Here is a 144,179-nt window from a genome sequence, read left to right as displayed (position 1 = left end):
TTTGTGAAGAGGCTCGAAGATGCCGTCCTATGTTTGCAAAAGGGTTCCGCATGACGGTCTGTGGATATGGTCATTGACGTCCTTCCTGGACCCGCTGTACCGAAAGAGTTTTCTTTCAACTATTGATTTTCTAATTATATTCGGAGTCCTCACCTACTTTTTGTATCTTTTTATTTGGGATTCCCTCCAGTCCGATCTTTGAGGGAGTAAAGGGTCGGAATCTTATTTGTGAAGATGAGGTTATCTTCATTTAGACTATTTTGAGTGTCATAAAATTATTGCCATCTGGTTCTAAGTCTCGCCATTATTTTTCTCCTACCAAGATAAGCCAACTTGATTTAGAAACTTTATCTAAACTATTATAACGACAATTGCAATTAATAGGTTAATTATGCCCGAGGAGCGGTATAATGTGGTGCATAATTTATTTTAAGGATCTACTCATAGCAGCCTAATAACTATATAATTTTTTTTAAACCCATCGTGACTTCAACTGGACCCATAAATATTCTACCATAAAATGAGGGATTCGTTCACGAATTAAACTAGCTTCTTTTTTAGGTGCCCAAAATTCTTGACTCAATCGTAATCTCGTCAAGTTCAACTACTTCCCCACCTCCTCCATAGGGGTGCCCCATACCCCAGTCATCAATTGAAGAGTTTGGTCTGATTTCAGATAGATAAGTGTAATAAGTATTACTAGGAGACATTAACTAAATCCTACTGTATTAATGTAATATTTATTAAAAGCTATTTTGGAAACAGACACTAAAATTTTACAATAATAGTCTGGTATCCCTGAATGTCACCCCTCTACAACATATGTTACTTCTCTTACATTATACCCATTCTGTATCTACCCTTTTAAATTGAAGACGTTGGCCACGCAAGCGACGACCCAATCAAAATCTAACGCAAAATTTTAATCTTTTATGGATAAATTTTATAAATTAACGGAGTCTATCGATTCACAACTGGTTATTCCTATATCAAATCCGCAATTAAGCGCCTGGAGGTAAGTACCACAATTATCACTCTAACTGACGTACACAAGAATTTCAGATTGTCTTCTACACCCATTATGGGGGCCTATGAGGAGAAGAGTGACATTTCTAGAAAGTTAACTGCGATCCCTACCTCTGTTGATCTTTTGGACGAAGAAGTAAGAAAGGAAGGAAACCAATTTTTCGGAAGTCATGGCCAGATAGATACAGATACATTAAGTGAAGTCAAATTCTATAGTAAGTGCCCCTTTTTATATATCCCAGGACATATACCTACATCTATCTAGCATTTGTTGAAATTACTCAACAAAATTGAGTCATAAGTGTTGCCTTAAATAGATTCAAATAATGACAGACATAAAAAGGCATGTCGTCTAAAAATTTGACGCGTCTAAGTCAATCCAACTTGGAGTAATTGCTCGCAAAAACTAATAAGGTTTTTGCGAGCAATTATTTTGCAGAGAAAAGCGATGAGTTTATTTGAATGGATTATAGGGATTGGAGCATCGTTGGGAGAGCACTGTAGAGTAGTTACAAGGAGACTATCTTGAAAAATAAATTCAGAAAAATGCCTTGTATCTTTGTTACGTCGGAAACTTTATGACCACTTTTGTAGATTGCTTAATCCTCGTACCAAAAAAAAAAGAAGATATTATCTATATGCAACGTAGCATCTCTATGTATCTTGATCAGTGCGTGGAGCGATATCTACGTAAAGAGTTGCATCGCGCAATTGTTACCAATATTGGAACCTTCTTCCTCCTTTTCCCGAAAAGCAAAATTAATATGGTTCTAAATCAGTTGGTAGTTAGACAATTCTTCCTGATTACAGAATAACAACGCCTGTTAGTGACCTCACTAGCACAGAAATATAGTTTGTATTTTATGGTGAGTTGTAGATTTTTATGATTCTTTTCTCCTAATCCTTATCCTTAATATTGATTGTTTGGATTCGAATTAGTTCTTATTTAGATGTGAACAATTATCAAACTGTTATTGAATAATAATTCCTCCATATTTGGAAGAATTGGCAACTACTTGGGGATTTTTTAAATTCCTTTTTGGATGAGAGGTTCCGAGATACCGTTTAGGTAATAAAATACTCAATGACATTATAATAATAGTTCTAATAATAACTAATAATTATAGTATAAAAACAAAAACATTTTAATTCGGATCAAACCTTATCTTATCAAGGACTGCATTTCGGGTAAAATGCTCATTAAATTTGAAAATTTATATGTCTAACTTTGCTTTGGATCTGGATCCAAAAGTTTGGGATCCCCATATTCGCCTGAATATTTATTTCTAAAGATCCGAAGCTACCCGCATCCGAGAAAATGTGGATTGTTTCTATCCTTACAACCAGCACTATTTAAAAAAAAGGAATTGTCTCTTAAACTTATCATCCGATTAAAAAAAAACAAAAAAAACAATTCCAAATGAAGGCAAAAAACATATTATTATTCCTTTTAACGTTAATAACTCCCTCGAATCAACCTCAAAAACGAGAACAGGTATTGAGAAAAGTATCTTTTGGTAGATTCCCAAATTCATCCCGGAGCCTGGACATCTATAAAAACACTTTTACATAAGCTATATTAATCCTACTTTTAATTTGGGGATTGTTTGAAGGATAAAAAATGACTCTTAGCAATAATAGTTTCGAATTACTATAATCCCAGATATTTCAGAATTCAGATGAGTAATAGAGAAACTGGGATCAGTTTCTGCACTCAAAGTTAAATTTATTTTATGGTTTGAATTCATTTGTACAAAATGGGTGTTGTTCCTCTGTGTAATTAACGTTTCTCTCCGTTATTCACAATCAAACTAGTTATTGCTAGAGTTTACATTTTTGTAATGAAAAAACTTGCTTATAAATTTAAATAGCAAAAACGGTTGTTGCCTGTGATCTTTAATATTTTTTGATCATTATTTAATAGGGCGTCCTGGTGTTAACTACTCCCTCTAAAATAAGCATTCTTGCATATTGTTTGCAAAGTAAAACGAATATGTATGAATTTTATTGTAATTACAATATCTTTTCTGCACTAATACTATGTTAAATGTTCGAAGATTCATTTTTGCTGCCCAAAATCCTAATACATGTAGCCGATATTAACTAAGGTCTTTATTCAGTGGTACCATATGCCTTGCTCCCCCTTCTTATTGCAGCCATTTTTTCCTTACAAAAATGGCAACTCTAGTGATTACTTAGCACTAATTTACCTTTATTGTTTACCTTACATTCAAGAAGGAACATAGGGGGAGGGGGGTGTAGGCCAAGTTGGTAGCTTATCCCAACACTGAAATCATCATTCAGTGTTTTTGGGAATTGTTCCCAGTACCTAAACAAGAATTAATTATAATTTTTAACTAATCCAAGCTTAATAGAAATACAAGGTTATACCATTACGCTTGTACGACTGATATTTGACTTCTAGTACGTTGTTTAATATTGACGTCATAGTGTACGAGTGTTTGCTTTTTTTTGTCAAAATCTACCTATCTTGCCCAACAGTCGGTACGATACATCAAATTGAAAATTCTAGCAAGCCCAATTACATGATGGTCTAACCTTTTATTTCTATTAACCTTGAACTAATCAACGTTCAGAGCATTGCAATGGAGAAAAGACTGAGAAGAAAAAACAGTAATCATCTTTCTATTAGGGAGGTCAAGTTTTTACAGTTATTCTATCTTGCAACCTTTCATACGGGAAAACCCCCCGAAAAATGGGCCCCAAATCAATTGTTAAACATCCAATTATTCTCAACAATGAATGGGAATTGTTCACAGTGACCAGTTGCTTAGCCCCAAAAATTATAATTACCATTATATAATCATTTATGTAAATTGGTTTAATATAAAACATGGGCTGAAAAACCCGGCGCTTCACACATTGATGGTATTCCTTTTTTTAAATTAACCTCATTTTCAATTAGGATCAACTTTCAAAAAACTGCAGTTAAAATTTATTTACAATCTGGTTAGTTTGTGAGCAATTGCTTAGTTGCTAAAAAATAATGCTCACTTTGACCTCTTAGAAAAAATTGTTTATTTTACTCTTTTTTGTGTCAAAATTGCTCATATTGCTAAAATGGTATGAAATTGTAAAAATAGAATATTTTGATTCAAGTGAGATTATACAATAGATTTTGAAGATTCTTTGATTATGTTTATCGAGGGAAACTCCACTTGCAAAATCCTTCCTTCATTAGGCTCTCTTTTTGGAGGTAAAACTATGTATATAATGCAATGAGGGTTATGATTACATAATCGGATATGTGAGGGAGCCATATTCTGACAAAAGTCAATTAGAGAAGGGGGAAATTCGTTTCTTACGTGTTGGATAATCGCTATTGAATCTTGCCACAAAGGAGATAAACTATAGTACCAAATTGCGAAATCCTGATCTTCCATTTATACAAAAGGTTGGCCGCATAATCAGTGGTTGTGATGATGAGATGTCTCCTTTTAACAAGACTCCTGAATATCTCACCAAATTCAAATGTACACATACTACTAATTAGGGTGTTAAACGGTCTTTAGATTGTTTAAAACTAGCAATACAGATCTAAGGAAAAAATTAACAGAAGAAAATCTAATAATCTTAGTTTGTCGATATATTATAGCAAAATTTATTGATAAGCTATGATAAATATGAAACAGCACTAATTAATCTATATTAATCTTATAGAACTATATTTTTCTTTAATTAAAAATTCCTCAATTTTGATACTTTAGGTATTATTTATTTTTCAATCTTTGAGCTCCCTTTTATTAGTCATTTCGACCAATTATATACCTGAAAAATCCTAAGTTTAGTTATTGTGCTAAACCAAAACAATGTATCAAAAACAATATTATGATTTAATTTTATATTGCTTCTTGACAGGAAAAACAAGCCTAGCCATTCCTTGAAAAGTATTATGAGGAGTCTGGTCCATAAACTGAATAAAAAATCCAATTTTGAACGAAAAAATGTGTTTTCTTTGTTAAGCCCGGGATTCTTCTGCCCATGCCTTATAAATATTTACAATATAAAAAATTGGGGGGAGGGGGCTTGAGCTCCCCCAAAAAGTGACCAGTGACGCCACTAACAAGAGCTAATTATAACTTAGGCAAGCAATATTCAGAATATTGATTAAGAGAAAATAAATATAAACATCAACAGCTGACAAGTAAAATCCCTCTTTATTTTTGTGTTCCGATTACAAACCATAAAAAGTACGAGCAATGTTCATATTTTCCACAAATCTATAAATAGGTGTAATATTTAAATAAGCTGTACCTTTTAGAGTAGGTAAGAGGAAGAGAAAAGAGCATGAACAACACATAAGGTTACCAAAAAGAGAGCCATCAGTAATACACAACTTTTTCTCATTCCTCCTTCTCATCAAACCAAAAGAGTGGCAAGAAAAAGGCATATACCTGCTTTTTGTATTTATAATTATTAGAAAGGGGGCTCACATTTCTAAATCGAGCATGTCTCATTTCTTTGCACTACTTGAGACCTACATCACGTTCCTTCATGTTACTTATTCTCTATACAACCTCTATTTCATCCCCAAAAGTCTGTGGAAGATCACTCTGGAAAGAGCCAAAATATATTTATATAAAGGTACGATTATTCTTATATCATAATCCTCATTCAATGATTTTTCAATGACGTTATGTATTTTTGATGACTAAGCTGTTTTGCATTTGTTTGTTGGGAGATAAGATTTTGAATTTGTGCTCTTGCTCTCTTTTAAAATGCATGATGAAGCAACTCATTAAAAATTAACTAATGGTATAGAGTCTTAAAGGAAAGCCATAATATATTTACTTGCCCATAAAACTAAAGAAATGAATATCTCTTGCTCTGAATATAATTTTTCTCCTTATCCACATAATATTATGTTGGTATATATGTAGCAACATAATAAAGATGGATAAAATGAAGTCGCAAGAGCCATTTGATAAATTGTCACAAAGTCACCAGACTTCAACAAAAAATAAGCATACTTCTACTAACTTCTATTATGTAGTTGTAAGGGATCCTTTTAATTGAATGGAGGGTATGACATCCCTGGACTTTTCTACTGGAAGGGGAGGATTGGTGCTGCAGTCTGAGAGAGGGCATCGTAGCTCCATTCTTCGTCGAAAGTTTCAAGAGTCTGTGGACTCGAATCTTGTCAAGGTTCACATAATGCGTGATAAAACCATTCTTTTGGATGCGTCTGTTAAGGAGTTAGAAAAGTGTTGTTCGTGGTCACTTGAGGAATTGGGTGGTAACGAAGAGTTGGGGAGGCTGGTCCTTAAAATCCTTTCCCTTACGGACTCTCTATCTAAAATGATGTTCATGGTGTGCAAAAAGTCTGGGATTAGTAAGAATGATTTTAGGTATTTTATGAGTAGCTTATGTTTACCTGTGGATTGAGGTACTATCAATTACTTCTTTTTCAGCCTTCTCCTCTCCATTCAATGTGAAATGTTTCCTAGCCTAGATATTAGCGTACAATATTTTGGTATCAATTGGATATATATTCATAAAATACTCTTGGATTTACGACTTAATATCGAACGTATATTTTCTGTCATTCAATCCGAGGCGAGTGAGTTGAATCTAGCCTTTCCCAGGTGCATTTGATTAACATTTATAAATCATTAGCTTAGAATTTAATGTTTTTATAGTAATGTGATTCGTGACTTATACATTTTGAGATGTGATGTGAGGTCCCATGCTGAGGCTTTGAAGAAAGGACATTTATGCAAGTCCAATCAAGAGCTCATTCGACGGGAACAGACTCGTTGGTTGAAAGTAAGTATGAAATTACGTACATATGTGGTCGGTGAATATAAAAGCAAGCTAGAATTATTTGGATGATGTATTTTTTATTACCATTGTGGGGGCACTGCAAATTGTAGTTAAAGTAGCCAGAATTTATTATCACAATAAAAGAATGCAAAATTGATATATTTTATTTACAAGGGGCTATATTGGAGCCGATATAAGTCTTTTAAATCAACTAAATACTCTAAACTACAGCTAAAATTCGTGAGAGTCTAAATTCATATGACAAAAAATATATATTATGCCTCTGATTGGCTCATATATGTCTATAAATTATTGTCCTTTATGTATATATATATATGAAGAAAAAAATAGTTTGGGATTTTATGCTGTTTATGATTTTTTTTCAAGATTGCCTTTATGTTGACACACCACATATTTAAAGTTCATGGAGAGGGAAAAAAGTCACATGACTTATTGTTCTACATTGAACTATGTAAACATTATAGGTACAGTCACAACCAAATATTCAGGAGCCAAATCGTTTTCTTTTTCAATTACAATCTTCATCCCAATGTCGTTTTATTAGTCCATTAAAAATTTGGAGGTATAAGTTTCATTCGTCTAATCGAAATAGATTAATTATATATATAATCAAATAGAAATCGTCGTAGAAAGCGTCGATTTAAGGCAAATGGTCTATGGCACACATGGCATTCCGGAATTCAATCATTCATCATAACTACTCAAAATTTATCCGATGTGAATAATAATAGTTTGCATGGAAGAAGACACGAACCTATTGACAAAAGCAATATAGAGCTTCAATTTCCTGATGGACCTTCAAATTATATATAATATGACGGAACATTTGTTACACAACAAAACCTCTCCGTTCTTCAATGTTTAATTTTTGTTTTAATATGCTCAATTCCTCGGACGACGGGGTCCATGACTTGGGGAGGGGTGGGGTTGGCGTAGTGGGGTGGGGAGTGTTATATCATCCTTAGGAATATGAAAATGGTCAAATCTTCGTAACTATACATTTAAAAAAAGTATATGTTGGTACACCGCATGATTTTTTCTCTTTCCACGCTTTTCTAAAATTTTATTAATCGAATGTGACATTCATTTATTTAAAAATATATATATATCTATTCTGTCGCTAATCCTAGTCACGGGTCTTTAAACGACTTTTCTACTTACACTTTCAATTTCCTATCAATGTCTCCTTTTTGTATACCAACAACGAACGGAGAAGAATCTTTATATTTTGTCATTTTTATTTTATTTTACAACTCTTACTCAAAAATAAAAATTCCTTTGTTGCTCAGTGTATGATTTTGAGTGGGTGTTTTTTACTCCAACAAAAAAAAAATCAAGTTACACAAAACATTTATATTTTTTGTGTGTGTTGAATTCTTTGTCTTTTATCTACATATTTTGAAAGTGCAAACGTTGGATAGAACAATGATCATAATATCAAGCATACTTTAAAATCCATTGATACGGTACTTTAAAGGGTGTAGAATCTACAAAGGTATATATACTTAATTATCCACGTAATTGATCAAATTATTTTTTAGAAATAAAACATTTGAATGGAATGTTTTTATTTCTACTGTTCATCATATGTCACGGTGTTAGATCGCTATCACAAAAATATACTGTGGTTTTTCTTCAAAGAACATGAAGCCCCAAAAGAACTTCTAGTAAAATTATCTTGCCCAACTAGTGCAGGAGCTTCCACAAGATTATATTTTGAGAGGAGTCGCTTTTCTTTTTTGGAATAAAAATAATATTTTTTGCAAATTTTTTTGAAAAATCCTCAGTTTTTCACTAAGAAAATTAATTTTTCAAAAAAAAAAAATCAAAATCCATAGCTATTCCCAGAAATTTTTTTTTTTTTAAATCAGAAAAATTAAATGATTTGTAAAAAAAATTTCAAAAATTAAATTATTAGAAAAAAATAATCGTAATATTAAATTTTTTCGGGAAAAAATTGAATCATCCACAGATATTTACAAAAAAAGCCCACCCCGATGGCCACTGTTTGTAGTGGCATGTTGTTTATTTGTTATTTCATTTAACACAAGGAAGTAGTACTCCCATTACCCAAAAAAAATTAAATTGCCCCAAATGGGGTTATTTACCCCTGTCCTCCGACCACTGATCTAAACGTTTACAAGCTGAGAAAAAAAACACTCTTATGACTTTATTTCTCAACCGATTTTATTAAAACTTCAACAGAACTCCCCAATATAATATAAATTTGATCTCATGCTTGGACCACACGTTTACAACGTCCCTGGAAACTTCCAAGAGCTTTCTTGGCCGTCCCACTGGGTAAAGTTTGGAAGACCCTCCTTATTCCAGCTGTTATGTATTTCATATTTCCTTTCATGTTCTTATCTTCTTGTATATTCGTTTATGTATTATAAGTACTATATTTTACGTAGTATAAATAGTCTCGTATTTTGTAAATAAATTAGAGTATGGTTTTGTATTATAATGAATGCACATGATCTTATAAACAATGTAGTCTTATTCCTCCACGCCATTTCTTCTTCTCATTTGTCTCTCCGTCATCCTGGATCTCTCCTACAATAAATAAGTTTGTGTCTCTCCCTCGTCAAGACACAACACCAGCTCTCAAGGATCTTGTGGTGCAGGAGTGGGAACCTTCATTGGAAACCCTTCAATATTGTCCAATAAAAAATAGTCTAAAGTGTTCCTTATAGGCGCAAGTTAGGGAATGAGAACTCGGTGGGACGTACATCAAATTCCCATAATCAAGAAAATTGAATTTTTATTTTGTGGTGCCCCATCTTGCTGTCAGATCCAAGGTTATTCTTTCATGATGCTACTGATCTAGGAAATTACTTTGGTGTGCAGAACACTGAAAAAGAGCTTGGCGTTGACTTTCAGGTTCTACTTGAAGATGAAGGGCTGCATAATGTGACCATCGCTACTCACAACGCTAAGAACCATAACTTTATGTGAGTACTTGTTCCTTCCTGATCCTAGGGGCGTTATAAGGACTTTTTGCCAACCATATATTGGTCCTCGATTTATGCTTCTGGGTTTGACATTAATTTTTCTCATCTGAGACAAACCAGACGAGATCTTTCATTGAATGCTTCTGTTTTAGCTTGATCCAAGCTTTGTTCGGATGACTCTTTTTTCCCAGTTTGACAGGTTGCAAAGCGTTACTTTGCAACCGTAGCTGTAGTACCGGTTTTTTTCATTGTCTAAAACGTTGTATTGTTTAAGGGGACACTAAGTCGATGCTGTCATCGATCATGTTCATCGATCGGCCGGGATTCTTCTCTTTTTTTTTCTTCCTCAAAGCAGGACTTATGACCGTTTTGGACGCTTCCTGGTCACAAAGCTTCTAGGAAATCACTGTCAACGGGTCCTCGTCATCCTACTCGACATTTATTGATTAGGGCACCTGACCTCTCTAGCCAAAAATGTGTTGTCTATTTACCATTTAAATTCTACAAAATTCCTCCCGTATCCTAGACATCAGCTCGTATTTTGTGTTGCTGGAGGATCTATGTTTTAAAGGTCTGGTGAGCTTGGAGTCAAAATTCTAGGTCCAACAAAATACAATAATATTTTTGACCTCATTTTCAGACCCTTACAGTTCCTGACTCTTCGTTCAAAGGTCTGTTCCGCTTTAAGAAGTTTGAATCTCAACATTGTCTAGTCCGTACTCTGGAACTCAATGTGCTTAGGTTATATACTCAATCGTACCTAGAGAAGGAAATATCCTTCATGTATATGGACTTCTAAGACAATTCCTTGTTCAGATGGAGTCCTGTATCTGAACAAGGGAACGAACATTAATAAAATATCGTCATAATAAAAGAAAAGAGAAATTGATAAATTTTGTTGAAAGGGAGGTTGAGGGAATTTATCAAAGCCAATTAAGTCACGTCAATCAAATATTGCTTATAAACTATAGCTAAAATTCGTGGTGCCTTAACTCATCCCACAAATTTGAATAACTAGCCTAGAGGTATAATTGAATCAAATATGTTTATGAAATATTGGGATCGATGCAGAGGAGCTTTCATTATTTGGGGGAAGGGGGGATAGTTATTGTGCTTATGCCAATAACTTTAAAATGTAAAGTTATCCAACCACCCTGATCTTACACAATTTAATGTCATTCTTTTTTTATCAAATCAGCATAAAACCCGGTTTGCTAATGCTTACAGTTATAGAGAATTTTGACATAGAAATTTTTGACAAAAAAAGTAAACATTTTAATATTGAAGTTTTTTTGAGATATTATAAAAAATGAGACTTTAATTTAATGTTATAGTCTAGAATGTTGTTCAATTAATGAACTTACTTTTAATATCCTATTAGTTTCAATATTCCGTTCACATCATTTATTTTGATTCCAAAACTATGGAGGAGACTTGTTACATCCCATTTTTATTATATATATAAAAAATTATATTTAATTATGTTGGTTTTTTTGTTTTTTGTGTAATTTTATTATTAACAATGCTCTATTTCCGTAAATGTTTTATTTGTGTATCTTATATATATAAGTATTTACTTTATTCTGACAAACTGTAATAACAAGTAAAAAAATGGCAGTTTTTAGATGTTTCCTCCTGTTGTAACATGTCTAATAACACCTTGAAACAAGGTTAATAGAAATACAAGGTTAGACCATCATATAATCGGACTTGCTAGTAATTTCAATCTGATGTATTGTCTCGACTGCTGGGCAATACAGGCAGATTTTGACAAACACACAACCACTCATAGTCTATGACGTCACTAATTATAGAATTTTCAATTAAATGTATTGCACCGACTGCTGGGCAAGAAAAACAGATTTTCACGAAACACGATCTACTATGACGTCAATATTAAAAGCGTGGTGGAAGTCAAACATTAGTCGTACCACGCTATGGTATAACCTTGTATTTCTATTAACCTTGCCCTGTGCCATGTCTCCTCCTGGTGGATTTAGTATCCTACTTTTGGTTAGCTTCGAAAACACCCATGAATGACTATTAATTATTGCACTACATCAAAAATACTTTGGAATTATTTTTCTTAGGTAACTATGGTCTATAGCCTATGTCTCTTAGGTCAATGTCACGCTGCCCGGCCATTGAATTATCTTTTTAATTGAGAAACTTATGACAGTTTAAAAAAAAAAGGGATTTTTGTTATATATATCCTCACTCTCCCCATTATCCTTAATGATAAACACCTAAGGGGGGACTTGGGCACCCCTAAAAAGAGGCAAAACATGGACAACCCGGTAGGTTTCTGTTTTTCCTTATTTAAAACTGAAGACTACTCTCTGTTCCAGTTTAGTGACGATCTGAAGCCGTTTAGCCCTGCATATCAGTTCTAAAATCATACAAAGTTCGGTCCTTGATGACATCACTCAACCTTATTTCTTCTTTGCTGAATACATCTTAAGGGCCAGGTGTATGACTGGAAAGAACTTTACCAAATAAACAAGGACCGACAATAGACTATATAAATGAAGTGAAAATGTAGATTGGTATTTTCTCTTTTTTTGATTTTTGGGCAAGATTTATCTATGTTAACACACCATGTTTTGAAAAATTGAAAAAGCAAATAGACTACGATCAAATTTACTTAATATCTTGCAATTCTATTGTGTACGAATGTAGTCAGTGATCGATATCTCACAGTCCTTGGTTATGAAACAAAAGAATGAACGCAACAGACTTAGTAGGGGTTTTCAGGGGCGTTTGCAGGATTATATATATATATTTTTACAAATTTTTTGGATTTTCTTCTGAAAATAATGCCAAAATTCATAACTATTTACAAAAAAGTTAACAGTATTAAATATATATTAAGATTATAATTATTATTTTGCAGGTTTTTTCACTAAATACAAATTGTTGATTCGTCCATTATCTACTGTTATATGTTCGTAAGTACACACTACATAGTAAAAATAAACAGTTAAATTTTTTGGAAAAAAATTCAAATAAAGATTTAAGAAATTAATTTTGTTTTTGAAAAAAATTTATAATTGTTTATAGAAATTAAATTATTTAGAAAAAAAAATTGAAATATTAAATATTTTGTACAAAAGTTATAAAAATCTATTAATATTTGGAGAAAATTAAATTTTTGGTAAAAATTTTGAAAAATTATATTTTTTGTAAAAAATGATAAAATGAATCTTTTTGCTATGCTGCTTATATCTTTTAAATATAATTTTTTTTTTTCATCCTTACCTAAAAAAAATATTAGTAAAAAGAACATTAAGAAAATTAATTTTTTTATGAACAGCTATGGGAAAAAAATTATTACCAAAATTTTAATTTTTTGAGAACAACCATTGGTTTTGAAAAAAAAAAAATAATATTTTGTCAATAGTTATGAATTTTTGAAAAAAAATGATATATCAAATTGTATATTTGAAATTTTTTCAAAATATTTATACTAAAATTTAGTTTCCAAATTTTTTTTCAAAAATTCATTTTTATTGTTTTAAAAAAAAATTCAAAAATCAAGCCTTCACATAAAATATAATCCTGTGGATGCTCCTGATAGCAAATTTGTAGTTCTTAACTATAATTAAAAACATTAAAGAATCTGCATTCTAAATTTTGTATAACATTTCTATAAAATCTATAAGCCTTTAAAACGTTTTCAAGTTCTAAAGGTTCACATTGTTGATGTCATCTATTTTGAGGGGCTCAACAAGCAAGTTTTATGACAATGAAAGCCCTATTATTATTATATTGTTAATATTAAGGAAAATAGTGCACTATTGGATGTCAAAATAGGACGTACAAATAAAGACTTACTGACTATCAAAAATATAACCTCTCATGCAGTGGTCGGGAAAAATGGGTAAATTACCCCAAATGTTGTACATCATAAATAAATTATGAATATTGCATACATATGTATTAGGCCATGTTACTCGTGTGTTATTTCCATGTCATAAAGAAGGACATTTACTTCCTCCTACTGTTAAATAAAATAAATATCATGCCCCTACAAATGTGATCTCTGCGTTTATTATCCATGAATTGGTTTGTCCTGCAGAGTACTTAAAAGTTTGGAATAAATTAATTTTACAACATTTTATTTTGTGGTAACACTAAAAAAAGTTACCTGACCCCTGCTCTAATGGGTAGTGTAGTTTTATGTTATATCTGACCCTGAAATGTATTTACAATATTTGTTATAAGTTAAGTTGAATAGTTTTTTAATGAAAAAAAACTACATTTAAAAGTTAAAAAAGGAAGAATGGTTGTGATGGCTAAGCCATCCAGAAGTACGTCGGGGAAGGCCAATACCTAGTCATTTTGCAGGTTAAACACCGGATCCCCCATCATAGTCTTCTCATCTGAAAATACCTCGATGTCGGCTGGATTTCGATTCCTCGCGTTCAAGAGTTATATGCCTCTTGTCACGCTGTATTTGCGACAATAAGGGCCTTTCAACTCTTTTGAGGGATTTGCTGCCAATTTTTATATCCGTAAAGATAAAAAACAAACAAACACAAACTCTATTATATTTATATATATATATATTCTGGTTAAAAAATATTGATCTAAATCCCTCCCCACTGATGTTCTTTTCATGTTGAGGACGGAAACTTTTCAGGCGACCCTCGTATTATACTGTTATAAAATCTTTTTCCCATTTTATTAATAAAAACTATCTATTATAATGAAAAGAATAATATATTTTTTTCTAATTATTTTACTTTTCTGATTTATCGACACTAATCGATAAAAAAAAAGTACAATACTAACTATTTTTAAAGATTTTGAGTACATATCACTTTGATTTATCATTATTGATAGTACGTAGTGTTAATGGTATTTTTTCATTTACAGGCATTTCATAGAGTTTAATCCAGATGTATCGGAAATTTGTATATTAGTGAAAACGTTTTATTATTATATTTTACTATTTAATAGACGCGTGTATTTAGTTGAGTGAAATCACACGTGGGTAATCCACACATAAAATTTTTGCTAAAGTTTTTATTACGTCATTTTATAAATGAGTCATATTAAAACTATGCAAACTTGATTCTACATGATATGTGTGTTGGTGGAGAAAGTTCATGGGCCTTAATTCATCCAGGATTTTTTTTTCAAACTTTCTACAAATTACAGAAAAAGAAACACGCAAATACCATAATTTATCATGTTTGGAAAGAATCCAAATAAAACGTTTTCACGTGGTCATCATTCTGTTAGTTGGTCATATAGAGGCAGTGTAGCACCATGACTAGCTTATTTATCCACTCTCAACCTCGATTGTTAAAAGGAAAAGGAAAAAAGGAAAAAATTATTGAAAATAAATATAATTTTTTATTGAAGTTTTTATCTTATATGCTCAAATTACATAAGAAATACCGAGTGGTATTTTGAATTTTATACTTCAACAAAATGTAATAATCTAATTAGCGATAGAATTTCAACAAAAGTAATAATACTATAAATAAACGTGTGTCTGAGCCCTCTAAATGATTAATGTAGCCACCCGTAGTGGCAATTATGGCTTCCAGATGGTACCCACTGTGGATGTAGTCTTTAGTCATGACGTCCCAGTGTTGGCTAACAGTGGCTTTGAGGGTCTTGGTGTTTGGAGGAAGATTACTGAAGGTCTTCACCTCAACATGTTCCCAAACGGTGTAGTCGATGGGGTTGGTATTAGGGCTGTAGGGATCAGTGTGACTGTAGTGTGCATCATATTAGTGGGGGGTTAAAATCAAATACAATTTTAGCCCAACTTTTCGGATGCAAAATTATTTTTTTAAGTACTGAAGAAGAAAATAATAATTTACTTTTTCACCCTTTTATGTGCATTTTTTCAAAAATATTTTTTCAATGTAATAAGAAGTAAATCGCAATTGTGAGGATCGTTAAACCCTTTTTATGCTTAAAACAATAGTTAGATAACATTTTAAGTTTATCAAGTACAGTTTTAAGGACATAAAAAATGTCAAAGGTCACAAAAAATGCCATTTTATTCTAAGTTTTTATATTAGTGTTTGTACTAGGGTGTCCAATTTTTAGGGTCACCTGTAAATTCAAGTTTTCTGTTGTATTATAATAAAAAAATTACGTTATAAAGTTTCACTCTTCAAAGGGTGTTTTTTTACTTCCATAGCCATTTTTAAAAATGACTTTTTTAAACAACATTTTTTATTTGTAAAGGGAGTCAGAAGTTTCAATTTTAAAGTTATAGTACTGAACTTTGGAAGTTTGAATTTTAAAGTTATGTTGTTGAATTTCAAAAGTTTCATTTAGGATTATTGTCTTAAGTGATATATCAAATATAATCCTTATTTATTTTAAAACTAAAGTCATTATTTAAAAATTAATTTTTTTTTCGAATAAATTCCAATAACTAAGCCCCCGAAAAGAATACATATATTATATATAATCCTATGGACGTTCTTGATAGCAAACTGGTATTTTAAACTATTATTGACTATTATTAAAGAATCAGAATCGGCATAAGGATTTATTAGTAGAATTGCATCGGAATTGACATTAGAATATTTTTGCAGGAATCGTCTTGCTGTAAAAAAACTCCTGATAACTGATGCCGAAACAATGCATGATTTATTTGATTACTTTTTTTTTTGTATCCAGCCTTCTAGAAATAGTTAAAAAAGGTGTTATGATCTATATTCATCTGCTGGGCAATGCTACAAATTCTAATATGACGGTCTATATCCATATTTTCCATGATTTGATCGACATCTTCGACTACATGCCTACAAGTACGGGGGGGTTTCGTTCACTTCCAATACACCAGTACAAAATCGCTCACACCACTGTTGTACAACACGAAACGAAAGGGTATCGGACTCGTATAACTGGCGATTTTTTTTGGTGTCTTTCGACGCGTTTTTCCCTTTCAGGTAGTAAAAATGTTAAATATGGCAAATTTCTTCCTTTGAGACCTCCATACTCGACGGACAATAATTCACGACTGAACTGGCCAACCACAATACTGTACGAAAAAACGCTTTATCGTATGATCCGATGTGACCAATTATCTATACCTAGTTAAAAATGAGTGGGAAATACAAAATTACCTTTCCCTTAATCTATTATGTACAGAAAATCCCTAAGAATGGCTAGATTAACTTTTTTTTTTTTTATCATCATGGGCTGTATTAGATTAAAATCTGTCTCTCCATCTAGCCTTGTGTTTTTGTGTGCCGTGTTTAATATGCTTAAATTTAAAGATAATAACTTATGCATGATATTCATGTTAAGATAATCCTAAGTAAACACATTTACTTTGTTATATTTAATTCAGTCTACTGTTTTGTGTTTATATAATGATGATCTTTAATGAAATATAATGTACATATGTCCTTCGAATTATCTTCGATAAAAATATTTCTTTCAAATAATCTTAGAACATCGTAAAAGGAGCTTTGAATTATGTCTGAGTGTTTTTGCTAGATATCTTTTGTGAGCTATATCTCACTATTAATAGAGTGTATCAAAAAAAACCTTAAAATATGCTTAAAAGTAAAGTGACAATTAAAAATATCCTTTGATAGTTTTGTGTTTGGTGAAGCAAATTATGTGTTACATCGTGCCAATATGGAAGTATAAAAAGAGAAAAATCGATACATTCTTTAATATCACAACAAAGAAGGTGAAAAGGCATAGCAGGCGAATAAAAAAGTTGATGTTGTTTATGAACTCAATACAGTATCGATTGTAACAGCAAAGTGGATGCTCCAGGAATTCCGTTCTGGTAGTATGGACATCAAAAATGTCTTTTAAATAATGGGAATCGTCGAGTTGTACTGCATGTGAGCACTCATTCAATTTCCTAGGAACAGAAAATTAGTCCCAAACCTGTTTTAAGCCAATTAAATATTCTTAACTATGGTAATTTTATTGTCAAAATAAAGCGAAAAACGCTCAAAACTTTTAACTTCACCTATAATTTACTCAAATAATTATCGAGTCTGTTTTACTCAACTTGAATCGATGATTTTTATACTACAATAAAAAGGTTGAATCGATTTTCTTATTCGAAGAAAACCGAGTCGACTTCATATTTATTGAGTGAGACAGCTTTCTATAACAAAACTGGATATATATTTTGTGTTTTGTGATACTATTCTTGATTAATTTCCTAGTAAATCACAATTTATAATATGGCTACTCTATCTTTGAGGAAAAAGACACAAATATGTTAAGATTTAAATATCTTTATTTTAACTGAGTAAAAATGATGATGATTCCTTTATACGAAAATAAAAAGGAAAAAAGTATACAAGGTACTATGATGAATATGTAATATCATCTAAACAAGTGGAGCTCCTACGCTACTCCCCCCTAGACGACAGACTGAGTAAAGAGATCGTCTAGTTAGACATACACAATAAAAGGCATCATAAAAAAATTGATAAATAAACAACAAATAGATCATTCTCCAGTTGTAGATCTTGTGCATCTTATAGTCGGAGACGCTGGAAGGATACTTGGAACTACAAATGTAGATTGAAGTCTATCTATCGAGACATTGTCAGTTCTTGATCTAAAGTCCAATTTATGGTAATAATCGGGCCTCTCAATCAACTTAAACTGACCCAAGGAAGTTGGAGAAAGAGACTCTTTTATATTTTTTTTTTATCAAAAACGAATGCGGTTTTTTTTTTCATTGTTTGTTAATGGGTCCTTTATTAGAGTGTCTCGGAGGAACGTGTGTTATTTTCTCCATTGTTTTAAAGAAACTTTCTACATCAAGGCTGCCAGAAGGAAAGGTGCACGCATTAAAGAAATTAAAGGTCATATATCCCGAGCGACCTGTGAGTAATTGAAAAGGTGGATATTTATAAACCGGTTCTATTCGCACTGAGTTCCTCAATCCCCATAAAACTACAGGTAGTAGTGCATTGATTCAGTCTTTCTTTTTCTTTAAGAATTTGTGCTACTAGGTGGGTCTTAAATGATCTGTGGAAACGTTCTATGAGTCCGTTGAACTCAGGATGATACGAGGTTGTGTTCTTGATTGCAATCCCAAGTATCCTGCAAACACATAATTAACTTGTGAACTGTGTTCTTCTGTCAGACAGAATGGTCTCTGGAATTCCAAATTTCGAAATCCAACCACTCAAAAAATTATTTACTATTGTCTTGGAGGTTATATCTGGAATAGGTATTACTTCTGGTAACCTTGTGAAACGATCCATAATAGTTAGTCATAGCGCTGTCCCTGAATTAGTGGGAATGGACCGAATAAGTCTACGTGAATAAAGGAAAGTCTTTCAGATGGAGAGGTCTGAAAGACGACGTTGGTTTGATGTCATGAAAGATTTGGTTTTCTGACACGCTGAACACTCTCTAGTGTAGTTTATTTCGTCTGTTCGCAAACTAGTCCAAGCATAAAAAAGTGATACCCTCCTTCATGTTTCTTTGAATCCCAGGTGATTGTCCTTGTATACATAATTCACGATTCGTTAACGCAATTCTAGAGATGACACAGCCACGCGGAATGCGTCAGCATTGCCAAAACCAGCAAGTAGGGTTGTCACAATGTATTTAAAAGAAGGTTTAATTTTAAAGTTAAGTAAATTAGGATCCCGTTTCTTTTGACCCTCAATTATATCTTCAACGAAGGTTGGGCCTATTGTGATATTATTTATACTTCTAAAAAGAATGTATCCAGTATGATTTAATTTTCCAGAAACGTGTTCGAAATCACAATTGAATTCTGCTATGAATGCAAAAGTACGGAACTGTCTTGGAATCCAAGAGGGGTCGCAAATGTCAATGGCAGTGACTTAAGGTTTGTGGTCCGTGAAAACTTTAAAAACTTGTCCATCCAAAGCCCATAGAAAATGTTTGATGCTTTCCTTAAAACTTAATAATTCCCTATCAAACGTAAAATATTTCTGTTGTGTCGTTGATAGAGCCCGAGACCAAAAATCTAGAGGTTGCCAGTGACCATTTACCTTTTTCTCGAGAACACCTCCCATACTTGTATCAGATGCATCAGTTGTCAAGACTAAAGGCAGTGAACTATCTCTGAATGCAAGTTGAGTATTTTTAGACGAACTATTTTTAATACTTTGAAAGGTGTGTACATGTTCTGTATTCCAATTAAACTTGACGTTCTTCTTTAACAGGTCTACAAATGAACTATCCATTGAGACAATCTTTCGATGAACTGAGAGTAATATTATACCATGCCCAAAGAAGACGATCGTTGGATTCCTTTCTTCAATAAATCGTTGATTTTGTCTCGTAAAAAATTTTACTTCTCACCATCTAACTTGTGTGATTTTGCAAAGCAAGGAGGACCTTTCGTCTCGATATGGTGTTCAACTCCGTGAGCTGGATAAGTTTCAATGAAACTTTTATTATCAAAGACATTATTATATTTCAATTTGATTTCTTGAGTCTTCGATAGTTCTGAAATGAAGCACAGTAAATCTCGGCATAATTTTTGATTGAAAATATCAATTCCAAATCTGAAATAAAAAATCTGCAACCAAAATTGGACGACCATTTTGTACCACAATAAATTTCAATTGGAAATCTCCTAGATCTGCTAGATTGAGAGTTAAAGTTGTTGTACCAAAAATATCAACAAGGGTTCCTCCATATCCAATAACAGGGGAGAGTTTTTCACGAACAAGACCTTTACATTTTTTTTAAATGGCATAACAGACTCTTGCACTCCTGTATCTACCAGAAAGTTAATCAAATTTGAATTGTCTTTGATGAAAAAGAAGTTTAATTATTTATTTACAACCTAAGTCTCATGAAAGTGAGGGTAATTTAGTTTTATGAAACAACTACAAAAAAATGGCAACTAGCTCCTGAACAGGTAGTTGCGTTCATTCCAAATTTAGAATGATAATATCAGTTATCTTTTTTCTCCTTAGATTTAGTAATTTTGGACGTGTTATGAAGAGGTTTTTTGAAAACATGATTGATAGGAGGCGAAGCGGACGAGTCTTCAAGAGTGGAAATATGTGAATTGCTAAGTTCTTTGGCTGCAACACACTTTTGCTTCAACTCTTCAACTGAATGTGACTGTGCTCTCAAGTATCCTCGATGGTCTTTAGGTACATTTCTGATGAGGACTTCCCGTAGTAAATGATGACGCAAATCATGGATGTATTCCTCGTCAAGGAGACGCTCAACTTCATCTATAACTTCCCCAGGGGAAAATCCCGATGAATCGCAGAGCATATCTTTTTTTTTTAAATTCTACCTGAAGGTGAGACCATATTTCTGTAAAATTGCCTTTTTTTGCACAATCATACATGAGTCCTTCTTTTTTAATCGGAATAGACCTAAAACTTCACTGGGTGATGAATGCCGTAGATTTTTTTTTAATTTCAAAAAAATCTCAAAACCAAGCTCCTCAGCTAGAATAATTATCTTAAATAAAAGGTCTAAATCCATTAAAAACCTTAAATATGTAGTCAAATCCGAGTTTGGTTCCCTCCTTCTTGATGGAAGCCTCTAAAGACTAGACACTCCTTTTCCTCAATTTACCGCCAAATAGAGCGATCCAGTGGATTCAAATCTGGGCTCTGAGCGGGTCAAAGGTTCTTGTATCAGAATTTCATTTTGCTACCTTCACTCTTATACATTATTAGCAGGGTCGTGCGTCAGTATTGCGCTTTGTCCGCTTCAGCGGACCAAAAGAAAAAACCTTACTCAACCGTCCACCAATCATATAGGTATGTAAATATAGATGAATTAAGTCATAATTAATTATTAAAATCTATTTTATATATGTAACTTATGACCAACTCATAATAATACTGAGTTTATTCTAATAAAATTACATATTTGTAGCACGTCCACCCAAAAGGAAGCTAGATAATTTTTCTCAAAATTGAACATGGAATACATTTTCCAACAAATTATAGTTCATTTAAATGAAAAAATTATTCTGATTAATCCTTTGGAGGCACCACAAATTGTACTTAAAGTAGCCAAAATTCACCGGCACATTTATAGAATTAATAAATTATATCTTTAAGACAATATTGGGGCCAAATTAAGTCAGATAGATAAAACGGAGGTTTTAAACTACAGTAAACACTCTCGGGTATCTCAATTCATCGCAGAAATTTGAATTCAAATCCTGTAATTTACCGTAATATCTCTTTCAAATATTGCTTGTCATCTTATAAATATAAATGATTGAACCTTTGAATATAAAACGCGTTTTCCGCTTCCCGTGATACATTTCTGATAATTAATAAATTACTGCAATTATTTCAAGTGTACTTTACAGCCAAAAATAAAAAACAAAGACGCACACAACATTTTTCGTATGGATTTAAAATACTTCACATTGAGTGGATATTTGAGTTAGATATTACGTTTAACGTTACTGGTTGCAAATGTGAAGTACTTTACAGCCAAAAAAAAAAAAAAAAAAAGACGCACACAACATTTTCCGTATGGAGTACTCTTGAAATATTTAAGAGCGTGAGAATTTGTTTCATTGAATACAAGATAAATTAAATTATTACTGCTTAAAAGGGACATAAATAATAGTTATGTACTTTTTAGAGTGGATTGTTGCAGTAATTTATTAATCATCAGAAATGTATCACAGGAAGCGGAAAATGCATTTTAACAGAGAGTTGGTGATTTGTGCTATCTGTCAGAAGGAAATACAGAAGGACAACTTTAATGATCACAAAGTTAAACTCCATAAAAATGACCCCAGCTACAAGTATCAAGTGAAAATTGATCATAAGAAGCAGAAAACATTGAACTTTGCGTTAAGAATATTTCCTCTGCTACATCCTCATCCTCATTCACTGCCTCCTCCTGTCCCGATGACCCTGCTCCAGTTGAGGCCTTACTGCCTGAACCAAGATCTGAAAAGTCTGTTTCTGCTGAAGAGAAAGTTACTGCAGACACAGAAAATAATAGCGACTCATCAAATTACCCCAGCGGACGGATTTCTCATGGAATAAGACTTCCTAATTTCGATATCGGACCAATCATCTCTCCTGAGCAGCTCTCTGTAGTCAACAACAACAATATTCCCTCTGCAGAGGACTCTGAGACTAGCGACAATGTCCAGGGAGGTGAGAAGAGTAAGACTGAGGAGATGGAGTTTGTGGACGGAGGCCCAGAGTATTATGTCGTCTTCACGAGCCAGCTGGGTGACCCGATACTTACCGGGCGGGAGCCAAAGTGGAAGGACATCCAGACCAGAACCAGAGTGGAGACTGAGCGGGAAACTGTGCCTAAAGTCGAGAGAGATCATTCTCTACAGCCCAAGTTACAAACATACAGTCCTCAGATAGATGACAAATACTCCAGAGACTTTCAATATGATTGGTAAGTTCCCGTTGCTAGAATATAACGAGGTTGAAAAGTCAGCCAAGTGTTTCGCCTGTTCCAAATTTTCAATTTCCAACCTTGGGAAATTTGTAATCAAAACATGGAAAAACAGTTCCTCGTTGAAAGTTCATTCTAACAACAAAAAACACAAACTGTCGATGGAAAAGTGGATCAATTTCCTCACATCAAAGTGAAAGAATACCTCGGTTCTCGGCCATGTTCAGTCTCAACATGCTGAGGAAGACGTGAAGTGGCGAGCTTATTTGAGGTATCTTTTCCAAACGGTTGGGTTCCTCGCAAAGCAAGGATTGGTTTTTAGGGGCGATTCCTAAACAAGAGAAAATTTGACAGAATCTAATGAAAACAATCGAGGAAACTTCTTGGAGCTTTTGTCCCTGCGTTCACACGACAATCATATTCTCAAAGAAAAACTGGAGGCCGAAGTCAAAAAAATTGGTTCAGCTGGGACAGGTTTTGCCAAATGGACTTCACCTGACATCCAAAATGAGCTGATAGAGATTATAGCATCCAAAGTAACGGAAAATATAATTGAAGATGTCAAGACTTGTGCCGGCGATGATGACTACTGGTTCTCTGTGATTGAAGATGAGAGATCAGATCTGTCAAACACGGAGCAGTTCAGTCTGTCACTGGGATAATTGACGAGTGAAGGCATCAAGAAAGAGAGCTTCCTCAAGTTTGTAAAAGTTACCCAGACTGACGGCAAATATTTGTTTGAGAAGCTTCACGAGGCTGTCAAGGATCTCGACCTTAACCCCGCCCGCACTGTCTCCCTGGCCGCGGACGGTGCCTCCAACATATCCGGCATCAAGAAGGGTCTTGCTGCCAGGTGGAAGGAAGCAGCCCCACTGTGTGTCTACATCCACTGCTACGCCCATGTCCTCAATCTTGTAGTCAAGGATCTTCTCTCAGATATAACCCTGTTGAGAAATACAATGGGGACAGTACAAATTTTATACAACTTCATTGAAGGGTACAAAGAGGTCAGCAATCTACAAGTCGGTGAAGATAACAAGTAAAGATGAGGAGCATGCCAAGATGATGCCTGAAGAACCAGTCTGCTACCCGCTGGAGTCTCCGCTACGATGTTGTACACGCTGTATCTCTAGGGATGGTCAGAATCATGAAGACCCTCATAATAATGAGAAAAGATAAAGATACATTGTCGAGTTCAACAGCAACTTCTCTGCTCAACAGCATCTTTAGTCACGAATTTGTTTTCGGCATTGAACTGTTGACGACACTCCTCAGACACACATCTAGCTTGTCAGATGAACTTCAAGGCAGAAAGGTTGACCTAACAAAGGCCCGGAAACACGTCAACCTAGTGATTAGGACTCTTGAAGATCTTAAGAATGAGAAAATCTTTGAATCAATTTGGAAACTTGCCGAGTTGAAGTCGTCTGAGATGAAATCAGTATTTGACCAGGAGGACTCAATTGATTTGGAATTCAAGGAGGCGAAGATTCCAAGGAGAATAAAGTGGAAAGGATCAACTGAATCCTACTTCCGTGAAACACATTTCGATGTTGCAATCAATAAGATTGTATTAAAGCTCGAGAGCAGTTTTGCCACCGACGATACAAACATAACAATGGATCTCATTGCAATCGTCAATGACAGTGAAGGTGAGACCTGTGTCCTTGAGCGTGTCGCCAAGCACTACAGACTTGAACTCGAGCAGCTCCAGTCAGACCATGCAATCTTCCAGCAATTCAAGGTTAATATTATAATGTTTCATTTTGCATTATATGTTTAAAATTCATGTTTTTCTAGGCAGATATTGACACAGAAGACATGGTTTCGTCACAAATTGCTGCGGAGTTAATAAACTTGGGAGTGTTCCGCCTGATGCCGGAGCTATACAAGGTGATTGTTATCCCGGCCTCAATGCCCATCAGCAGCTGTGAGGCGGAGCGGTCATTCTCCTGTCTCAGAAGGCTCAAGAACCACATGAGGACCACCATGGACCAGGAGAGGCTCTCCTCCCTCACCCTCTTGAACATGGGCAGGGTGATGGTGGACAAGGTGCTCCATGAAGACATGGACAGTTTGGACACCTTTGCGTCAAGGAAAGAGAGGAAAAACTTATTCTTCTAATCATGATAAAGAACACATGCATTTTTTTTTTCATTTTTTTCAAACACATCACCACGTATACATGCGAGTTAAAAACATCAAGACTTGTGAACATAATTTATTTTCTGTCGATGTAACCGTTTCATGGTATATCTCGTTCATTATCTTCATCCGTTATTATTTTAAAAATATTTAAGGAGGTTTAAATTGTTTGACTTAATTGTATAGTTCAAAAATTTTCTTTCATTTTTGCACCGTCCATTTTATACTCCATTATACTCTTTCCTTTATGAATAGGTCGGCATTGACTTTCCGTCTAGAGTTTTTCCTTTTCATTTTATTTTTCCCAATGTTTGCCTGAAGAAAATAATGGTCAGACAGTCCATTGGACGATATTCTTGCAAGATTTAATCTATGCTGTAGCATTTGCCCTGTTTAAATATCCCACGTTCACCACTGAAAATCAACCGTTCACCCTTGTAAAGCGGACCGAAAAATCTTCCTGACATACAGCACTGATTATTAGCAGTATGTGCCGGAGCCCCACCCAGCTGAAATAAGGACGTCGCCTTTTTGTACTTATTCATGGTCTTGGTGATCTATTGCTCCCTATTTTTGCTATTTTGTCTTTGTTTTCACAAATAATTTAATCCGCTGTAGAATGAGATTTAAAAAAATTTAATTTCATGTAAGAAAACAAAGTTAAATTAATAAACACATAATGTTTATACTCCAATTCTTTTATTTTGTAATTAATTATTTATATTTTAATATATCAAAATATCAATTCATTTCAATCACTCAACTTTAATTACTAATTGAATTATTAATTTTTTATATTTCAATGGACCACCCGGTATTTTATGTTTGCTATTTTATCTCTTTTTGCGCACAATAAATTTAACCCACTGTAAAGTGCAATTTCAGTAATTAATTTCCCTTGAAAAATAAAGGTGAAAATATTAAATACACATATTTTAAAATGGGCAGCACAATTAGCATGAGTGTAGTTTAACTGAAAGATGACGTCATTTCTTATCATTTATAAAAACAAACTAACTCTAGAATGAACAGTCAAGTGTATATTAGGGTGTTCCATATTACCCCAGTTTCCATATTACTTCTACCTTTAACTCAAATTTAAAGAATGTTTGGTATATTTTATTAAAAGCTCAAACAAAACTTCTTCATAGAAATAATAAAATACGCAATATATATATTTTTATGAAAGATTAAGGTCTGGAAAGATTTCCACCTCGAATTGAAGATGTCATCACTCGTAAATAAAAGATAGTCACGTCTGTCTAGCAATTGTAGACAGTTACTCACCAAGGTTTTAGGTATTTTGGACATACAATTGTTATGTAACAATAGTTCAAGCAAGCCGATGTGAGTGTTTCTGATAAAAATTGACAAAATCGAAAAGTGTTACCTTTAAATAAATTCAAAAATAGCAAACAAATTAAGATTCAGTCTTTACAACTCAATGTAATTGAGTTACACACATGGGGTCATCACGGTGAGAAGTTTGTAGAGTTACAAAGAAACCATTTTGAAAATAACATAAAAAATGTATTTTATCTTTGTTAGGTCGGAAACTTTTCAGACCACATTCGTATGGATAAGATGAGGGATCAACAAGAAATTGTATTCCTGTCCATTTGGAAACGGAGCATAAGTATATGATAATAATTAATTAATTACTTCATTGATTTATCAAGAAGAAACAATCATGAAACAGCCATGACGTATCAAGTGAGATGAGGAAATTGATAGCTCTCAAAAAAATACATAATGTATTTTTGTATCAGTGAAGTATATTGATATATTTGATAACTATATATGTTTTATTTTTTTGCATTTTTAAAACACTTTACAACAAGGATAGGGAATAAGTCTTACTTCCGAGGGGAAGTTATCACTACCACGGCCGATTAAATAATGTACAAAAAGAAGTAAGAGCACTCGTAGCAACCTATTTGGTCCTTCAATCACGGCCAAACCAATGAAGGGATCTTGATAAAAGTTTCATGAAGCTTTTTGAGGCTCCTGAAACAGTTTGGGAAACATTTTTTCCCCCTTCAAGGCCGTGGCAGCCTTTATATATCATTTTGTAGCACTTCACCTGTACAACCTGAGAGCTGTGGTGTATTTGGATAATATAACGAAACTTTAATGCTCAAGGAACCAGCGATGGAAGAATTTAACTTACTTCAGGGACCAGCACCTCATGCACACAACCTGTGGGTGGGAGTGTACTTTTGCATATTAGAAAAGTTTCTTGGTGCATAGAAATGAAGAGGGGTGCAGTTTAAGCATGAGTACTTTAACTTAACTAACTGGGAGGGGGGATAAATTTTAGGATATTAAGAGGGTTCTTTGATACTAACAGGAGTGAGAGCGGAGAATTTTAACTGACTTCGAGCCCAGAAGTTCAGCTGTACCACCCTTGAGCGAGGGTGTACTATATAATGTTATAAGGATTCCTTTGTGCATAGAAACCGTACAGGGGTAGAGTTTAGACTGTATTTTGGCCCAGTACTTCACCTGTAGTACCTGATAATTGTGGCGATATTATGAAGTTCCTTGATTCTCGGCAAAGCAGTGGTGGAGAATTTAAACTTGACTTGGGCCCTGCCGTTCACTTTTCCAACCCGTTGCCTAGGGTGTATCATAGTTTATTAGAAGGTACCTAGAAACGCAGTGCCTGTAGAGTTTAAACTGTATTTATAACGTGAGATCCGGGATTTATGAAGAGGTTTTGATGCCTGGGTAAGCAACTGTAAGACTGCAAGTTCAGCATCTCATCCAGAATAAAGCAGCTACTTCCTAATCGTGTAAAATAAGAGTGTTCATATAATGCCTATACTCATAAAACCAACTTGAGAATAATTTTTAAGATTTTACGGTCTTTATTTTTAATTTTATAATAAGCGGAAGAATAATTTTAATTTCTTAATGTCCCAGACAACGCCGGGCATAACTACTCCAGGAACATTCAATTATTGTAAATAGGTTCTAATTATTAACTTTATATATTAAAATTGGAGTAATATGAATGGCTGCAATATTACAGTATTGCAACATGACTCATCATCAAATGTAATTGTTAATAGTAGTACTACCCAGCATTGCCTGGAGTAATAGAAACTTAAAGAACTCAATACAGTACGGAATGTAAGAAGAAAGTGGGGCTGAAACTATTCCGTTCTGGTCATATAGACGTCGAAAATCCTTTAAAATATTTGAAATCGTAGAATTTGGACGAGCAAATGAGCACTTACTCCGTTACTAGGAATTGAAGAGTATCCAGAAAACTTTTTGGAACCATCTAAATCGGATTATCTTAACTATGTTATTTTTATTGTTAAAAAAGAGTGAAAAAACACTCAGAACTTTTTAATTCCCCTAAAATATACTTTTTTTTTGGCAAAGAGTCTCCCCACACCGCTGTAGACCATAAAATTATCAGACCGGGTTTTGAATTTCAGACTAAAATCCAGCACTAGTTTGTATATTGTATATATATCATGGAGTCAAGCGTCTACACGACGCCTTATCAATTAAATAGCATACAAGTTATTCAGTTTTGATCAAAATAGAATAGAATTACTTGTTTATTTTATATTATTCGTAAACATTTTCCAATGCCCTTTTACCAACGTACACATTGTAAACGTCATTAAACATAGGTAAGAAATACGCAACATTCTCAACATCAATGCAGTTTCTAAAAAGAGTTATGTAACAATATATTTATTATATTAAACAGATGTTTTGGTCTTCCTTTCGTATGGTTATTACTTAAAGTAAAATGGTATGACGTTATGAGTGCCTGCTTATTTTTTGGAAAAAAAATTGAGCGCTCTTTTTCATCATTGCTCTTTGATGTAAAAAAAAAAGAAGATTGAAGTAAATAAAGCACCTCACTTTTTTTTTCATTTCTGAACCATGAAAAAATCTAATGGATTTCGCGCAGTTTATATCCAAACATCATGCCGAGTGCATTCTCGTGTGTATCGTCTCAAGGAACCAGAGGAGGAGGAGGCCAGGAAGAACGACCCCGTAGTAGTCACTCGGAAGAGCGAGAACTATTCCCTTCACCATCCACTCTTCCGCAAAGACGTCAATCCCTTCCAGCCAGACCTGCCCGCCCTGAAAGGAAAGCATCCTTTCACCATTGGGGCTCGAGTCTCAGTATGGACAAGGAAGTAGAGGAATTGACTTCACGTACACTACGTCCTCCAAGTCCTACACTGGTTGTTGTACCTCCAAAACACCATCCAAATCCAAGTATACGTCGTCGAAAGCCCTCACTTCCGGATCTAAGAGTGGAGTTGAATCATCCTAAACTTCAAGACTATTTGGAAAAGCCGCGATTTGTGAATAATGTTGCTGTTCCAAGGAAGGTCATGCCTCAAAGAACACGTGGGATGCCTGGCTCTTTGAATCCAAGTTCCTATCGTAATCTTAGACTTGGTAACTTTTTCGAAGAAGAGGAAGAGGAACAGGAAGGAGATGGAATCATTCCGGAGAGACTTCGGTTGTACTATTTAGATACGTACCTAAATGTATGCGACACTTGTGACTCACTCACACACTGCAATCCTAATTCTCCTATTCACAAAGGCCTATAGAAATGATGAACTATCCAGCTTCAAATTCATTATGTATCAACTCCATATTCATACTTGAAACAATACTTCCAAAATATAATCCTTTACTCCATTTTAAATTTATTTAAGCCATCTTCCATATTATGTTACTATAATTTCTGTCAAAAAGTGTATGTAAATATTATTAAAAAACAATCCTGTAAAGCGTTATATCACTGACTTCATTAATTACATTATAAATATAATTATTGTCGGATCGATCCAAAAAAAATAATAAAAAGACTACAATACTATCAGTCCGGTCTTAATAAAAATTTTCAGTCTTATGTCCTTATCAGTCTTTTATAGTAACTGCAATAGCTGAAACTATCTCTTTTCAGCTGTTCAACATAACCTCTTTTAAGATACAAGATTGCTGAAGCTTAAATGAGTGTGTGGATATAACTTATTATTATACATTTTAGCCATCATTTATTATTTTCTTCGTTCTTATATTATTAAATTCAAGCTTTAAGATCAAAATAACAAGGACTTTATATTTTCTGATCGATGAGGGACTAGAAAAGTAGGATACTTCAAGAAAAACATATTATTTCCATTCTAATAGTTAATTTTTATTTACAATATCTAAATAAGGTTGTGTAACGATGTAATAACACATTTTAGGACCAGATAAACAATAAAACTGGGCAATAAAAGTATCGATTTTTGAAAGTCATTTTTAATTCTGTTAATTGTTGGTCCCATTTTGACATACAATATTTCAATATTTTTCTTCATATTAATTAAAACAATGGTTGTATCATTCCTGCAAGGCGGAGTTAAGTAAAATCGGCTATACGTACTTCTAAAATTGACTAACAATCGTCTAGTTTCAACAAAAATGGGCTACAAAATTCATATTTTTAATAGTTTATTGCAGGGACGTCCAACCTTTTAAAACAATGGGCTGAATTATCATTTTGAAATATATTAATGGGTCACAGAACCTATTTATTTATTTTTAGTTGGGGACTCAAAAACTTTTTTTTTTAAATTTTTAGTCACACATTTTCTGGAGGAGACTACAATTGAATTAATAACTTTTTTTTAGAAAAGACAATTTGATTATTTTTGAAAAAAACGACAATTTATATGTTAATTATAAAAAAATTTCTATTTAAGGAGGGGCTAGATTATAATCGAGACATATAGGGGTGTCCGCAGGATTATATTTTAGAAGGGATTGGTTTTTAAGAAAATCAATTTCAAAAATTAAAACTTTTGCTCCGACACAGGATTTGGGATGTTTTTTGAAAAAATTTAAAAATAAGACCTGCCTTGTTTTCAAGCTTAAAAAATTAGAAACTTTTGTTCCCTCCTATAATTTTTGTTACGTCAAATGAATTGATATTTTGATTTTTTTTTTAAATGAAATATTTTTTTGTTTTCAAATTCAAAAATTTAACAATTAGGAAAGCTTGAAAATGAGATAATTCTACGGACTAAAGTTGAATAATACTCACAAACCTTATTGAATTGAAGAATCAATAATAATTTATTCTTGAATTGAAGTAGAGTCAAAATAATCCCTCATCCATCATTAATATTTTGAAAGGTTAAAAACATCTACGTTTAAATCTACAAATTAGGATGAAATATTCATAAACCTTATAATCTATTCAAAAATACTATATTAACCTATTGACATCACTAAATTCATTTAATTGTCGTAATAAATTATTATTATTAGGAAATAAATAACTTCAAAATAAATATTTAAAGCGCCATCTATGTTTTTAACATATTTAAATATAAGAATTCGAATGTTTTGGCCAACTATTTCTTCTTTTTTTTTTTTTTTTTTTTTTTTTTTGACGGCGTCTACTCTGAAAAATTATTCACATCATAACTCTATGTATTTTATCTCAATGGTTATAAGTCCGATTATATGTTGACAACATTTTGACATTTGAAACGTCGTTACCTTTACTGTATCACGTAACATTTCCTCCGAAAAGAAACAAAAAAATATCTAAATGCTATGTGTCTCTTAAGTAATCCCAGACTTTCATTATCATTTAATTTTTCCTCATTTTTTATAATGAATTACATATATTTATATATTATAATATTAAAATCCTATATAGTACATTATTCGATACTGTATAATACCTAGTAATATTCCATTAAAAGCGTATCGCGATACATTTGTATTTCTATTGGATAACCAGAATTTCACCTTTAACTTCATCCTGAACAATAAGGAAAATATTTAACTCTGTTATTTCAATTTTAAAGTGAGAGGTTGAGTCTTCTTAGCTTTGAGATAGTTGTGCAACTCTTAATTTAAAACAATTATATACAATGTAGGAGACCTGGAGGAACATCATCATCGAATTTCCTTGCATGGGACACAACCCAGCGTACATCAAGAAGATGCTCAGATATCCAAAGAGTATAGACGTCAACATCCACAACCGCTGGGTTAAAGGGGGTATATAAGAGAAAATCTTATAAGTCCCGGAGTGATAAAAACGCACTCCCATATTCCTTGTAGGCTAAAACGTTTCTGGGACTCATATTGACATTCATACCAAAAAAAAGCGCCAAATAAGCTGTGCAACAGTCGCCAGGACCATAAAAACTGATCCTGAAGATAAAGTCATACTGCTTCCCCAAAGGAAATATCCTACAGACAAAATGAAGGCCACTCAGGCTGCCCAAGGAAGAAAATTGGTGACGGTTTGAAGTCCCATAGTAACCGAATAATCATTTATTCAGATGAGAAACAATAGACTGTTGACAGATTCCACAACATTTATATTTACAGATGGTTGGCCCCAGAGAGAGCTAATGCCCCTTACGTCTTTAAAACCAAATTTTAAGGCTCTACTTGCCCCCATTATTGATCAAGATGCAGTTAGAGGTAGATCGGATTTAACCTGAACAACCTTATATATATATTGAGAAGGAATCCACAAAAAATTTTATTCATGGAAACGGAGAATAAGTATTGTATAACTTATTACATCGTGTATTTATCAAAAAGAATAAATAATGATATAGCCATGATGGCGTATCAAGTGAGAAGAGGGAATCCAGGAATTACACCAACATAAATAGGGTATTTTTTGTTAGCGAAGTAACGCCGTGTCAATAGTTCCCTATTTTAATCAATTTTAATGGAAACAAAGGTTTTATCATTATAAAACTTAGCTGTTTATACCCTCAATATAACCCACATCAACAATGCTTACGTCACGTGAAAACACTTCATAGATATGTATGTAAATAAAACGCTTGTTATTTTTATTACTTACCTTTCCCTATAATATTTGTACGTGGAATCTTCCAAATATATATATTACTCTGTTTACCTATACCCACCTATAATAATTAGATCTCCGAGTGGTTATAAGTATAAATAATATAACTCCGTAATCCCACCTACACGACAGACGTGTTTTTTTTGTTTTTTTTTCATACCAATTTTGATAAGAGAGAAAGAGCAGCGTCTCTTTGTTCTACATGACGTCATATAAAAAAAAATAAAAAAATCAAATTGAAATGACATATTATTTCAACTGCTACAATTAATTAAAAACATAAGTATGCCATTTGCAGTCGTATTTAATCAGAAATAGACACCTACATACCTATAATGCAGCCTTGTGATAAACATTGTGACATCAATGGCAATCTTAATGAAGAAAAAAATGATTTCCTTACTTCATAGATGAAAATATCATCATAAATTATATATTTACTAGTGTTCGGGTTTGGTCGGAAAATCCTAGCCCGGTTTGAGACCACTATGATATTTAGAAGATTCGGCCCTTGAAAGATGTTCAGTTTACGAGGGTCGTTTGAAAAGTTCATGCAAAGTCCATGCCGTATATTGAGGAGATGTTTAGTTAGTAGCATCTCTTGAAAGAAGACACACCAACAGATCAGATCGGTCTATTTCTCTCTGTTTGACAGTCGTCTGAATCGAGGAATTGGTCGGAGAGATTATTTCGACTGTCTTTTGGATTTGCAAGGAATAATCCTCATTGATTATCTGGAAAAAGGTAAATTATTTACATGTGTATATTATTTATTAGTATTGGACTGTTTGAAAACCGAGCTGCAAGAAAAACGACCACGATGGCCCACATTTCAATCAAGACTGGTCACACCTCAGCAGTTGCAGTCGCAAATTTAATGGAAATGGGGTTCCAACTTGAGATGCCAAGAGCACTAAGAATCTCACACGCCTTCAGTCTTTTGTCATCCATCACCATATCATGGATTTTATCAATGATTTTTAGAGTAGTAGCCTAAACAGGGCGTCCAGAACGTTCAACGTCACTTGTGCCCATATGGCCACTCTTAAAATTTTGAAACACCTCATAAATTGTTTTATAAGAAACAGTTTATGAAGTTTCTTGAGTCATTTTGTCTTTCATCAAGTAATGTTTAATCAAGACTGAAATTATTTTCGTCCATTTTTTGAAAATCCCTCCACTTCCTCGATTCAAACAAAACAGAAAGAAATAAACCTATTTGACTGAAAGTTGGTGTATTTACTTCCAAGGGATACCACTAACCAAACATAACCTCGATATAAATCATTAGTGCAATTTCTTGGACTTTGCAAAGACTATCCAAAACTATATATACTATTCAATACTGTTCACATAGAAAAATGAGTCTAGTTTATTCTTATAAAAAATCGATCTCGCCTAAAATTCGGTATAAACAGATTATATAGATGAATTGTTGATGAATTCAGCTGTGTTTTAAAGTTGTGTACGTTGTGTGAAGATAAATGGCATACATAAAGAATCATAACTCATAAATCAGGGTATAGAAGATAATCGTTCTATGGACCGATTCTATGTAACAGTGCCACCTCGCTAATACAAATATGTATAATTTATTATTTTATCAGCTGTTGTTGTTATGAAGCTCCTTTTTAAGCTCTGAACATTTTCCAACAATTATTGAATAATAATTTCATATTCATAGTAATTACTCCCAACTGATTTTAGGCATTGTGTCCTCTGTTGTTGTTTTTTTGCTAAGGAAAGGCTCCATAAAACGATAAAGGTAGCTGAGTGATAGATTGAGACACAATTGGTCCAAGATTTAAAAAAAGATTAAATTTTCCGATATATCGTTCCAAATCCATGTAGAAAAATCACTTAGACCAAACCGAAAACAAAAGTTCGGTCTCGGACCGAGTATCAACACTAAACATTACATAGTATATTCGAGAAGAGAGGCATACGCAAAAAAAAAAAACTTGTATAAAAACGTGGGCCTTGCCTCAAGGCCTCATTTACGTGTTACATAATTTTTTACTTGAAAATAATTATTAACTCTCAAATCTTCTTTGTCTAGGTTGAATATAAATCCTTCAACTTTCTCTCTGAAATAAGGAGGTTCAAAATATTTTTGATGGTCTGTGTATGTGGAAAAGAAACGTCAACTAAAGGAATTTGTTTATAATTTATGTAGAAGATAACAAGAGGGCCGCCCACCCCTTCTGAGAGGATCTCATTTTTACATAATTAAACTATATCAAAACAAGCTGAGAATTAATTGGTTGAAAAACCTAATCATATGGATCATTCAGCGTAGGTAACTATAAAGAATCCATGTGAAGCGGCTATTATCAATTAATAAATCTTAATAAATTGTTAGTGTTTATTGCAGCAACGACATTCATAAAGTGGCCTCTCTACCCTCATAAGACTCTTTTTTGATCACTCTCTGGAAAGTCTGTTGATAAACCCAGAGATATCTTGCATGAACTCTTCCTAGACTTGATGGGATAGGCCAGGGTTATTATCTTTAAGTCCTCCGGATCGAATCTGCCCTTTGTGACAGTCCCTTCGTCTTCTCCCACGTTTTGGACTTGCTGATGGTGTAGAAAGTTATCCTGTAGACGCCCAACTCCTTGAAGTGCACTAATGGAAATTCGTTGTTCACGTTCAGTTGTAATTTTTTCGAGTTGTACGTAAGCTAAAGAGCTCTGGTTTGTTTTGTTTTGTAATTAATTAATTAATTTTAACCAATCGACCTTCATTAATTACTGAATTATTAAGTGTTTAGATTTAATAGACCCTAATATGTCAATGTTTTAAAAAAGGACGATATTCCAGAAATCGTTTTCTAATGACAATACACTACCTTGGAAGGTTGCTTAATCCAGTTAAATAAAAGTAATTGAAGTAGATTCAATCAGATTGAGTAATCGACTGTTCGATAAATGGGGCAGAATGATTATCAATTTACTCTACATTGAAATGGAAATGACTGTATTCATACGTAACTTCTAAACTTATTTATCAATAGAAAAATATATTATAATTATACATATATGGGATGTGCCAATATTTCATTGACATATTTGGGAAATTATAAGACTTTTATTCATTAAGATGAAAGGAAATGTTGAATTAATTCCGTATATTTAGATGTCAAAATGGGATTGGCTAATAAAATGACTTAAACTTTTACAATCTATCAAAAACAATATCCCTAACATGTAGCTTTGATACTATGTATACTCGTATAATATATCCCAATATATATCAAAAGTATGTAATTACATAACTATAAGTATATAAAATAATATTGTATGTCCTATGAGGGTGCTTACACCCTTGGGCTTAGAATGCTGAAACTTTGCATAGGCACATCTTTTGAATTTGGTGAGGCAAAAATTATTCTACATTCAAAATAGAAACATTGTTTTTGGTGCTCAGGGAGACTAGAGAATGGGTTGAATTATAAATCAAAAGTGACTGGCATCTCAAAAAAACAACTATACGAATAACGACGTTTTCTAAATTAATTAAAACTGAAAAAAGTTATGGGCATAAAAAGAATTTTGTAAAAAATGCAGTTTTTTTTTTTTTTTTTTATTATAATATTTTTCAGGTACAAAAAATGGACTTCCAATGGGATACTAGATTCGTAGATTAAATAAAGTTCGTAGAAATTTGTCTGGAAATTCGTTTGAATATAAATTTGACAAATAAAAATCTATGTTACAATGAAATATCTGTATTTTCGACGTAGTTTTTACATATGTTCGATCAAACGTCAATTTTTAAGAAGAAATACCACAAAACAATGCATTTTGCCATATTATTATATAGCTTAATACTATGGTTTTTTTATTTTTTATTAATTAATTTTTAATAAACTCATATTGATATAGTGTGGAAAATTGCGATGATCAATAACGAACTTTTAGCGCATGCACAGGTAGAACGTTGTGTTTGGCGTCAGTTAAAAAAAAAGATGGTATCGATCAACAAAGTATTTATTTCACTGTGGAGAAAAGGCAGAGTGTCCTTGTTGCGATAAGAGGCGAAGGAGACAATGTTGAGATTATAAACTTCTTAAACCTAGACAAGTCCTTTGTTTGGAGAATCGAGACGAAACTGTAAGAGTATGGAGGTGATTATGAACCAACAGCAAAGTGTGTAGATCCCAAGAGGAGGTCAGACTGTTAGCGTTTTACTTTTTTGAACATAGTGTTTGGACTCTAAGCTCACCGGACCTCTACCCAATGAACTTATTTCATTCATCGACGGATCGGTTCCCCCTAAAGATCCGTATAATAACTTTCCCATTTGCTAAGGGGGGGCATTGGGGGAATCATTGAGCATAGATGGGCTATGTCGTGTGCAAGCAAAGTAGATGATGGTGTTCCTCCAGGTCTCTTTTAAAAATGTAGGGAAATGGTCACCACCCTCTACATCTCAATGCAGACGTCATTTTTGTACTTACGTCTAGACAATCTGATGTTGAATAAATGGATTTCTTTCATAAGAAGCAAGTTTTAAGTATTTTTGAGAAAAAACATTCATCTCATTATGAGCATATGTTGTTTAACTTGTATGTTCAAATTGTACAAGTTACAACCAAAAAATGGGATGAATAATTTTAAATAAAAGATTTAAACAGTACTTGGGATGAGGACCATGCAATAATTGAATATTACACGGATGATCCATACGTTATTTTACGTTGAAAGTTTTTTCTGCCAGTAATTTTACCCAGAACATTTTTACCGCTAGTAAGTTTGCCTCGATGAGATTTTGCAGCATGATATATTCGCCGCCTTTTCGTACAATTTGTTCGAACTTTACGGTTGTATCACAATCATATTAGTTAATTAAATGCCTTGGAGAATAAAAAAACAGAAAAATAATGATAAAATAAATTCTCATTTTTGATAAGAAAATCCTGTCTTTCAACTCATATGAACTTTGTACAATAATATAACTACAATATTTGTCGTATTTGTAATTTAATATCAATATCACGTGGTATTTTAAAACCCTTTATGAAATGTTTTCAAAGAAGATCAGGGTTGACTATAAAATACACTAATTAATGGTTAATTAATGATGATTTAATAATTATTATGTTTGGTTTATTTTCCTATCTAAATAATAAATTTGATCAAGATTTAAGTTCGAACCGATGTGTGGACGTTCTCACCCTGTTGATTCCTAGAGAAATAAATATACTTTAAATATATGGATTTCACCCAAAGATTCCTTGGTTAGATGGAGTAATTATAATACTATAATGTTCAAATTAAACAGTGCAACTCCATCCAACCAATTAAAGGAACATTTAAAAAAAATGGTAATTTAACAGCTAAAAAATAAAATATCGGATATGAATAATGAATACGTAGTAATCCTCCTTCAAAATATAACTTCTCGTACGCCGCTGAATTCAAACTCAATTTAGAGAAAAATCATTCTAGCTTGCTTTTGTGTTGATTGGCAAAATATATATGTATACTACAATATATTGTAATGAATAAGTGTGTACATATTCATAAAGAAACACTCCTGTAATTAATTATATAACTATATATATATATATATTACCTGCTGACAAATTTTTAAATTGATTGATATGAAAATAATATATCTAAAAAGATGGGGAATCATTTTGTGGTCCCTGATGAAATATTCGTAATAAATCAGTGATTTAAATATCTGATATATATATATGTACACACTTCCATAATTATTCTACGCCATCATACCATATAAAGCCATGCATAAAAAATATAAATAAATTTTATGGGTACATTAATATTAACTAATCCCAATCAAGAAATGTATCATAACTTTACGTTAAACATCCATGTTACAGGCAGAGGGCAACACAATCGTCCATAACAGTCAAAAGGATATGAAAAATGTCCTCCTGCCTGTATGTTACAACAAAAAAAAGAAACCTAAAATGACCTTGGAAACCACGCCAATTTATAGAATGTATGGGAGGAAAGTAACTTAGCTGTAATTACGTTTTACAGAATCTCGTACAAACAGCACTTTTGTCCCCCCCCCCCTCAGCGAGTGCTGGAACCCCATGCCAAAAAATACATCTGCTGCGAGTGTCAAGCCTTCCACCACCGCCTGGAAGACATTATTTCTGCTATGAGCCATTACATTAATGATTAAGAGAGTTCAGTCACTGAGTATAAATTTTGTTGAAATTCTATTATTGTTAGTGAATTATATCTTGTTGAAGTTTAAGACTCAAAGTGTTCAGATTTTAAAGGTCCACTCGAAAGGAAGTATCTACCTGATGTAATGGAAATACTCCACAAAAACACCAAAGTATGACATTAAAGGTAATTAAATTGTTTGCGTAAGCTTAATCTGTAATTATTGTAAGGATATTTATTTACTAACTAGTTTTAAAAAATCCCGACTCTTTCAATATACCTACATATTTAAAGAAAAAGGATGCTTTTTGACATTGATTAGGGCCTTTTTGTTTGTTTCAATACATAAGGATTCATATTTATTGATAATATTTTTTTTTTGAGATTAAGGTACAACATAATTTGTGTACTACAAGGTTCAAATTCCATAACCAAATTGTGGATTGTACATGAAAATTATGTTTCAATTTATTTTTCTTAAAAAAACATTATTAAAATTTTCATTTTGAACATTATTTATTTGCTTCATACAGATCATAGATGTATTACTAAATTGGAGCAATTGTATAACAAATACATAAATAAATATTATATTTTATACTTACTGATACGGGATAGAATTTCAACAAATATTCTAAAAAATCAATCTTAAAAGCAAAAGTAAACATGCGTATTAACATTCACGATAAATACTTGCTAAAAGTTCTTAACACCATTTTTAAAATATTTTTTATGATTACGGGAAGTCGATGGGGAAAAATCTGGATTTCTTCTCCTGCAAAATTCCATGACTCGTATCCTGCATTAGGAATTTTCATTGCGAGAGAGACAAAGTAGGGATAACATGATACCCCTTAAATCATCTTCCGAAATAGGCTCATAGGTATTTAGTTAGTGGGCTAGCGATGAGGGCTTTACACGTAAGAATTGAATGTCCAGGGCCCTTGAGACAGCACAAGTTCCATTGTTCTTCTTTGAAATTCCAAAAACAGCAAGACCTTTAACATACTTTTATTTCCCATTTATCAACAATTTTATATTTATGAATACAAAATATTTTAGAATGTAGATGACAAGGCAGTCCAAAAACGCATGAATTGTGTTATTATATAGTTTTCCAGAGGCATATTTAATACAATCTGTGTAAATTTGTAACTGCATGGTAAACTTTTTATTTCCATCAAGGAGGACGCTATTCTTCTTTTCCAACTTATACCAAGGGTGGCCGTAGGGTCTTGTACTCGACGTGAGCCTAGATAGAATAGCCTAGGGTGTTGAGGTCTGGGCTCAATGGTTTCCAAAAGTCCTTTTCTCAGAAATGTATGTTGGTCCCTCTTGGATTTTCTTTGTGGTGTGGGCTGGTGCTCCATCTTGTTGAAACACACCGGAAGAATTGCTAACGATTGATTTGATCCAGGGGAGAAACCTCTAGGTGTCCACATCACCCTTCATTCTGTATCCTAAAGTAAAATGCATGAGATTCAACCAGGGGCAACATCATCGCTGAAGCAGGGTGTTTGATGGTGGAGACATAACGGTGCCCTTCTGCTACATCCCCAAAGTTCACTACTTGATCATTCTGCCTGTTGAAGACAGGGTAAAGGTATTTTCATCGAAAAAGATCAGAAGGAGTCCAGCTTGGTACATCCAAATTCTTGAAATATTTCATTAACGCGACTAAACCATTATCTCTTATTTCAAAAATATAAGAAATAGGACTAATACCAGGGATCACTCTGTATAGTGCACCTTGTGTATCTGTTCGATGCTATATGTTAATTCCTTTAATATTTTATTAATTTGTATTTCTTAGATCCTTTATAATATGGAGCACTTTATATAATCCACTCGGTGAGTTGTTTTCATATATTCAGACAGACAGAGAATTTTTGCTTTAATAAGAAGTCAGCGCATTTATTTTTTTATCAATGTTTGTCCCCTCGGCAATCGAAACAGTGACGGTTGGACTCGATGATTTCCATTATCGCATCCACATTTTCGACAGTTGGTCTTCCAATCATCAGAAAAGAGCAAAACTTTGATCGAATTTTTGTTGGCCTATAAAAAATTTGGAATATTCTTTGCTCTTTCCTGTTTAGATTTTAGATGTCTCGTTGTCCTCCTCCATGATTTTGTACCAATGTCATTACGGATAGAAAATAATAAAATGTGTACCAGAGGATAAGATCAATCCGGTATGAAGTAAAATAGCATAAATGAGGATTTTCTCCTTTCTTGGTTTTATGTTGGCGTACCACATTTTTTTTGTCTGGGCATTGAAAATTTCTTTCAAATTTCCCTAATTACATCACATTTTTTTCAATCCTTTATTGTGGCCCTCTACCGAAACTGTGTAATAAATTTGATGACTTTTTTTGTAAAATAATAATTGTAAAATAATAATAGTTAAGTAAAAAGTTCAGAGTGTTTTTCGCTAGATTTCCTGAGTGAGCTATATCTCACGATTAATAATACATTGCCATAAAAAAAAGTACTCTGGAAGGATAAATGTACATTGAAGATAAGGTTATTTCCAATTTTATGTATAGCGAAGCCAGTAGTAAGTTACAGTGTTCCAAAATGGAAGTAAAATAGAGAAAATTCGAACTATACTTCAGTATCACTACAACCAAGGCAAAAAAGGGGAGCAGATTGGCAAAAAAAATGTGTATGAAATGCGTCAGTCAAGCGGCGGTCCCAACTATTCCATTCTGTCAATATGGACGTCGAAAATGTGTATAAAATAATGGAAATGCTCAAGTTGGAACGGAAAAACGCTCAAAACTTTTTTATTATATATGTTTTAAACTAAAGTATCATTACTCCTTTAATGTCCCATGTTTAGTGACTCCGATACACCCTGGAACGGGCCCAGTATGGACGAGTATTTAAAGCTATATATATATATATATATGTATGCAATTTGTTCTTCTTACCATATTTTTTTCAGAGGATTGATGGAAGGAAAAAATTTGACATTCCTAATATGGACTGCCCCATTTAGCATATATATTTTGTATAGAACATATTTATGGATATAAGTATATACTTAACTTGACTTCCATAAGTAAGAACAAGAGTGATGATGATGATCTATGTATGTATGACATTCATGCATTATTGTTTGGGTAGCTTATTTTATATACATAGGTGGATGATCCTGCCGATATGAATCTTTTGTGGTTGATGCTGATATATTGAGGTAAAAACTAGTGTTGATACTTTGTCCAAGATTTTTTTTTTTTTTTTTTTTTGGGGGCGGGGGGTTTGGCTTGAAGCAGAACTGCAGAGTCCGTAAATAAAATGCCCGAATCTGACTTTCACAACATTTTTTAATAATATATTTTGAATCTTATAAATTACTAAATTGAGTCATTTGAGTCTAGAACCTGTAAATTTTATATTTAATTTATAGCTATACTCATAGTTATCAGTTATATGTAGTCAATAACTATGCCAGGTATACAGAAAATATTTTGAATTTGATATATTTAACAAGATGAAAAACAAATGATCACAATCTATCTATAGCTAATACATTCATAAGTTTATGAACATAATTTATATACACGGGCCAATTAGTGTACCTGCACAAACCGTGGGCTGGGTTGACCTATGGCATATTAGAAGGATTCCTTTGTGCCTAGAAACAGGGCAGTTGAGTTTAAACTATATATACAACCTGAGAACCGGGTTGTATTTTGGATATTTTGAGGTTTCCTTGACCCTTGGGGAAGCGGCAGTGAGACTAAGAGTTCGGGGCTTGACCCAGAATTAAGCAACTATTTCCTCAATGCGTGAAAGAAAAGTGCTTATATAATACATATATATATATTAGTAACCTCATACTCATAAAACCAACATTAGAATCATTCCTAAAATTTTAAAGTTTTATGTATATATATATATATAATCAAAGTTTTTAACTCATTTGAATTTCTTAATGTCCCGGTTAAACCTACTCTAATATATATATATATATATTACAATTCGGAGTGTTATGCCATGTTCCTCCAAGAAGAAACGTCTGATGCCGGCCTGAGTATAGCCAAGGAATAAAATTTAATATGTGCAATCCTTCCTGTCATTGACGATCTGAAGTAGGACCCTTTCGGCCATTTGGTGGAAAAATTAAATATGTTGACTTATGAATAAAGGCTTCCTAGCCCTTTTTATGTACAATCCCAATGTTGATCTTTAGAAATCAGTGATATATAATGAATTCAAATTCTTCCTTAATTTTCATTTTTTAACAGATAATAATTAATAATGATAACCATTCATTTTTCAAATCAAAATGGAGCTGAGGAGTCGGTACATAAAATGCCCGAATCCTACTCCAGTACAGTGAATGTCAACAACTCTGACTCCACGAGTCCGACTCCAAGACACAATTTCTGTTAATATATTTACAGCCTATATAAGTTCTATTGAGTTATTTGAATCTATAGACAATAAATATAAGTAGTGGGTTTCTGTCATTGCTGGTGTCAATTAATTAATTGGTGTAAATAATTGTGCCAGGTATAAAGAAAATATGTTGAATATGATATATTTAACAACATGAACTACAAAAAAAATGGATCAAAATCTAATGCTAACACATTCATAAGTTTCTGAACATATTTTCTGTACTCCTAACCTAGGAACATCAATATACCAAAAATCTAACGTTCCAATGATACCCTTTACTCTGATAACATCGACTAATTACAAAAATAATAATGAATTAGCATGACTAATGTCTATACTCTACCCAACATAATAATTTAAACTTTAGATTGTTTGGGAATTGTGATTTTTTAGTATAACAACACGTTTTAAATTTGTGAAGTAACGTTAAAAATAAGATAACTTTCATAAATTACTAGTACTTAATACATGTATCTTATACCCATTTAGGGAAAAAACTTTACGAACACTCAATGTAATTCTTAGGCTATAAGTTACTTTTATTTGCATTAAGTATAATAATTTTTGTAGTTGGAGTTGGTATAAATTTTCCGACTACACTAAAAAAAAGGCTCCGGCTCCACGACTCCGATTGTGGAACTCTGGTCTTAAGTAGTGTTGGATCAGTCCGAGGAAGAAGTGCTCTGAATATTCAATTGCCAAGTTACATAAAGTGCAGAGTTTACTTCCCACAGCTAATTTGTTAGGGTAGAGTGAGGAACTAGCCATTCTTCTTTTCAGAAAAAGTGTTCCCCAACATTCTTCAAATTGTCAGGCTCGCCACGTTCATTTTTGATTTCTTTTATTTTATGCATCATTGGCAATAATAGTCATATTTTAGTTCCATGTCGTTTCCATATTCAATTACAGTGTTTCATCTATTTTTTTTCTCCAAAAACTATCCAAAATTATCAGAAATAGCATTATCTCAAATCTTTAAGGGCGATAAGGCAGGTTATAGCATATATTTATACCCAGAAAAGATAATTTTCGAACTCCGCACATCTAAAAGCATAGTGAAAAAATGCAGAAAGGACTCGTAGACTACCATTACTCATACGTAGCGCAGATTCATGAATTATGTTAGGTTATGTCATGTTCCCATCAGCTGCCTGTAACATGATTTTGAAGAGATAAAATGTATTGCTGTTATTGAGAGCAGAACCTTCAACATTTGAAATAGTATTAGTACGTGGAAAAGATTGTCAAAATATATTTAAAAAGTTACAATTCTCAAAGATGAAATTGGTGCCCTCTTTGGATCGGCACTAGAACAAAATGTCGTCCTCATTTGATTTTTTTAATCTGACATAATATACAGACAAAACGTATTCATTTAGTCCAATTTCATCATAATGGAAGAACTATACTCGGAGCTGCCGGAGATTTAGTTCACAGAGAAGTAGCAGAGATGCACCGTAGTTATGTGTCTAAGTAATAATCAAGAGCAGATCAGCAACTGTGACATCTGTAACACCACTGGGCTGATAATGCGTTACATCAAGGAACCCAGTAAGATAAAGTTCCTAGCTGTGATTGTCTTAGGGGGTTTGTCCCCCGAGGGCAACGTCATGACGCCACTTTTCTTCGGGGTTGGGCTGAGTTCAACACCAAACTATATTTGCAAGTGACTCTTCACCCTGGCAATTGTCCAACAACTCTCTTGCCAGGGTTAAAGACAACTGCTACAACCTCGTTCCCAATCACCAGTGGCCTCCTAGCAAGCCCGATTGTACTTTGATTGATTATTCTATCTGGGCTACCTTGAGGCACACACTAATAAACGTTCGTACACAATTAAGGGTAGTTTGATGCCCACCATCAAGGAAACTTTGATATTATCCCCAAGGACCTCGTCATCAAGGCTTGATCTCGTTTCAGAGGCCGTATTGACGCCTTGATCGAGACTGAGGGCAATTATATCAAATAAGTTTCAAGACGTATGAACTACCATGACTTCCTTTTTATTTGAAATTAAAATATGAAAACTTACGGATTTTATGTTGTTTATTTTTTTTTGCAAATATTAGAGAGGATCCTGATTTCATCTTTGAGTATAGTATATTATTATAAAAATTACAGCAATATATAAATGCGAATTCCTCATTTATAAAGTGATTTAACAGCAGGACAATCTTTAAAGAATGAACAAATATATTTTGAGAACACGAATCGTTTTCCTTTTCCAATTTAAAAAGTGTTATTTTTCTCTATCTTTTGCGCACGTAATTACTACCTATTAATACTTTTATAAATAAAAATGAATAGATGTTTCATTAATTAAATTAATGCCGTTTTTTTTCATCATCAATAATAACAGTTTGACAGTTTTTAAATTAAAATGAAAATATAAAAAAAGTTGTTTTCGTTATTACTTGTTTTTTTACGATAGCAAAATTGTTTCAACATCATTTGTATTATGGATATAAAGGTATATATATTAGAGTGGTTCAATTTTCAACTTGTTTTGAATTTCGATTATGATTAATGAGGGAAAGTTGTCATTTGGTATGACAATTACTCTTTACAAAGTTAATATAGATACACAAACGACATTTTAAGTGAATTTGAATAAAATCATTTTGATAGACATTTTTTACCCTATAAAAAGTTTTTAAAAAGATTTTTTCTAAAGTTTTATTTTAGAAACAATAAAAGTTAAGAATATTTGATGATCTGTGAATAGCGCACATCCTTTCATTTCATATTTTCCGAAAACAAAATCAAAATTTTCTTATGTCATTATCTATTTTAGATCGAATGGGTAGCTTTTGAAAAAAAAAACAAAAAAAAACTTTAATAATATTTTTTATATTATATTTTATATAATGTGTATCATAATTAATCAATGCAAAATAATGATTGATACTGTATTTTAGTCCTTATGGACAAAATAAATATCTTTTTTCCCCTGTCACTGTGTTAACTAAAAATGACATATGAGAAAAGTTACAACTTTTCCCAAGAAGTCCTAATCAAAATTCGAAAAAATTTGAAAGACCCAAATATATATATATAGAGTATGCCTCAATATAGTTTGGACACTTTTATAATGTAAAAATGAGGTTGATAACTTTTTCTATACTAATTTTACAAAATTATTATTTAATAACTAGGAGAGGGAGTCCACGTTGCAGGGCAGAATAGAGGGGAATAGAAACAAAGAATGAAGGTAGAAGAAAAGAGACTGAGAGATTTAGGTACCCTATTTATCCAAACACTCACCAATTGTTTCATGCAGCGATAAACTAATGTACGTTTAAAATGTCTACTTTTTCATAGAAAAAAGTTGTTCAAACGTAGGAGCTTGTATTTGGAACCGATCCTTAGAGTCTTCCTAGCTTAATAAACAAACAAACTGTGAAATTATGGAGGAGATAAAAAAGCAAATCGCAGTGGTCCTTGACGCTGGATACAAGATCATAGACAATGATGAAAGCTTTTCTTACTCTACACGCCAAGATCAATTACAATGTCATCAAACGGACATTCCAATACTCATTGGAATGGAGACTACGTCCAGCACTCACAGATACCAATGTCAGTGAAGATAAGCCAAAATTGAAACTGATCCCCGAAATAAATATCTAGTGCATTGCCAGGAAGCGAAACTTTGACAAAAATGCCACGAGCTGCATTATGAGGGATGGCCTGCTGACAAAAAAAGCCCATAACAGGGGAGAAAGGATTTCTCAGCCATTTACTCAGTAGGCTGATAATTTAACGAGCAATGCGATTATTAATTATGTATATAATAATAAGTATGATCGTCGAGTTTTGTCGTTTTAATAAAGGGGTGTACTGATCGATTTGGGGGGGCTGAGTGGAGGGGTCTGAGAAAGGGAGCCTGTGAAGGTGCTTAACTAATTTAAAGCAATTTTTATAGCTATAACTGCCATATCAAAGGACTATTTATCCAAAGAACCAAAAGCCTGGGATAAATAGTTCTTAACTGAGAGTGGCAGTTATGAAGATAAAAATCGCTTTAAATTATTTGAATCCCCTTCACGGGTTTGCATTCGAATTAATCATTAGATACTAGGTCAATCATCAACATAGAGGTAACAAAGGGAGCATGAGAAAAGGGGTTTCTTCGGTACAGCTGATTGTAGCTGATCTAATTAAACGTACCGACAGCTAAGCTGCTCTCCTCCAAAACATTCTTCAAATTGTCGAAAATACACACGAATTTCATCTGTATCTATAAGCGTATTTTTATTACATTCGGGTTTGACCGCATATAAGATAAGTGAAACTACATAATATATAGAGGCACATATTTTGAAAGGCAAAATAAAATTATTTTGTAACCTAAAAATTGGAATTAAAGTAGATGATATTAATATACTTGATCAAATAATATGTTCATAAAGACTTTATTAACCTATTGACATCTATAAATTCATATAATTATGTGTATTATTATTATTATGATAAATATTTTATAAAATAATGAAAGCATCCACTCTGTCTTTAAAATATCTAGTTATAACTATTCGAACGTATTAGTGAACTATTTCATTTTTATTTTAAAAGTGCCAACTACTTTTTTCACATCATCACTATACATTTTATCCCTATGGTTTCTACTCTATAATTTTTTTTTTCCTATTTGGTATGGTACAAATGACAAATTTTGACACAAAAATCCCTTTTTTTCAAATTGAAATGTCATGTACCATTTAAAATGTTCCTTGAAAGACCGGGAATAAAAGGTATATGTGCAGGAATAAACAATCAAGAGAGCTCCGTAGTTTGAAATTCAAATCAAAGCAAAATTGTGGGATCCAATGTTTGATTGCTCTATCACTGAATCCCACATACAGGATTATAAGCGTATATTGTATACATATATATATATATATATATCAAAGATGAGGCCTTTTGTTTGTATTCTAGCATGACTATAAATAACATTCCATGAATATAGACAATTCATAAGCCAATGAAAAATCTTTTGATTTTGTAAAAATAATAGCAATACAGTATATCTCAATATCTCTCCGACACTTTATTTATTTACAACTAGCAGTGGAGATAGGACAGATCTTCGAGCCGGATTTGAAGAACCTGGGTATGGTATAAGTAAACTTCTATTATTCGAAAAGATCCGAACCAGCTTTGACTAGTTGTAAAAAAAAAATATTAACTCTTAGTCTGGGAACCTATAACCGAAAATTTTACCCCAAGAGATACAGAAAGTTTGACCTCCTGAAATTACTTATGTCACCTAGAAAAGTGATTTTTTTTTTCCTTGTCATCCCTACCATCCAATCTAGACAAGCCTCTAGACAACCTCAAATAGTCTCTGGGAGGTTTATTTTAGACCATAAGGTACATAGGCAAAACTTGCACCAATGTATAGTGTTAGGACATCATGAAAAGTTATGACTAACAAAAAATTCCCGAAGGAAACTTGAGGTCAGTCTACAACAGAGTACCTCAAAACCATAAACTTACATGTTTTATCTCATGAGGTACTTACACAAAACTTGCAAAGAGTGTATAGTACTATTTTAGGACTTCATAAAAAACCAAGACTGACAAAAAAATCGTCGGGGAAAATTAAGTCCTCCAGAACCCAGACCCAGCTGAGGGCAGGGGGGGGGTGTAGGCTGAAAAATGTGGGTAAAACCTTTTGTGGTTGATTCTCAGACTATATGGTTCTAGGTAATTTTGCCTCGTAGAGATTTGCCGCATGACATATCTACCGCCTTTCTAAGTTAGTTTTTATATCATCAGTTCGAACTTTAGTATTGTATCTCGATATGATTGATTATATAGCTAGGAGAAGAAGAAAAAAGGAAAAGAGTTATGAAAAAAAAAATAATAATAACAATAATAAAAAATAAGCTTCAATGAGTTATAATCCAATCAGGCATGTGTAGGGTGCCCTGTATCTAACCTGTTAAGCTATACATAATGATGTACCTTAAACACAATAGTTCATGTAAATCCGAACCACCTTCAACTGCATCCTTATCAATATGGGAAGGGAGGGAGGGATATTTTTCCCGAGTTCTTAATGATGAAGTCATTCAAGGAAACGATTCGATGCTGTCGTGACTTGGCAGAACCCTTCCTCTCTAACTCCCCCTAAAAGAAGTAATCCTCGAGACTTAGAGACCCAGGTGTGGGGGTGTCAAAATGATACCTTCTCTTGTTTAAACTAGTTTTGGGACTTGCGGGCCTTGGTAGAGACGAACATGAATAGATATTGAAAATAAAAATTGCGGATTATTTTTAAGTAAAATATACTTTTTAAAGACGAATTTCGGAATATATCACTTTTTGTGTGGTTCAGAAATATATTTCTTAACCAAACTGACATTTTTAAGGAAGAAAAACATTATAAATTTAAATTCCAGGACCAATCAATCTATTAAACATATTCTGTAAATTCCTTTGTGTCCTAGTTTCTGATCGGACAATATGGTATTAGATAGTGATGTCCCTTCGAATTCTAGCCAATCAAATTTTTTTGTATATATACCAATTACAATGGTAGTTTATATTTTCTGGTATTCTATTATTTAGATTTTTTTTTCATTAATAACATACTAACTTTAGTACCCGGGATTGCCCGGAGTAATTAGGCATTGCTTAAAAGATAAATTTTACTCTAACAATATTGAAGATAACTTTCCCAATCAATCCTCCGTGTTACTCTTCGTTTTTCCGTCCAAAAATGGAAATATATAGAGCTCAGAATAGGACACAGAATCTACCCCAACACTATACAATAAAAAAAAAACACTTTTACATAAGTTTTATTAATCCTATTTTTAATGTGGGAATTGTTTTAAGTGTAAAAATGACGAAGAACGATAATAGAGTGGAATTATTATAATTCCAGATATTTGAGATGACTGAGAGAAAAACTGAGATCAGTTATGGAGTTAATTGATCATCACGATAAAAAAATGAGGAATTATAGATTCAATATATTTCTTTTGAAACAAATAAAGATTCTAAACTTTAGTTAAAGTTTTTGGATATCTTAAATCATACAACAAATTTGAATGATAAGCCTATAATTGACTCAAATATGGTTTTGAAATGGGCTCTTTTTATTTATGAAGAAAAGAAATATATTGAGGTACATACTAGTTTTAATATTAGTCCAATAACGATTTTCTTTTTTGGTTTAGTCTAAGGTGATCATTTTTCTATTTAGGCATATATTTTGGTTCACACAGTGATCTTAGACCATAAACCGAAATTTGATCATTGACTAATTTATTTTGGTATTAATCAATTTTTTCGACCTGAATCATTGTACCGATTTTCTTCCTATTCTTGATTTTTGAATTGACCAATATGAGTTAGGTATCACATTAAACTTGATATGACGCCATCGTAGATCAATTTTCACAATTTCGAAAGATGCATGCCGACATCAACAATTTATTTATGGAATCAGTATAGATGGAGTTTTAGACCAAATTGGACACGGGGCAAAACAAATTTTCCTGTAAGACTGGTGTTAGCAATCCTTTTTAGAGGACTACATTTGTTTCGGTCCAATAAAGTTCCTAACTGTATCAGACTACTTTCGGATTTTAAGACCGAAACCAAACACTTTATAATTTGATCAAATGTCAATTGCATCTACATAATTAGTTACAAGAAATAGCGACATATGACGCAATATCTTTAAATTTGATTAATCCAAATAAATAAAATGAATGAATACTTTTTTAACCAAATTTTGAAATGATTGACTAGATTAGAAATCATTGAATTTGTACGTAGGTTAAGTATGCATGCATAATCTCTCCTTGGCATGTCTTTTTTCTACTCCCTTAATATTAGACGAATAAAGAAAAATGACATGAGGTAGATTAAATATTGGATGGAACCACATTTTCCGTGAACCCGGTCGGTTTTGATCTAAAAACATAAGTATTCTACTAAATTTCCGGTATCTGAGCTTTCGGATCCAAATCAAAATTAGGTGGATACATGTCTCGAAGTTTATGAGCATTATACCCAAAGTTTGGCCCTAAATAAAATAGTATCCAGATTCAGCTTATGTTTTTTACTGACGACTTATGTCGAAACAATGAATAAACCAAAAATATTACTATTAGAGCATAATGCGTGGTCCATTGAAATCTGAGCACTTACTAATTCGATAATTAATTAAGGTTGAGTGATTGAAATTAATTTATATTTCCATATATTAAAGTATAAGCAATACTTTACATAAAAAAACCTGAATTTTCCAGCTTAGGTAAAGTAGAAAAAAGGACAATTGAAAAATTCCATTCGCGTACTTAAAGCAGCTAGGCATCACTGTCTACACCGTCAGCAAGTTCGAAACGTTGGAGATGAATAAGGGTTCTTTCAAAAAGACCAAACAGGACCCAGAAGAGTGAAAGAAAACATCCCAGGAATAAACTCCTCAAGGCTATGAGGGCCCATGCAAGTGAGGTCGGAGTTTTACACTAGCCTGTCCAGAAAGCTATAAAAAAGTGTGTGAGAAATACCTTGTGAGGGTGGAGAGGTCATTTAGCAGCAATGATCGATAACCACATCTTTCGTTTCAAGAGTCTATAGCTAATACATTCATAAGTTTATGAACATAATTTATGTACTCGGGCCCAGTAGTGTACCTGTACGAACCGTGGGCTGGGTTGTACTGTAGCATATTAGAAGTGTTCCTTTGTGCCTAAAAACAGGGCATTTGAGTTTAAACTATATATACAACCTGAGAGCCGCGTTGTATTTTGGATATTTGGAGGTTTCCTTGACCCTTGGGGAAGCGGCAGTGAGACTAAGAGTTCGGCGTTTGACCCAGAATTAAGCAAATATTTCCTCAATGCGTGAAAGAAAAGTGCTTATATAATACATATATATATTAGTAACCTCATACTCATAAAACCAACATTAGAATCATTCTTAAAATTTTACAGTTTTTTATTTTATGTTTTATATTAAGCAGAAGAGTTCTTCATCAATTTTACTCTAGTTATAATTAAAACAGTAATATTATTGCAATATATGTCCAATGACCTTAATATAACTCCCATTTATTTAATTTTGATAAATAAAACATCAACATTTTAGGGAAAAACTCGAAGGACTGAATGTTAAGACTCAGGGACAGAACGATCTTAACAGGGATGTTTTTTTTTTTTTTTTTTGTTTTTGGGGGGCTACAGTAATAATTTGTACATATCCGTACAAAAATTAAACACCTTATCAGCAACAAACATCTTCTCATTACAATATATGAGAATTAACATCTTTGATGTTAGCTGCTTTTTGAGAAAGTTTACAATCTGCAGTCGTCTTTCAGTTCCTTTTTGCTGATGTAAGGTATTAAACATTTGGATTCAGCACTTCCCTAGGCTTTTTAAACCCAAATCTATCTTTACATAATTTATTTCCCATAATTTTACCATCGATGTTATTGTTTCTTGCAAGCTTCCTTATGCTCGTCGAAGGATTAGATTGAATTATCGCATTTATGTTGGCCTCTGTGGGTCCTTACACTGCTCTAGTTAGTTTTAGTTCTCAATTTAAAACCAATGACACTCTATTGACACATTTTAACATGCACGTAAACTAAAAAACAGTTTTTTAGGTACAGATTTATGTTGATTATAAGTTAAAGAGAATTGAATTTATTGATTCAATTCTCGAAAAAAATACTAATCATTACATTCTAGGAAATGTGTTATTGTAGTATAAATGATATTTAGGACTTAATGATATACATAGGGACGGGATTTGTGTAAGAGCAATTATGGTAGTGCTGAATACAGAACAACTTTAATATCAATCAATAAAATCGCTGTTTGCTCGGATAAAAAGTTCACAACGTCCCCTTAAACACTCCACGCCCTTCTTGACCGTCCCAATGGGTAAAGTACGGAATGCCCTTCAAATACCAGCTTTTGGAGATCTTGTGGTACTGGGGAGGGCCCTCATTGGAAAAACATTCAAAATTACCCAAGACTTAAAGGGTTCCATTCCAGCAAACTAGGAAGCCAAGGACTGGGTGGGACGAACATCACATTCTCAGAATAAAATAGCAAAAGAATACTAAATTTTTTTTTATTGCTGCCAGAACTAGGGCTTTTGTCCACAGAAGAATAATGTAGACTTTGCTGCTGACCTTCATGCCCTCCTTGAATATGAAGGGCGGCATATCTCGATCCTCGCTGCTAAAAAGGCCAAGGATCCCAACTTGCTGTGAGGGCTTGGCCTTCATGACACTCAGGACGATATAAGAACTTATTTCCAACCATCTATTGTTCCACATGTTATGCTTCTGAGTTTTGTATGAATTTTTCTCATCTAAGAAGATCCAGACAAGTTCTTACAAGAGAGGCTACTGTTTTAACTCGATTAAATTCTTGGTTCGGGAGACCCTTTTCTCCATGTTTGACGGGGTTAAGAGGTGTGTCCCTTACAATGCACATATCTGTGGTACCGTAGGTCTTCTTCCTTAATAACAAAATGACAATTTTTTAGTCTATTTTCCTTAACAATGCAGAATTTCGGACATTTTCAGCCATTTCAAGGTCACAAAGCTTCTGGGAAATCATCATGAGTGGACCCTTAACATCCTGCCTGACAAGTTTTCTGAATTTTTGGACAAATCGATTTGCACACCCAATCGCTTCAGACAAAAATGAATTATCTATTTTACCATCTAAATTGCACAAAATACTCAAAAGTGCACAACGTTTTGTTCTGGATTATGATAAGACCGGATTATGCTGTCGTAAAGAAGCATAATGAGGAACTGACGGGTGTAGAGTGACATCCATACCAAAGTAACTCTCCATTAGTGTGTGTTTGTATTATAAACGGTTTTTAGGGGGATGCAATGAGTCCAGACAAAATTGCAAACGATTATAACAACTACTCTAGAAGAGAAGGCGGGAACAAGACATATGGCACCCCTTAATTAAAATCATTGTTGATAATAGATACCTTTTTTATGATTTTGGAGGGAAAAAATGAATAACTGCTATAAGGAGGAAAACCTTCTAGATTGGAAATAGATTAGTACAGGAAAAGTACACTAATTATATTTATATTCATATACTATATTTATTTTATTCTGCATTTTGATAGCAATTTACAACAAAATAGGCGATAATTCTTCTTCCTTCAGAGGGAGAAGTTAACAACATATCACGAAATATAAAATAACATTCTACAAGAATAAGCGTGCTGCCCACGGAGATTGTTATTTTTATCTTACACGGTCCGGGACACTATCTTTATTTATGCCTCTAACAATTGTACCTTTTTCATGAACAAATTTAAAGGAATATGGACTTTGTACTCTCCGAATGAGGTCATTTAGAAATACTTAGAAATGGAAAAACAATGTTCTCTCTTTTTTTTTTTTTTTTTTTTTTTTTTTGTTCATTCATAAATGAACGTCGTGTTGTTAACATCTATCTTTAAGGGAAGAATTACTGCCTATATTTGGTTTATTATTTTTTAAAAAAAGAAGAAATATCAAAATAATAAATAATATCTAAATATGATTACAATATTTCCAGAGGATTAAACCTATTTTAAATGTATTGTCAGTTGCAAAAATTTAAGATATGTTCTTATTTTTAGCAGAAAAGGGAATGTATTTCAGAAATTAAACAAAATATGGCCAGTTTTGTCAAATAATTTCGGATCAAATTAGACTGTTTTTGTTTTTGTATATAGATGTCATTTATATTGAAAATAAATAAAACGAACAGCTGATAGTTAACTGAAATTAAATATGAATTATGAAAATATGAAATCCGGATATCTTCCGGATTAGACTCTTTTGAATTAGTCTGTTGAGTTCTTTTGAACTCTTTTTGAAATTTTTGGCTCCCTTACAGCCCATATGCCAACGCCCTTAACTACGCCTATTGGATGCAAATCGAGGGGAAGCATTCTAGGGCCTTCATCCAAACACTGAGCCCCTCAACACCACTATCAGTCAGAACTGGGACACCGATGCAGAGGACTTCCTCCACAGGTGGTGCCAGACTTTCCACCATCATCTGGAAACCATCAATGATATCCGAATATTTTTCCCAGTCTCTTCAAAGATTTGTTTCTGGCTGCCTTTGAGGGACTTCATGATGTGGATGTAGGAGCATCCGGTTTTTCTACATTTCTTGTAGATCAGATTGCTTTTCTTTGACATACAAATTTAGTTTTGTAAAAAGTAGGTACTTTTTACCTCACTCACTTTTTTGCCATTGGTTATCTGAAGAATGAAAGTTCTATTCCTCAGCTTTTTTAATTACTATTTAACTCTTGAGTGGTAAAACTCCCTTTGAATTACTACATTCAACCCACTTATTGAACATTCGTGTCTGGTTATAAAAGACGGAGAGTTACTACCTTGAAGATTTATTGTTGAGTCATAATTGTTGTCCTTACTGAACTAAGATAGTTCAACATCAGAGTAATTCTTGCTAATGCCCTTGTCTATTACCTTTTCCCCGTTCTCGTTTAATTGAAGCTGATCTTACTAAACGTCACAGCAGCTAAGCTGCTCTCCTCCAAAGCATTCTTCAAATTTTTAGGGTTACCATGATGATTTTCTGTTTTTTTTTTTTTAATAATATGCCCAAAATGTTGTTAAAATTGAACTGAAACTTTCTGCTCGTAAGCAAAATATCAAGCGGATAATTTTGTATCAAACCTTCTTGGATGCTTTTAAAAAGAGTTATTTAGATTTGAAACCTATGTTTTACTAATATACTGGTACCCTGTAAATAACCAATTCAAAAGGGATTATCTATATGTAGGAAGTTGTTGTTGCAAATATTCGCGTCTAAGTTGATAAAAGCTATGTCTATAGAGGTTGTATCAAAACATGAACAATTAAGAACCCACGTGTTTGTGACAATATATATTATATTGTTTAAAAAGCGTCTTTTATTTACACATTTTGCAAGAGATAAAAAAAAAAAATTTTAATCGTTAAATTTGATTTATAATAGAAATTAAATAACTATAAATTATGCCTTATAAATGCCCTTCGATAAATAACATCATGATCCTTTCGAACAGTGTTTCCCCAGAAATCGTGATTGAATTTTCCCAAGCATACGATTTGAATTCAAATATTAGTACATATAAGTTCAGAAAAATCTCTTAAAACACAACCGAAAAAAATCGGTCTTGTACCTAGTCCTTGCAAAAGTATCTACATAGTAAAATCCAGATTTTAATTACCTAAATATAGCTAAGCCCACGGAATGAACCTTTATTGAGTCTTTGATCAAAATTATATTAAACATTTTATAAATATATCATTTGAATGGCAATAAAGAAATCCGGTTTTTTTTCTTCACATTATTAATTAGTATCTTATTAACAATAAAATATAATCATCTGTGTAATGTGTGTAGGTATGTATCAACTAATGTGGGTCGTTAACACTCAAGTAAGCTCGAATGGAAGTTTCTCAAAGTTGAGTGTAGATTGCCAGCCAGGGACGTCTGCAGGGGATGAGCACAAGGAATTGTAGCCCCCGCCCCACCCAAGCTCAGGAATTTTTGCTTTTTATAAAGTTTCCATATTTTATTTTTAAAAAAAGATGTATTTAAAAAATAGGCATCTCCAAATATTTTGTTCTATTTTGTATTTTCAAGTGATTCCATTTTTTATAAGGGTTTGTATTTAATAGCAAATAGTCAACATTAACATCATATTTTTTTTTCGATTTCAATGCCAATTTTATGACGGCATGCTCCATAAAAGGAAGAAATCGAAGGAAGATACTTATAATGTGATCATCCATCTCAAGAGATGTTCCAATTCCAAGTTCTACGAGGGACGACAGGAGGATAATTCATCCGAGGAAAACTACCAGACCTCATAAGGGAGAGGAGTGGACTCCTTCCTCGGGAAGGAGATACCAGGATCGAATCAATGAAGTGATCCATTCAGGATGAGTAGATAATTTAAATATTTCAAAGTAGGAACACTTAAAAAAATACGTAATGGAACAAAAATCCTCAAAGATAAATTCCTTTTTTGGCTTCAACTCATATGTACAAAATGTGTGTTCCCCTGTGTTATTAACAAATTATTCTTTATATATATTGAAAATTGCACAAAAACTAGCCAACATTGATCATCACAAAAATCTACAACATGTCATGTGTTTTCTTTTGTAATTTTTTATTTGTTGAGTAGAGACGTCCAAGAATTTGAAGTCCATGGGACTAAAACCACACTGGATGATGTGGAGCCTCACTCGGACACTGACCGCAGATCTTCTCAAGGATACGAATTCCTTTGCATCCTCCACAAGGCACAACCAAAATTGTTTCACCTACCGTAGACGAACAAACATTATCCTTGTCGACGAAAGTGGGCTACTCAACTCCAGCCGGGCTATCTTTGCCGACAATCCCATAGCAGGGGGGTCAAGTTGTCTTGATCCCATCTTTGTCGCCACTGTTGTGTATTGACGAGGTTGATAGACACAAACTAAATTAATTAGAGGAATCTTGGATTACTGAGAGAAACATGGAGAAGGCGTGGAGGAATAAGATTAAAAATGGATTTATATGAACACGTATGTAAATTATATTGAGAAACATATTAGATACTACTTAATAGGCAATACTACTTTGATAATAAATAAGAATCAAGACTATTTAGCATTTATACTAATTTGGAGAAAAAATTGAGATTGTTCAGCTGTTGAGGGGGGAAAATATTGTGCCCAAAACAAACAGGTCGTTAGTATTTCTCCAATACTATTAGTAATAGGAACTTTGTTATTTAAAATTAATTTATCATCCCTTCTGGATTGGCATACCCGTTCTTGGTAAGTTATTAAAATATATATTCCTTTAGCTATACTTATTATTTTGCCAATTTGTAGCTGAACAATGATGCCTACTTGTGTGGCTTATAATTGCACCTCCAGAACGACAACTTTCTCTCAGTCCTTCAGGACTAAGAATCATAAGGGTCAACATTATTTCAGCATGCTGAGAATTATGACCATGGAATAGATGAGAGATATGGAAGGCGGGCCCCATCACGCATTTATCAATTTTTTCACTTAAGTAAAATTAATATATTTATACAACAATGTAAAAAATTCAAATGCTGTTTTAATTATTTTTCCCCCCAATCCCTGCCCTTTTAATACCAGCCTATTCATATATAACTACATATTGGACCACTTTATTGGTTTAAACATATGTTCTTTTAGATTTTCAAAAAATCAAGAGTTTCGTAATCGCTGTTAGATGAACTGCCGGAGAGAAAATTGGAATCCCTCTAAGTGGTCGAGAATTTGTTCAAACATTTCAAGAAGGATTTAATCATTCGATATGAAGTCAAGTGTAATCTTTTTGATTGAGCAATACCAACTATTTTTGATTTTCTCAAGCACTTAATTATAGTTGAGTCAAATCGAAGAGTATTAAAACGATCTGATAAAAGGGAAGTAATTATCGGAGAAGATATAGAGGATGACAATAATCACGCTTCAAATGTACTTTTGGATCATTTGTACTCTTTGCCAAATTCAATGGATCTCCTGGGCGTAGAGAACAAAAAAGCTAAGCTTCAATTTCTATCCCTTGCAGAAGAAAATGAGCAGCTCTTAGAAAATTTAAAGACTTTAAAAAAATGGATAACCTTGTGACTTCAAAAGCGGATCAAGACAATCAGAGATATATTTGACGATTTAAAAAAAAAAAAAACCTTATTTCTGGGTCAGACGAAAAAGTACTATCTTCCATAACATATGGAATCCCCAAAATTTTCTATCCACGTAGTATTCTCAATAACAAAAATAGGATAATCTAAAGACAAAAATATCGTGATGAATTGTGAAAATTTGGTCTAACTTTGCAGTCTTACTCTCGAAAGGGGTATACCTATGTTCACACGACATTTAACATGGCTTTGCACACCCCTAGTTTATTAGTAGTTTGTATGGAACAATCGATAGATCTCCAAGATTTACATTTAAACCTTTGAAACTTTGAGTGGAACAGCAAGGAGTTGCAGGAGGAAAGGTGTATTGCAACTTAACGCTCGACGAAATGAGCATTCGAAAATTAATTAAATTGGACAGTAGTAAATGCCATAGCTATTTAATTTAGGTTTGTAAGGAAACGGATAAAGTTTTACAAATACTATTGAACTCGACAAGTTATGCACTGCCTAGAAACTCAAAATTAATGTAAAAAAATTATATTGCTATAGTAAAAAATATTGGTTTTAACCAAAAAAAAAAGGGTCTGTCAATCTCTTAATTACCATGTATTTGATTCATCTCCAGAATCAAGTCATCTATTTTTCCTCATTAAATAAATCCCTAAATGTTATTCAAGGATCAAATTATATCATTTGGGAAAACAAGAAAGTGAGAAGATTCAAGGGACCCGAGTTCGAAGTATTCTCACCAATCTCGTCCAATTCAAAAATCAATATTTTGTAACAGTGTCATTAATATTTTGAAAGACTAAATTATATTTCAATTTAATAAATTAATTATTATAGCAAAATACTCCTTCGAATTATGTTTATTACTTTTCTACGAAATATAAGGAAAAATAATTGCCAATTTATACAACATAAATTTATATACTTATTATATAATTAGGTTGGAGTCGATTTCACGATACTCTTAATGTATTATTGCTCATGAGGAGTTGATCCAGTCTAAGCGTCACGGAAAAATGAAAAAATTTAATGGCGTTCTATTTCAATTCATGAGGTTAATACTTAGTCTTGGAAGATTGAGTCAAAGTTACCGTCCTGGAGTTGCCATTGAACGCTACACAAATAGGGATTTTGACCCTACAAATTGTGGATGTAATAAGTACAACAGGGAGTTAATGGAATACATATATAATATGATAACATACCTATAACACGTATTTCAATTAAAAAGAGGTGGCAAATTAATCCCAATTAAAAATATTATTTCATTTTAAGAATTAATTTGTTTTGAAAAAATACTATAGATCTGTTTGTTTTGGGCACAACCTTTTTTTTTTCTTCGACAGCTGACGAATCTCAAAATATTCTTTTGCTATTGAAGAAAATCAGCTGTCTATGTTTCTTATAACTCTATGATCTTAACACGTCCCACAAATTTGAAAATAAGTCCCTATAATGGACTCAATTATGAGATAGGTGATTGAGTTTAAAAGTAAATGGGATTTACTCTTTTTCTTTTTTGTCCTATACAGCTTTTATGTTGACACACCACATATATCATACAAATGAGTTGGAAAAATGGATCCAATATTTGCTTTTTCAGCTTAAATTTGTGGGCCACAATTAAACACAAAAGCAAGCTAGAATGAATTTTCTCGAATTTGAGTGTGGATCACATTTTTATTTTTATACGAATAATCATACCAAGGGCGAATTATTCTTATTCCCCCTTTGACTGAAAGGAGCCAAAATGGATCGTTACTATACATTGATAGATTTTATTTCGAAGGGGGCATATCAGGGATAATAAAAGTATAATGTTCTATACTTGGGTAAAATTCTTCGATTTTCCAACTCATCCCACAAATTTGAAAAATAAGCCTATAATATTAAGTAGATTTTTTTTTGTTTTTTGTTCAATATTGTATTTATGTTAAGGCCCCCCCCGTATCTACCCTCCATACAAATTGTAAAGTCATGGTAATAAATAATAAATAAAAACATAAGTTTTCGCAATATATTTTTTATAATACTAAACAGTAAATAATCATACGCCTTCATACATGAGGCGTTATTTATTTCAATTCGATGACATCATCATAAACCTTGGTCCTGGTCCATTGATGTTTTGTATGCAAAAAATAAACCAAGATTTTTGTGTATTAGTTCTTTAATCACCACTTGTATAAATTTGATACTCTGCATAGTCAATCCTTTTATCCATGTTGAGATCTGCGTCCCTCATGACTTCTTCTATATCCACCATTCTACTATCCTTATTCGCTAATTTGAGCTCACCTTTTGAAAGGTATCCATCACTATTACGATCTATCGTCTATATGGTGTAAATTATTATAACGTTAATTTGTAAAAATAGGTTCAATATAAATGGAAAAATACTTGAGGTTTCCTTACTTTAAAACTAAGGGGGGAAATCAACTTCATTTCCATGAAATCCTTTAAGAGTATTTCTCGCGTATCATCCTTCCGTGGAAGATATTGTAGAATCCCATCTAGCTCTTCCATACTCAAACGAATCCCTAGTTCATTGTTAATCACGTTTAAATACTCACAAGGTAGTAGGGAGTCTCTGAGACTCGCAGTATCTTCAACACTATTGTAGTGTATGCATTTATCTTCAAAAATACTTGAGAGGGATTTTATACACTTTTGAGAGCCATGGACTCGTGCAAGGATTTGGATTAAAGCTGTTGTGCTTAGGAGTTCTTTGTTGTTCATATTTTCTTACTAGACTTTATAATCTATTGTTGAAGTAAAGGTTTTTTTTTATATATGTATAATGGTTGTCATGGGCTACCCGCTTTCATATGCTCAAAATACATGGATACGATACATTGGTAATATATCTTGTATAAATATTATTATACTTGTAGCAAGAAAATAATGTTGACAAGGGGAAAAATATTTACTAGGGTAGTTTCATAAGAAATTTATTAATTTTTGAACGTCAGCGCCGATTTAGGATTAGATATAAATTAACACTCCGTGAATAAATGCAAATCTATTTCATTCAATGAATGTTGATGTAAAATAACCTTTTGCACTCCTCATTATGATAAGAAATTCGGGGAGCATCAATTCTTAAATTTATTTCTTGGCATTCATAAATGGAAAACGGACGTTCTCAGTTATGCTAATTCGTTGTATTTTTTAGCTCGTCCGTTTCTCTTCAGTTGGTAACGTGAAGGATGTTTTTTTCTTTTCCTATGCTACTATCATTATTATTTAATACCTGAGGAGTGAACCTCCTTTTCAACTACATACAATCTATCATTGTTCTATATGGATGTCCAAAAGTCTTAACCCTCTTAAATTTGGTAGGAAAAATTTTTGGCGGTAAAGTATACTACCAATCTGCTACTCCTCTCATGTGAACTCTGGTGAAGGTTATTCTTACCATAGATTTCCCAATGTCAAGGACATTCGTTCAAAATGGGTCCAATCTAGTCATAGACAAGACCCATTCAATCCCGAAACTGCCAGAGTTTGTTCTATAAATTTTGAGGAAGATGCATTCCGAAAAATCTAAAGACCGAACTCATGTCTAATTACGGAAGGACCTCTAGAAGCAAGGTTCGGAAAACTTTTAGATCAAATGCATTTCTTACTTGGTCCCTGAAAGCTCTATTCGAGCTGCAAAGACAGAGAAATCAAATGTTAGAAGGTCAAAAAGGTAATTGATAGAATAAATAACTATATCCATAAGAAATTAAGCAAATCTATTTTATACACATTCATGACCATCCTTATATTTATACTAGGCTCTCCTCCAGCAACAAAAAAAAGTTGTCGATGAACTTACAGCTACTCCGAAACATGGAAATTTGAAAGTTGATAAGCCATCTGAAGAATGCTCTGATACTATAGCAATATCATTTGAACATTTAAAGCCTTCTTTCGATGTCTCCTCGGAGACTATTGAAAAGAATATAATACACCAACAAAACATAAATGTGTCGTACAGACAGATATGTAAAATGAGCAGCTTCTTCATTGGGGGAAGGAAAAGAAAATACTTCTCATGAAAATAAATAGACATGAAAAAAAATTATTTTCCTTCAGTTTGACTAGAAGTGCATCAAAAAGAAGTGAATGTAAAGCCTATAAATTTCTTCTTTACAGCCTATGACTGTAGACGTCAAGGATTGGGTTATATCACTGGATACTTGCCTAAGAAGTTTGCTTTGAAATACCCTAAAATCGGTTTGAAGACTAGAGATGATCCTTTTTGTGACTCAGATACGACACCGTCGATATCAGTATTATCTAAAGGAGGACTGACAAAACCTTCAAATTCCTTCCTTACTCAGATTAAAAAAATTGATGCAATCTTTGAAGCATGTCATGGACAGGAAATATCGAGCCTACTTAATGTTATTGAGACTATAACATCAATTCATCAAAGTTCAGTTTATTTATTTATTTAAATTTTTGACAATTAAGGACGGCACAAGATCTTGTCGAGTATTTAAGTCTTTCCGTAAATGGATCAGATTTAGAATCATGAATTAGATCTTCAGTCTCCAGGATATTTTTTGATAAGTTTGAGGAACTCATTATCCCATTGTATGTATTCTATACTATTTATTATGTTTGTAAATTTAATATTATGATTCAAGAGTGAAAAAGCAACGTTTTAAGATAATATTTCTCTATGTATACTATTATTAGCAATATTTCATTTGCTAAAAGGATTGATCAAATAATTCAGAAGGTTGAATTGGGTTTGATTGTATTGCTTAAAATACTTGTTTACTTAATTGTTAAAGGGTAAATGGTTTATTATAGCAATTACACGAGTGAAGATTATTAATCCATTGGGTGTTTGTAGTTTAAGATAGATTTGAAAAATATACAAGATGAGAAGGAGTATGAGGGAGTGAGGGAGTTTACTAATTTCGAATAACTAGAGATGAGTAGAACAGGGGGCTTATAGCTTTGTTATGTATTTAATATGTCCTTTCTGGTTTTTATCTTCCTGTATATTCGTTTATGTATTTAAGTATTGAGTTTTGTGTATTATAAATAGTGTCGTCTTATGTAAATATATTTAGAGTATAGTTAGAATACACAGTGTTACCTTATTCCTCCACGTGAATTCTTCTCCTCATTTCTCTCGGTCATCCTGGATCTCTCCTATTATAAATAAGCTTGCGTCTCTCCCTCGTCAAGACGCAACAAGCTTTTAGGCAAATAATTACTTAAGTATTTAAACAAACAATAAATAATTCAATTGACATTTAATTATAAGTATGTACATCTAATTACACCTCTCAAATCTTAAGAAATAAGTAATAGATACATCTAAACTAATCCAATTGTTGACAAAAACGGAAATAACCCTCCAAAAATCACTTACCACATTCATATTCCCAGCCAGGATATAATATTATAGAAATAGAGGTTGAGTGAACTTTTTTTTAAATTGTTACGTGAAATAATTATATTAGTAAAAAAAATTGCAATTTATGATATATACAATTTTTATTTATTTTTTAAGATAGCACATTCATGCATGTACATTGTATGAACTTCAGTAATTGCACCGATTACCTTTTTTTTACCCTGCTCATGAAATTATTAATGATTAATATATGTGTAGGTAAAAGCCAGAATATAAAATAAGGCTTGTTATGAGCTGAAAAATGCTACCTCTAACTAATCATTTTGCTTCAAATGAAAGAAGAGGAAGGGAAAATGATCAAACAAAACAAAATTGTACACCTTTTTGACCCTCTTACACTTACACTTATATAGACTGAATTAACTTAGTAGTAATTTGTAAAGAAATAAAAAACATATTTTACACATTTTAATGCGATTGTATATTATTATTATTATGTACCTAAATAGTTTGCACAAGAGAACGTGTGCTAATAACATTATTTATGTATTCTCTTGACCAATGAGACAAGGAGAATATCCCACTTGATGCACGCCCTCCTTTTATAAATATATCAGCTGTAAGAGTTCGTAGCTAGTTCTATTTACTTGTGATAAGAAATTGAAAACATGGAGAGTTTGCAAAAGGGGTTTCTATCATTACTCAATGCGTCGAATCCTTCACATCACGAGCCCTTTTTGGAATGGCTTCGCATCTCCCTACCAGATATGATTCGCACCGTTTCTCCTGCACCTGCAGCAAACACGATCAAGCCTGTAATACGTCTTCAACTCAGGGAAATTTCCAATGATATAAGAGCACATTTGCCGCTTGAAGCCGTTATGCCTTCAGAGTCCATCCATCATCCGGATTCTGAGGATTTCTTACATTTAGATGCCTTTTTATATGATGAAGAGGATGAAGAAAAGCTTGTGGAGGATGGAAAGCTTCCAAAGCAGATCTGTGGGGACTGTGGCTCTAAAAATACCAGACAAATCAGTGAGTATATCGAGCATTATTCGTTATGCATTATTATCGTCTGCATACTTTGTGACCAGGATAAGTACATCGGTCCTTATACTTAAGTCCTACAACTTAGTGCTTATTAGTGAGTTGTCACGAGCAAAACTCGTAAATCGGTACTCGAGTTTTATGAAGTAAATAAAGAAACAAAAAACTCGGCTCGTGGGCATAAAAAGCAGAGTATTACTCGGAATTTGAACGTAAAACGTAAAAACTTGGAATTCTTTTTTTTTTACTTTTTCGAGCCCATTATAACATGTAAATCTTCCTAGAATTACTTACTTTCTTGGCAAAATTTAGAATTTATGTTTCCTCACATTTAGAACTGTGTTGATTTTAATGCTATGTGTACTCATAATCCCAGTTCGTTTTAAAATAATATTTCTTTGATTTTTTAAAGACTAGCAGGAGGACTCGACATTGCTTGGAATTACTTAAATCTCTATTTTTTCTATATAGTATCATTAATATGCATTCATATTAATAATCATCGGTGCCGCTAAAAACATATCTTATCGAAGTTATAACCAAACTATAGTAAAATATTGACTAATGAACTGTTGAATTACGCTTATGGCTACGATTCAAATAAGTTAAAACTAATTTTTAGATCAATCAGTCGAACATAAATTACAAAAACAATTTTCTGTGGTCATCAGTACCTTATATTCAATCTAGGAATAGATCCTTTTATACATATGTACAAATATAGTATATTCAATCACGAATACAATAGTTCTCTAGAAAACCACACAGTTTTTTAAATGACAATTTTCAATTATTCAGTAAAAAATATGATGTTTATGACTGACGAGTTTTTTAGGTAGCAAAAAGTGTAAGTGTGTGTATCGAGTGTTCAGCCAAGTGACGAGTATGCAAGCGAGTAATGAGTTAAACTCATAATTCCTCGAGTATTTTTTTTAGAAACTCGAAAACACTCACGTAAAATTCAGCTTGCGTACATCACCGGTGCTTAAAGTGTTCAAGAAATACGAGTACGGATACTTGGTGCTGTGACAGTACTTTATTATTTGGTCTAGTCCGGTTAAGTCTTAGGACTGAGCTGGGCTGGGCTGGGCCGAGATTGAATTGGACGGGACTGAGTTCTAAATAAAGACAGACACTAAGCTGCTCTCCTAGCAAACATTCTTTAATTGTCAGGATTACCACGTTATTTTTTGTTTTTTATTATTATTCATTGTGGCAGGACATATTTCATGCATTACTGCTTAAAAATATTTTTTCGGCCCATTCCAGTCTTAATACCGGTCTTATCTCTGCTTAGGACTGCCAAGATTACAGATGATTTAAAAAAAAAATGAAATAATGACGTCATCAATGACCGAACTTTATAAGTTTTTAGAACGTATCTAGACCGGACCTAGACTGAATTGGACGGGACTGCAGTCTTCAGCAGTCCTAAATAACTCTACTTTACTTAACTTTTGACTGAACATTATGTTTTTTGGGTGACGGGCCGTATGTATATCTTGTTGATTAAAATAGTTTTAAAAAATTTGATAAGAATAAAAAAAGAATCTTCCTGTATACTTATAAATAGTGACGTGTCGTAAGCTGAATTTTGCTGCATTAGTAGTTTCGAGTTTCTAAAAAAACAATTGAGGAATTACGAGATATACTCACCCCAGCTCTTTTTGCTCGCTAACAAACTCGTCTTGTCATAAAAATCATATTTTATAAATAATTATTGAAAAGTTGCCATTCAATTTTTTTATTTTTTTTATTGGTAATTTATGTTTTTCAGATTGATACAAAACTTATTTAAATCGTGGTTATAAACGTAATTGAAAAGTTGATAAAATTAATACATCAAAATATTTTTTGTGGTAATGATGCTTATTAATATGAATTCATACTAATTAATCATGACATTCTTGTTTTTGTAAAAACAAAACGGACGCCCCTGAATTACTGGTAATTTTCCATTGAGTATAATATTCCGGAGGGCAATATTCCTAGAACTACATATGTAAAGTAACATCAGGTAACAAGGAATGTTATGCATTAATATTATTTTATTAAAGGAAAAAAAATAGCTACTAACATTGTTAATTGAAGTTATTACTTTTTTATAAATGTAGGAATTTGTTTATGCTCATTGAAATTGCAATATTATAACTTTTATTGCTCTTATGTGCTGACTGCAAAGCTAATAACTGGATGAAAATAACTTACATCTGTAAAGATTTTTATATGTGAAAAACTGTTATAATGTTTACTCTGTTTAAAAGATAATAGCTAGGGGTAGGTAGTACTAAGTCATATTTTCAAACCCAGCTTGCCTGTCTTTTTTTGGATGTATTTTAGTCCAATTAAGCCAAATGTGAAAAAAAAAATGATTTATTTTTATTTTTGGGGGCTTGCCCCCGAAAAACTGAAACGAGCCATAATTTCCCCTAAAAATGCATTGCGCCACATTATTTTTCAATAAAATTGGCTGCAGACCTTCTAGAACGTTGCTTCCAAATAGTATAGCAGCATTAGTTATTTAAAGTACTAAATGATATGGAAAACAAATGGTACAATGAACAGAAGTAGCTTCTTAATATCAGGATTGCTGAAAAAATCGAGATGGGCAAGAAAAAGAGTCTGTACGCACTAAAGTATCTTCAGCTTAGTGTTTAGGAGCTTCATCAAATTCTCCACTCCCATCCTGACATGAAAGAGAAGATTGTATGAAATGAATTGATGTACTATCACGATACGCACAAGTATGATGTTTTGGAATATCCAACTATGTTCAAGGTCAACAAGAACTTACATGAAGAGAGATTAGTCAACCTTTGTACACTTTTGGCTGGACATGAACCTTCTTATTCTAGTGCCCCTATTACCAACAAACAGAGATGCTGAGGTAGCTCTCGAATGTAATATGGCAGAAGTTGGAACTGAAGATGATATAGAAATTGAAATTGGAAATTACTGTGTTACTCTTGTCACTGAGGGTGAATGAAACACTTGGTATATTGCTTCTTGTGAGAACAGGAATTATGATGGCACATTCCCAATGGATCATCTTGTAAGAGTGAAAAAGGGTCAATTTAACATAGAAACATCCTAGAAAACCAGACACTAGATTTGCACTCAGCCTCTACTCTGTAGTGATGTAGATGGTGAATGGGATATTTCACACAACAAATTCATGACATTTTCCCTAAGAAATCATAATGCCATCAATTCAATCCTTGAGAAGGATCACTTCAAATGGTTGAATAAAAGTTCTTGATCAATTCAATTTTTCTACAAGTATTATGAACAATATTTTGTATTATTAGATATTATATGTGTACAACATAGTAACACTGATTTACATGTTATTTTCACAATGACCAGTAATACTTTCGATTTGTGCTTATATAAATGCTCAAAATACATATTTAGATGTGCAACTAGCTTACATAAGTCATACAAGGAATGAATTTTTAGGCTGGGGGATGATTATTTTCGTAAAAAAATCAAAAACTAACCGTTTAGTAAAAAATGGGGTGCTGTTGAACATGTTCTCAAAAATTTATAAATCTACAAAAGATAGGACAAAACTAATGCTATATTTGGAATCCTTGGCTTGTAATTAGTAGGAATAGAGTCATCAAACAACTTTTTAAGAGTTCTACAGCCGATTTTATTGAGGAATAAAGTGACGCGGTGAATTTTTAGGGGAAACTGGTTTGTTTTAGTTTTTTAGGGTGCCATTTTTTTTTTTTTTTTTTTCATATTTTGGTTAATTGGATTAAAATACAACCAAAAAAAGACAAGCAAGCTGGTTTTGAAAATATGACCCAAAATTCACTCAGTACCGCCTACCCCTATAATATCGTGCATTAAATTCAGACTAATATTGGAGTATAAGGTTAGGCGTTATATGCTCTTATTGTTAAACCTTTCTCCTTCTCCAAGTTGTATCTCCAAGTATGTGTTGATTAAAAAAATCAGTTATTATCATTCTTAGATTATATGTGCTCTGTCAATGCAAAAGCAGGCTGGAGTAATTTTTCTTAAAACGTAGCGTGGATTACATTTGTACCCGGAATCTAATTATCCCACATTTCTTATTACTAAATTATTTTGATAGATCATTCTAAATGTCACTTAAAGATCTACAAAATTATCGGTCAGTAATAGAAAAAAAGATAAAATAGATAATATTTTAAAGGGGAACTTTAAAAAAATGTTCATAAATAAAATGAAGGCTATAGCTAATATTCCTATGCATCTCAAACCATCCCACAAAATGAAGCCCATACTTAAGCGAATAAATCAAATGAAATAATGGGTCATTTATATTTAGGAAGTAAAATAATTGATAAGCTGGTAATTTCTTTTTTTTATAATTCTTAATGAAGATAGCTTTTGTCTAGAAACATCCTACATTATGTATGCTGTGCAATAATAATATATTTATTCACAAGTTTTTTAAGTGTCTTTAATTATATCATTATTATTCCAGAACTCATCACACACTCCTGTTCCAAGGATTTACTGGAGTATATCTTTAGAAATCTCTTACCACTAGGACTCGAAGGAAAAACCATTGTAGATGTGGGATCACGACTTGGTGCTGTCCTCTATGGAGCCTACTTCTTCAGCAATGCCTCCAAAATCATTGGTATCGAAATGAATCCAGATTTATGTGTATTACAAGAGCAAATCATTAATAAATATAAACTTGGGAATCGTGTTCAAGTTGTTCGAGGGGAGATGACCACACTTCCTGAGGTATTCAACTCCGCAGATGTAGTTATATTAAATAATGTTTTTGATTGGTTCATGAGTCCGGAGCTCCAAGTCAAAATGTGGCTCTTTCTAAGGAGTGTTATTAAGCCTGGATCATTGATTGTTACGGTTCCTAGTCTACAAGAATCACTGCAGCATTTACCAGTAAGGTTTTTGTTTTTTCACAATTTTTTTTATCTAATCATACATATTTTCAGACTGGAATAGTCTTAGAAACGTGGGTAAGGCAACTTAATCCAGCTCTTCCTATGCCTCACGGAATTGATGAATATGAAGATGAACCCATCGCCAAGGTGCAAATGTATCAAGTCATTCAAAACACACCTCTTATGGGCTAATGGTCGAAATATTATTGAAGGTGTCGTCCTATTCATTCAAAGAATTAATCATGTTTTCCAAACTAACAACAATCTTTTTATTTCAATTATCTGAATATTGTTTTTACTAAGACTATATTCAATTTACAATGATTAAAGTTAGATTTTTATATATATTATGTATGTATATCTATATTAAGTATTAACGATTGTTTGCTATTATTTTGATTAATTGTGTTTTACATGCTGATAAAATACAAACTGCTTTCAAGTACACATATATGTACATGATAAACCTACCTATATAGTAAACGAAAATGTTCATTAATTCAACGATGCTAAAATTGTATAAATCCTTGTAAGTCAAACATAAAAGTTTAGTTTGGCAACTTCAGTAGACGACATATCTACTGAGAGAAAAAAATCACAAAATAAAGAATAGTGCTCATTACTCGCTAATACGTTCCAATTGTCAAAATAGAGAGAAATAATTAATGAAAGCACTAATATCTTGCAGATTACTAACATATACTTTTCATTATTCTATTAGTTTTGAGTGTTCATCAACTTCGTCTTCGCCTTCCTCATAGTCAAGTGTTTGATGAGAATACTCTGCATCTCCTTCCCGTGAATATTTTTCGAAATGGACTCTAAGTATAAAGTCTCCTTCAACTTCTGGTTCATAGGTGGACGGAATTATGCAATATTTTCCCGGAGGGAGTCGGACTCTTATATTCGTTTCTCTTCCATCATGCCATGTGGGTGTTTTGGCTACCTTCTTGTGGCTTTTGTCGTTGCGTCGGAGGAAGAAAAAGTCTCGCGAGAGCTCCTCGACTTCATCTTCTACCTTGTAGACTTTAAATCCAATCTGAAATAAATTTATAAAGAGGATGAAATACAAGTTGCGTTTTCAGGATTTTTTGGAGGATTTCGAACCAGGTGTTCGCCTTAATTTTTGTTTTCTTTTTCGGCATTTTAATAAATTCAAATGTCAAATTTAAGTATGTATCTGAATGACACATTGTAATTATTTCTAGCAGTAAATTTCTAAAATAATATGATTTATAGTTGTTCTACTCCATAATTTATTTTACAAAACACATTCATACTCTTTTTGTAACAATGTTAGCTGTGCAATTAGTTACTTTTGATGAAGCAATTATTTTAGATTACCTTGTTCATGCCTTTAGCACGACTGTGAGCTTTTCTTTTTTGCATTAGAGATATTATGGCCGAACAACGAGCAAGAGGATCCTTATAATCTGGATCATCTAATTGAATAAAGCATTGTGGGTTACATGCATAATTTCGAAAGTCGCCTTTTAGAACACCTCCAGCATTATGATCTGCTTCCCATCGACCACGAAATGAAGCACTTGTATCAATGTTGTGACTAATGTGACAAATATCCAATGTCTAATCCAGAATAGTTACTATTATATAACGGGATTTAAGTATTTGGGAACATATTTACCTTGAAATATTTCAGAAAATCCCCATAAGCCATCCAAAATCCACCATCATGGAATGTCTCAGAGTCTAATTCCCTGCGTGCTTCATCAGGTATATGAGACCATCTTGCATCCTTTGGATGCCATGCACCTATCCATATGGAAGCTGTAGTCCTAGAACAATCTTTCACACGAATCAATTGTCGTCCTTGTCCCAAGTTTGCTACCTGGGTGACTCGATAAATGTGCTTAACTTGTAATCCTAATTCGGTAGCCTCTGCTAATCTTAATTTGTCTTCTCGTGTTTTTGGAGGAGGACTAGCAAGTACTATATTTCCCACGCGTAAGGCTCTCAATACATCAAAAAATAACCTATCTGCGTCTTGGGCATCCTCAGTTAGAAGTTGATTTAAATTCCGCACTCTTTCTGGAGTTCCACCTGTTAGTTCTATGCAGCCATCTATGGGTGGCCAATGATTGAGAAGTTCATAGGATCCTTTTGCTTTGGCATATGCTTTTTCTACTAGGGATGGCCAAAATTCCAATTCAGAATTTGATTTTAAATAAAGAGGTTCATCCCTACGGACTGGAAGGCGATCATCTACGACTATTTCGATCCAAAATCCAAACCAAAATCGAAATCTGCATAATGATTTATTTAAGCTGAATAATAGTTAAAGGATATTTGTACCTAAAAATCCCAGCATAATTTTCTTTTTGAGAAAACCCTTGATCTCTTGGAACAACTTTTCGGAGCAATTTTTCATTTTCAGCAATTGCAGAGAGTGCTGGAACAAACCAAGTGTCAAGGCCTTTCCTTATATCAAACCCCTCATTTGCTTCTGCCACTAGAACTGGCTCTTCTCTTCCTCTGAAAATGGATATAAATATATTTCATACATAATTCAGCTAAACAATTATTCATTTCAAGCGAATCAAACCTAAGGATATCATGTGGTCTCATCCACTCAATTTCTTCCTCATAGCGATGACTTCTATCTCTCAACAGATCGTTATCATCCGGGAACTCGGGATCTTCAAAAAGAGTGCCATTCTTAAGACAGACATCTCTAAGTTTAAAAAAATTTTGATCATACAAATACTCCGTCTCTTCTTCCTGAGGACCAACAGAAGGAAGTGGAGATTTGCGATTGGAATAAGGAGATGCCCATGCCTCTGGTGAGCTCTCCCGTGAGGAGCCTGGAGAATTTGTTCTAATGCCCATTTGTTAAGGAGTAGGCATTCTCAGATGTTGGTGTCAATATAAAGAGATTGTAACATTAGTGTATTCTTTACTGTACGCCTACATATTCGTTCATGTAACCCTCTGTCATATACGCCCATCATCACTTTGCTTCTTCCACCTCCTTACCTGGCGTACAAAAATGTTGCCTGTTGCTGTTAATCCAAGTTGATGATGAGTGAGTGAGTCTACCCCCTCTATGGTTGTATGAGTATGAGGCAATTGTTTCATTGTTTGTTCCTGGTTCTCAATGTGTAGTTTTTTTTATAATCATTAGCTGTGGAGATGAGTTCAAGGAAACATTAATTCAATTTCTGCAAATTGATAGAGCAATTCCCTAATTACTAATAATATTCAAAACTAATGAAACATACATTTTACAAACACAGGGGCGTCCGCAGGAGGGGAGCTGGAAGGATTAAAATTAAGGAATTTTTGCTTTTTACATGATTTTTTTTTGGTTGAGTTGAAAAAATTTTACGCGGTAAATTTTTTTGTTTGAAAAATTTATTTTCTTAAGAACAAGGTTATTCGGGCAAATATTGCAGCAGGGAAAAAAATGTGATATTCAATTGTTTTCCAAAAAATTAAATTTTCTGTGAAAAGTTATAGATTTTTGAATATTGTTTCCAAAAATTTAATGCTCGAAATTTTTCCGCAAAATATTTAAAATTTGAAATTTTGCTGCAAAAAATGTTATATATCAAATTTTTTTCAAAAAAAATTAATTTCCTGAGAATAGTTATAAATTTTTTGAATTTTTTTCCTAAAAAGTAATTTTTCTGAGAATAGCTATGGATTTATTTTTTTAAATTCCAAAAAATATAACTTTCTGAGAATAACTATGGATTTTAGAATTTTTTTTCCAAAAAATTATTAAATATTTAAACTTTCTGAATACCTCAGGAAGTGTGGTCAACTCCCCCTCGAACAACTTGAACACAATTCCTAAGTCTATATTTATTAATGATTTGCTCTTTGTAATACACAAAAATCCGGATTTATTTCAATCCTAAGGATTTTAGAGGCATTGCTCAAGAAGTAAGCTCCATAGAGAGCAGCACCAAGTCGTGATCTCACATCTACAATAATTTTTCCTTCAAGTATAGATAGGGATTTTTGAATTTTTTTCCAAAAAATATCATATTTAAGTTTTTTTTTAAATTCAAATTTTTTTGCAAAAATTTAATTTAATGTGAATTTTTAAAATATTTTGTCGGCAGCCGTGGATTATTGAAATTTTTTCTGAAAAGCTGTGGATTTTTGAGTTGTTGTTTTTTTAAAAACTAATTTAGTATTTGAAATTTTTTTCCAAGAAAATGTGTTTTTGATTTTTTTCCCCAATTTTCTGTGAATGACCTGATTTTTGAAAAAAGTTTACAATTTATAATGAATAACTATGGATATTTGAAATTCTTCTAATAAACAAGGATGCCGATCCTTAATTCTACTTTAAGTTCAACAAGTACTTGTAGTTATTACTCTGCAACAAATCATCAAGCTTATTTCTTTTATGAGCACACAGGAATGCTCTATCAGGTTTTGAATGTAATCAATGTAGTAGGAAAATAAGTTCATAACAAAGAAGTTAAATCATAATGACTACAGCTAAGGAAAAGAAAATTCATTCTTTATATTACAACGACCAGCTTTTTTTCCACTCTAACCTTCAACCATAGAAAGTTTGATTAATATACTCAAAGAATTGCCGTCACAGATGATTTTTAATAATGAAAAAAGCATGATAACCGAGACTTAGAAAAAATATTTGCTATAGACATCTCTCTGCGACTGGGATGACAAGAATGATTCATTACATGCATTGGGGTCAATTTATTGTGAAAAGATATTTGTTGCTTATAATTACTTATGAGTAAAACACTAATTAATATCTCAGACTTCTCGCCATTTTCTTTTTATTAATTATACGTATAGTTAAAAGAGAGGGACACACTCTACTTAAGTACTACTGAGCTCTTTTTAAGACATAAAATACTATTACAGATAAAACTGGTAAAGTAAGCCTAGTTAATCCTATAAATAAAATTCATAACAGTTTATTAAGTAAATCATGGGATATTTATGGCCTCAGAGCGTTATCACAGACATTTTAGTCAGTTTTTGTGGTTTGAAATTCATGAAATGGTAATATGGTAAAGTGATATACGTTTCATTTACTCTGTAAAGTGATAGAATCGTCTCCATGTTGTTGTATACTATATGATTAATCAGACTCAACATGCACAAGATAGCAGAGAGACAGGAAGACATGGTAACTTAGAGTAGTCTGGAAATCTTTAAAATGACCTAAACTTAGGAAAAATGATACTTTTCATGATATAATATTCAAATTAAGGAGTGTTCCGTTAAAAGGGTTTTGGTCATCCAAGGATTTATTTGAATTAAGCGAAGATTAACATATCAACTTCTTCCTTTCTCGTTACATTTCAATAGCGACTTTAGTATCTTTCTGAATGAATACCACAAGTTTGAGTTAGGAAGGATAGGGATCTAAAATGATCAAGCAATCAACTTTTATAACTTTTTATTTTAATAATAAAAATGTAATATTTTAAAGACATCAACTATTTATTCAATAGTATATTCCGACAATTTCTTTATTCTGAACGAAAAGTATTCCCAGAACAGTAAAAGATAATATTCTTAATTTCTTTTAAATCCAAAAAATTTAAGAAATCATCATCATCCCAAAAAGAGAGTCATAAAATTAGGATTAACGTTTTTTTTCTTCGTAATTTTATATCTATTGTTTGTTTTAGTCACCTTGACTTGTATCAACTTGATTTCTTTGACTTCCATGTTGCTAAATCTTATGAGAGATTACATTAAATTTGATAGAAAAGCGTTATGTTTTAATTTCCTTAAGATTACCAGTGTATTTTTGAGCGTTTAAATTGCCCTCCGGCAAAGGGATTAGAGCCTAATGCATGATGAAAGGACGGCGGGAAGTCCTTAAGATGAACAGCTTTTATCCATTCATCCCAAATCTCTATTGACTATTATCATTCAAGAAAAAGAAACTTGAAATTGAATTGGGGGTTAGGGTTCAATCTATGCTTTACCTGGATACTATGGAAACTACGTCCAGATGACAAACCCCTGTCCAAATTGGGGCAAACGTAATTACAGTAATTTAAAATTTTCGTAAAATTATAAAACTTTAATTTATGAAAAAATAATGAATATGAAGTGTATAAATTGAGATCCGTAATCCCTACTGCGGAAAGTATATTCAAATCTGACCACGTTTTAAAAAGTTCAACAATCAACTTCTTCCCTTTAGCTTACATTGAAAATAACATACCACCTCATCGAACTGCAATCCATTCCTGCCAAGGTGACTATATATAAAGGTAAGGCAACAAGGATCTTCTAAGGTAGTCTGGTTGGTGGTAGCTAACTCACGTAGTGACGTCACTGTTGCGGCAGTTCAGATAATTTCATTGAAGTGAAGTACACTAATTTGGATCTGTTTAGCAAAAATTGCATCATCATGATTCATGAGGTTCAACGGGTGTTTGTGCCATGGTCACCTTGATTCCTGCAGACCAATTTTTTTTATTTACTACAGCCAATCAATTTCCTTTGTCGCCTCTATGTATTTCTATCTCTATGCCCTCAACTGTCAAGAGGGAAAATAAACATTTGCAAAAAACATAAGGTAGCTAGCCTTCATTATTTATCTTGTTGACAACTGTTATTTAGAGAATAGTTATTTATTATTAATTGCATTCAATTGATAGTATTATCAATGACCATTCATGAAAACCATGAAAGCCATTCATTGATATAAATAAATATAAAAATCTAAATCCTATGTACGGTGGTTGTCTGAAAAGTTTCCAAACTAACAAAGATACGAGACATATTTTCTGAATTTTGTATTAATTTTTCAACATAGTCAGCTTGTAACTCAACACAAGTTCACAGCGATGCTATCATCTCTGTAACTTGTTTAAATAGTACTCAGTGTTCTTTTTTGCAAAATAATTGTTCACGTGACACTTTTTGTTTAGTTTTGTTACCTTTTACTTAGGAAGTGTACTCCTCAGGAGCTAAATAATAGTAACAAGAGTTAAGGAAAAGAAAATTTGTTCTTCAGATTACCAATTTGAAACAAAAAAATACCCACCATTTACATCACCATTAAGAAGGGTCTAAATTCAGTAGTACCTTATGTCTCGCTCCCTCCTTCTCCTTCCGCTCTTTTTTCCTTACAAGAATTTCAACTCTACTCATAGGCAGTGATGTAAATCTTGTAAATTTTTTAGCTCACTCGTTTTTTTAAAACTGGTAATCTGAAGAATGTATTTTTTTTCCTTAGCGGATGTCATTATTATTTAATTCATGGGTAGTGAACTTCCTTTCTTACTACATTCAATTATATTCAAAACCTCATTGAACATTCGTGTGTCCTTATTAAAGACGGATAATAACCTTGACGATTTGTTGTGGACTCTAAGTCCTTGTGTGACTTGGAGTAGAATTGAGGATCGACATCAGAGTATTTCTTGACAATGTTCTCATTTATTTCCTTCTCCCACTCTTCAGTTGTCACTGCTGATTGCCACTGATCTCCTCCGGATCATTTTTCTAATTATTTTGGTTACCATGTTAATTTTCATTTTTTTAACATGGGATTTTCTTCACTACACATAATTATGTGCACTAGGCTTAATTTAAAGTCTGTTATGTCAACATACATAAATATATATCTATTACTAATGACACAGCAATTAAGTAGTAATTATTTAAACGTGATGTTGTTGCAAAATAAACATTTTTATTTGCCTTAAAGGATTCAATACTTATGAAAGAGATTCATAAAGTAATTGGGGAGAGTAACTTTTATTTCCAACTGAAAATTACTACTTGTCACGTTCTTTATTGTGTCATGCAAAAAACAAAAAGAATTGGTAGGGAAAGGGGGGCAAAATCCGTTGGTAGTTAGTCAATTCTACTTTATCTACAGTTGGTAAGAGAAGAAGAAAATACTCCAGGGTTGATCTTATCTAGTGGTACACATTTTATTATTTTCAATCCGGTATGATATTTGTGTAAAATCACAGAGGGGTTCAACAAGACATCTTATCTCTGAACCACTGCAAGCTGAGACGGTTGGAAAGAGCAAAGAAGATTCTGATTTTTCTCAAGGCCAACCAACAAATTGTAGTTAAGTTTTGTTCTTTTATGATAAAATAATTTTCAAAATAAGCAGAAAATCCGCTACATCACAACCAAACATCCACACAATGTCTCAGATTCAGTGATACATTCATCCAGAACAAAAAATTCTGCCGTAACCATGGTCTTAGTGTTGTGAAGTCTCCCCTCCCACTTTTGTGCTGAGGTAGGAACAGCTCAATGCAGAAGCTTACATCAAACTTCTGGATAAGAAAGTGCTACTTTGGGCCAGAGAATAGTTTGGAGACAACTTTGTTTTGTCTCAAGACGGAGTTCCGTATCATTGCACGCTAAGACCCAGGCCTTACTGAGAGACAACTTTCCAGACTTTTGGGACCTAAAATGCAGCTGCCCCCATCGTCAGATGCATACCTTTAGGACTACTCTATCTAGGTGCGTCTGGACGAGATGGTGTTTGATACTCCTCACAGGAGTGTCAAGTCTCCGGTAGCTTCCATCAAGAAGGAGTAGACTAAGCACAAGTCAAGGTAGTATGGTCTACCAGGGATTTAGGCCTCATATTATGTAATCATCTGAGGTGAGGGCTCATATATTGAATAAAAGTTGTGCTGAGACACTCAGTTAAGACAATTTTGCTAAATAGATGTCCCCACAAACACTCTTGTTTAAATTTTACTTTTAAAAAATTGAAAATATTAATACGTATACCACTAAATAGGATCATTTCAATAACATAAACTGCCAAATCTAAAGTAACAAATGGTAATGATGTTTTTGCTTGCGTTAAGAAGGTGCTTGAGTTAATCAAAAAAGTTTTTCGTAGAGCTGGAGCAAAAGAAGCCGAAATTACGTTCCTTTTACACTGCAAACTCTCTAAGAATCGAACGCTTTAGTTATGGTCATTGATTTTACTGAGGCTTTTAATACTGTATCGCATCAACATATAACTATACAGAAAATAATTTCATGATTAGATGATTCACATGGTTGGTGTTATCTTATTAAAATCACGAACCTTAATTCAGTGCAGAAAAAGCCTCGAATATTTTGAAACTAAGAGGGGAGTTAGTGAAGGTGATCCTGTGTCATCATTGCTTTTTATTATATGTATTGATGAGCTACTGCATAGTTTGCATAATGAGTCCCTAGTCAAAGGTTTCAATTTGAAACAGTTACAACTGAAGAGTTTGTGCTACGCCGACGATTTAACAATGGTATATATCAGAACAGCTTTTCAAACTCTGAAATCGATTAAGAAGACCTTGGATGGGTTAAGTTTGATTTCCACAAAAACAGGACTAGCAATAAATTCTGAAGTCCCAGAGTTGATAAGTTCCTATCATGGCTTGATTGCAGTGGCCAGACTTCAAAATGGCTCAGGAAGTCAGAATTGGGGGCTTTTGGATTGAAGCCAGTAGCCTGGAAATAAATATGCAGGGTATTTATATAAGAATGAAGAAAAAGATTCACTTTTCTCTTTTGTAAGTTTGAACATGTGAGATAAAATCAGGGCCTGGAATATACATATAATACTGATTGTAGTGCATCTACTTCGTGTTAGCCCTTTTGAAATGTTAATATTCTTGAAAATATCAAATATGGAACGCACATTTTTCGAATTTCACAAGAAAAAAAAATCTCAAAAATAGAATCTATAAACATATAGATTATGGGGGCTTATGCAATCCCAATTTATTTGATTTTCGGAAGTATCTCAATAGCATCTGTATTCGTAAAATATGGTACAGGCAACATTTCTGGCATGAATATTGTAATCATTTTCTGACACAGGAAAGTATTGGTTTTTGAGGTAACCCACAGTGTGGTCTCTCAAAAATATTATCAATAATGTCAAGATTTTCTGCTCGAATAAAAAGTTTTTGAGATGGATCTAGAAGCATTCTGGAGAAATATGAACTTTCATTGAAATGGGAGATGCCGATGAGGGAAAGTTTAAATAACAAGAACATAAGAACCATTTGCTCTGATATCGCAGGGGATACCATATCGTCTAAGTCCTTGATCAATCAAATTACCTATAAACACTTATCTTCGAACTTCGGCTCTTATGTGAATTTCCAAAGACCACTTCTACCTTTTAGGTTGAGACTTTGATCAATTTTAACAGCCTTCCTAAGGAACTGTTCGAAAATTCCTTCTCTTTTGCCTTTCCAAAATTATTTAAAAAGACTAGATATATCCCAAAGGCGCATAAGAGATTGTATAAATGCTATAAAAATTAAATTCGTAACTTCTCCTGAAAATTGGTTTAAATATCGTTTACTAACAGAAAACTAATTGTTTTCCTCGAGTCTCCAGTCTACTTCCAGATGGCCTTCCGGGATAATCCAGCTGAGAAGAGTGTTTTGACCTGAATCCTCTTCTCATACTCTGTGTTCATGTTGGCAACTATGACAATGTTTTTCTTAGCAATCGATGGCTAATTATATGTTCTACAACATTGCTAATCATAACATTGTAAAAAAAATGACTCTTAACTTCTCAAAATATGGATAAGTAAATAATAACTGTTGGTCCGATGTGTTTTAAATTGAATGTTTCTATAAAATGAGAAAACATTTAAAATACGATTCCTTAATGGCAAAATCGTAATTCCTTTCTCACTAAATGACAACTTTAGTATTAAAAGTCATGTAACGTTGCTAATGCAATTTTCTAATTCAAGGTGAAAATTTCAAGTGAAATGAAACTATCCTATAAATGTAAACGAATGTCGAATATAAATACATTTTTTTTATATATCATATAAATGCTTTGTCTCATCAGGGAAGGAAGTTCCTTATATATAAATTAACAAACACGTCTCTGTCATAACTATTGATATATTTTTATATAGATAAATTATAGTCTTTTGAATTATATTTCATTGAAACTTGGGTTTTTGAATTTTTGTAAATTTGTTTTTTACACTTCCCTGCATAATGAAAATTGACATTTTTTTTTTTTTTTTTGAAAATGTATCTGTCCCCTATTTTTTATTTAAAATTTTTTTTTCAGGAGTGATAATGTCTTTTTAATTATTTAATTTTAGAGAGCCCTCTGTCCACATTCATAGCCCCTTCATTGTGGAGGGTAGAACCGGCCTGATTTTGAAAGAGTATTTTTGCCAGCCACGGGATTGATTATATGAAATAAGGCTCCCACACAAGATAAATTTTATAAAAATCTTTTAAAATATATATATAAATACTAGGGATCCAAAAAATTTGACATCCGTCCACCATTTGAAGGAATAACGATATGTTGTAGGTTGTGTAAGCTTAAATTTAAAGAGCTTAGAGGTAAACAATTAAGACTTTTACTTCAATAGATCCTCAAATTGTATCATTGAAAGTTAAAAAAACTCAAACTACGTAATTACTAATGAAGAACAATAGTGAACTATTGTAGTGTACCTGGATGTAAAGGCGTAGGAGGCTTTAGGTTCTCCAAGGAACCCACTTTACAAGGAAAATGGAGGGTTGAAATAAATCGTATCAACCTCTAGACCCATAATCTTTGTGCTCCTTCTTTTCATTCAATAGTATGTCACAAACATTTCAAGAAAGAAGATTACGATCTTCCAGGAGGATGGGATCCTGACGTTCCTAGTCTTTGTAAATGCCTTAAAAACTATCGAATTTTTCCTAAAGAAAATCAATAGAACTATTAGTCACATTTCGTGAAGAGAGGTATAAAAATCGTCAAAAACCAAAAGAAGTCCACACCACTCAAGATTATGTTAAAGTCACATACTTTTGAGGACAATTTCATTGAAGTTAAGATTGAGGTTCGTGATTCAAAGAAAGAGCATATGGAAGAGGATGCAATCGATTGAGGTTCGTGATTCAAGGAAAGAGGATATGGAAGAGGATGCGGTTGGTCAAAAATTTACTGGTCAGACACAGACACGTAACGACATTAATTATGTCTCATCCAGTCTCTTCCTTTCCATTAAGACACTAACCAATGATTCAGATGTTTTTTGAATCTCACCGTTTGCATTAATGACTAATTTTATGTAATATTTATTGTTTTCTTCATCTCAACTGTCACGATCCCTGTTAAGAAGATCGTAGAGTTGAATGGGGTTAAGGTCTTTTGAAGCTTAAGGCTTCAATTGTTCTTCCATTTTTCATTCTTTGACCTTTTTCAAGAGATCGTTTTTCAGTATGGGAATTTGTATCATGAGCTTTTCCTAAAGAGGACATATTGCTCAATTTGGCCTTTGTAAATTATTAGAAATTCACTAACTGTCATGAATATACTAAAAATAGGCATGGATCCACAGCAGGCACTGGAGAACAAACTGAAATTACAGTTTCTATAGAAAGATTCCATTAAATTTACAAGCTCATGTTTTCGGCCTGAAGTACGAGCACTTCGACTCTTTAATTCAGAGCGCTGGTCCTTAAGTGTCCAGTTATTGTAGTCTTCCAATGTTTTTCTTTGGTTTATAAGGAAAAATTAGTAGAAACAAGGTCAATACGACTGTCAAACCAGAGTAAAGATTCACAAGTTGGAAATTTATTAAGTGGAATATATGTTTTAATATTTTTGTTTACCTCTAACCATAACATCTGGTCGGGAAATCTTGCAACTTGGTTAACATCCTCATTGTAGGAGACGGTCTTAGTGTTTTTCCTCCCCTCCCCTCAAATCATTTTACTCTGGGCAAGTACTCCCATCCTTTTATCCCCTAGAGTTTTACTCCCCGAACCATCTATCCCCCAGTATTTTACCACCAATTCAATAAGTAGCAACTAAACATTCAATCTTTTCCCAACCATAGAACGTACTTGTTAATATAACTTAATGATGTAGGTAGTAGTGATGTATCGGACTTCTTTTGACTTAATCTTTCCTATTTATCAATCAATAGAAAGGATGTTTTATATCGAAAGGGTATTGAAACTATGATTTTCTTCCATTCGTTAGGATCCAAAATCCTAACGAATAGAAGATAGTTAATTGTCACGTAGAATCCCAAAATATGCATAGGATATAAACACACAGAACTACGATATATATATTACTCCCGAGGCACTAGGAGGGAAGCACAAGTAAAGGATGGATGCGAGCACAGCAAAATTTATGATTATGATAACTGATAAGTTTATGAAGTACATATGTTGATACATAATACAAATTTATCATATTCATGTAGACTGACATGGACCCCATCTTGATCTATAACTCTAGTACAATCGTTGATGGAGTTAGAGATTTCAACATCTCTTTATGACATTTTGATGAAAAAATGGATGGATATGCTAATGGTTCTTTGCAACGGAACGTAGCTGTAGCTTTCCGTGATTCCATCCCAATGCTTTGAAATCTACGTATTATATATAAGTAATGTTTGAAGAATTGTAATTGTCTAGCTTGTTTACATTTTTGTTTCTAATATCTCAAAGCTGGAGTATAGCGGTAAAAATTCAAAACAAATATATAACTAAGAAGAATTAGTATTCCTTCTCTTATTATCCAAGGCAAAACAGTACAAGAGGAAAACACTTCAAGGCGAAAGTGGTACAAGGCGAATACGTTACAATGCAAAAACGTAGAAGGCAAAAATGTTCCAGATGAGCCCTCCTAGAACCGGACAGATTGCCTTATCAGTCTTTTTTTCCTCACCCCTTCAGCCTTTAGGACTGATGCATCGATCTTTCAGACCGACGGTCCTATCTATATTTTTTTTTCTTCACTCATAGCTAGGATTGAAGAGTGTAAGAACTAAAAAAATAATGAATGATATAAAGAAGGTATAATAATATCTACTATCATATGTAAATCCTGTAAATTTCTTTGCTGGCCCGTTTTTTGGAATTGGTAATTTGAAGAATGAACTTTAATTCCCTTAGTTGTAATTATTATTTAATTCCTGAGTAGGGAACATCCTTTCCTAAATAGATGGGATTATATCCCAAACCTTATTGAAAATTCGTTTGTACTCATAAAGAGCCTGATAATTTGTTGAGTTGTAATAGCCTTGTTGGACTCAGAGTAGAATTGGGGATCGACATCGAAGTAATTCTAGCAAATTCCCTTGTGTTATCTATTGATACGTCAATACAACATTTTTTGTTGTTTTCTGTCCATTTGATGTAAATATACTCAAACTTGGACCCCTTTTGAAACATATGATTTACCATGTGAAAATACTGATTTCGGAAAATATACAGCATTTTTTTCAAATTTTTAACATTGTGATTTAATTATTGATATTGTCATTGCAAACTTAATTGGGAACTGTTTTCTTATAATTGAAAATTGAATCGTACTTGTGATTTTTCTAATAAATACAATTATTACATTAGATGTCAGGAATCTCGTCTGATCAGTATGAAACATAGTCTGAAGTACATAACTCTGAATTCTGAACAACTTTTACTATTTCATAACTAAAGTATGTATTTGTCTCTCTTTTTGAAATAATTTAATAATTATCATTGTTGTTTTTTTTAAGCAGGGCGTACATTAAACACATACATAAATTATTTTAATACTATGAAGGTACTGTATATGTATATGTATGTTTCATAATATTCAAATTATGCTAATAAAATATTTTTCGCAGGCCATATGAAATTCATTCACATTTGTTCCACAGGCCTCTTATTGAGAATTCCTGGTCTATGTATTCAAAAAACCAAAGAGTATTCGTAACTGTTTTTTCTATAAGAAGCTGAATTTCTTTAAAGGACTGAATTAGTTTGTTAAAGCCGTAAGGATCTCAGATCGGTCTAGAATTTTCAGACCAAACTGCAACACTAGTGTGTGATCTCTCCTACAATTTGCGCTTAATCCTTATATATAAATTAAAATATTTCACGTTAAGATTTTAATATTAATTACCCTATAAACGTATTTTCAGCTTCATCATTGTATGACCCTTGAGAACGTCGTATGATATTACATTTACGTATAAATATTTTATGATAATGTCAATATTTAGACATGTTAATTATATGTACTTTGTGATGGGATTAGAAGTATGATTATTTATTCCATTCTTTGGGAAGAAAATGTACGTTCCGAACTTTGAACAAGAACATTTAATATTTGATTTTTTTTAAATAATATATTGACTTTTTTTTTTAAAATAAATATTTGATTTTTTTTCCAACGACTTTATACTCGAAATTTTTAACAAAAATTTCATTTCTTTCTAACCAGCTCTAGATTTTTGATTTTTAAAGTTTATTTTTGGAGTAGGTATTTTATATTTGATATTTAATTCAAGAATTATTTTTCCAAAAAATTCAGTTTTTTCTGAACACCACTGGATTTTTTGAGAATAGCTTTGGATTTTTAAAATTTTTCGCTGCAATATTTAATATGTGATTTTCCTTACATAAAAATTATATTTGAAATTTGATTTTAGAAATTTTTTTAAGTAAAATTTCTTATTTTGTAAAAAACTCTGGATTTTTGAAATCCATCTCCAAAAATTGTAATATTTAAATTCATTTTTTGAAAGATTTTATATTTTAGAATTTCTTTTAGAAATTTTTTTCCAAAAAATTTATGTTTTATCTCAAACACGTCTGAATTTTTGAATTTTTTTTCAAACAATTCCTTTTATTCTAATAATTATGGATTTTTAAATCTTTTAAACAGAACATTTAACATTTGGGATTTCTTTTTCTAAATTTTATATTTGAAATTTAATTTTAGAAATTTTTTCATCAAATTTGATTTTCAGATTATTATTTTTCCAATTTTTTGTTTTTTTTTTCAAAAAAATCCAAAATCCCCCCCTCCCCCCCCAAAAAAATATATATATAATTTTACGGACGCCCCTGAACTTGATTACTACTTTGTTCATCAAGTATATATGCATGTTTTTTTTTTCAGCGATAATTTCTATTCCTCCGTTTTACATCCAGTTTTTGAAGGATTTTTGTTATTTTTATTCTCTGTGATTCTTCTACTGGAGAATGACTTTCCAAAGGAGAAAATGTTATTTCAACATTTCTATAAAAGATCCACTTCCTGAGCGTCAAGGCATCAGTATTGATATTCATGATTACAGGAACAGATCTGAGAATTAGGTAAGTCTTTCACCTTTGTTATTCCTTCATTACGTAACGCAGTATCTCACTATTATTAGCTATGATGATGAAGATCCATATCCTCCTATCTCTTTTTCTATTTCTTCAAAGTCCTTATCTTTCAAGCTCCACAGGGACTCCAACCCATAGCTTTTATACACCAGTAAATACAGGAACGAATCATCAGGCCGGGAATCAAGTGATATGGAGTCCAATCGAACCTAAAAAAGAAGATGGCCTAAGTATTATACAACACAATCCTCATCATCAATCCCTGATTCAGCCTTTCAGTGGAAATGCACCCACATCCACAGCAGATAACTCCTATGTCCTATCCGAACCCAAATCTCAGTCCAATTTATACGTAACTAGCGGAAGTGGAAGAACAGGTGGTGGAGAGAACATATTTAAAAGTTATTCCGGTCCTTCTGGAGGGGGAGATCATGTAGAGACTGAGGCTCTCGTTCAATTTTATCAACGGCCTATAGGATATGAAATAACGAGTGAAAAAGGAGTTCCACAGTATGGAGGGGATCAGAGAGGAGGGATTGATCCTTCATTCACTGGAGGTGAGACCTTTCCACCTTCAAGTCATGGGGATTTGAGAGCAAAGCCCGTTAACGAAGACAATAGCTTCCACGATGGATATTCACATTTTCAAGCACAGAAACAAAACCAAGAAGCGAGTAGCAACGATCCGAACAAGAATTTTGAGGATTTTGAAGGATTTGGAATTGACGAGGATGATGGGGATTTCCGTCAGGATTTTTCGGAAGATTATAACGATGGATCCAAGGATTACAATCACAATCATCATCATCAAACACGTGAGCATGAGAATAACTTGCACGCCAATCCTGAACACAACACTAACAACAATCAGCGCAATCATGGAACCCATAGTGAACATCACGAAAATGAATACACAGAGCCCTCCAATTCTTTTTACGACTATGCTTCTCAGGATTATAGAGAAGAAGTAAGTGAAAATTCGGGTCCTTCGGCTAAATCGCCAGTTAAATTTAACCCCTATGGAGGCTTTCAAGTCTATGGTAGTCCTTCAGACTCTTCATTTGAGCATGAAGATTACAATAAGTCTCCTTCTAGCCGAGAGAACTATAATGATCATCCCAATCAACATGATTTCTATAATGGACCTGAAGGAACTCCAAGTAATGGTCAAACAAGGGATGTGATTCCAACGCTCTCTGAGAGGATGTATGATGATAATCCTTCAGGCATGAAATATAAGCATATTTCTACAAGAGATGCATCAAATCCTCTGAGAGCTTATAATTCATTCATCAATCCTTAATTTAAACATAAATATATCAACTTTTAATTAATTTAATCTTTTATTCTCAAGAGGGTATTATTATTCATTAACATTAATTTAATAAAATATTTATTTATTGATTTATTAACTTTACATTCGTCATTGTTTCGGAGAGTAAATGATGGGAAATTACGTTGTTCATGCAGCATGCCTTAGTGCTGAGAATAAAGTCCTAGCCTTGACTTTTAACAATATAATATATGAATAAACATATAATTGTCATTCAATTCGTGCAATTGTTTAACATTGAAAATACTTCACTGGCAGAGGCCCTTACCTCGCTAACACAAAAATATACAGTGAATTTCTGGTTCTTTTTCCATAATCAATGTCCTGAACGTTGATTGGTTGAATTAGAATTGCCTCATTTTAAGCTGTGAACAATGATTAAATTATAATTCCATAATTGGGACAAATAGGCTAACTAACAACCAAGGTTGTGCCCTTATCGGTCTTGTAGTTCAAGCGGTTTCGGTTCACGAACCGCTAGAACCGAAACCGACAAAGTCGAACGAAGACCGGAATTGAGATAGCAATTCCTCATATTGCTTATCCGTCTCTGTTCTTGTTCTTTTGTTTATATATAGAATATACATTCTGCTTTAAAAAATACTGGGAATTCTCAAATTAAATTGACAGCGCTGAAGGGATTAAAAAAACAAATAATTGTCTGCAGCACTGTCCTTCATTATTATGCCAAGTTTGAGCACGATCTGTAGACAAGTTTGCTTGCAACAGCTGGATAAGTCAGTCTACCTCACTAGTGCCCGGGATGTATCCAGCTTCATAAAAATACATGGAGACGACATCTATAACTTTAAACTTAAAAAATATCACTTCACTATTATATTGTCATGAAGGAGGACAAATACTGAGATCGTGATTAGCTCCTGATTCACTTAATATACATTCTATAGATACATATCTATTTCTCCATTTATTCACAATTTTCAAGAAAAGAATTGAGTGTTAGAAACTGACAAAATGTGCAAAATTGCCCCAAATAATTGGTTAAAATAAACAAAACTGTTCATATATTGAATAAAAAAGGTTAATTCAGTTTAATAACTGAAAATTCTTATACCTGAATTTTGTCCAACTAAATTCACTACTTATGTCACATACATCAAAATTACATTTTATCTTAACTTGAAAACTGGCAAATAGATAATATTGCTTAGAAAATGATCTTAATGACGATATAGGTGAAGACAGTGAAGAGGAGATTTTAAATCCACACTATCCAAGGCTATCCACACAATCTAATTTTTATTTAAAAATGTATCTATAAGGTTTATAATACAATGTATAACTGAAAATATGGTGAGATTGGAATTGTCATAATGTCTTGATAAACTATTATCAACATATTGTTTTAATTTAAAGGGGAGGGGGTATTTTTTAAGGGATCTGACTTAATTTTCCAAAATTGAAAGCTTTTGTCAGTCTTGGTTTTCAAAATGCCCTGAGATAGTACAATACATTGATGGAAGTTTTGCCCATATACCTTAATGCCTGAAAAAATATCAATTTTATGGTTTTTTGGTGTAACTTACAGTAGGGGGTCTAAACCTCAGATTTCCGACATAATTTTTTTGTCAGTCTTGATTTTTTATGATGTCATGATATAGTACTATATATTAGTATAAGTTTGCTCTCCGATTATCCGTTTCCAAAAGAACGGAGATTTCTTTTTGATCCCTCGTCGTTTATATAATATTGGCTATTTTATTATTTATATGCATAAGTTTTGGATATCATATAGAAATACAAATTTATAGCTACACTTTCAATTGAATATTACTAAGCAATATTAAAATAGAGTATCGAATAAAATACGATGTAGATTTTAACATTAGGATATCTATTACATTTTATAAATGGTGAAGAAATAATATGACGGATGATAGTCAGGGAGTACACAAGAGATATATAGCAGTTGGTACGATTGACTTATTTGGCTAACTACCAGATGATTTTATGCCCTTTCCCCCCGTTTCTTTTCAAAGGAAAGGTTGCGTGATACAATAAAGATAAGGACGTGCAGAGTCCAACCAATCTTCTGACTTAATTTCGACAGGTGAACAACATGTCCATAATATTGATACTTATTCTTCTTGAGTCTTTCCCATAATAAAAGTTAATTTTATAAAATTATTCCATGTTTCTAATCATTAAAGGAAGTCTGAATAATTAATCTGTTCTTCAATTTCATTGGGTGGTTGGAAATAAATTATTGATGAGTCTTTATATTTCGTCTACAATTATAGCCCTTTCTTAGGGTTTGTCTTACATTGCTTTAATTTAATTCAAATTCAACTGTTTATCATTGACATAAAATAGAATTAAATGCATGTATTTAGTTTCATTTTTCATATATATTTACATCCAGCCCAATATTTCATTGATTTACTAGAGTCAATAATTTTAACTAAACGTAGTTTATAATCTTTAGTCGGTTTAAAAGACTTATATGAGCCTCTATATGGGGCCTTTATATTAAATAGGGAAGAGTTAGGGTACATGTTACAAAACATCCTTTTTTTAAACTGTCATAAGTTTCACAATTTAAATTATAATTCAATACCCGGGCATAAGTGGTTACCTGAGACAAATAATTCCAAAGTATTTTTGATGTAGTGCAATAATTAATAACCATTGATTGGTGTTTTCAATACTAACCAAAAGTAACATACTTGATATACCAGGGTAGGATAAAGTATGTTACAGCTGAAGAAAACACGTAAAAACTGTCAGTTATTATAATCAAACATTTATTTTACTTTATATACTTTAAGAATAGAAAAGCGTGCGAGGACAAAGGAATAAATACGCATGGCATCATTGATTAAATAGAATATATCTTCTTCTATCAAGAACGTTATCATCCCGCCTTTATTACTCAATATTAATGTAATATTAGATGGTGATAGTCGATAGAGAACTGAATAAAATGCCTTCTGTCTGGATTTATGAAAATGGTGGGCCAAGAATTTGGAAAATACTTACCAGATGAGAAACAGATAGCTTGTCGGATTTGTTGATATATATGTGCTTTTAGTCCCCCGTATAGAATTAAACACCACTCATTATCCTCATCTCATATCAAGAGCATGGATATTCATCTAAAAAATCAATGAATACATCAAGTCAGACTTTAACTTTGATCTCACAAAGTTGTTTATTGCATGTCATATACCCATATCCATTGCTAATCATACGACGTTCAAAAAATTTATGGAGAAATATACGGGTAAACCCGTCCCTTCTCGAGGAACCATCATTAAATTAATGGAGGATGTTGGTAACGATGTCATCTCCAAAATCAAAGAAAAAGTCGAAGAGAAGGATATTTTTGTTGCTGTTGATGAGACAAAAGATAATCAGGAGCGATCAATCACTGCTTTATTGATTTGTCCTTTGGGCGGCTATTTCTTGGGTCGTCCATATCTCATCAACGTGATAGACATTAAACGTGTTAATGCCAAGAACATATAATGAATTTTGTAGTCGAGAGTATTCAAGTTACTCTTGGATCCGACATTAATGCTACTCGCCTGAAGGTGTTTATTACGGATGGAGCTTCTTATTGCAAAAAGCTGGCGAAGACCTAAAAAGATACTACCCTCAGTTGAAAAATATTATCTACGTGGCTCATGGGCTCCATAACATTGCTGAACTTGCTCGTAAAGAGTTCTCTAGAACAAATGAATTAATATTCGAAATCAAAAAAATATTTTTGAACGCTGGACCAAGAAAACGTAGATTCGCTGCTTCTTACCAAATTCCCTTACTCCCAGCTCCAGTCATTACACGTTAGGGAACTTGGCTAAAAGTAGCAACTTACTATTTCAAGCATTTCATAGTAATCAGGGAATATTTAAGTAGCCTCCATGAAAAAATGCTTTCTATAATTAAAGCAAAGGAGATTATTACTGACGAATGTATGTTTGAAGAGTTGGCCACTATTCATAATAATCTCAATCAAATTTCTGGAGCCATCACGGCTTTAGAAGGACGATTACCCTTACTTGTCAGCCATTTGGAAACTGAAATGGAACTCTGAATTTTGAACCATCTAACAGTAAGTATTCATTTTTTTAAATCTAATCATAAAATATCATTCTATTTTAGCTAAAAATATAAAGAATTGAGATAAACAACTCATAAAAGGTAAAAACAACTGCGTAAATGGTCACAACAACGGGGGTAGTAGCTTTGGATGGTTCGCAACTAGTTTGTCTGATACTAGTTTCTTCACTTAAAGACTTGGGTATGATAATTAGGTTTTCCAATATTACATAGTCGATAAATATTACTTTTTTGTCACTTAAGGATTAGCTATGGTTCATAAGCCCCAAGAAATGGTGTTCAGAAAACTCATAAAAGGCAAAAACAACTGGTTAAATGGTCACAACAACGGGGTAGTTACATTGGGTGTAGCATTATAATTAGCAATTGTGGGTATCCTTCATAATAATAGTATGTTGTTATACAAGCATAAATAAGCGGGGGAAATCTTTTTTTGATGCTCTTAATAAGGAGTAATATCGCCGGACATTACTACATAATTAGCTTTAGCTCTCAATCTTTACGCTGTCATGTTAGAAAACTACATTAAGTCAAGAATGGTTGCCTGAATTGTCTTATCAGTTATAAAGGAGTCTTATTTTTATATCTAAGATAAGTAATTAAGGTTTAAAATTTGACTGCATGGATTAACTTTTCTTTTTTAAAAAAGCTGTTCGTACTAAGATTGGAAGAAGATATGGATTAAATCTAACATTATTTTATGATTTTGACATTTACTTTATTATTAATAATTATTAAGATCTCATCGGTAGAGATATATCTATCCTGTGCACAATTGCATATGCAATTTGTACATGAGGAAAAAAGGGGGATGATATTTTTGATTAAACTTCACGTCTAGCTTGTGTTTTGCAGCCTAAAGTTATGACATATTGAACTGAATTCCGATGTTAGAACAAGAAAATATTATTTGGATCAATCTATTATTTCAATATTCTGTATTTATAATTTATTGTTATTATTAGTTATATGATTCTAATTGTTTAATTTTGTATATTTAACTTAAATGTATGCTGGTTTTTTTCTATTTTTTAGTATGTAGATTATATTTAATTTAAGCCTTATATTTTAAACATGGAACTTCAAATATATTTCGAAATACTCTTACTTTGTCGTTTTATTAGTTATTATTTTGAGAATATGGTTCATAATGAATTATAACTTCATCAAGTATGACGTTTTCAAATCTACTGTAACTGATAAAATCCGTCTAAGTCAATTATACGTAGTATATCTTGATTAAACATTTTTGCTAATAAATACTTATACCCTCAAAATCATAATAAAGCAGGCAACGATAAATACTGATGTGATTATCAGTGAAAATCATTTCAGTATTTTAAACAATGATACCATATGTCTTTCTCCTCCCCCTTCTCCTCGCACGCGTTTTTCTCTACAATATTATCAACTATAGATATACATAAGAAACCAATAGCAAACACAAACAAAACTGTATCCTTGTACCGTGTGTAGAAAAAGTAATAAGACCTTCTAAAAATACAGTTTTGAATAGGTGTTATTGATTAAATCTTAAAGTTCCGATTATTTTTGAATAGCTTAGATTCTAAACAAAAAATTTGTTTATGTTGCGATGGAGCCAAGAAGAGCCATCATAGGCAATTTAATCCGCGCCGGGACGACCACCTTGGATAGCATAAAGGACATAAACGTCAGCAAGGCCACAGTCTGTTGGGCCAGAAATTGTTTGGCTAATGGGGACAACCTTTAGGACAACCCCAAGAGTGGAAGACCCACTAAAGTGAAGCTTGAAGTCATCATGGAGGCCTTTAAGTTCAATCCAACGATGAAAATGTCAGAGTACGCCAAGAAAAGAAGGTGCATCGGGCTACTGTGATAGCCAGGCCATCCGAAAGGCTGGAGGAAGGTTGGTTAGAAGAATTCAGCAGCCACTCCTGTTCCAATGTCAAAAAGAATTATGTCTTCATCGATGTCAACAACTCATGAATTAACTGAAGAACAACAGCAGCCGGGTAATTTTTTCTCTGATGAAAAGACCTTTACCGTTAACCCCGTCTATATCAAGCAAAATGATCGGGTAGTATGTTTTGGCAAGGCTGACAACAGCATCAGGACTGTTACCGAGACCAAACTTCCTGCCTCAGTGATGATGTTGAGGGTTGTGGTATCAACTTCTATTCCAAGAACCTTAGGCTCCTCAGAGGTCAGATCCGAATCCAATGGATTACTCCATTTGTTGGTAAATTGAGAAGAAAGCCTGCAAAGTCTGCTGCTCGAATATTGATGCCCTAAAGACCTCTGTTAACCAGCAGTGGAGAAACATGAAAAATGACTACACTGCCAATGTGTGCAAGGGGTTCCAGAGGTGGTTGGAGGCTCTCATTGAGGCTGATGGTGGCTAAATTAATGTCCATTGTTATAGTAAAAATAAAACTATGTACAACATTATCTTGGTCAAATATGAATATTTTAATGACTACTTAGTTTCAGGTCACATTACTTTTTCTACACCCGGAATATATGGACACGTCTGCAATATTTTATTAATAGGACTACATTGTTATTTGGTAGATCAAAAGTATGTATATGACATAGATCAGAGATATATACTATATACACTTCACCCTGCATACATGTTCGATTCTATCTACACTAGCTTATTAATACCACTCTACGGTTATTTCTTGGATAAAAGTTTGTTCTTAACGTACATAAGGGATCACTATATACAGTTCACCCCGTGAATGTTTTTCATACATTCATACAGAGAAACGAAATTTGTTTTGTGTATATAGATTGTTTACAATATGGAAATATGAGGTTCTTAATGTATCGAAATGTACATACATTCAATCTATATCATTTACTAAATTTTAACTATTTCGAAAAAATAGAAAAATAAGCTCCCTTCAATTGGAGATCGATGTAATAATTAGTATTCTGTTGGTCCTTATTTAGGACTGAAGACTGTATTAAAACTTATACAGTTTTATAATGTCACTCAACTTCTATTCTTTTAATCAGATCTAGTACTGACAATGCGAAGAAATCACACCAAGGACTGATCGGACCGGTCCTAAGACTGGATACATCCCCAGTAATAACTAATCACATATTTTTGGTACCTTCTATCGTAAGATATATCATAAAAAAAGGGAATAAAAAAACTAAACTTTGATAGACATTTATTGGTCTCATTTTTGGTTTACATAATATCAATCAATAAAGGGTTTTCATTATTCTAAAACCAGCTTGGTTATTTAGAAATCCCAGTAAATGACCAACATTACATTACGTCACGTGGAACGCTCTATTAGCCTCCAGAAAACCTTTGTAGTAAATTCAATTCTACAATGAAAGTTGAGCAGATTTGGCGCCAACTTTTGAATGAGTGTTTTCTATTTCGATTATTATTATTTAAAGATCATTACTTTTGAACTGAGTCCCTCTCTCTCTCTCTCTAGCTCTCGCTACTTAATTTTTTTTTTTCCCTGATGCTGCTACAAATTTTTAATTGTGAGTAAAATAATATATACTCTCTCTCGTTTCATAGTTAAGCTCGCCGGAGATAGAAAAAGAACGTACATTTTTGGAATTCTACACATATTTGAGAGTAGATGTCTCTTTAAGAGAAGAAGAAGAATTAAGTAGAGTTGAGTAAAGCTTTAAACAAAGTAGCTATCCACGTCTGTTAGCTTGAGGAGATACATAATGGCCATAGATACATCTTTTTCCTACGCCAGATGTCGTTATTTATGATGCATTGATGACGACACTTTATCCTTAACTCTCATTTTTCCTAAACAACATTTTCTTCGCTTCGCAGAGTTTACCTTGTTATTTTAGTTCAAAGAGTGGATTTATAGAGGCTTTGTAGTACTTATAGTGGATTAATATTCATAGAGAGATTAAAAAGATATAGTGATGATGTGAAGAAGTGACGGCGTTGACGTTTGACCAAGAAATTCAAATTGTAATATTAATAATACTAGGTTTGTTAACAACATAGAGGGCGCTTCAAATATTTATTTTCCATTTAATTATATTTTGTTTTATGGAACTCATCTGTTTTTATAGGAGTACATATAGGATGATTTCATAAAAGATCTGTACTGATTGATGTATAAAGTAAATAACTATATTTTCTATTGTTTTGATCAATTGATTTTGATTGAAATTGCTTGATGTTTTGAGTTAGTTCCGTCACTCAACCTTTATATTTTGATTAAAAAAATCCTTTTCTTAATTCAAAATTAAATATTTACGTTATAATATTGAATATGTTGTACATTCATTGGCAAAAATTTCTAACTTTAACAGATAAAATGTTATATTTCAACCTCATTTTAGGTAATTATCTTTGTAATTGACTGGTAGACATATATTAAAGGAAATATATGTAGCACTCACGGGTTGAAACACTTCCTCTAAGGAATCAAACAAACGCTTTTTTATTTCAGATCAAAAATGTTGTTTTTTTGTAGTAGATATATTAATTGATACTTCTCTTCATGATGCTCATAAATTATCAAAGGTATAATATTGCCGTTTGATTTTTAAGTATAAAAAATATACTTCTCCTTGTTGAGGTTGAATGATTGCGTCTTGTTCTACTCAAGAAGTGTATAAGTTATAAGTTATAACTCACGGCTGGTAATTCGCTGCCCCTAGCGGAGAAACAAAAAAGTGTTGTTACTATCACTATCTTATACAAATATTCATCACGTGGTGCTTTGTTTCGCTACTTTTTTAAAGCTTTAATTTGGAGTTAAAAAAATTAGAGCCGTTTTGTCCGTTTGCATGAGGCAGTAAGTAGTTGAGTTGTGTTATTATTAAGATAGAAACGGAACGTCTAGCTAGCTCAACTCTCTGTCTAGGGGCTAGTACTACATGTAGTCCATGCTATGACCTTTGAAGTGGCTGTAGCTTAAAAAACATTAATGATCTATTGTTTTGTTTAGCCATTGATTGGAGGAACATTAGGGTGACTCCACGCTGATGTACGTGAGGGTTGAGTTGAGTTGAAAGAACGGATGAATGAATGAGTCCGATGAAGATGTTTAAGAAGAAAAAGAGTGGGAAATCCTTCGGCGTGCAAATCACGACCATGGACGCGGAGCTTCAATTCAGCCTGGATGTGAAAGCTACGGGACAGGAGCTGTTTGATCTGGTGTGTCGAACGATTGGCCTCCGTGAAACATGGTACTTTGGCCTCCAGTACACGGATTCCAAGGGCTACGTAGCTTGGTTGAAAATGGAGAAGCGAGTTCGTGATCAGGATGTGAACATGATTTCAAAGGGGCCCGTCAGCTTTCTCTTTCTATGCAAATTCTATCCAGAGGATGTGAGTGAAGAACTCGTCCAAGAAATCACGCAACATCTCTTCTTCCTCCAAGTGAAACAGTCCATTCTCAGCATGGACATATACTGTCCTCCAGAAGCGTCCGTCCTTCTTGCATCATATGCTGTCCAAGCCAAGTATGGGGATTACGATCCTGAGGCAAAAGGTCTCTTCTCTAATAATCAAGACCTTTTACCACAAAGAGTAATCGAACAGTACAAAATGACTCCACAAATGTGGGAAGATCGAATCAAAGGTAATAGATTCATCAATTCATCCACACCACTATAGTTTTTACTAATGATCATTGTATTTATTTATTAAATAGTTTGGTACGCAGATCATAAAGGAATGTCCAGAGATGAAGCAGAAATGGAATACTTGAAAATAGCGCAGGATCTAGACATGTGTGGAGTCAATTACTTTGAGATCTTTAACAAAAAAGACTCCAATCTATGGCTTGGTGTTACAAATCTTGGACTCAACATCTATGAAGCAGATAATAAACTCTCTCCGAAGATCATGTTCCCTTGGTCTGAAATACGAAATATCTCATTTGATGATAAAAAGTTCATCATTAAAACCGTGGATAAATCTGCCCCCAATTTCACTTTCTACTCCAAAAAACTACGTATGAACAAGTTGATATTGGATCTATGCATTGGAAACCATGATTTGTTTATGAGAAGAAGAAAGCCGGATCCTATGGATGTTCAGCAAATGAAGGCTCAAGCCAAAGAAGAAAAGATGAGGAGACAAATCGAGCGCTCCAAGTTGCTTCGAGAGAAGCAACTTCGTGAGGAAGTTGAAAGAGAAAAGGCAGCCCTTGAGCAAAGACTCATTCAGTATCAGGTATGTAAATGATATATGTATTCATTCCCAAAAACGGAATCTTTTTTATCTCATAAATTTTTTGCTTCATATACATTTTAGGAAGAAATTCGAATGTCAAAAGAGGCTTTACAAAGATCAGAGGAATCTGCTGATCTTTTGGCCGAAAAGTCTGTAATTGCTGAACAAGAATCCGCTCTTCTACATCAAAAAGCAACTGAAGCTGAGACAGAGGTTTCAAGGATTAAATTATCTGTTATTAAAACAGAAGAAGAGAAATCACTCATGGAGAACAAGGCTCGCGATGCAGAAATGTTAGTGAATCGCCTTGCAGAAGAGGCAGAAAGACGTAAATACGAGGCTAACGAATTAAAGAAGGAACTAGAAATGGCAAGGTAAGGAGGAAATCATGTAAATATGATCTATAATATATAGTATTCATATATAATTCCAGAGATGCAGAGAAAATGGCTAAAGATAAGTTAATGAACTTTCTATCATCCTCCGTCCCAATAACGTCTGTTACTTTGTCTGAATCATTAATAACGAATGGAATAGCTGCTCTTCAACAGCATAGTCATAATTTTCAACACAATAATCATACCGATCCATCCACTTCTTCATCCAATAGCAATAGCCCCATGCTTACGTCTCCAAGCGGAAGTAATTCCGGTTATAATAATAATACGAATAATATCAATCCCATCTCTTCCAATATGTTTCAAGATGCACTGAGCTCAACTTCTTCAGTGCCTCTGCCTTCCTTTAATTTATCATGCAACAATGAGTCAAACAATAACTTATCCAGTCATCCCTTCCTTTGCTACACTACAAATAACTCTTCTTCATCATTTTATGACTCCCAGCATTTAATGTCCGAATCCGACATGGATCAATTATCTCTTGAGATCGAAAGAGAGAGATTCGAATATCTGGAAAAATCAAAACATTTACAAGAGCAGCTAAAGACCCTCAAAAGTGAAATTGAGGAGCTTAAAGTGGACGATAAAACATCTCCACTAGATGCTATCCATAGAGAGCTCTTTGAACAGGGTGACAACAAATACTCAACCATTCAAAAAGTGAAAAGAGGCTCAACCACCTCTCGTGTTGCTTTCTTTGAAGAATTATAAATCCTCATATGGGATCATTTGTGAACTCTGCCAAAGGTTTTTATTTTAAACATTTTGTAATATTATTATTATTTTATGTATACCACTTATATATATAATATTTGATGTCTCCAAATATTTTGTATTCAACTTAACATCCCGAAACGTATTTTATAATATTTCATTTTGCATTAATACTACTTTATCAATTCAATTAATGATAGCTTAGATTATATTAATTGCCGATTTTATATTAATCATTATTACTTCTCTCTCATGTGTATCTTATCTCAGATAAACATTGGTTATTTTTTTACCGATATTTGATATTATTTTCAATATGTATGTATAAATTCATCCTGTCTCTATATATATTAAATTATTACATATCTTTAATTATATGTGCCTTTCATGTAGTACATAATATAAATAATAAAAAAACTCATCATATTTATTCAATATGCATCAACTATTTTAATAAGCATTTTTATAACATGTGATAAGAACTTTTTCATATATTTTTTTAAACAGCATAAATTGGTAATTGACTAGTATCCACATAATGTAATAAAATCAGTACATAATCAAAATATCATATCATTCCTAATAAATAAAATTCAATAATTGATACGAATCAACAACTATACAAATTAAAATTAACTAATTAATTCCTTGTGATTGAAAAATAATAAATATTGATAAAACTGTCAAGGCACAATGCAAATATATCGTTCATTAATAAAAGGAAGAAAGACTCGAGGGAATGCATATATTTAGTGGTTGTGTCCAATGAGGTCAAGAGCCTCTTCCGCCATAAGGGATTGTCTCTTTTTGGTTGTGTAACTGCTTCGACCCATATGTGAAGCCATGTTGGATCCTTTCCGGCCTGTGGAAGATCTTAAGACTCCTCTCATCTCAATGGATATTTCCTTAAAATTTGAGAGAACTCGATCAAACTTTTCAATCTCTTGGATATCCTCATCTTTAAATATGCTCTTTAAGAAGTCAACATTGAAGTCAATGTTTTTTTTCCAAGAGGAGATGCGTGTCCTTAGGATATCTAGAGATTGTTTTATTTCATCCTGACTGAGATATTCAACTAACTCTACGCTCTTATTCACAGTCGATGATTCATTCCGAACCTCGTAAGCACTTGCGGACTCGTCTTTATTTTGGGACGATTTTTTCTTAGTGAGCCTGAGTTTGGAAAATGATCCTCTCGTCTTTGATGTGGATGCATCATTCTTGATGGAGAAGGACGTCCTAGATACTAATGACTGTTTTAAAGGATTCTGTTTTGGTCGAGTAAATCGAATTCCGTCAAATAAATACAAAGAATATTGAACTATATATCGTACATCCACAAACTTGGGATAGGAGGACACAAGGAGTGTATTGCATCCCGTGTTGTCACTAACTAATAATTGAGTTCTTATAGCGTGCACCATTGCAACTAGGATAAAGTCCTGAAGAATGAAATTCGTTGCAAAAATTGCATCCCAAATCTCTAAAAAAGCGTAGTCATCAAAAAATTGTCTAGAATACATCAGTTTTAACCAGTTGAGTCCGAAGGTGGAGGGTATAATTCCTAATTCCTCTAAATGACCATATAACTCCCTGTAACAAATTGTATGTATACATCCCAATAGTAACTATATAAATCAAGTCCTTACCCATCATTCAACGCTAGAATATCATTCCACATATGCTGTAGCCTCTTGGATGCATTCAAAATCTCCCTAGACTCTTGATTCTCACAAACTTGCTGTGAATGTTCATCATCAAATAGTCTATTTGGAGAGGATATGGGATTACTTTTTTTCTTCGAAGGAAAGTGAGATGAGAATGGAGGGGACCAATACCAGTCGTGCATCCGCTTCATAATACTTTCAAATAGAGCATACGCGTCATGCTCCGTATATAGAGGATCGAAAATGCATTTGAAAAGATAATTGAGTTCCTTCTCCGTTATACCTTCTTCATTGTTTATATCTGACTTCATTCGGACATAGTTATCCACTCCTTCTCTTACAACTAGAAGAACGGCGGCGAGGATTTCATGCATACCCTAGGGAATTTAAACAAATAATGCATCAATCCCCGCACATTTGATAAAATTATTACCTGTTTATAAGAAATACTGGGGAATTCTTTGGCATAAATAAATAAAATATCCGTGAGTGTATTTTGCATTGTCTGGGATCGAAACAACGGATTTCCAGGGTATGTACGAACAACATCCTATGAAAATAAATATAAATAGCTAAGTTAAGAAAATATATATAATTACATATTACAATTAGTTTTTATACAAAGTCAACAAATGCAAGCTTCGATATAAGGTACGTGTAGCCCTTGACGCATAAAGTTGAAATACATTTTTTCTTTAAATTTTAGATTTGTGCGTTTTAGATCATTTTATTACATTAAATAGTAAAAATGAAGGATATTTCTGAGAGTAAAGACATTGCGGAAACCACTTTCCAAAATTAAATAATTTGATTTTTTTTTCTTTCAAAAAATAGGTCAAATGACCGACATAAAAACAATCTTGAATAAAAATTAAGAAAAGGAAACAATTTTTGAATACTTCATATATACAAACATCTCAATACTTAATAGACATATTTGAGTTAACCCTTATTTTATTTATGGGACTAAAATTGACACACTCAAAGGGTTAAAAGTATAATTTGTTGTTAGAAATTGAGGAATACTCTTCAAAGAATACAAATGTACTCCACTCAATTTTGAGAAACATCCTTCTAGATTGTTTTTGTGTAGACAGGGCATATATTTTATCTAATTCAAAGTATTTACACGTAGGATTTCGTCTCTTAATTCCGAATTAATAAAATACTGATTCCAAGACGAGGAGGAATGGGTTGAGAGTGGATTATCCTTTTCCAACTCCGTTGTACTCATATCCGCTCTTCTTCTCACATCATAGCGATGTATCTTTAATAACGAATCATAGCGATCTCGACTACGAGCCAATGCACCTTCCCAATCTCCTTCAAACCCCTTGTTCTCTTCATCCAATATTCCAAGTAAGACGCTCCAAATGAGGGATCGAAAGCGGCTCTCTCTATATGTCCCTCGCAATACTCGCTCTACAAGTTGTTGGATGGAGTTAAACGTTTCCTTAAACTCCTGTTCAAATGAGGGATTCTTGGAGGAAGCCATATGGGAGGATGAATGACAATTCTCTTCAGATTCTAGGATGACAAGATCGGGATCCATGCTCCAATGAGTCCTCCTAGGATTATTAACTGGATCTTCTTAGCTGCTATATCATTTAATAGAAGGAAAAAAAAAAAAAGTCTGACATTTTTTTTAATCATGGACTACTTGAGAAAAGAAGGACTAGAGACAGAATATATACAGCTGTTGACTGCAGTCTTCAAATAAAATTAATATATTTTACTGATCTTTTGGGGTAGGCTTTTTTTTTAGAAGGGACATTAAACTTAAAAAAATTTCAGAGGCTATATATTTTGTATAAAAAGTCATAATTTTATATGGTAATATGCGGACGCCCCTGTTTTGATGTTATATGGTCAATTTTTGGAAGAGAAACGGGCAATGCAGAACTATGGCTCCTTCCTTATTATCTGTATCGTTGTTCCTGGATTTTGTGGAGTCTGATTTCATAGCTCTACTTTACCTCTTTGCCCGATATTCCACCAAAAATCTACCTAAAGACTCAAAGACAAACGATAACAACAATTAGAAGGGTTTTTTAGGTTAATGAGGCAGAGTTTCTAATTTGCCCGTTGCTCTACTAAAGATCGACCTATTTTCTGACTTTTAGTATGATATAAAGAATAGAGTATTTTAATAATTGAAGAAGACTCAAAATTGATATTTTTATTACATAAAAAGTACGAATTCCCAATAAATTTTCATAAAACTCCATCAAATGGCTTCTATGTATTAAAAAAGACTAAGTTCTTGCATTGGATACTACTTGATGACAATGATAAACAGGGGTATCTGAATATAATCAAAGTAATATCCACGGAAAATCCCTATGAAATGTTTCAATTTGTAGAATTTTTTTTTTTTTTTTTGATCGATTAGGGACGACAAAAGTTAGGTAATTAATTAGAGAAAAATATCTTATTCGCTCCATTGTAACAATTAATTTATTGCCTACAATATGGAAATAAGGTTATGAAACTATGTAAAGTAAGTAAAAGGACTATAATCTACAGCTGACTAAAGTATGTCTCAATTCCGAAAATTAAAATAGTTTTTCGAGCCATGTCATTAATTAGTTATTTTAAATCATGACGTGACTCGAATTAGCTGTTTTCATCACTACAAATATTCTCCTATAAAAAAGCATCTTCTTTGATTGGAGAAACCTTCCTTTACTATCAACATCCACTTACATCCTATTTCATATCTACTAATATAGTAAACACTTGGGATATATTAAAAAATGAAGACAGGTGCGCGCTCAAGTCTTTTTCCTCACAGGATAGAAGAATTGCTGTTTATTACTACTATGTTACATAGTATGTATACAAATATCTTTTTTATTATTTTTTAATATCAAAAATATAAAAAACAGAAAGACTATTAAGTTATTTGATAGTACTAGAGTACAATTTTATTTTAAAAAAAAGACATAACGTTCTAAAAATAATATCTATGTAGATGTCAGTGTTCGTGTATATGTCCATTAATTACGGCATTTTGCTGAAATTTTTCATGTAGATTTTAATGGCTTCAGAAACGGGTCTCGTAACATTTTTTTTGGGTCTTCGGGGACATGGTGGCCTTTAACTAGCATTTCTTTTAGTAGTTTACCAGTGCAACCGGGGTGTATTTTGGAAAATAGACAGGTTATTTGATGCTTAGGGAAGCGGTGGTGAAAGAATTCAGGGATCAGTAGCCCAAAAACCCGTGGGCCGGGTGTATTATTGCATATTAGAAGGGGTTCTTGGTGCTAAGAAATGTGTCGGCAGACAGTTTAAACTGCATTGGAGCCAAGTAATTCACCTATACAACCCAAGAACCAGGATATATTTTGGGATAATAGAAGGGATTCTTGATGCTCAGAGAAGCGGTGGAGAATACATTTAACTTAACTAGGGCCCAACAGTCCACCTGCACAACCGGTGCCAGGGATAAATTATAGTATATTAGAAGGGTTCCTTGGTGCCTAGAGACACGACGGTATTAAGAGGTTTTGATACTCAGCGAAGCGCCTGCGAGAATACGAGTTCGGCATCTGGCCATAATAAAGCCTCTACTGCCTCATCGTGTAAAATAAGAGTACACATACTAGCCTTTATATTACTATACTCATACCTATCACGGCGTTACCTTGTAAAAATACCCTATGTGTTTTTTGTTGTGAGCTGTCGATTTCCTCTTCTCCCTTGATACGTCATGACTCATGGGCCATGGCTAGACATATGCTCCGTTTCCAAAAGAACAGGAATCCTGGTGATTCCTTGTCGTTTATATAATATATATATTGACCATTTTATTATTTCTATGAATAAATTTTGGCTATTCATAGAAATAATAAAATAACCAATCTTCTAATCAAATATTATAATAAAGTATTTATTAAATACTATGTAAATTATAGGTTTGATGAGAAGGTTTGACAGTAGAGGGTCATGGAAACTGCTTTGTTAATGTTGTTGTTGACATCAAAGATAACAATGTATAACACAACCTTTCTTCAAAACAAAGAACAGAAAAAAGACCCAAAATCATAGTTTACTAAATAATGCAGTCGTACCAACCGCTCACAACAAAACGTATGGTATTTTGTTGTGAGCGAGATAACGCTGTGGAGGATAATTCTTAAAATTTTGCGGGCTTTATTTTTATGTTAATCTGAAGAGGTTTTAATTAATTTTATTTCTTCAATGTCACGGGTAACGCGGGCAAACCTACTCTTGAACTAATTATATCATTTTTTTTTGTTAATATTAAGTAATAAGTATGAAATACTATGTTGATACTCATTTAATATATCACTTATTTTAAATGCAATCCCATACTAGAGTTTAATTTCATTATTTAACTAGCATTGATGTAATGGTTTCAATAAGCATTTAAGTCTAGTAATATCAGATATACATTTTTTTAAAAAACATTGAAAATTGGAATGATAGATATCAAATTATTTAGTGTAATGAATAACTTTAATGACATTCTTGTTGGAAAAAATCTTGCATCTTGCCTTGTCAGTGGTCTGCTATATAGACTAATGCAAAAAAAAATAAGTAGAAGTTGGCCTGCACGTCATAATTTATTTTTCTATCCCGAAATTGAAGGCAGAGACAGAGGATAGTTGAAAATCAATTATCACAACCTTTCAATAATAAGGAAATAAGTATGTCAGGCGTAGGGATGCGAAGTGAACGGGTGAATATTATTGGCTGAGGAAGGGAAGACGCGAAATGAATCAGAAGGATCTCGACTTTTCCGAGTTGTTCGGTTAATTAGCACTTCCAAGTATCACGGAAACAGATGGAATGTCTCATTGTGTGATAGAAGCAGTTAATTTGGCTCTTACTGAGTATTCGGAGGAGGGGTGGATGAATTCTCTCGGAGTCCTTCCGTTGCGGTACTGAGGGATGAAGCAGGAGGAGATCATATCTAATTATATAAGACATTCTGACTTATTAAGTCAGTGGAGTCAATTAAGTCGTTAATTATTATTAAGTCGTTAAGTCATTTATGAAAAATCTACCATGAATCATAACAGTAGAATTAATTTCAGGAATACTTTGCACGGGAGTCGTAGTGTGCAAATTTGGAAGTGGCATTTTTCTTGTTGGACATCGATGAACTCGAATAAGAGTGAATTTTAAGCCTAATAGAAATATTTTTACCCTAAGTTTACAGTTTATAGTCATAATCCTTATTCAAACTTAATTATTTGGTACGTAATAGTAATAGTTATTATTGTATTATATTAATTATCATTTGATTTTGTGATATTTTATCGATCATAATTGTTGGAATAAGTTTACAGGTAGGATTATACAATCATAGGAGCTTTTACTGATTATTTCTATCGCAACCTTGGGAATGAATTAGATATAGCACACTTTACTGTAGTGCGCAAGTATAACTTTGTTGATCCATTAACTGAAGCTCATACTTAGACGATAGAGTCTTTGTGGAGTCATCTCAAGGGTCTACTCAGACGGTTAGGACTAATTAATACCTTTAGAGAGCTTTTCTAGACCTATCTCAACGAGTTTATAAGGAGGAAGCGTCTCAAGGATATTAGTCATTTTTATAGAATTCTTGACGACATTATGACCCATATTCTATACGAGGTTCTTCCATATTTTTCAATTATTTTTTTAAAGTTCATTTATGCTCCACTTTTTTTTTCTGTTTCATGACTTAGTGGATTTTATGGCATATCCTCACCCATTACTTTCATCGAAAGAAGGAAAAGAAGTATATCCGAAATATTATTCCCCAATTGGACTTGTTCGATAGCTTTGGATCAAAACACAAACAGTTTCGTTCCTCTATTTTGTTACATGTTGATTCATTTGGGTTTAATTTTTGTTAAATGTTAAATTTGTTAGTTATTAAATATTTAAATTTTTATTAATATACTCAAGGTTTATAATTTATTATAGTATTCTTTTCTTTATTTAAGTATGTCCTTCCACATAATGAGACCTTCCATCTGTTTCTGTGACCCTTCGAAGTGCTAATTAACCGAACAACTCGGAAAAGTCGAGATCCTTCCGATTTACTTCGCGGCTTCTCTTCCTCAGCCAATAATATTCATCCGTTCACTTTACGGTCCTACGCTTGACGTAACATAGACATTTCCTTATTGTTGAAAGGTTACGAGAATTGATTTTCAACTATCCTCTGTCGCTGTATCCAATTTTGAGATAGAAAGAAAAAGTATGACGTGCGGGACAACTTATACAGGATACCCTTTTAATATATCTTAATTTAATGTAGTATCTTAAAAGATCTGGTTATTAATTTTCCAGAAAATATTATTAAGTCTCATTTTATATTAATTTATATAATTGATTTTGAACTGTTGCAACAGGCTATACGGACATTTGCACAACATTTGACAGATTGTATTTAAATACAATTTGTAAAAATATGACTGACTGATGACATTTCTAAATAAAACTTTTTCAATGATATGAAAGATCATAGAAAGAAAGAGAAAAAAAGGAAGAGAAAAGAAGAAGAATGTAAACACATTCAAATCAAGGATGAGACTTGATTAGAGTTACCTTGTTGAATTGGTCGTGGAAAGCGATCTTTTTATTAGTATTATCCTTCTCTTCTCTGTGTGGCTGACAGGATGCTGAGGATCTGTATCTAATGGTTCCGAGATCAAGACCTCCAAAGAACTCGTGTCATATAAGACCATTATCCATATCTTGGACAGCCGGCTGAGCCAAGACATCTCAGTGGTTTTTAATGCATATAATACTAAATACGTGTAAGCGGACGATATATCGCTCACTTCAAAATGAGGAAAATGTTAGAAAAAGACTTACTTTCACGTCACAGATTAAGTATTGTTTTATATCGATTACTCAGTAACTTAATATTAAAAAGTGTCTTAAAAATGTCCATAAGGTGTGGCTGCAAACAAGGATATATGAATTTTTAGTGCTCAAGATCCAGTATCCTTGCGCCGCTTTCCGTCCGATCAAAAGGATCCCGAACTCAATAATAAGTGGAAAAATGCGCTTCAATCTTAGGCGGTGCCTTCTTCCAGCTATGTACAGTTGAAAAGAACAGAGAGCTAACAGTTTAAAAGTCATTAGGAGAACATTGTGATCCTTCAAATCTATTCAAACCACGGGTGATCCGACCTTTGAGTGCCTTCTCGAATCCTCTCAGTGCCTCACCACATCCAACCACCTCTTCCACTGATACATCCTAGCTCATAACGAAGAGGAAATCTTGCCTAATCTGATTTTATGCTTGTTCGTCCCATCATGAGTCTTTTCCAATATGAATAATTCATCATTACTAAAGTCTAATGATCATTCATAACGGATAATTAAGAGATTACAATAATATTTTAACAATTTTTTTAAAGTAACAATTGGTGGATAATACTTCTTCCATTCGAATTACTGCTTTGTTTGTTTATTTTTCTTTAATCATTGGCCTCTGGTTCGAACACATTAGTCATTACATAAGTGAGACTATTATTTACTTAAATAAAGTATGCAAGTCTTCCCTCCCGTGAACTTTATCCTATATGAATTTTTCCAGTACTGAGTAATCCCAGTACAAACTTTCTCTAGACAAATTTTCAGTATGCGAGCTCTCCTGACATCCAAGAATATATACTTGAATCAATGAATACTTGAGTTACTTGGAAAGTGCATTTCTTTCCTAGCGCGCTTTTTTCTTCCAAACGTTGGGCTAAATAAGGATATTTAAAGAATATCCCAAAATTTAAAAAAACGATTCATTTATATTCTACAATTTAATCTTATACATTCAGTGACTTCTTGATATATAAAAATTATGAAACAAACTGAATGTATTAATCATTTAGAATTTAATTTTTTAATCTTTTTTGAGGCACTTGACTGGAAATTTTTTTCCTTCTTTTAACGCTATAAATTTTACTGTTACAATCAAAAACAAAAATTTTGCCGACAAATTAAAAAAATATTGAGCACACATTTACATACATAAGATCCGATGGAGTGATTTTGGCAGCAATTTACTTCATATATTGAGAAGAAAAAAACAGTTCTTCATCGGCTCTATTAAATGCTATCTTTTTTTTAATGTTCCTTTAATTGGTTAGATGGAGTTGCACTGATTAAGTAATTAAGTATAAGTAAACATTATATTATTAAAATTACTCCATCTAACCTAGGAATCCTTTTGTGAAATCTATATACATAACAAATATATAATAAATTATTTATTTATTTCCCTTGTAATCACCTGTGATCGATTAAGCTCAAGAGAATAATATTTCCCCAGCGTGTTGTCAATGAGCAATGGTGATTCAATATACTATCTGTGGATTAGACATTGACAGTAAATAACTGATTATTTCTTCGGCATTAAAAACAAAACTTAAAATGAATATATGCGACTACATAGAAGCAACACAACATCGCTTGGTTTTTTAAGAACACCTCTGTTTATGTTGTTAAAAACTTCTCAATTTCTTCTACATCTGCTCCATCAATGCATAACTGGAGATTAATTTCTCCTGATGCGGATAAAAACTTTGCTCAACAGGCTCTTTTTAATGATTTAATCAGGAAATGAGTGGAATATCCACTTAAATAATATATGCAACCTTCAATTTCCTTCGGAAATTGACGATCGGAAGGAATTAAAGATAAAATTTTGTTTACGTCTTGATCTTTATTCCCATCTTCACTTCGAAAAATATCTTTGAGATTAGTGGGCGGATTGTTCACCCACTAATAGGCTATTAGTTGATAATATTGTAGAGAAAAACGCGTGCGAGGAGACAGGGGGGAGAAAGACACATGGTATCATTGTTTAAAATACTGATGTGATTATCACATCAGCATTTATCAGTTGCCTGCTTTATTATGATTTTTGAGGGTTTAACGAAAGTATTTATTAGCAAAATGTTTAATAAAGATATACTGCGTATAATTGACTCAGACGATTTTTATCCGTTACAGTAGATTTGGAAACGTCACATGAAATAGTAATTTATTGTGAACCATATTCTCAGAAAAATAACTAATAAAACGACAAAATAAGAGTATTTCGAAATATATTTGAAGTTCCAAATTTAAAATAGAAGGCTTAAATTAAATATAATCTACATACTAAAAAATAAACCTTCATACATTTAAGTTAAATATACCAAATTAAACAATTAGAATCATATAACTAATAATAACAATAAATTATAAATACAGAATATTGAAATTAATAGATTGATCCAAATAATATTTTCTTGTTCTAACATCGGAATTCAGTTCAATATGTCATAACTTTAGGCTGCAAAACACAAGCTAGACGTGAAGTTTAATCAAAAATATCATCCCCCTTTTTTCCTCATGTACAAATTGCATATACAATTGTGCACAGGATAGATATATTTCTACCGATGAGATTTTAATAATTATTAATAATAAAGTAAATCATAAAATAATGTTAGATTTCAATCCATATCTTCTTCCAATCTTAGTAAGAACAGCTTTTAGAATCCCACTTTCATTTATTTCATATTTATCTAAAAAAAGAAAAGTTAATCCATGCAGTCAAATTTGCAGACAATTCAGGCAACCATTCTTGACTTATTGTAGTTTTCTAACATGACATCGTAAAGATTTAGAGCAAAAGCTAATTATGTAGTAATGTCCGGCGATATTACTCCTTATTAAGAGCATCAAAAAAGATTTTTTTCTCTGCTATTTATGCTTATATAACAACATATATCCACAATTGGTAATTATAATGCTACACCCAATGCAACTACCCCCGTTGTTGTGACCATTTAAGCAGTTGTTTTTGCATTTTATGAGTTTTCTGAACACCATCTCTTGGAGCCTATCAACCATAGCTAAGCCTTAAGTGATAAAAAAGTAATATTTATTGACTATGTAATATTGGAAAACCTAATTATCATACCCAAGTCTTAAAGCGAAGTAAGTAGTCTCAGAAAAACTAGTTGCAAACCATCCAAAGCTACTACTCCCGTTGTTTGTGACCATTTAAGCACTTGTTTTTACTATTTAATGAGTTGTGTATCATAATTCTTGATATGTTTTGCTAAAATATAATCATATTTTAGGGTTAGATTTAAAATAAGATTGAATACTTACTGTCAGATAGTACAAAATTCAGAGTTTCATTTCGAAATTAGTAAATATTTTATACTTTTTACTGATAACTTGATCGTCATTTGGTGTGGATGACTCAAAACATTTTTATATGTATTTCTATAAATGACATCAGTAACAACATCCTCCATTAATTTATTGATGGTTCCTCGGGAAGGGAAGAATTTACCCGTGTATTTCTCCATAAATTTTTGGAACGTAGATGATTAGCAATGGATAAGGTTATATTACATGCAATAAGCATCTTTCTGAGATCAGAGTTAAAGTTTGACTTGATGTATTCATCGTTAAATTGATTTTATAGATGAATATCTATACTCTTATTATGAGATGAGGATAATGAGTGGCGTGTAATTCTAGACAGGGGACTAAAGGCACATTTATATCGACAAATCCGACAAACCATCTGTTTCTCATCCGATAAGTATTTTCCAAATTCCTGGGCCTCCATTTTCATAAATCCAGACAGAAGGCGACGTCATTTTAGGGATTTTATTCAGTTCTCTATCGACTATCACCATCTCATATTATATTAATATTGAATAATAAAGGCGGGAATGATAACGTTCATGATTGATAGAAGAAGATGTATATTATTTAATCAATGATGCCATAAGTAATTCTTCTTTTCTCCTCGCACGCTTTTGTATTCTTACCAAAATTATCACCCTTACAGTAATAGGGAACGTGAGCTGGGTTTAGACCGTCGTGAGACAGGTTAGTTTTTTTATCCTACTGATGACTCGTCGTTGGGATAGTAATGACTTGATTTCGGTCTTCAAAAGTAAAGACAACCGTATCTTTCTCTTCTCTTCCAAGAATTACCTTGTACTTATGAAATAATTTCCTCCTCCAAGTTGCCGATACCATCTGAACCTTCTCTCTATTGGACCAGAGTTAATTTTTTGTAAACGAATATACTGAACTCCTTTAATATCGAGTAAATATTTGCATAGCTTACTTAAGCCAATTACTGTTTGGTATGCAGCCGTAAAAGTTTCTGGGATGAGTCCTTCAAAACCTGCCTTTTCAGTCATTTATTGCCACTTTCTCAACCATGAGGTAACTATGTTAAAACTTTTTTTTGGTCCCTATCATACTAGGTTATGTACTTCAGAGTGACATTTCTTTTAGAGACATGAGTGGAAGTAGAGTAGACATTTACAGAGTTCCAAAATCTTTTTAATATTCTCATCATCTCGGCTGTAGTTTTGTAGTAATCATTTTGGGAAGCATAATTATCAAGAGCAGTAATTTTTGAATCATGAAACAGTCTTACACACAAATCAACGTTAGATCTTTTTATTGGCTGAGGAGAAATAACTTTTTGATATAGCTTATGGGCAAATTTGAGATCAAGTCCAAGTTCGGCTTCAAATATTTCCTTTATGTGCCTGAACTCGGCATTTTTTTCTGTAAATGATGGATACATTAATCGACTTTTGTTTAAGAAGTTATTATATAAGTTCTTAAAAATATGCACTGGATCAAAAAGAAGATAATTTTTTTGTTCTGTTTTGGCGAATGGCTTTAATATATGTGTATAGTTAGTTCTGCGACATAACTCTTCCCTATAAAACTGCCTGTTCGCAGAATGGGCGTCAAAAAAATGCAACCGTCACAAAGCCAACATCATTTACTACCTCAAGAACTTTGAGGTAATGGTTCTTGACAGTGGAACTATTTATTTTGGTAATAGGGAGGACCATACAAGCCTTGTCATTGTTTCACCCAACAAACAATACTTTTAATCATGAAGCATAAAAGAGTTTTTGTAAATCCATTTTTTCACATCCATAAAAACTTCCTCCAACAAATTCTACTCATTAACTAGAATAAAATTTGTCGATAATGATCGATATAAATTTATATTTCAATAATAATGATTTCCGTCTTGCAGAAAGATAATTTATAGTAGAAGTATTCGCTTGGCCATTAACAGTAAATACACTCGTTAACTTTTTAATGGGGGTTACGGTGGGTAAAGAAATCAGTCCAGATTCTTTAATTTGACGATAAAGAGCCCGTCTTGTATTTAGGAGAGTATTTTCTTCTTTTCGTACTCGTTAAATGTAAGTCGAGCTGCTCGATAATAACTTCAATCGTCTTTGATTCAAAGATATGAGCATTGTCTTTTTTAGAAACTGAAAAACCATTTGAAAATAAATCAAATCACAATTCTCTATGAATTTTCTATCAACAACTCATTTGAGGAACACCCAAAACATTAGAAAATGAAATAAATATAACGAAATCTTCCTCATAAACGTCATGGATTTTTAGAGGAAGGCAGGATCTGTCAATATTCTTTTTTATATCATCAAAGGTAGTTATTTGATCTTTTTTTCATGAATGAAGTAATTTTTTATTGGAGCCATTGGTTTTCTTGCTCAACTCTAAAATTTAAACAACACTAAAATAATTTCAATATCAAAATAAGGAAAATATTTAATATTAAAACCAAACTCAATTAAAAGTCTTAAAACTACCTCTTTTCTATAGAGGTTACCGCTGTGTATCTCGAACGAGGAGGTAAACTCAATAAGATAGTTGGAACACAAGGAAATACCGCCAGCACTGCATTTGGATTTAATTTAGACAGTCTCATTCCTTTAGATGTTTGTTCATTCATCTTCAACTGATGGTAATACTAATGGAAATGACGACTGAAAACACGAGAATGCTTAGTAGGAACAAAATCCCAATGCATTATCCCTTATCCCCTTTTTTCTGAGGTCGTCATTCTTAGGAAATGAGTTGAAAGAAACCTTAGGCTTGGGGATACAAGAATTTGGTCTATTATGACTACTTTTGAACCAACGGTAGCCACTTCTACAGCCAAGGCAGAAACAGGTTAACATATTATCTATAAGTATTGAGTAATGATTATTGGGAGCTTATAAGTCCTCCGAAAGGTTAATCAGGCATAGCTTCAATATGAGGAGGAAAATGGATAGCCTCATTAACTCTAATTAATTATTGGAACCGTATAATTCACTCTCTATTGTAACTAATTCAATTAATTAACACAAATATGGAACTTATAACTAAACAGTTCCTCCTTTACTAATAAAATTAAACAAGACCCGTATATTAGCTTGTATGCAAGCGCAGCAAAACTAAACACCTTCCATGTACTCTTGTATTCCTTGACCAGAGAGAAGAGAGATGAACGAAAGAATTGTTTTTACAACTAGAAATTTGTCCTAAGAGTAAACAGCGATGTTGCGTTGTCTTGGCGGCCTAATAGTTATGTTATTAAATGCATTTATAATGCATCACAATGTGGACATTGTTAAATGAAAATGGAGTGTTTCGTTGTATTGTTTTAATTCAAATATACATTCCTGCAATTTTCAAAATATTTCGGATCGATTTCCTCCTTCCTTTCTTGGCTGGTGGTTGGTAGTAAGAACGAAACGTGTGGAAAGCACATGGAACTAATCTAGTTGTAGCAACATAATCTGAAGGCAAAAAATGTGCTGAGCAGACTCTATAATCTCTATCTTCCCAGGCTTCCAATCTTTTCTCCGAAGAGCTTAGATCAACTTTTCTCATACTTCTTTTGTCGGAGGTAGTCTGTGACATTGAAATATATAGTATTTTAAATTTTGAATTAATAAGACTGTACATACTCGGGTTTTTGTTCATCTTGATAATTGTGTAGACGGTGTTTTTGTGATCAACATGTTTCCAATGATGTCTTGGGCAGGCAGAGTTTCCTGCGCAATGGAGTTCGAATGGAGCTGAACTTTTTTGGTGCTCCATTCTCATGAAGTGGAATTTTATTTTATTTTTTCTGGTAAAGTTATAAATACACCCTGCAAAGTCTCTCAAGATAAAAAAACTATTTGCAAATATCACTCTTGTTTCTCTTGAGGGTCATAAACTAGGTCCAAATTTATCTGCACGGGTCTGAATAAAAACTTTTTCTTCCGAAGTATCAATACAATGTACCTATAAAGGCTGTCATCCTCTTTGTTTATAAGATACGCGTATGCATCATTACATACAGATATAGGCCAGCCTAAGTACAATGTTTGTTTAACCTCAAGGACATCTTTTCTTTGTTGAACCTCAGAGGATTATGCAAATTCATTTATTTAATGCTCAAAAAGTGAAAAAGACCTTCAAGAGCAGGGCATTACTCATATGAAAAAGGAGTCCATATAAGGTAAATATCAACAATTGTTGGATTTCGGTGTGAAAATCCTATACTGTCTTAAGTGGGTTAACAAAACTTCATATTATAAAAATCTTCTTAGTTAAGCTAAGTCTTTTTTCTGGAATTCGAATGAGAATCTTCTGAAAATTAAAATATATTAGATACTACATGCACAAACACTCTATCTTAAAGATAGCCAATCAAAAAGATTTTTTTTTTGTTTATGCTAAAATTCTTAACAATTTACTACAGCCTATAATGGTATAGTAGGTAAGTTTCTATTGTAATGAATGAGAGATTAAGGGTGGAAAAATTTACAGCTCAGTACATTTGTAGAAATCTAGAATTGAAATAGAGAGATGAGAACAATGTTCTTTGTTTTCTTCATAAATCTTCTTTCTTATTTCAAGAGTAGGAAGCCAACTCTTGGTCTAAATCATGATCATCGGCAAGCTCAACAAATCCATCGATAATATCTGCAGTCCGCACTCAAGCCAACGTGGTGAAACATTTATTTTTAAATTAAAATTGGTGTCAATTTTAAACCTCAGTTTAATATGTGTCTGTAGATATTTTTAGACATATGGAAACACATTTTGTAAAAATTGTTCTCCGTTTTTCTATAATCTGTAGTCATGGGGAATTGAATACCCACATCTTCCAACAGGGAAGGAGCTTGATTTACTTTCTGTCTCCAGCCTCGAACACAACGAGTCAAATTCAATGAATTGGACAATAATATTTTTGTTAAGTCAGATGACATTTGTCCCATTAACAACCCTGATTTCGTTGTTAAGACACCACAAAGATTTAATGCATTTTTCACAAAAGATTGTTTTTCCAATTTTTTCACTACAAATCCGGTAATGTAAGTGATGACCACTCTTTTTATAGCCCAAAATTGCTATGCAAGAATTAGACAATTTGCTGTAGTTATGATTGATCTGCAAGGGACCTTTATCAATTAAGCCATGTTTACAACTAAATGGTTGCTATCCATATTTATCGTAGTGTTATCTTAACTCAATCTTTTATAAGCAGATGAAAGCTGTCTGAACGAAGGAATTTATTATGCCCATTGGGAGAGCGAATTGCACAGAAGAAAAGTTCCAGGTGATCTTGACTGAATTTGTATGTTAGAATATATATTTATATAATTTGCTTCTATAATAGCAATAGATTTTTTCGCCGTTGGCGCGTTTTTGCTGCTGAGCTCTTATACTTAATACTTCTAATGATTCTAGAGTAAAGCCAAGAGAACAACTATCAATTGATCCATACCAGGTTCAAAGAGGTGGTAATGCCATGTTGAAAGTCCTTCGGACATAATCATAACTCTTCTGAGAGAAAAACTATAGACTCAATACAAATTGCTTTAACTCCTCCATTTTTTTCTTGTTGTAATTCCCATTTTTTATAATTATGGATCATACGATGAAAGAGCTCTTTTAGAAACTTAGATATTATAGTAGACATAACTTTTTCACTTAATCCAGAAACAAAATATTTTTTTTGTTAAATGGCGACATAACTCTTTAGCATTGGGTATCCGCTTCCGAAGCCTTCGTTTTCTTTGACAAATACTTCAATTTTTAATTTATAAAGCCTTTAAATGGGTTGAAAGAAGTTCATTTTTTTTAGGAAGGAATCATAATGTATCTTTTTGCTCTTTTTTCCCCCTCCCCCTAGGAACTCATAGTACAAGGTAGAGCATATGTATGATCAATGACTATATTTACGATTGACCTTTTTTCAATCATGCCATCAGAACTCCTTTTTATAGTACAGTCTTCTTCAATGGTTCTTCACTTTATGATTTGTCGATGGGACTCTACTTTTTTTAAATGCATTGGATTGTCGAAAATTGAGGGCACTGCTCTATCAACAAGCGTGCACTTAACTTTGGGCTTGAGGATGTCAGAGTCCTTGAAGTCCTTAGAACAGATTCTTTACCATTTGGTTGGTTTCCAATCTTGGCGACGACAGTTTACTATCCATTGTTTTAGAAGTGCTGGATTTTTAGGAAATCTGAAAGTAGATGATGGTTACTTAAAATATATATGGAATATTAAATTAACTTTTTTTTTCCATATACATATATTTATTCACTTATTTCATATACATACATACATTCACATAAAACAAATCTAATTGTAATATTTATAACTTTTATAATAAAGAACAAAACAATTACCAGTTATTAATTTCAAGAAGTAAAAATATTTTTTGGAAGAGACAAGGAGAAATAAAAAGGAGAAACAGGAGTACCAACTTAATCTTGATCAATGTTAAATTAACCAACAAAGATCCCAAAACATATGATTGTTTTATAAAGTTATGAAAATACTTACGGAAAAAAGCTTATTTTCACATTATTGTGGTTGAGTTCACATTTTTTTTCAACAATTTATTAGCAAGATAGTGCTCTGGGGATCTAGAAAAATCCGCCGTTCTTGAACTATAATTGAATGTAATGTAAGCAGGTATTGAACTCTACGAATAAAATAATAAGAATGTATCAAGTTCCAATTATATCTACAATGACAAACTTACCTAAGACCAAACTCCTTTTGTAAAAATTAGAAGGTTATTTTATTACTAAGATTATTAATTTAATTGAGATTTTAAGAATATTGTTCGTAACAAAAAGGCTTATATTGACATAATAACTGAATGATTTGATCCTTATGTTTCTTTATTATTCATCAGCTGAAGGCTTCAATAAATTGTCTTCTTCATTTTAGAGAGTCTATACTTTATATCTCTATGGCCATAACATATTAGTCATTAAATTAGTGAGATTATTATTTACAAAAATAAAAGAAGGCGATGAGTTTTATCCTATTAGAATTTTCCCAATGCCAAATAATCCCATCATGAACTTTCCCTGAACAAATTTTCCGTAGGCGAGCTTTCCTAGATCCTCGGATTACTTACAAGATAAATCGCAGTTGGTATAATGGACTCATTTGACTAACTAACAAATGAATTCGTGCATTTTTTCTATTTCTTTTTAGAAGAAAGGTTGCGTGATACAATAAAGGTAACGAAGTTGGTAGCTGCCGTCTGTATTTTTCTTCTTGTTGACTGATAATCATTATTAAGTCAAAAGTTATTAACTATTATATATGCACATTGAAATACTAATTGATAATCTTATCAATGACTGAGTATGAAATGACAGGAATTCTAAACGAAGTCCCTTGATTGATATAAATTAATATAAAAATCAAAATCCTCAGTAATCCTCTCGTTTGATTTAATAATAAGTATATACGGCTGCTTTAAATCGAAAGTGAGTCAACCATAGAGATAAAAGGCATAAAATAATGCATGGACCACAAGGAAAAAAGGACTTGAGAATGAAAAAAAAAAAAAAAAAAAAAATTAGCAGACTGGTGCAATCCTATTTCTATGTTTATTCTCGTGAAATTATATTTACTGATGGAATTGTGTATGTCTTTTGGAGCTTGGAAACTCTTATATCGTTGTTAAAAACAATTGTTGTTTATAAACCTATCGATATCTTTATATTACCAATAAATGTGGTAAAATCAAGATTAATAGAAATACATAATTAAAAGTTTGCAAGAATTTTCAATTTGAGGCATCATATCGACTGCACGGCAAGAATGGCAGATTTTGACAAAACACACAATCACTCATAGTCTATGACGTCACTATTGCCAGAATTTTCAAATTAATATATCCTATCAACTGTTGAGCAAGAAAACCAGAGTCTGACAGAACACACAACCCCTCGTACATGACTTATGGTATAGCCTTGTATTAAAATAACTATTAGTTAAATTTAAGAAATGTTATGTGAAGCATTTATTAATAATCTTTGTTATTTTGGTGATCCTAAATCTGTATGGTGATAACAAGTTTGGAAATTCCAATTATATTAATACTAGCAAAGGATTACCCAACGTTACTCGGGGAAAGGAGGGAGAGGAGAATCACATTGAAAATTGTCAAACTAATTGAGAAAATTAAAAAAAATTCAGAAAATACTTCTATGTATAGTCAAATAATTATAATATGAATGTTTCGTTGTTGTAGAAAAAGATCCTGATTCTAATTCTAATACTCTTGGATTCTTCAAACTATATAAATCCGGTTAAGTAAGGTAATGTGTAAAGTCTCATCGTCGCAACTTTTCTTGATTTAGTTCCAGATTAATTTTAGCAACATTACTCATTATTGTCTCTGACAAATTTATGACGACTTCTTTAAATAAACTTATATGTTTGTATTGTATAACTATTTTGAATGATTCATAAAATACATAAATCATGTTTGAATATGACTCACACTTTTATCTCTTTATGTTTGACAAAAACATAAACAAAAAGGTGAAAGAAAGTTCCATATTTAAATAAGTAAAAGTTGTCGTAATCCTCGCGAGTGTAAATACTTATATACAAAAGCTTATTTTGCCAACCTCCAAGATAATCGTGCTTTTATTATCAATTATAGCTAAGGTTGAAACCTATTTAGAAGTGAGTGAGTACGCCCACAATTGCTATCTCAGGGGCGGCCGTACGATTATAGAAATATATATATATATGTACTTTTTTTTGGAGGGGGGTGAATTTTTTTTGCTAAATTATTTTTTTAATTAATTACTTTTCCTAATTGAAAAAGCTGAAAATATTTATTCCTATAATCTTAACAGATTTTAAAATAAAAAGAATTGTCAATTAAAAGCTGAAGCGACTTAATTTGAAATAAATTACATAGCATTCTTATTATATATATAAATAGTTATTTATCGACTGATATTCATCTGATAACATACGGAGATATTCTGCATTTTTCAAGGTAATGAATAGTATAGGTGTGTGTTCATTAGTGTCTGCTTTCTGGATGGCTGAATTGAGTTGAATATGTTGTATTCACTCAAAAATTAAAAAAAAAAAAATTAATATAACAACGTTTATTAAAAATTTAAAAGAGTTGGAGGATGATATAAATCTCTTCAATGTAATGGTCTGGTCAAAGGATCTCCACTCTTAAGGTAAGATCCAATGAACAAGAGTTTCACCTGGTGGATTTCATCTGCTTCAATGAAAAGATAGTTCCTTGTGTGTAGGTATCTCTTTATATCAAGGTGATTTGTGACTAGGGACTTCTGATCTCTTTAATACTTGTCCCTTTTTTACATAAATTCCTTCAAATTTTCCACGGAATCATCGTATAGTTCTACATATAAGAACTATGGAGTTCCATAAAATGACAGAATAATCGACAAAGATACCCAGTGAGGAGCAGGGAGAGTTATCATCCTCCACCCACAGCTCCTTCTTTGAAATTATTGAAAGTCAACTCTGCTTCGTCTACTACTCTAAGAAAACTATCCAAATAGTAAGAGTTCTTCTGTTTCCTGGATGTATTTATCGCAGCAATCAATCATCCATATCACATTTACATAAATTCCTTTTATAAGTTGGACTTCGTGATACACGCTCTATACGGATAAATATATAAGCTAGACACTTCAAGCTCACGCCTGATTGCTTTATTAGTACCGAGTCACTTGGCATTGGAAAATAAGTGGAACATGATTCTAGTCTGGCAAGGATAATGTGCTTCTCTTTTCTCGATATTTTGGTCAGCAAAGCATATTCTACTCTCTTATTAGTTATTATATATAACACGGCATTACCTCGCGAACACAAAGATCCCCCATGGATTTTGTTGTCAGCTGTCGATTCCCTCTTCTCCCTGGATACGTCATGGCAATTTCATATTTTTTTCTTTTTAATAAATAAACAACGTAATACCGATTATCCGTTTCCAAAAGAACGGGAATACAATTTCTTGTTGATCCTTCGTAATTAATATTATATATAGTTGGCATTTTATTATTTCTATCTAGAAAGTTTGGCTATCATACACCTTAACAAATGCATAATTTCAATTTTAATAAAATATCACTAAGGAATATTATATTATCGTATCGAATAAAATACTACTTAGATTTTAATAATATACAGGCTTGTTCCTCGGAGTTTTTCTTGATCGGCAATCAAATGCGATATGGCGATATTAATCAGGTTCATAATTTTGTTAAGGATACAAAAGCATGCGAGGAGAAGGGAGGAACTTATACTTATGGTATCATTGATTAAAATAATAAACATCTTCCTCTATCAAGAACTTTATTAATTCCCGGCTTTATTATTCAATATTAATATAATATTAGATACTGATAGTGGATAGAGAACTGAATAAAATATCTAAAATAACGTCGCCTTCTGTCTGAATTTCTGGAAATGGAGGCCCAGGAATTTACTCCCCAAATTTCTCAACCTCTTCAAATATTTAACAAATTAAAATTGACATTATCTAATCTTGACACATCTATAATCGAAGACAAATTTAAACATATTTGTCAATTTGAGAAAGTTGAAACTTGTTGTCATTTAGGAAACTTACTTGAACAAAACCTTGAACAGTTTATAACAATTATAAATATCATTAACAATGAACATTATAATTTTCAAAGAAAAATAAGGTTTATAGATGAACAGTATGATATTTATATCAAAACCAACACAGACGAGAAGGTACTCAGTAAAGTTTTTAGTAAGATCTATGCTTTTGGAAAACTAAAGTACTTATTGGATAGTCTAATTGCTAAATTAAATTCAGAATCTTAAATTTGTTGTCAGTTTTATTTAAATTAAATATTAGTTTTAAGATACTTTAGTTTAATCAAATCATTAAAAACAATGTATATTACCAAATTTTTGAACTACATTTAATTCTAAAAGTTATTTGCTTCAAACAATTCTTGTACATAATCGGTATTTGAATTTAATTATGTCTCCTTATCACTTAAAATGCTCACTATATACTAAGATTACAATGAAACTAAAGGAATGTTTTCAATTAACTATTCAGGATCACCCTATGTAATAATGTTGCACTTTATCACAATGAACTATTCTTTAATGATGAAGTGAGGAAGTAGCGCATCGATCTCCAACTACACCAATAGCTGAAAAATGTCTTGATCAAAATTTACTTTATTTATCCGAAAGAGGGTGTATTTTTTTTTATCATTCCTACCTTTAAAATAATAACAAGTGCAGCAATGATTATAGAGTTATAATTTAATTACTTTACCGATGAATGTATGGGAGTCTACATTGAATGATCTGCTACTTGTCCTTCAAGATAACTTTTTGAACATGACAAGAGTCGTTTTAGAATTTTGGAAAAATGAATGTTCTTGCAACTCATTTAGTCAACTCAACCCCATAAGAACTTTATGGAATTACTTCCCACTGTCGCATGAGACATTCATGTCTCTTGTTTTTAGAAGAGTTTCATTCTAAAATTCCCCAGTAGGCCCTTAAGGAAGATAAATTGAGTTTAGAAAACCAAGTTGAAGAAGAATATTTCTCCAGTTTCCTTTAGGGGTCGTCCTTTGAACATCCAAAAAGAAATATAGACACTCTTCTCAAAAGAAACATAGGCATTCACAAAGTTATTTCTATTCTATTTGGGCTAATGAATCGGTGGTTTCTTTCTGGGAAGAAACTCTGGGCTTTATTAAGAGAGTAAACACAAATTTCAAATCCTTCACACAAGATTTAGTTAGGTCCCTCTGGAGATGGAGAAATGGAATGAAATTTCTGAGGTTAAATCAGAAGTTGGGACAACTCAATACTGGTCTGCAATGGGCATACTCGTTTTTTAGAGGGAAAATAGGGTAAAGAGGGGCAACGGACTATAGACAACAGAGATTGATGGTACCTAAAAGAGGTATATATGGGGGGGGGATCTCTTAGACAAAAAGACGTTAATGGTTCACTCTGGGGGCCATCCCCATAATCTGTATTATGTGATAAACACTTCAAGTTAGAAGATTTCTGGAGGCCAAGACAAGCTCTAGATTCTGAGGGAAGAAAATCATAGTGGAATTTGAAACATCAGAATTTAGTACTTAATATAATTTTCTCAATATAAGTATTTTCAAATGTGAAGACTACAACAAAACATTTTGATTTCCTTGCTTCTCGTAGTTGACCTTGAATTTGGTAATAATAATTGTATTCCATTTTTAACTTAATAATGCCACGACGTATATCCAAAATGGAATTTTGGATCCTGGAACATTTTTATCATAACGTCCGGAATAATTTCACATTTCACGTCGATTATTGAATCTTTCTTCCACAATTTCATCGGGAGATGCAGCCAAAAAGGGATATTCTGTATCAATGGAGTAATTTTTTAGCTAATGGTGTAAATTATTTAGACTACTTTACTATGGACTATAAGAATACTTTTAATTATATTATCTCTTAATAAATTTACTTTCATAAAGTCTCAAATAAGAATGATTAAAAAAATTAAATGACTTTTGTCAACAAGTGACTCAACTTTGTCTGAAGTCTTTCTCCAGTTAGTAACTAATCAAAATTATTATATCATGCTTCGGGAAAGTGATACTACTCACAAGTGATGTATTTTCAAACAAATATAGGTAAACATTATTATTGACAACTCTCAGTAAATAATTATATCCAGAGAAAAAAAAATACTTGATCGAAAACAGCTGCTATGATTTCAATCAAGGATCTGAAAAATGTATTCATTGTTTACAATAATTCTTTAAAAATATGATTTTTTGGGGTAACGATTTTTTTAGCGAGTAAAAAGTGCTAGAGAGGAGTTATTCAGCGAATAACAAGAATTCAATGTGGATATATTTAGTTAGTAGCATCTCTTTGAAGAACACTCACCAACTTTCTTCCAGATTGGCTGATTTCTTTCTGTTTGGTATTCATTAGAATAGAGGAATCGACCGGAAAGCTTATGGCGAAACTCCTTTCCATAACGAAAATAGACCTGGTCAGACCTCGGCAGTGTTTGCCGTAAAATTAATGGAAATAGGCTTACAACTCCAGATGCCCACATCACTAGCAATTTTATACACTTTACTCTTCTGTCATCTTTCACCATATCATGGACTTTATCAATGATTTTGGGAGTAGTAACCTTAACAGGGCGCACAGAAGGTTCAGCGTCACTTGTGCCCATATGGCCACTCCGAATATTTTGAAACCACTTATAAACTGTTCTAATCAATGGTGCAGATTCCCCGTAATATTTTTATATCTTTTTTATTTTATAGCAAAAATGCAAGTTATGGGAATTTTTGTTCTTTTTGACTAATTTGAACCAAACGAATTTTTATCTTGGAGAGGATTTCTTTGTAATTCAGTAACATGCTATCCAGGCCAACCCATGATCCTAGGAATTGAATTTTTTTTCCAAAACTAAATTGTGGTTACTTTTTGGACATTAGGGAGCTATAAGGACATACAATCTCGGGTTTCTCTTCATTGACAAAAAGACCAGATTTGTAGGAAAAACTATTAAGCATGCGTATAAATGTGTTAATTGATTTTAGTATTTTGATAGGACATCTTGAAAGCACAATAGGTAGGTCGTCTGCCTTGAAAGGCTCAGTGCTTGGATGAAGCACATAGCAGGCCTTCCACTTGACATCGATCCTTAAGGTGTATTGGAGGGGCTTGGCATCAGAGCTGTAGGGGGCCAAAAGTATCAAAAAAGAGTTCAAAAGAGTATTACAATGGAGGAGATGGGTTTCGTTCATTGTTGGTGTCAAAAGTGGCCTTTTCACCCTCACAAGTACCTTTCCACCCACTTTTTTGATAGCTGTCTTGACAGTTTGAGCTGTGAAATCCCAAGATCTCTTTCATGGATCCTCTTGGACTGTTGGCTGTTTCCTTTCACTCCTTCGGTTCCTCTATACAAACAAGTTCAAACAGAACGAAGTTGAGAGGTCATACTCCTTTTGTGGAAAAGAGTGGGAGATCTCCTACATATATTTTAAGAGTTTGATAAGAAAACTCCACTTATAATCAAAGTCGAGGAAATAGGTCTAACTGTAACGAAGGTAGACTGGATGTTTACTAGATAACCTGGATGTCTCCACTCCTTAAAAGTGGACTTCATTCTCACCAAAGCCATCTCTATGATGGTTGCTGCAATTTCCAAAGGTAGACCCCTCTCCAAAAGGGCTTTTGATGTCATGAGGGGGAACGTTGACCCTCTTCGGGGGCTGTAGGAGGTTTATATAGACATATATGTTACTTGCAATGTGGAAAGTCGGGCATTTTGTAGTTTGCAATGTGCAAAATTCCCAGACAATCTAGACAATTTTCAATAGAGTGTTGAATGGTCCTTACAACTTCATTTCCATTGTCAAGTAAAATGATTGTGAGTATTGTGTTACTTACAGAAGATTTATTTGCCATCATAAGTACAACAACAGAAACGTTGCCTAACTTCATTCCACCTTACAGATTATTGTACTTCCAATATAATTTTTTTATCATTATATACGAAATAAAAACTATTTTTAAAATAATGTAAAAAAAAAGGCTTAATCAATATCGAAAATAATATAAATTAAGTTTATAAGTTGAGAAATTGATTAATTTAAGAGCATGAGACATAATTACGAGACAGATATATTTATAGGATAAATTTTCATAAATTGTTTGAGTGTGATATTTTTTTCCCCCTTTCAAACAGTTCTAGTATTCGTTCTGTAAACCCATCTATAGTTTTTTCTTACAATATTTCTACATGTATTCGAGAGTTAACAATTACATTTTTATAAAAATATTAAAAAGAATCAAATTGATTTCCTCAATAAATGTGAGGAGGACAAATCCTTGGTGAAATTTGTATATTGCCATTCTAGAAATGCTAAACAGAATATATATTTACCTGAGTGGAATATTGGCCGAATTTTTTCTTTGCAGAAGGACAATTTGCCAAACGGATATATCACCAAAGGAGGATATTTCAAATATTTTTCAACAATGAACTTTAGGCTTTGAACTGCAGGTTGGTGCCATATCCAAGTGCTTACATACCTCTTTTAACTATATAGATGCACTATTAAAAGTCTTTGCATTAACAATAATAATAACTTTTGGCATGCCTTGTCTATTTATCATTCGTGTGAGACCCATTAATTTTCCAATTTTTTTCCAAATATTTAATATGTAATTTTTTGTGGAAAGCTGTAAATATTTGAAAGTAAAAAAAAAGATTAATTAAAAATTCAATTTAATTTAAAAAAACTATTATCTTGGAGGTTGCCAGTATACACTTTTAAATATAAGCATTTACACTTGCGGGGATTACGACAATTTTTACTTCTTTAAATATGGAACTTGTCCAACATAAGTGTAAAAGTAAGATTGATGTATTTTATGTGATGGTATACGAATCATTCAAAATATTTATACAATACATTCTTAAATAAATTCAGAGCTAATAAATAATGTTGCTACAAGTAATCTTGAATATTAAATATCCTGCAAATAACATTAACCTAAATATAAAGCGAATTTTATCTCGTTAATATGGACTCAAAATTACACAAACTAATTTTACCAACATTAGATTTTATGAATAATTAAGCGACTCTGAAAGAAATATTTTGCATTTAGTAAAGTTGAAATATTATAACTTCATTTTCGATAAAAACTTCTATGAAATTTAATGGGATTGAGTACGATGTTTTGAATAATAGTTCATACTTACATATATAGTAACTGGTGTACTTTAACTAGAAAAAGGAAAATAGATGAGCTAAAGAACAACTAAAGTCACCGAATTAATTGAATTTACCATACCTTTGTGAATTATTCCAAGAAAATATATTTTTGCAAAAACAAAAGTTGCATTTATTCTGAAAGATATTTACAGAGTAAATTAAAATATATTCTAAACCAATTTAAAGCAATTTTATATATATATATTATTATTATTATCATAATAATGGGGATATATAAATATGGGGAAGAGAATCCCATTTCATTAACTAAATTTTAAAAAGTAAATAATATATATTACTCATGAGGTATTCTTTTGAAAAATTAACTTTTTTGAAAGTGAAAGATATATTATTCAGACATTCAATGAGCTTATTTACTTCTCAAATGGATGAAAAACTTAGATGTTACTGATTCTTATATCCAAAATTATCAAAACAGCACAAACGACTTCATTATAGATGTAAGAGCAAAAGATTTGAAAAATAAATTGTAATAAACATTGATCTTAAACTCTCTGGATTTAAAATCTCTATCCAGTATAAATGAAGTAAAAACTAAGTTTGATTTTTGTATACAATTGTTCTTATGATGGTGTACCACATAATTTTTTTAGCATGAATAATACTAAAACAAACAGCTTAATTCATCTTTTACAAATCACTTGTGACTCAAAAAAAGGAATATAAATAAATGTATCCAAACGGCCAAAGTAAAGAGCTGAACATTGCAAGATGATGTTACTAACAGCAATTGGTACGCTACTTCTGACTTTCCATAATGTATATTCAAGCGGCAAGTAAATTAAATAAGGATAAATCCATTCTACTACAACCTATTTAAAGTTTCATGTAAAGGTACGCTCAGAGAAATATGAGTCCATGAAATGCGGTATAAAAACTCAAAGAAACTTCTTCACAAGAAAATTTGCTGGAAATGAATCTGCTGCTGCTGCCAGTTACAAAACAGAATTCTTATGTGGCCCACACTCTTCTTTTTTTCACCTATCAGGGCCGCTGTAAAAAAAGTTTGGTGACCCATGAGCTAGGTGATAGTAACTTTTTCCACCCACAACAGTGGCACGAAAATATCAGTAGTAAATCCCGCTTGTTATATGTTCCAAAGCTAGGCGCCTTTGAAGTTTAAAATTTTATAATGATAGATTAAATAATATTGCTGAGTCAAAATTTGTTGTTCAGTCCTTATTTATACAGTCCTTTTCAGTTTTAGGACCAGTTCTTAAGATAGTGGGTCCTTTAGACTGTCAATACTAGAACTGAAAAAATACAGGAAGCGGGGATCAAATTGTCGCCAAAATATTTTTCTACAAAAAACAACACAAAATATACATTTTTTAACTTTTTTACTGAAAATCAAAACTATAACGAGCATATAGGTATAGAGTAGCCATTCATTTGATATAGTCACCGTTGGCATCAATAACAGCCTCAATACGGTCTCTGATATGGCTGCAGGCTCTTCTGACCATCTCATTGTCCATGTTGCCGAATACCTCCTTGATAGAGCCCATCAGGCTCACCTTGGTACTATGGGGATGCTTGTTGGTATGTCTCTCGACATAGCCCCAGACAAAATAGTCCAAAGCGATTAAGGTCGGGAGAGTTAAGATGCCACAAATCCTTGGTTACGACGTCATAACAGTTCTCGGTTAACCACTGCATGGAGATTTTGGACACATGGCAGGGTGCTAAGTCCTGCTTGCCACACCCAGGGCCTGTCTCCGGCCACCCCTTGGATCCAGGGCAGAACCACCTTCTCCATAACATCCAGGTAGACCTTTAGACCCGTTTCAAACATGTGGGGAGGCATAACATGACCTTCACTGCTGACCACCCCGAACACTATGACCATTGCAGGGAACTTGGTCTTCATTACCTTCCTCACATGGCTGGTGCAGTGGCTATCCACCTGTTGATCTGCTTGTTGACTTTCTGATCTTGACAAAAATTCTTCTCATCAGAGAAAAACCACAGCATCCCGGGCTGCTTTAGGTGCTTGAGCTTGTTGAGCAATTTTGTTGACTTCATCAGCCTGTTGTCCTTTGCCTTCTGGGTCAAGATCTGGCCTACCTGCATCTTGCAGCTCCTGCACCTTAAATCCTCAGATACACAGTGTTTTCTAATGGCAGCCCAGATCCCTCGCCATGGCCTTCATGGACCTGGTAGGGTCATCCTCAACCATCTTCTTCACCTTGTCGACAAAGTCGGTGTCCCTGACCTTCCTGTCGGCCCCTCCTCCTTGGGTGCCCTCTTTATGGTGGCATCAACATCCCAGGTGTCCCCTAGCTTCTTACGGATACGCTGAACTGTCCGTAAATTCACTCCTAAGGTTGAAGCAATCGTTGAATTGGAGAATTCACCTCCATTATTAACCAATGCCATGACTACGGTGGACCTCAAAAGCTCCTCGTTCCACTTATAGCTCTTTATCTCCTCATTTGATAACGGCATGATACTAACTGAACTACGTATCGTCAGCTGACAAGAATAGCTTTCCCATTTGTTAACCAATTTTTTACTTGATAATGTCGTATTCAAGTTATCAAGGTTTAAAGTAGGCGACAATTTGATCCCCGCTCCCTGTATATATATATATAAAAGAAATAAAGTTGAGTGATGTCATCAAGGACCATACTTTAAAAGTTTTAGGACGGATATGCAGGACTGAAAGGAACCAGACTGAGACGTTAGAAATCGAGAGTAATACTTGTGTGAAATAAGTTCCACGCTCAGACAAAAGAATTATGTAATTTTTCAAGAAATTCAGCTTAATAAGTTAAAATATTTCATGTGGTAATGTGGACCATCATATTAAAAGGATAGACTTCCCTGAACTAGAATATTTTCATTTCCAAGAGACGTGAGTCCCTTGGAGGAGGCTTGGAGTCGATCCCTGAAAAAATTGGGATCCCATCCAATGCCCATTAGTTGCTTCCTCGTTGGAAGGACATGGTCAGGATTCCACGAATGAAGTATCAAGCTTACTTGAGCCACAGAGAAGGCTGAGATGAGATCCCATATCCACGACTATCTGTTGCCACTTCAAAGGAAGACGGGATCCTCTTTATATACTTTTTTGTCGTAGGATATATTAATTAACCGCATATAGTTTGTAAATAATGTATAAGCATTTTTTCTTGATCTGAGATAAATTTTATTAAATATATGAGGATTAATTATTATTTTTGAATTTTATGCCTTGGATGAACCTTCCAAGCAGTAAAGTTGAATGCATTCCTCTATTCTCTTAGAAAATATTTTTTCTGGAAGTTGCTCAATTACCAATTTGGAACATAAGTCCTCAAAATTGTCCATAAGATCCATTTTCAATAACTTTTCTTCACCTGGATAAGACCTACATTTTTAGCAGAAAGCCTTGCTGATGATGAAGCTTTCGTTGTTGTCCTCTCACGTTTTTCTGCAGGTAAGTATTGAGGAAGATTAGGGAAAATTCTTGAAAGAGCAGACGGTTTTAAATAACTATTTTGGAGTTTAGGATCTTTAGACGAAAGCTGCTTCTTTTGACTCTTCCGACAATCATCTTGACTCTCGGTAACGAAATCCTTATCTTGAAAATGGTGGGAACAAACTCTTGAATACTTAGAAGGTGCCTAAGCTCCGTCAGTTTTCGTAGGCTCTAAGCCAGGCACTTTCTAAGAATTCATCTAGCGGGAAGGAGTGAAGAGAAACAATAGGAGCCTTAGGTTCTTTTTTTTATATCCAGTCTGGCAACTGGGTACACAACGACAAGCTGGCATGATTTTTAAAAAAAACCCTGAAACATGGCATCAAATTTAGTATCATGATCTTCATTATAATAATAATATTACCATATAATAATTAATCATATGATCCTTATTAGTTATTATAATGAGAAAAGCTGATGTCAAAAAGTATTTGAAGAACCCTATCAACCAAGTTAATTAATTTTTTACTTACAAAAATCCTCAAAATTAACCACTAATTCTCTAATGATATGACATATTTCTCTTTATGAGATGATGATGAGGGTAATAATCACTAATGATGAACAATAACCAAGTTCGATTAACTTCAGAGAGAAGATTCACATATGAAAGTGTAAATATTAGAGCTCTAGGGGGAAGAAAAACACGCAGCCAAAAAAAAGTGAGTCTTCCATGTCTCTAGAATTCCATGGATTAACTTATTCGGCTAACCACCAGATGATTTCGGGCCTTTTTTCTGTTTCTGTATGGAGGAAAGGTTGCCTGATACAATAAAGATAACGATATGTACGTCAACTATTGTCAGACGCCAGTGTATTTCTTAGACATTTTAATAATATTTCATCTTTACAAATTGCAATATATTGCAATAACTATTACAAGATAGTTATTGATCATTATTATAATTTAAAACCAATGAGTTCTTAGATAAGGAAGGGAAGACTCTCACAACCATTCCAAACAAGCCTACCAACTAAGATTTAATTTCACGGAAGGAAATTTGACTACACTGATTATTATTAAGTATAAGTTCATCCAAGTAATGGAAAAACTTTGTACTGCTCCTGAATGCCTTAGTGGCTACAGGTAAACTAAGTCTGAGAAGAAGGATCCTCTTCCCTCCAAAAAATGTTTTTCCAAAGGATAAGGAATGACAAAGTCTTTGGATCAATGCTCTTTCGTTTTCATATTGACCATTAGAAGCTTTCAAAATATTCTACTAAATGTGACTCTCATTTTTTATCTTCTGTATCTTAATATAAAATTCAATCTGAGGATACGAACAGCTATCGGCGTAAGGATTTCTCTATAAAAGTATTAAACAAGGGTGGAAAACCAACACAGTTTCCGAACATGCCTTCTATTTTTTTTGCAATACTATTTTTTCGATATCAAAACTAAATTAAAAACAGGCAGATCTCGCTTACTCGATGGGTTTTATAACGGATTGACTCAATTGACCAGGCATTCTTCCGAACATAAAATTCAATCTGAGGATACGAACAACTATCGGCGTAAGGATATCTCTCTAAAAGTGAAACTTTTAGAGAGATATCTCATGTTAGCCTGCTGAATGGGAAAGACTCAGAGACAAAGTAACAAGTCTCACCAATTATACGTTTTTAGGGGCTAAACAAACATCAAATGGACTATATATAATGTCTCAAAATTACTCAATGAGTATTTACCATTTAAATTACACAATCTAAACAAAAGTGCATAGCATTTTTGTTCCTAAAGAAGGCAGGGGTATAGTGTTGTAAAGAAGCATGATAATTAACTAACGTGGAGTGTCACATTCGTATTCGACTTAATTTACATTACGGTGTGTTTGTATTACAACGTATATAATTACATTTACTCCATCTAAACTAGGAATCTTGGGTGAAGTCCATATATAGAAAGTATATTTCTCTTTCTAGGAATGACTGGGGCGTGAAACTTCGCACATTGAGCTCAAAATAATAATTTCTCCTGAGAATGTTTTCCATATGTAAGTAAACATTTTAGTATTACAATTACTCCATCTAATCTAGGAATTGATTATGAAGTCCGTATAAATTTCGTATTTTTTCTTTTCTAGAAACATCCGAGTATCGCTTCTGTACACATTGAGATCGTGAGAATAATTTCTCCCGGGCGCTTGTTTTTCATTGAGCTACATCGTTCCATGTATTTTGGGTATGTTAAAAAAATTCAATCAACATGGTAACCATAAGAATCTGAATGTTTTGGAGTTAAAGCAGCTAAGCTAACATTGTGTTTTATTAAATCAGCTACAAACAGCTATGGAGAGGGGAAAAGGTAATGATAGAGGACATTGCCAATAATTACTTTAATATAGATCCTTAATTTTACTCCTAGTCTAACTAGAACCTACACTTGTACTCCTATTAAAATGATCAGTATTACTCTACGTCTTTCTTAAGCAAATTACAAGTGATTACTAAGCATTGATATGTTTTCTCTTCAAGAGTTAAAATAAAATGAAATAATGTTTTGAAAATAAAAACAATACTCAGCATGTCGAGCATATTTTTCCATTAGCAAAATTCAACGGACAAAAGGAAAAGGAAAAATTTGTAAAAAAAAATGGTAGCCAGCCTTCTGTATTTTTATTGTTACCACCATTAATTATTATCGGCGGTTCTGGTATTTAAATATTATTATAGCGAAATAAAATTTTTATTTATCTATAAATATTAATAATATGGAATAGTGACGAGTTTTTCCTTTCTACACTTGTATTAGTAAAAGAGGGAAATGAGGAATATTACTTGGTATGAACTATTGAACTAATTTTGACAGGTATTGGGGATTACGATTTGCGTGGGAAATTCACTTGTACACTTTATTATTTTATTACCGGCATTTTCCGATCTTTAATGATTTTATTTGAATTTATACTTCTACGAGTATGCTTACATTTATAGAGGAGATTCTTTCTTTTTTGTTACTTTGCTCTGTTAATATAGATAGATTAATCCATTCTTCTTTATATGGACGTGGATGAAATCAGGATGTAAAATTCCCATCTTAATGTCAAAAATGTTACATTTCTGCACTGTATATCCTTTGGCCAATTCAGGAAGTATCATGTAAAGTAGTTCAGGTTTGAATTTACCTACTACATCAAGTATAGTATTATAAAATTCTTCTTAATACTTTCAGATATGGAATTTCTACTAGTAAACAAGCTTGAATGCTGGGTCCTCTGCTTGCAGCAAAAGTAAAGGATCTATATCTAATAATTACTTGTTTAAGTTTTGGAACACTGAAATATTTTTGCTGTATGTTGTTTCAGCTGATCTAGTCAAAGAAAGAAAAGGCTCAACCAATTGTAGTCCAATGAGGGCATCTGAACAAAACATATTTTTCAGGAATTAAGTCGATAAAGCATCTTACTTTACAAGCTAGCTAATTAATCACATATTCATACTTAAGAAGAAAAAGTGCAACATCTTCTATTGATGGATAATTTACATTTATGGAACTACAAGACCTCCTTATACATCCCCAAGTTGGATGTGTGTTGATTTCCTTCATCTCACGGCTCCCTTCAAATGTTTTATTTTGTAATTCTTATTCCAATGTCAACCTTTATATTTAGGTACTATCCCCGTCAATTTAAGAGTAACCTGTTCTTTAATGCCTGGCATGATTTTAATCTGTCATTTCGGACATTATCTTCAGCTGTTCACAGCTTTGCCTATCCTCAGTAGGGTATTGTGGGTAAAAACATAACGGCCCATATTCAAACCTGACGGTTCACTCCTGCAATTTTCTTCTCATTAAACCCAAAAACAATTGTAGTGTCATATTAGACTACATTCTTCATATTTTTTCGAAAAAACATTGTCCCTTCTTAATCTACACAAAAACTTACCATTTAAAATCATAGTACAAATTGATATTCTCATTGCCCGATATTTCCGCCCCTTTTCCATAAGATTTTTATCCGGTGGCTCATCTTGTTACTCAGTTGTGTCTTTATATTTAGAAAAATATCCAAATGCAGGAATAACTTTAAATAAACAATGACAACAATGAAACAATAAGAAGAACGTATGCACGCTTTAAAATAAAAAATGTAAGACGCTAACCAAATTTATAAAAAAATTCACAAAAATAAACATTCTAACATATATTTGACATTAAGTCAATAAAACCGCCGTTATCTTGGACCACACATTCACAACGTCCCGGTAATGTTCATATGTCTTTTGACCGTCCCACTGAGTAGAGTCCGCAATGCCCTCCATATACTGGCTCTCACGGATTTTGTGATGCTTACAAGATCTTAACTGGAACCTCATTTAACATTGCCGTAGACAAAATAGTTTAAAAGGTACAATTACGTCGTGTATGGAGGCCAAGAACTGGGTGGGGTGTACATCACATTATTAGAATAAAGAATATCGAGTATTATTATGCTAGTGTGCCCTGCCTTGCTCCCAGATCCAAGGTTGGTATTTCATGATACTGCAGAACCAGTGGAAGACTTTGGTGTACAGAACACTGATAAAGACCTTGACGTTGACTTTCAGGCTCTGCTTGAAGGCGAAGGGTGGAATAGCGTAACCTTTGGTGCTAGTACTGCCAAGAACCAAAGCTTGCTGGGGGTATTCCAACTTTTTTAGGTATATGAGGTTTTTAAAGAAACACTTCTTATTACTATTCTGACGCACAATGTCAATAGTAGAAGAGGATAAAAAGACTGGTCCCCCAAAAAATATCACTCATTGTGGGGCTGAAATGATAATTTTGCCGCTCTTCTGCTGTTTTTATTTCTAGAATTAAGACAAACTTTATTATTTTCGACTTAACAAAATTTTTAATATTCACATTAAGTACTATAGTCGCAATAAGAAACATTACTGCTTTGAATTTGCGGCCAGATTCACATTCATGGTAGTAGAGAAGACTAGTTCTTTCATCGGACTAAATTCTCAGACATGTAGCAGTCCCAATATCCCGAGACAAGAAGAAGTATTGCAAAATTCCCAGAGATCAGAGTTTTTCATTATGTACAAAAAAAGTTCTTGACAACCGAAATTTAAAAAAAGGAGTTTCGAAGGAGTAATCAGTCCTCCTCTATTTATAGTTAGACTGAAATGAAGAAGCCCTTGATTGGAATACCATTCTACGTTCTTAAAACACTGAATTGGCTAGTTGAACTAATGCCCTCTCTAAACTTGTGGGTGCAAGACATTTTTCCGATGAGTAGAAATGTCGGGTGAAGTTATCAGACTTGGTTGACCAATGACGCAGCCAGGAACAATTATGCATAAGGCAGAATTATAATACACTAATGCAAAATGATAAATACGTGTAGAAGGCCTCGTTAAATTAATGAAAAATTAAATCAAACTGAGGATGCACCCTGCTTAGAATCAAGTATTATAGTATTAAGAAAAGGAAAAATAATGATTTTTTAATAATAATAATAATTTAAAAAAATTTCTACAATTGTGGATCCATAAAAAGTAAAAAAAAAAAAAAATGACGACTAATTCCATGTACCTAGCCTTCCTTGATTAACATTATAATGTACATTGAATTGAAGTTCTTAATTAATATGAAAATTATAATCTTATGTGATACCCCGGGGATTAAATATATCGCGCTAGGTGATTTCACTCCTAGTAAATTCACCTCCCTATCTTTTCATCCCAAGTAAATTCATACACCGAAAAATTCATCCTTGGACATTTCATTCCCACTTTGAAATGGGATATTTAGTAAGGTCACACGGTTTATGCATCTAAACTACTTAGTAGCTTTTGTGTAGGGCTGGGCTGTTGACACTGGAGATGAGTGGGGAGTCATCGATGACTAGTGATCAATAGGAGACGGAAATTAATGATTTATGGGGATTCTATACCTTGGGAAATAAAAGAAGAAGAATGGCAGGATTTACTTCTATTTCTCAAGCTATAAATATTATGCACGGATCGGGATTCCATTCCTACTCACTATTAAGATTTATCATAAAGTCATTTTTAATCCATAAACACCATAGATCATTCATATCCGTCTCCTATCTATCACTAATCATCACTCATCTCCAGTATCGACTGCCCACTGCCTACTACAGCCCTAGACAAAAACTACCAGGGAATGACGTCAATAAATATCCCTCTTCAAAGTGAAAAATACATTGGATCCTTTTTTATTCACAAAATATCTACAAAATCTTACACACGAGAAAATGTATAGAATTAACCTTTTTAAAAATAACTCTCCTAATATCATAAGAGATAGTATTGTCAAACATAAATAAAATAGTTTCAAAAAGCTGGTAAATTTATGCAAATTTTTTTATTTTAAGCCGTAAGATTCAAAAGTTCATCAAATGGCTGATTCATATTACATATTATTTTTAATATTTCTTAAAGATATATTTTGAGAATATCTATCATATAAATGACAATGATTTTCTCATAAATTGTAGTATAAATTGATTACATATTCCAGTAGCAACGAGCAACTAACGAAATAGATATATCCATTGTAAGTTAACCTGAAAATATTAATTAAAATAATTAAAAATTGTAATGTTATTAAATAATTTAAAGATGCGTTCTAATTACATAATCTACAAGTTAATTTACAGTCTTTTGTAATGGTATCATCTTCACCACAAAGATAGCCAAGAACAGGGCAATTTGAATACTTGTCATAACATTCTAAGGACAAGAAACAGATTCAAAAATTATGATAAAAATTAATATTTTCAAAAAATAAAACCTACCTGTGCATTCGCCACAAGAAACCTTACAACCATCTTTGATAGATTGATGGCTTTCGCAATATTTTTTGTATAAAGGACACTGTATATACAAATCCTTACATTCTATTTGATAAAATGTATTTAGTTTTTTTTTTCGTTCAATGACTACAAGATAACTACCTACCAACACTTGGCTTCCTCGTCGTTTTTGTTTCTGGGTCCTCGTTACAGTCATAACGAGCTTGTACTTTAAGTGCATCTAACTTTGTCATACCATTTCTATTACCAATAACAGCACCAACGGGTACAGTTTTAAGAATTCCCATTGTATCTTGGCCGGTGGATGTAAAACTAAAAATGACACAATTATACTTTCATATTCAAAAAAATTCTGGATATAATTACTAGTTTAATCCATAGTGCATGATAGATCCATAGTCATAACTCAATCCAAACGTTCGCGCTTTGTAACCCGAGTAGCAATTGTCAAATGAAGCTTGTGTAGACGTAGAATCACATACTGGAGGTATGTCTGTCGCATTAATATCAATGGCTCTAAAATAATTAGATATATAATTCCGTTTAATTCTCGACCAAAAAATTTGGACAAATTGATCTCGATCGGGTCTTGTTTGTTCGTGAGCAAATCCTAAAATATGGAGCATTTCGTGGGCAGCAATACCCATGATCTGAGCAGAAGGATTTGTATGTAAATAAAGAAAACTGATTCTCTCATGCTAACTCACCATGCATGTGGTAGATCCGTCATTCCTTTGTAAATTCAAGTTATGCACTCCACGATTACGGTTGTAGCCTAAGACTGCCGAGCATCCTCTTTGTTGTGGGTTGATAAGAACATAATTTTTTTCTCCTGAGCGTGGAACCCATTTTACACAAGTTTTATTCCCGATTTCCTTCATTGCCGATTTAATCACATCCACATCAGAACTGCTGTACCCAGAACTGATTTCGTAAGGAACTTCATTGTTGGGCCACTTTTCCCCTGCTATAAAATTTCTTGAAGCCATTTCCTGTTTGTAAAACTTATCATAAACAATGCGACATTCACCCTGCTCGACTAAAAACAAAGATGGTGTAGTAGAATGGATTTATTCTTATTTCATTTACTTACTGCTTGAATAAACATCATGGAAAGTCAGGAGTAGAGTACCAATAATTGTTAGTAGCATCATCTTGCAATGTTCAGCTGTGGACTTTTGCTGTAGAAATATGCATTTATATACATTTATTTATATTCCTTTTTTTTGTATCACAAGTGATTTTTTTTAGGTTCCTGTAATTGGTGAGGTGTAGTTACATACATACATGCATACATGTATGACTGCATACTAAATAAATATGTGGTGCACCAGCATAAAAACAATCTTGATCTAAGAAAGGAAACATTTACAATAATATACTTTTTACTCTATATATACCCGGAGTGGGTTTTAAATCCGGAATGCTTAAGCATGATGTATATTACAATTAATTGCACAAAACTAATTAGGGCATTCATAAATCTTTTGCTTTTACATAAGAGGATACATATGTAAAGTCAATCACTCAGCTCCAGCTTTAACCTGCTCCTGAACCCGGCACAAGCCTTTATGAAGAACTTCTTGTCCGTATTACCCACTGCAGCAGGAATGGAAGCCTCCAAGAAGTCTACAGCGTTATGTGAACGTTTTTAGACTCTATCTCGGATATCAAGTACTCCTCAGATATAGTATTCCATAGGCTTCAGATCCAGTGAGCTAGGAGGACCCATTTTATATGCCAAACAGGATTGTATGTAGAAGGTTGGGTAGAGGAGCTGTAACCCCCCGCCCCAAATTGAGGAATTTTTGCTTTTTACTATATATTTCTTTTTTTTTTCTCAAGAGGAAAAAAAGGTCCAATAATGATGAAATTTATTTTTTGAAAAATATAGACTTACAAAAAATCAATTATGGACAAGATCCTGTTGTGAAGGTGAAATCAATATAGCTGTCAATTAATTCCAAAGTCCTGTCAGCCAAGGTGTTAGCTTTTGTGTTGATAATTGGATCTGGGGAATTCCAATATCCTATTTACTTTCTCCCTGATTAAATAGTCATGAATTTGTCAAAAACAATGATGAGTAATGTTGCTTCAAGTAATCTTGTTTAAAAAAAGAGTTAAACTATTACATATGGATATTATTCATCATTATTGGACCTTTTTTTCCTCTTGAGAAAAAAAAAAGAAATATATAGTAAAAAGCAAAAATTCCTCAATTTGGGGCGGGGGGTTACAGCTCCTCTACCCAACCTTCTACATACAATCCTGTTTGGCATATAAAATGTGTCCTCCTAGCTCACTGGATCTGAAGCCTATGGAATACTATATCTGAGGAGTACTTGATATCCGAGATAGAGTCTAAAAACGTTCACATAACGCTGTAGACTTCTTGGAGGCTTCCATTCCTGCTGCAGTGGGTAATACGGACAAGAAGTTCTTCATAAAGGCTTGTGCCGGGTTCAGGAGCAGGTTAAAGCTGGAGCTGAGTGATTGACTTTACATATGTATCCTCTTATGTAAAAGCAAAAGATTTATGAATGCCCTAATTAGTTTTGTGCAATTAATTGTAATATACATCATGCTTAAGCATTCCGGATTTAAAACCCACTCCGGGTATATATAGAGTAAAAAGTATATTATTGTAAATGTTTCCTTTCTTAGATCAAGATTGTTTTTATGCTGGTGCACCACATATTTATTTAGTATGCAGTCATACATGTATGTATGTAACTACACCTCACCAATTACAGGAACCTAAAAAAAATCACTTGTGATACAAAAAAAAGGAATATAAATAAATGTATATAAATGTATATTTCTACAGCAAAAGTCCACAGCTGAACATTGCAAGATGATGCTACTAACAATTATTGGTACTCTACTCCTGACTTTCCATGATGTTTATTCAAGCAGTAAGTAAATGAAATAAGAATAAATCCATTCTACTACACCATCTTTGTTTTTAGTCGAGCAGGGTGAATGTCGCATTGTTTATGATAAGTTTTACAAACAGGAAATGGCTTCAAGAAATTTTATAGCAGGGGAAAAGTGGCCCAACAATGAAGTTCCTTACGAAATCAGTTCTGGGTACAGCAGTTCTGATGTGGATGTGATTAAATCGGCAATGAAGGAAATCGGGAATAAAACTTGTGTAAAATGGGTTCCACGCTCAGGAGAAAAAAATTATGTTCTTATCAACCCACAACAAAGAGGATGCTCGGCAGTCTTAGGCTACAACCGTAATCGTGGAGTGCATAACTTGAATTTACAAAGGAATGACGGATCTACCACATGCATGGTGAGTTAGCATGAGAGAATCAGTTTTCTTTATTTACATACAAATCCTTCTGCTCAGATCATGGGTATTGCTGCCCACGAAATGCTCCATATTTTAGGATTTGCTCACGAACAAACAAGACCCGATCGAGATCAATTTGTCCAAATTTTTTGGTCGAGAATTAAACGGAATTATATATCTAATTATTTTAGAGCCATTGATATTAATGCGACAGACATACCTCCAGTATGTGATTCTACGTCTACACAAGCTTCATTTGACAATTGCTACTCGGGTTACAAAGCGCGAACGTTTGGATTGAGTTATGACTATGGATCTATCATGCACTATGGATTAAACTAGTAATTATATCCAGAATTTTTTTGAATATGAAAGTATAATTGTGTCATTTTTAGTTTTACATCCACCGGCCAAGATACAATGGGAATTCTTAAAACTGTACCCGTTGGTGCTGTTATTGGTAATAGAAATGGTATGACAAAGTTAGATGCACTTAAAGTACAAGCTCGTTATGACTGTAACGAGGACCCAGAAACAAAAACGACGAGGAAGCCAAGTGTTGGTAGGTAGTTATCTTGTAGTCATTGAACGAAAAAACTAAATACATTTTATCAAATAGAATGTAAGGATTTGTATATACAGTGTCCTTTATACAAAAAATATTGCGAAAGCCATCAATCTATCAAAGATGGTTGTAAGGTTTCTTGTGGCGAATGCACAGGTAGGTTTTATTTTTTGAAAATATTAATTTTTTATCATAATTTTTGAATCTGTTTCTTGTCCTTAGAATGTTATGACAAGTATTCAAATTGCCCTGTTCTTGGCTATCTTTGTGGTGAAGATGATACCATTACAAAAGACTGTAAATTAACTTGTAGATTATGTAATTAGAACGCATCTTTAAATTATTTAATAACATTACAATTTTTAATTATTTTAATTAATATTTTCAGGTTAACTTACAATGGATATATCTATTTCGTTAGTTGCTCGTTGCTACTGGAATATGTAATCAATTTATACTACAATTTATGAGAAAATCATTGTCATTTATATGATAGATATTCTCAAAATATATCTTTAAGAAATATTAAAAATAATATGTAATATGAATCAGCCATTTGATGAACTTTTGAATCTTACGGCTTAAAATAAAAAAATTTGCATAAATTTACCAGCTTTTTGAAACTATTTTATTTATGTTTGACAATACTATCTCTTATGATATTAGGAGAGTTATTTTTAAAAAGGTTAATTCTATACATTTTCTCGTGTGTAAGATTTTGTAGATATTTTGTGAATAAAAAAGGATCCAATGTATTTTTCACTTTGAAGAGGGATATTTATTGACGTCATTCCCTGGTAGTTTTTGTCTAGGGCTGTAGTAGGCAGTGGGCAGTCGATACTGGAGATGAGTGATGATTAGTGATAGATAGGAGACGGATATGAATGATCTATGGTGTTTATGGATTAAAAATGACTTTATGATAAATCTTAATAGTGAGTAGGAATGGAATCCCGATCCGTGCATAATATTTATAGCTTGAGAAATAGAAGTAAATCCTGCCATTCTTCTTCTTTTATTTCCCAAGGTATAGAATCCCCATAAATCATTAATTTCCGTCTCCTATTGATCACTAGTCATCGATGACTCCCCACTCATCTCCAGTGTCAACAGCCCAGCCCTACACAAAAGCTACTAAGTAGTTTAGATGCATAAACCGTGTGACCTTACTAAATATCCCATTTCAAAGTGGGAATGAAATGTCCAAGGATGAATTTTTCGGTGTATGAATTTACTTGGGATGAAAAGATAGGGAGGTGAATTTACTAGGAGTGAAATCACCTAGCGCGATATATTTAATCCCCGGGGTATCACATAAGATTATAATTTTCATATTAATTAAGAACTTCAATTCAATGTACATTATAATGTTAATCAAGGAAGGCTAGGTACATGGAATTAGTCGTCATTTTTTTTTTTTTTTTTTTTTACTTTTTATGGATCCACAATTGTAGAAATTTTTTTAAATTATTATTATTATTAAAAAATCATTATTTTTCCTTTTCTTAATACTATAATACTTGATTCTAAGCAGGGTGCATCCTCAGTTTGATTTAATTTTTCATTAATTTAACGAGGCCTTCTACACGTATTTATCATTTTGCATTAGTGTATTATAATTCTGCCTTATGCATAATTGTTCCTGGCTGCGTCATTGGTCAACCAAGTCTGATAACTTCACCCGACATTTCTACTCATCGGAAAAATGTCTTGCACCCACAAGTTTAGAGAGGGCATTAGTTCAACTAGCCAATTCAGTGTTTTAAGAACGTAGAATGGTATTCCAATCAAGGGCTTCTTCATTTCAGTCTAACTATAAATAGAGGAGGACTGATTACTCCTTCGAAACTCCTTTTTTTTTAAATTTCGGTTGTCAAGAACTTTTTTTGTACATAATGAAAAACTCTGATCTCTGGGAATTTTGCAATACTTCTTCTTGTCTCGGGATATTGGGACTGCTACATGTCTGAGAATTTAGTCCGATGAAAGAACTAGTCTTCTCTACTACCATGAATGTGAATCTGGCCGCAAATTCAAAGCAGTAATGTTTCTTATTGCGACTATAGTACTTAATGTGAATATTAAAAATTTTGTTAAGTCGAAAATAATAAAGTTTGTCTTAATTCTAGAAATAAAAACAGCAGAAGAGCGGCAAAATTATCATTTCAGCCCCACAATGAGTGATATTTTTTGGGGGACCAGTCTTTTTATCCTCTTCTACTATTGACATTGTGCGTCAGAATAGTAATAAGAAGTGTTTCTTTAAAAACCTCATATACCTAAAAAAGTTGGAATACCCCCAGCAAGCTTTGGTTCTTGGCAGTACTAGCACCAAAGGTTACGCTATTCCACCCTTCGCCTTCAAGCAGAGCCTGAAAGTCAACGTCAAGGTCTTTATCAGTGTTCTGTACACCAAAGTCTTCCACTGGTTCTGCAGTATCATGAAATACCAACCTTGGATCTGGGAGCAAGGCAGGGCACACTAGCATAATAATACTCGATATTCTTTATTCTAATAATGTGATGTACACCCCACCCAGTTCTTGGCCTCCATACACGACGTAATTGTACCTTTTAAACTATTTTGTCTACGGCAATGTTAAATGAGGTTCCAGTTAAGATCTTGTAAGCATCACAAAATCCGTGAGAGCCAGTATATGGAGGGCATTGCGGACTCTACTCAGTGGGACGGTCAAAAAGACATATGAACATTACCGGGACGTTGTGAATGTGTGGTCCAAGATAACGGCGGTTTTATTGACTTAATGTCAAATATATGTTAGAATGTTTATTTTTGTGAATTTTTTTATAAATTTGGTTAGCGTCTTACATTTTTTATTTTAAAGCGTGCATACGTTCTTCTTATTGTTTCATTGTTGT

General features: G+C 32.9%; 11 protein-coding genes and 6 long non-coding RNA genes across 25 annotated transcripts; 11 read left to right on the top strand and 6 right to left on the bottom strand.

Annotated features, from left to right (window-relative positions):
* Positions 1-5,293: 5,293 nt before the first annotated feature.
* On the top strand, positions 5,294-9,320 carry LOC121124759 (uncharacterized). Its single transcript, XM_040719947.2, has 6 exons — positions 5,294-5,631; positions 6,041-6,395; positions 6,459-6,632; positions 6,687-6,813; positions 7,296-7,393; positions 7,449-9,320. Exons 2-6 carry the CDS (start codon positions 6,064-6,066, stop codon positions 7,642-7,644), a joined length of 927 nt encoding a protein of 308 aa, XP_040575881.1. The 5' UTR covers positions 5,294-5,631; positions 6,041-6,063; the 3' UTR covers positions 7,645-9,320.
* A 13,590-nt stretch (positions 9,321-22,910) lies between these two features.
* Positions 22,911-25,790, top strand: LOC139906424 (zinc finger MYM-type protein 1-like). The gene is made up of 2 exons (XM_071891252.1): positions 22,911-24,885; positions 24,942-25,790. The coding sequence occupies exons 1-2, from the start codon at positions 24,277-24,279 to the stop codon at positions 25,263-25,265; spliced, it is 933 nt and encodes a 310-aa protein (XP_071747353.1). The 5' UTR covers positions 22,911-24,276; the 3' UTR covers positions 25,266-25,790.
* A 1,044-nt stretch (positions 25,791-26,834) lies between these two features.
* On the top strand, positions 26,835-30,156 carry LOC121124468 (uncharacterized). Its single transcript, XM_040719623.2, has 2 exons — positions 26,835-28,936; positions 29,017-30,156. The coding sequence occupies exon 2, from the start codon at positions 29,240-29,242 to the stop codon at positions 29,879-29,881; it is 642 nt and encodes a 213-aa protein (XP_040575557.1). The 5' UTR covers positions 26,835-28,936; positions 29,017-29,239; the 3' UTR covers positions 29,882-30,156.
* Positions 30,157-35,177: 5,021 nt separating this feature from the next.
* LOC121124297 (uncharacterized) lies at positions 35,178-38,319 on the top strand. Of its 2 annotated transcripts, XR_011781922.1 has the most exons (3): positions 35,182-35,467; positions 35,531-36,701; positions 36,773-36,893. It is a non-coding gene; the product is annotated as an uncharacterized lncRNA (long non-coding RNA). The 2 variants fall into 2 exon arrangements; XR_005866273.2 differs by having other exon boundaries at positions 35,178-35,467; positions 35,531-38,319.
* Positions 38,320-53,490: 15,171 nt separating this feature from the next.
* On the top strand, positions 53,491-59,563 carry LOC139906422 (uncharacterized). Its single transcript, XR_011781923.1, has 2 exons — positions 53,491-58,581; positions 58,639-59,563. It is a non-coding gene; the product is annotated as an uncharacterized lncRNA (long non-coding RNA).
* Positions 59,564-61,441: 1,878 nt separating this feature from the next.
* LOC121124339 (uncharacterized) lies at positions 61,442-62,289 on the bottom strand. The gene is made up of 2 exons (XM_040719490.2): positions 61,854-62,289; positions 61,442-61,773 (listed from the first exon to the last, which is right to left on the bottom strand). Exons 1-2 carry the CDS (start codon positions 62,175-62,177, stop codon positions 61,609-61,611), a joined length of 489 nt encoding a protein of 162 aa, XP_040575424.1. The 5' UTR covers positions 62,178-62,289; the 3' UTR covers positions 61,442-61,608.
* Positions 62,290-62,669: 380 nt separating this feature from the next.
* Positions 62,670-64,329, top strand: LOC139906423 (uncharacterized). Its single transcript, XR_011781924.1, has 2 exons — positions 62,670-63,132; positions 63,221-64,329. It is a non-coding gene; the product is annotated as an uncharacterized lncRNA (long non-coding RNA).
* Positions 64,330-65,421: 1,092 nt separating this feature from the next.
* On the top strand, positions 65,422-71,998 carry LOC121123892 (uncharacterized). Its single transcript, XM_040718952.2, has 4 exons — positions 65,422-65,841; positions 70,334-70,764; positions 70,818-70,978; positions 71,488-71,998. Exons 1-3 carry the CDS (start codon positions 65,472-65,474, stop codon positions 70,956-70,958), a joined length of 942 nt encoding a protein of 313 aa, XP_040574886.1. The 5' UTR covers positions 65,422-65,471; the 3' UTR covers positions 70,959-70,978; positions 71,488-71,998.
* LOC121123891 (calpain-8) lies at positions 71,012-73,903 on the bottom strand. The gene is made up of 5 exons (XM_040718951.2): positions 73,330-73,903; positions 73,080-73,259; positions 72,412-73,030; positions 72,111-72,353; positions 71,012-71,805 (listed from the first exon to the last, which is right to left on the bottom strand). The coding sequence occupies exons 1-5, from the start codon at positions 73,611-73,613 to the stop codon at positions 71,476-71,478; spliced, it is 1,656 nt and encodes a 551-aa protein (XP_040574885.1). The 5' UTR covers positions 73,614-73,903; the 3' UTR covers positions 71,012-71,475.
* Positions 73,904-82,330: 8,427 nt separating this feature from the next.
* LOC121124409 (uncharacterized) lies at positions 82,331-88,278 on the top strand. Of its 4 annotated transcripts, none has more exons than XM_071891018.1 (5): positions 82,331-82,694; positions 85,118-85,206; positions 85,270-85,313; positions 85,378-86,854; positions 86,914-88,278. In XM_071891018.1, exon 5 carries the CDS (start codon positions 86,916-86,918, stop codon positions 88,167-88,169), a length of 1,254 nt encoding a protein of 417 aa, XP_071747119.1. In that variant the 5' UTR covers positions 82,331-82,694; positions 85,118-85,206; positions 85,270-85,313; positions 85,378-86,854; positions 86,914-86,915; the 3' UTR covers positions 88,170-88,278. The 4 variants fall into 4 exon arrangements, with proteins under 4 accessions (XP_071747119.1, XP_071747120.1, XP_071747121.1 ...); XM_071891019.1 differs by having other exon boundaries at positions 85,267-85,313; XM_071891020.1 differs by lacking the exon at positions 85,118-85,206.
* Positions 88,279-95,887: 7,609 nt separating this feature from the next.
* Mer (ezrin/radixin/moesin family protein merlin) lies at positions 95,888-100,002 on the top strand. Of its 4 annotated transcripts, none has more exons than XM_040719943.2 (5): positions 95,888-96,256; positions 97,226-97,861; positions 97,934-98,457; positions 98,539-98,831; positions 98,891-100,002. In XM_040719943.2, exons 2-5 carry the CDS (start codon positions 97,306-97,308, stop codon positions 99,567-99,569), a joined length of 2,052 nt encoding a protein of 683 aa, XP_040575877.1. In that variant the 5' UTR covers positions 95,888-96,256; positions 97,226-97,305; the 3' UTR covers positions 99,570-100,002. The 4 variants fall into 4 exon arrangements, with proteins under 4 accessions (XP_040575877.1, XP_040575879.1, XP_040575878.1 ...); XM_040719945.2 differs by having other exon boundaries at positions 96,039-96,237; XM_040719944.2 differs by lacking the exon at positions 95,888-96,256 and adding an exon at positions 96,940-97,072.
* Positions 99,999-103,964, bottom strand: TBC1D5 (TBC1 domain family member 5). The gene is made up of 4 exons (XM_040719946.2): positions 102,369-103,964; positions 101,673-101,789; positions 101,222-101,616; positions 99,999-101,165 (listed from the first exon to the last, which is right to left on the bottom strand). Exons 1-4 carry the CDS (start codon positions 102,789-102,791, stop codon positions 100,322-100,324), a joined length of 1,779 nt encoding a protein of 592 aa, XP_040575880.1. The 5' UTR covers positions 102,792-103,964; the 3' UTR covers positions 99,999-100,321.
* Positions 103,965-107,489: 3,525 nt separating this feature from the next.
* Positions 107,490-109,495, top strand: LOC121124758 (uncharacterized). Its single transcript, XR_005866405.2, has 2 exons — positions 107,490-108,097; positions 108,162-109,495. It is a non-coding gene; the product is annotated as an uncharacterized lncRNA (long non-coding RNA).
* An 806-nt stretch (positions 109,496-110,301) lies between these two features.
* On the bottom strand, positions 110,302-113,761 carry LOC139906393 (uncharacterized). 2 transcript variants are annotated; one of them, XR_011781886.1, is made up of 3 exons: positions 111,374-113,738; positions 111,180-111,320; positions 110,302-111,117 (listed from the first exon to the last, which is right to left on the bottom strand). It is a non-coding gene; the product is annotated as an uncharacterized lncRNA (long non-coding RNA). The 2 variants fall into 2 exon arrangements; XR_011781885.1 differs by having other exon boundaries at positions 111,180-113,761.
* A 1,076-nt stretch (positions 113,762-114,837) lies between these two features.
* On the bottom strand, positions 114,838-119,817 carry LOC139906384 (uncharacterized). Its single transcript, XR_011781872.1, has 3 exons — positions 117,908-119,817; positions 115,027-117,584; positions 114,838-114,970 (listed from the first exon to the last, which is right to left on the bottom strand). It is a non-coding gene; the product is annotated as an uncharacterized lncRNA (long non-coding RNA).
* Positions 119,818-136,963: 17,146 nt separating this feature from the next.
* Positions 136,964-138,742, bottom strand: LOC121123956 (low choriolytic enzyme). Its single transcript, XM_040719039.2, has 7 exons — positions 138,527-138,742; positions 138,141-138,472; positions 137,800-138,083; positions 137,579-137,745; positions 137,416-137,517; positions 137,255-137,350; positions 136,964-137,184 (listed from the first exon to the last, which is right to left on the bottom strand). The coding sequence occupies exons 1-7, from the start codon at positions 138,585-138,587 to the stop codon at positions 137,180-137,182; spliced, it is 1,047 nt and encodes a 348-aa protein (XP_040574973.1). The 5' UTR covers positions 138,588-138,742; the 3' UTR covers positions 136,964-137,179.
* Positions 138,743-140,230: 1,488 nt separating this feature from the next.
* LOC121123957 (low choriolytic enzyme) lies at positions 140,231-141,908 on the top strand. The gene is made up of 7 exons (XM_040719041.2): positions 140,231-140,348; positions 140,403-140,734; positions 140,792-141,075; positions 141,130-141,296; positions 141,354-141,455; positions 141,522-141,617; positions 141,688-141,908. The coding sequence occupies exons 1-7, from the start codon at positions 140,288-140,290 to the stop codon at positions 141,690-141,692; spliced, it is 1,047 nt and encodes a 348-aa protein (XP_040574975.1). The 5' UTR covers positions 140,231-140,287; the 3' UTR covers positions 141,693-141,908.
* Positions 141,909-144,179: the final 2,271 nt, after the last annotated feature.

This window comes from Lepeophtheirus salmonis, chromosome 9 (assembly GCF_016086655.4).
Source record: "Lepeophtheirus salmonis chromosome 9, UVic_Lsal_1.4, whole genome shotgun sequence".
In the NCBI taxonomy this organism is placed as follows: domain Eukaryota; kingdom Metazoa; phylum Arthropoda; class Copepoda; order Siphonostomatoida; family Caligidae; genus Lepeophtheirus; species Lepeophtheirus salmonis.
Note: the sequence above shows the minus strand (reverse complement) of the source record. Positions and strands in the feature narration are given on the sequence as shown.

Bases quoted from the DNA above. Each gene is read 5' to 3' on its own strand.
- LOC121124759 (XM_040719947.2), top strand. From the start codon at position 6,064: ATGGAGGGTATGACATCCCTGGACTTTTCTACTGGAAGGGGAGGATTG. The intron at 6,814-7,295 runs GTAAGTATGAAA...TAAACATTATAG, and splicing joins AACAGACTCGTTGGTTGAAA to GTACAGTCACAACCAAATAT. The intron at 7,394-7,448 runs GTATAAGTTTCA...ATAATCAAATAG, and splicing joins AGTCCATTAAAAATTTGGAG to AAATCGTCGTAGAAAGCGTC.
- LOC139906424 (XM_071891252.1), top strand. From the start codon at position 24,277: ATGGTCAGAATCATGAAGACCCTCATAATAATGAGAAAAGATAAAGAT. The intron at 24,886-24,941 runs GTTAATATTATA...ATGTTTTTCTAG, and splicing joins CAATCTTCCAGCAATTCAAG to GCAGATATTGACACAGAAGA.
- LOC121124468 (XM_040719623.2), top strand. From the start codon at position 29,240: ATGCCGAGTGCATTCTCGTGTGTATCGTCTCAAGGAACCAGAGGAGGA.
- LOC121124339 (XM_040719490.2), bottom strand. From the start codon at position 62,177: ATGAACAACAAAGAACTCCTAAGCACAACAGCTTTAATCCAAATCCTT. The intron at 61,774-61,853 runs GTAAGGAAACCT...TACACCATATAG, and splicing joins TTTCCCCCCTTAGTTTTAAA to ACGATAGATCGTAATAGTGA.
- LOC121123892 (XM_040718952.2), top strand. From the start codon at position 65,472: ATGGAGAGTTTGCAAAAGGGGTTTCTATCATTACTCAATGCGTCGAAT. The intron at 65,842-70,333 runs GTGAGTATATCG...TTATTATTCCAG, and splicing joins TAAAAATACCAGACAAATCA to AACTCATCACACACTCCTGT. The intron at 70,765-70,817 runs GTAAGGTTTTTG...ACATATTTTCAG, and splicing joins AATCACTGCAGCATTTACCA to ACTGGAATAGTCTTAGAAAC.
- LOC121123891 (XM_040718951.2), bottom strand. From the start codon at position 73,613: ATGGGCATTAGAACAAATTCTCCAGGCTCCTCACGGGAGAGCTCACCA. The intron at 73,260-73,329 runs GTTTGATTCGCT...ATCCATTTTCAG, and splicing joins AGACCACATGATATCCTTAG to AGGAAGAGAAGAGCCAGTTC. The intron at 72,354-72,411 runs GTAAATATGTTC...ATTCTGGATTAG, and splicing joins ATTTTCTGAAATATTTCAAG to ACATTGGATATTTGTCACAT.
- LOC121124409 (XM_071891021.1), top strand. From the start codon at position 86,916: ATGATGATGAAGATCCATATCCTCCTATCTCTTTTTCTATTTCTTCAA.
- Mer (XM_040719943.2), top strand. From the start codon at position 97,306: ATGAGTCCGATGAAGATGTTTAAGAAGAAAAAGAGTGGGAAATCCTTC. The intron at 97,862-97,933 runs GTAATAGATTCA...TTTATTAAATAG, and splicing joins GTGGGAAGATCGAATCAAAG to TTTGGTACGCAGATCATAAA. The intron at 98,832-98,890 runs GTAAGGAGGAAA...ATATAATTCCAG, and splicing joins AAGGAACTAGAAATGGCAAG to AGATGCAGAGAAAATGGCTA.
- TBC1D5 (XM_040719946.2), bottom strand. From the start codon at position 102,791: ATGGATCCCGATCTTGTCATCCTAGAATCTGAAGAGAATTGTCATTCA. The intron at 101,617-101,672 runs GTAATAATTTTA...TAAATTCCCTAG, and splicing joins CCAGTATTTCTTATAAACAG to GGTATGCATGAAATCCTCGC. The intron at 101,166-101,221 runs GTAAGGACTTGA...AATTTGTTACAG, and splicing joins ATTCTAGCGTTGAATGATGG to GGAGTTATATGGTCATTTAG.
- LOC121123956 (XM_040719039.2), bottom strand. From the start codon at position 138,587: ATGATGCTACTAACAATTATTGGTACTCTACTCCTGACTTTCCATGAT. The intron at 138,473-138,526 runs GTAAGTAAATGA...CTTTGTTTTTAG, and splicing joins CCATGATGTTTATTCAAGCA to TCGAGCAGGGTGAATGTCGC. The intron at 137,351-137,415 runs GTAGGTTTTATT...TCTTGTCCTTAG, and splicing joins TTCTTGTGGCGAATGCACAG to AATGTTATGACAAGTATTCA.
- LOC121123957 (XM_040719041.2), top strand. From the start codon at position 140,288: ATGATGCTACTAACAATTATTGGTACTCTACTCCTGACTTTCCATGAT. The intron at 141,076-141,129 runs GTAATTATATCC...TGTCATTTTTAG, and splicing joins ATGCACTATGGATTAAACTA to TTTTACATCCACCGGCCAAG. The intron at 141,456-141,521 runs GTAGGTTTTATT...TCTTGTCCTTAG, and splicing joins TTCTTGTGGCGAATGCACAG to AATGTTATGACAAGTATTCA.